Source organism: Rissa tridactyla, chromosome 1 (assembly GCF_028500815.1).
Source record: "Rissa tridactyla isolate bRisTri1 chromosome 1, bRisTri1.patW.cur.20221130, whole genome shotgun sequence".
Taxonomy (NCBI): Eukaryota; Metazoa; Chordata; class Aves; order Charadriiformes; family Laridae; genus Rissa; species Rissa tridactyla.
The window spans coordinates 192,241,437-192,385,615 of NC_071466.1; the positions used below are offsets into that span (position 1 = coordinate 192,241,437).

General features: G+C 38.2%; 1 protein-coding gene across 2 annotated transcripts; it reads right to left on the reverse strand.

The window, feature by feature from the left end:
• Nucleotides 1–1,365: 1,365 nt before the first annotated feature.
• On the reverse strand, nt 1,366–89,749 carry CTTNBP2 (cortactin binding protein 2). 2 transcript variants are annotated; one of them, XR_008469180.1, is made up of 24 exons: nt 89,422–89,749; nt 77,446–77,553; nt 57,219–57,443; nt 48,379–50,041; nt 41,521–41,724; nt 35,956–36,055; nt 31,887–32,037; nt 30,530–30,784; nt 27,277–27,394; nt 24,558–24,833; nt 23,589–23,684; nt 23,100–23,179; nt 21,896–21,982; nt 21,713–21,812; nt 19,731–19,883; nt 19,273–19,460; nt 16,228–16,406; nt 12,422–12,627; nt 12,012–12,197; nt 10,141–10,201; nt 9,130–9,262; nt 7,087–7,188; nt 5,652–6,323; nt 3,920–4,039 (listed from the first exon to the last, which is right to left on the reverse strand). XR_008469180.1 is itself a non-coding variant. In XM_054219764.1 (23 exons), exons 1-23 carry the CDS (start codon nt 89,488–89,490, stop codon nt 3,794–3,796), a joined length of 4,986 nt encoding a protein of 1,661 aa, XP_054075739.1. In that variant the 5' UTR covers nt 89,491–89,748; the 3' UTR covers nt 1,366–3,793. The 2 variants fall into 2 exon arrangements, 1 of the variants encoding a protein (XP_054075739.1); XM_054219764.1 differs by lacking the exon at nt 5,652–6,323 and having other exon boundaries at nt 1,366–4,039; nt 89,422–89,748.
• Nucleotides 89,750–144,179: the final 54,430 nt, after the last annotated feature.

A 144,179-nucleotide genomic window follows, 5' to 3' on the forward strand; every position in this document is an offset into this window, starting at 1 on the left:
CTTTCTCAACAAGGTTCCTTCTCGTTGTCATCAAAGCTTTAACCCACGAACGGGTTTTCTTAGTTTCCTCTCCCAAAACCTTTGAAACAGGTTATATAAAAGTGAACGTCAGTATCACTCGGACATGTTCAGGGGCCCACAATTACCGCTGCTGTGTCTGCGATGAGCCTGTGAGTTTGGCGCAGCCTTTGCAGCTGGACTATCAATGTGCAGAGAAAGCATTTCCCCCTCTTCTAAACCTTCTTCTGTTCCTCTAAATCCTTGGAATTAAAAGTCCTTTCTTTCTGATATCTTACCTGTGTGCAAAGCAAACTTCTGCCTCCTGAGTCTGCCTTCGCTACAGCCCAGCCCAAACACGCCTGGTGCTGCCTCCGCAGTCGCTTTGACTTCAGGTTTCTGACGAACAGCCCACTCTGTAATTCTGAACTCTCTCAACCATGGTTTGAACAGTGTAAACATCGCTTTAGCCAGAGGTAGCACCAAGGAAGTGGTCCCCCATCTTTCCTCCAAATTGGCTCCTTCCACAAACAACTTCTACCTGTAGAGGCTGTTCTGCTTCTCCAGTTTTACAGGAAAGACGGAGGGGTTTGATTTATTTTGTAAATCACTTGAGCTGTGTTACAGGAAGCGATGAGCCTCAGAAATTCGGGCCCCCTGGTTTTGCTCTTGTTGATGAATGTTAACTGCCTGTGTCGAATGATGGAGCAGATTATTCACGCTTTTCATTTTGGAGCTCAAGCTCAGCAACTAAATAACCGAGGCAAATATTGTCCGATGGTCTCAGACATTCTTTTAAGGAACATATTCCATTGTTCTTTGTCAAGAAATAAGAACCATAGGAGATACGCTGAAAAATTTTATTATCAGGACTCATTTGAAGTGGAGAGCTGGAAAGTTTAGGATTTGCCGAAGTCATCGTTGGATGAGATGATCTTTCCAGTTCCCCTGGTCGAAGAGTCTGAGTTGTATATAAGGACTGCAGTCAGACAGGGGCTAAATGAGAAGTCATCTCACTGACCTAGTAGCCTGTGGAACGGATGCAACCTCCGAGGCTTGCCTGTACTTCCCTGTACATTCCTCCACAGACGGGGCTCTCTCTCTCCACTGACCCCACCGCTTTTAAACACATGGAAACGGGTAGTAGGTGGGAGAGGAGCGCAGCATGGAGCAGTGTAGTCCACCACAGATGGCATGCGCAAAACCTCTCTGCTTAAGACACAGGAAGGAATGAAGAAAAATGATTTTGCTCATTACTAACCCAAAAATGAGAGGAGTTGACGTTACAAGCCATGTGTGTGGAGCGCTGTTTGTAGCATCAGAGACCGAAGACACGGTGAAGCCCCAAACTCACGAGCAGAGCCTTGCCGTGCTTTGCACCATCTATCACAATCCAAGCGATAAACCGACGCAGAAGCCAGCATGTTCATCGCATGCAAACTGTTTTACGGTTAGGTGGTGTTCACCATTGGAGAGCAGGAACTGATCTGGCCTCACAAGAAAGCTGAACAGTTACTACAGAAGATAAGATTCAATTAGGAGACCTGCAAAATACCACGTGACTAAAGAAGTATGAAGATCACAGACTGTGTTGAACTGACAGACAGACAAAACGACAGCAGATAGAGGTCAATCAGGTAAATGATGGAGAGAGATGAGGACAGCAGGCTGAATAGAAAGGCTAACGAGGCCACTGAAAGCCAATGCTAAATTTAGCAAGAGAGACCTGACTTTCAAACCATGAACAGATGGTCCAAGTCACTCTGTCTTCTGCACATTTTCACCCGAAGTACAGCACGGAAGACTTTTGGTTCTCACAGACAATATACAGTCTTAAAATATATCTCAAAACATGGTTAAGGACATTGTGCCTAAGATCTTCCCACACAGAGACACACTGCAACTCTTCATCTAAATGAGGTCTGGCATTTCCAAGGTGTATTTTCAATGTAGAAGAAACCTTGCTTAGAAGCACGTCAGGATTTTCCTTCTTTTCTCATAGTTGTTCTTTTTTTTAAAAAAACAAACAACCACTCTATTTGTTATTGCAAATCCTGATGTTGCAGGATGCTGCTTTTCCATGTTGTGTTCCTCCTCACCGTGAAATCCGCGCCTGCGCTGCTAATTGCTGAGACCCATTTCTCTGACCTACAGCGGTTCCCAGCCGACTCATTCTGCTACGAGCCAACTGCAAAAGTACCATCCCAATTTCTTGTTTTTCGGCACTAAAATTACTGGAAAAAACCCAATACCCAAACCCCTACAACCTCTAAAGAAATCATCGTTACTGTTACTATCGTACAAGAAATTGAAGCTTTAATAAAGAAGTGATTACCGAAAGATATGGTACTTTCTAAATACACCGTGCAGGAAATGATTACAGAAACAAGCTTGTAATATTCTGTATCGCTAGAGCTAACACACATATACGAACCCAGAGACAGCAAGACAAACAATACGCAGTACAAAAATTTTATTGACATGAGTTTGGGATGACTGTTTTACATATAAAGGTGGAGTGTTAGGAAACAGCTAGCTAATCCTTTCCTCTTCCAAGCTTTTCTTGAGAAAAATGCTACTTCGGAAATGATGGGCACGACCACGTTAGTGTCCATAGCTCTCAAAACCGCCTCCTGAGAGCCCATGGGAAGGCAGATAAGTCTGAGCTCAGGAAGACTGCGCTCTCCTCTGCCTACCAGATGGGGTATGGAGCCAGCCGGCGTTTCCCCGGCTCACGCACACATAACCTAAGGAGAGCCCGGGGAAATAATCCCTTCGTAGAAACGCTCCCTCATGGGAACATAATCTACCTCTGTCGTGAGGGGGCGGGAATGGAAAAGGCTTAATTTTTACTGCAACAGAAGTATCATTTTACAGCAATTACATCTTAAATCCACACTAGAAAGTGATAATCACATAGTAACTCATGTTATCGCTACTACATTATCTCTGATAATACTGTAGTTAAACTTGTGCTCAAATCCCTTTTCGGTAAAATCCGTTTCTGTAAAACACTATTATTTTTTGGATACTTTTAAAACACTACTGAAGCATATAAAAGTTTTTACAGTATACAAGAAAAAGTAAGTTAATAAATGATCACATTTTCTTCAATTCTGTCAAAGAATAAGAGTCTGAGAAAAATAACTTTTATTGCCTTTTAATTTCTCAATCTCTTTCCTTTTTGAAAAGATAAAAGTTATAACGGAAATTCATGACATTTTAGATGAAGAGAAGCTTGGGAGAAACAAAACTCACAATTCAGCAGGCAGACGATGGGGAAATCAAAGTATTTAATATGGCTTGTAGCTGAAAGTAATTGATCTGCATTTCCAATCATTTTTAGTTATTGCCACATTCCATTAATTTTTCATTAAGTGAAGATAAAACCATGTCTTTAAATGCATGTACAATAGCTTTAAGCCATTGCTGTACATATTGTGCAACTCATCTGAATGCAGTTTAACACGTGAACTTAATAGACTATATTTATGTACAGTATATACACAAACAGAATCCTGTGGTAATACCCCTGAATATTATCACTTAAGCGAGTAATTTTCATAATAAAAGAAGAAGAAGAAAAAAAACATCTACGAAGGTGGCAAAACTGCCCATTTCTGAAGTTTAAATCAATATAATTTCCAGCTGATTTACACAGAAATAAAACTGTGGTCCTGTACAAACTTTACATTACAGGGAAACAGTTTATTTTTAAAAAATATTTACAGATTTGAGTACTTGGTTCTTCGCAATAGAGATTATATGAACACAGAGAATTGTATGGTAGGCAGGTTTATTTATTAGATTTTTCTATTTGTTCTTTTTTGTGCAAATTCCAAATCTCTCTTTTTGTGTGATTATCTGCCTCTATTTGCCTTGTATTACTGCTGCTGCTTCTTTTAGTGTTCTGCGAAGGCTGGGTGACTTTGCTTCTAGGAACAGGAAGAAAAGATTTAACTCTGGAAACACCCAACTCCGTCTTTGATTTACTGTTGCTGCTTTCCACAGTTCGACTGCTGCTGAGAGGACGCGTTCCATCCTATGAATAACAAAAAAAAAAAAAAAGCGTTTTCTCTCTAAATAATTATTGCCGTTTGACCTGAAAACCAACCAACCAACCCTACCAGCCCCATGAAACCCTTGTGATTTACAATCTTTTGCAGTTTAATATGACAGCTTCTTACTACTCGGTCAACAAACTATGGCTCTTTTTTGCTTCTTTGATTGAAAGGAAATATCATCACCACCTTAGAATTCCAAAATAAGTCAATGGAGTTTATGCATTGCCATTGAAAAAAACCTTAAATTTGATTCTCAGATGTCTCAATTTCAGGAGTACTCCAATAAAAAATGCCTGTTCTTTCCTTCATTACTCTGGAAAAATGACAGCTGCAGCCACAGCTAAAAGGGAAAAGGAAATTTAGGCAGTTATGAGCAAAAAAAACAGCTTTAGAGCCTGAATAAAGATATTCACTTTTTTTTCTACCATCAAGGCCATAAAAAATAACAAAATAATTATAAAAAAATAATACTCATAAGTTGAAATGCTAGTTACATTTTAATCCATCATCTTATAGATTGCTTGCTTATAAATTAGTTTTTAGCATCTCAAATTATTTATGCTAAGAAGCTACATTCTTAAAAGCTGGACCATATTCACCCTGCCCGAATTTAGATACCTGACGTGCCGAAGTCAGGTCCGTTGTCACTTTTTGTTCCTTTACAGCCAAGGAGAAAGAGGTTCGTTAAGGCATTTTAGGATAGTCACTAACATATATGTTTAATGAGAGATGCCCACCTTTCCACTGACAGGAAAGGAGAATTAGGATGTTAACTGTTAGCATCAGTTGAATCCAGATCACCCTCTGGGCAGCAATATTAAAAAGTTCCATTTCACCACCAGCTACTGGTCCTTGCGGAAAGGTTGGTGGCATGAGAACAGACTGTTCATCGCTGTCTATTCCTTATTAATCCTTGAATCCATCGGTTTGTTTGTAGCCTGCATCAAAGATTTTGCATTTCTTATCAGTTTTCTCTTTCTCCTTCACATACTCGAAAGCATTTTTTTTCAATTAAAAAAAATAAATTAATGATGGTTATGTTGCCTTTTTAAGTAAGTAATTTGTCTCATTACTGTTGATCAGATCTCTGCTCATGCAGTATTGCTTTTGTTACCTACAGAATTCTATTTACTTTCACAAAAGGATGCTTTTCTAATCTCAGACTCTTTTCAGACAGCAGTTCTTGCCGCTGCTTCGGTTTATTGTTGTTACAATTGCCTCTGAAAGTTTGATTTCTGCTTCCAAACTGAGACTCTGCTCTTCTAGATTTTTGATAAATTTATTGCAGGAATGATTAAAATCTAGGAACGAAGCTTGTCATTCAATTAGACCTCTTTTTGCTCTAGCAAAAGGTTGGATTGTGTTCCCTTCGTTTTGGCCGGGATTTCCCCACAAAGATATGGGAAATCAATTTTTGTTATTCTGTATGAAATCTTTTGACAAGGTTTTTCAAAAAACTTAAAGGTAGCTAGGCTTGTCTACCTCCAAAGTCAATATAGTTAGGCCTTACATTGTTAAAAAGAATCTTAAAAGGAAAAAAACTTGACTAGGAAAAATTTACAGTAGGAACAGGTAGGTGAGCTGACTTACCAAATTATACAGGCATCACTGCTATTGCAATATCTGAAATTAATGCGTTCAGAGAAATATTCAAAAGCAGTATATCTAAATGGGGATCTGCAATGTCAAAATTGTTTCCCTTAGCGGCAACCATTCTCCGGATTATAAGTAAAATTACAGAAAATATTCTACCATTTTGAATACTTGGGTATGAAAAAATATGATGGGAAGGGTGGTAAGTCATCTCATCCAACTTTAGCTTTTTTAATGCTCAGCTGTGCAAGTTAAGCTATTTTCAGGGCTACTTCATTGTACCTGCAGAAAACAGACCGAGTGTCTCTAGAAAACAATTTACGGCAGCCAGATAAAAGCGTCTCAGTTGGACTCTAGAGGACCCCTGCGAGGGAACACAGACAACAGATTCTGCCCTGGCTAAGGTTAATCGAGCCGTGTGCTCAGAAGCCCTTGATGTTCAAAACCACAAAGAGCAAGAAAGAAAAGGGGAAAAAAGTGTAACAACAGAGAAAGCATAACTTTTACTTTATTATCCAAAGAATGAAAACTAAGCAGGATATAATTTCATCTTCATATTTGGTAGGGGATATTAGCACCCACAAACAACGACTTAAATTTCTGCAAAGATGATGATCGTGGACCTGTTACATCTTCTAGTAGTGTTCAGCTTCTCTTCCCACTCTGAAACTACTCTGAAGTTAGTAAAGTTTGTTTACATTTAGACGATCTTTTCCCAGAATCACCAAACTTATAACATAGAGTTTCTTTCGATTTCCCATAAATAAGAAGGCAAGACAGCTGGATATTACAACAAATAGCTAGGCAGAAAAAAGAAACTCAATTCCCTTTAAAAGAAAACGCTGTTCTTCACAAACTCCGGTAATATCAGGTCTTCTCAACATTTCTAGCTCTGAGAGCTTTGACACCAGAGCAGCTCAGTTCTACTTAGATAACAACCCTTAGGGAAACAGTGGTTTGAAATCATATCTGTTTGGGTAATCACTAAAAAAAAAAATGGTAGAAAAAAACCCCACGAGCCAGAAATTTTACATAAAGAATCTAAAAAACTTTGGGGCTTTTGCAAACCTACTGAATACCATTAACTGGGGGGGGGAAATGAACCCGGGGCTTTTATTTCTCTCAAAATCTGATGCAAATAACTTACAATGTCAAAGTAACGTCAACAACACTTGGCCTAGGGAGATGGCTTTACGTAAACATGAAAACTGAAGCAAATACATCCATTGTTTAATAAATCTTTAGTTTCCATTAAGACGCATGGAAGAAACTTGGCATGGTATGTCTAGCAAGTTTCCTAAGAATCATGACAGTTTATTTGTATAATAAACAGGGCACTGGAACACTCATTCTTTAGATCCAATCTGGAATTCAGATTTTGGAGAAACTCAAGACACCTTCCCTATCCTACTACAAAACTCATTTCACCTACCTTTTGTGCTGTTGTTTTACTTGGGTTAGTACCACTTGCTGAAAATACAGGATTTTTCTGAGAGTTATTGAACATCAATAGCTCATCCTTAGAATCGGCAATCTAAAAAAGATAAGAAAATGGTGATTTTTTTTTTAGTTATTCACAGCAGAGACTATGTTTCCATTTGCCAAGTTTTGGAGTCTTGATTTTATTTTCATGTAGCTTCTGTACAATGCAATGCATAAACATCCAAAGAATGATTAAATTATCTTTCTTTTGAGTGTGTTTGTAGGAGATAGGAGATAGAGAGATTTCACCTCGACTGTTATCAGAGGCAGGTTAAACGTACATTTCCAGAGCAATACTATTCAGCGGAGCCTAAAAGCAGTTTCCCCTTAAACTTTATCCAGCCCCAGGAACATCACAGAAAGGAACCATCCTTTTCTCTTTCTCCTGCCGTGTTTCTTCCCTACTATTTTCCGACAAACCTTGTGACCATGCAATCGCAGATAGAGTCTGATCAACCTTCTGTCCTCACTGCAAACCAGGTGTTTTACCCTGGGGCAGGCTGATCCCATTCAGCTCTGCGACTGCAAAAGTAGTACTCGATCCCAACGTGCCAGAGGCAGCAGGAACATATTCGAGTGAAAGGGCAAATGAGAGAGTAGAAGGACTTATTTTGATGGCAGCCTGAAATTACATCACACAAAGAAAACATGCAACGGCAGCACCCTTCCTTCTGTAAGGCCCTTCTAGGCAGCTGGGGAATTAACAACAGAAATTCCAGTCATGGATGGTTCCACCCATGGTGAGGAAACTGAACAAAAGACAGTGACATCTATCTGCTTCCTTATCTAACCCCTATTTCCTTGAATTGTCAACGATGAGCAATTACATTTTACATGTTATTAAACACAATTTTAAGTTGGTTACCACTTCTTTAAGCACTTGCCATCCTTTCGAAGACAGACAATGGTAAATCCCCCCTAACTGCCTGGCGGTTAGCTTGCCACCTTGGTGCGTGTGACTCATGCAAGTACTGTAAATACTTTAAAAAAACCACAACCCAAAACAAAACACCGTAATAAAGGATTTCATTAAATAGGTTGAAAAATCTCCACGAATGCAGTATTTCTTTTTTTTAATAAAAACTTGGTTGACTTCTAAGAATAAACAGAATACTTAATAAAGCAAAACTAGTGGAATTGCTGTTCAGGGAGATCCTAGAGGACGTAGATCACGACCTAAGCTGACAGTAGACTAAGACTGATTCTATCTGTGTTTCAAAAGACATGGATCAGCTGCTTCAGTGTGAACACAGGCTGCTGTCACAGCCATCTACTGCAGCTGTGCTAGGAGGAAAGAAGGAAAAGAACAAATAGCTCCAGCTACAGGGAAAGCCGGATGCTTTTGAAAATGAGAGAGATCCACAGCTCCACCCTCTGCTCCAACGGGCCTCCCGTAACCACCCACAACCCATTCCAGGGCAGGATTTAGCCCCAGACCTCCGAGCCTCGCAAGCCTCCTTCACTCCCTCCTGCCACTGTTAAAGAAAAAGAATTAGGTCAATGTGTGCTTTCTTGCTTGGGGCAGCAAAACTGAATTTTGCCTCCACAGCAGAGGAGCTTTGAGCCCGTTCTGGGATGGCTAATGGGATTACATTAGACAAACCGAACATGCAACACGTTTTAGGAAAAACTTTCTATGTCTTCAAGACTACAAAACTGTCTCCCAGTGGAAGCAATGATAGCAAGGAAGATAACATGGGGAACAATAATGCAGAGAAGGCTACTGGCTCTAGCGTTTATGAACTTATAAATTTCAGCCTCCGCTGCAAAAATCTCTATAAAAAGAAACAGTGAAGTTGTAATTTAAAGTAATGTATATTAAAACAGAACATTTAACCTCAAATGTATAATTTATTAGTTGACTTTGACTTATTCCCAAATAATTTAATCATTTTCTTCAGTTCAGTGCTTGTAAATTAAAAATTTATTTTAAACACGTAGCAAACAACTGCATATGGTAATGATGTAAATTATTTAAAATCCTCGTGTTTACCTTGCTTATATCAGGCTCAGATTTGCTGGAACACATACTTTGAAGTTCCTGCACAAGATCTACTTCATCATCAGAACCAAGGGACAGCCTTTGATCCAGATTTAATGTTCTCAATTGATCCTTCTCTGAAGATCTGGTTTAAAAAAACCACAACAATCTGAGAGAATAAGCTATGTGAGAGAATTTAAATATTATACACACCTGAGAAATAGTAATTTCTTTCCAAATGACCTTTGTTCCCACAAACAGAAGGAAAATAACATGTAAGTGGCAGCAATACTTGTCCATAGTTGTTATATCATAATAGATCTTCTTGCTATTCAAATTATTCTCTCCATTCTGAAATTCTAACAAAGGATACTTCTGCCTACTATCTTCAAAGATGCTCCTCTTTTTAAGATGCAGCAATCAACTTTAGTCCACTCTCCTTTATGGGCTTAATTCCACACACTTTAAAAAACCCCTGGCATAGTTGAAGCGTAAGTATTCTACGTTCTCTGTGCCTGGGAATATGGTAGAACCGAGGCTGCAGACTGAAGTGAAGTCGCGGATGCAGTTCCCTCTGGCTAATTCATACACTTCCTTAGAGAAACTCTGCAGCATTTAGACTAAAGTATGTGCCCTATACCATTTTGAAATGCCATCCAGCAAGCAAAAAGCGCCAGGGGAGTTTTTAAAATATAATGCCAGGTGAAAAAAGCATACTGTTGGCTTTTCATGGCAAAATGAGTGTTACACAATATTCTTAAGTTGTAGACTATTCTGTTACATAAAAAGACATGTAGTGCTGCAAGGTTTGAAATACAGAAATGCATTCTAAAATTATATCGAAGCACAGAAATTTTATTTTATGTCAGAAATGAAAATTAAAAATGATTCCTTTCTTCAGATGTAGAACACATTATCAAATACAAGCTCTTCATCTATTCACTATAATGTCCTGGTTTACAACACGATTTTATCATATGTATTGTTTGCTAGGTGTTACAAATACCAGAAATAAAAACTTACTTTGTGGCGAGAGAAGGTCTTTTTTTACAGTTTGGTTGCAACATAGTCTTAAATTTTATACCTGCACAAAAGAGAGATTGACATTAGTGTGCTATCATGTGTGTTGATTTCTACATTCTAAAATCTGTAATAAACAGGGAAAATGTGTTCCCATTTACTGGCTAATTATATCAATAGAGTCTGTCAGAGATCAGAAAATATCCCTTGACACTGCTCAAAGTAGCATCAGGGCCACACGGTGCTGCTAGTACGGCAAATGGGGCATGAGTTGCCCAAGCTATTGTGGAAGACAGAACACGAGGTTTCTGTGCGAGGCACTTGAACCACCCTTCCTGGTTCTCTCAAAGAGAAATCACTTGTCAACAGGAAAAGATTTAAGTTTGCTTCATTTAGGTAAAATCAAACAACTTACCTTTCCTTGAAATCAGGAACAACATTTGATTCTAATAGTCAGAAATGGAAGGTTACTAAAATTAAATTCACCATCCCAGTTTTTACTTTTATATTAACAGATATTAATTGGACTGCAAGAACATTCTCAGGTACGAGATACAGCATCAACCATCCTACTTCAGGTTATGTTCATTTGATTTCTTAAATCCTCTTAGCGGGATTAGATAAATTCACAGTTCAAGCAGAGAACTAGCAAGCAAAATCAAGACATTACGAGTTGCAGTTCAGCAAAAGCAGACTTTTTTCTGAACAAGAGCTGAAGAAATTAATAGCTCAATTTAACATTAAAATGTACCAGGCATCAGGTATTTCGGTCTTTTATATATGAGATCATTGAGGCTAGAATCTTACTGTTTCTAAAGTGTGTGTGTGTGTGTGTGTAAGCCTCTTTCTCTCTAAATCCCTTCCTAACTCTTGTCTCTGAAGGAATTACCTTCATTTTCTGAAAGCAAAAATAAGTCATTTGATTTTGTCCTTTAGAAGTTTCCCTGTTTGACCTTGTATTCGGTTATGGTATTCCTAAGTTTTCCTTCTGGATAGATGTGTACTTTTAGAAGAATGATATGTTGCTTCTACACATACCCAGACACTATCCCTGTGTAGTAAACTGCTTGTTAGATGGCTTATGATCTTGAGCTGAAAAGACATTTCAAAAGCGTCAGCTACTAATATAACTTTCACATTTCTACACACGCATAAACCCAGTCATACAAAGCCTTCTTTATCAAGCAGCATACTGAAAACGATGTGGAAACTTTTTTGAAAACTTTACAGTACCTGTGACTACACAGAATTTTTTACGTTTATTTTTTATATAAAGTGAAAGTCAAACAAAAATCTTCAATTTAAAAGCAAAGATCTCTTCCTTCCACTACAGGGCTTATAGGCTTTATCTAATAAGATTGAGCAAGGGATTCATGATCTGAGGATGCATGTATTCATTTATTTGCACTTGGATTCAGACAATAGAAATTATTAGTAAAGCTATAATGTATGTGTAAAAAAAACCCCCAAATTAGGTATACTGTGAATTAGGTGCAGAACTAAAAACTGCCGATCAAGTAATGAAGCTTTCTCTCATCCAGTATTGAGGAAAAGAATGACAAAGTATCATTCCATGCAATATGAGGTGGATCCACTGCTCAATCTTCCACCACCTGAGTCAAAACATACCTCATTATCAGACAACAGGAAAGGCATTAGAACAAACCAAAAAAAATGAAATAATTAGGATACCTCAGTCACAAAGAAATACTTTTGGAGGGAAAAAAGCAAACAATTTTTTTATTGGCAAATATAAACACAAGTGTCATTTAATTGAGAATTTTTAATTCATGATGCAGAAGAAAAGTTAGATTTGTATTGACACAGCTTAAACCCCCACACCTTCTTTCAGAATTGAAAAGAGAAATCTTTACCTTCAGTATTTGTCTCCTGCTTATTCCACGACTGGGAGGATAAATGGCCTGACTTTTTGCGAGGACTTGTGCTCACTTTTCTCCAAGAAGCATTCTCACCTCTTTTTTTACTGCAATTTTTGTAGCTCGAAACCACGGATAAAGGAAAATTTCCTCCCTTAAAATCTGCTATGTAATTATCCAGCTCTGAAACAAAAGTAGAGCCACGTTAAGAAGAACTGACTGTTGCAAATGGTTCTTTGACTACCTTATACAACTACTTAGTTTAGTGACTGTAAATGCTTTTAACCACACACCTCCCATCATAACTACAGTTATGTTTTGTGGCAGTTTTCAAAAAGGAAACAAACAGTTAAAAGCCCCACTTTGGCAATGTACAACTACTTGTCTTTCAGACTGTTCACTGTTACCTGTTCTGGGTAGAGGACAGCCATGCAAAACAGCTTTATTTAGCAAGATACTGAGAGCAGCTTTAACAACAGCCTGTTGACCTTGGCTAGGATTTTTTTTGGCTATTGCTTGTCCTGGTACAGATGGTCTTTTCACAGAGGCTCTGGAGAGTATTGCTTCTTGAACTCTGGGAGCTATCACAGCATTCCATAACTTGGACATCCACCTGCAGGCACACAAACAATCCATTGACTTCAGAGACAATTATCAAACCCCGAGATGTTATACATAGCGGACTTTGCATTATCAGGAAGCACACGTATTTTGGACTTTCTATTGTACCCCATGTCAGAGAGGAGCTGATTTTATTGAAGGTAGGGTTTATTTGCTTGTTTTATATTAAATTATTTGACGTAAGTTTCTTCAGGTTGCTTTGGCAAACTGTTTACCGTCTGATGCTTTTCCTCCTCCAGATAAGGACTATAGAACATCCTTTTCATTTTAAGGCTAAAAGAAAGAATGTCCCAGGAAGACGTATGTTCATGTATATACAAAAAAAAGTCCCTTTTCACCTTTGCCAGTGCATGGAGAAGTTTCCATGCTTGCAGATGTTCATTCACAGTGTGTTTGCTACCAGAGTGGGAAAAAAGAGGTATTCAGTTATGATTGCACCCTTTCCAGTATTATTCCATTTCCAAACTTGTCCAGCTTACAAGACCTTTCTATTCATACAGCTGCCTTGCTCTCACTCTCCTTTTGTTTATTTGATCTATGGTGAACTGTGTTTCCAGGATGCTGTGGCTTTTCCAGATTGTCTGGTTTAGACACTGGGTCTGATTACAAAAGTTTGGTTCAAAGGGACGTGGTTCTCCTGCGACTTTAGCTTTTCTAAGAGTGAAACATTACGTTGTTTTAGCACACAAGTGAAAAATTTGTATTAGGAAATAAATAAATGCTATTTCTTATAGTTATATAAGCTCTTATATGAGCTTATATTTCTCACGGGATAAAGGCTGCGTTTCAGGCTTAGGGCTCAGCTCACACCTATAACAGACACTGAGACAATCTTTTTTAGATCAAAACCAACTCTTTTTTTTTCCTTATACCCTTTTATGGGAGGAAGATGGTAAGATTGAGAGTCAGAGGTTTATATTAAAGATCTGTAGGAAACAATAGGCTATAATGCTGTGTTTCAACTTTGGTAGAAATCCATTCAGAAAAAGTGAAGGCTAAAATGTCCATTTGACTTAAATGAACCATTCTGTTGGATATGTTGATACACAGAAGCCATCTTATTACCCAAAAGATTATGATGACCTTTTCGGCTTTTTTCTTATTTTATTATTTTTTTAAAATTAGAATGCATGAATCATTTGATAGATGTATTTTTGGTTAGTTATGAAGCATAAGATTGAGTTTTTAGGATATATAATCATGCTAAAAAGTGCTGGTATTAGCTTGATAAAAGTTACATTACTTAGAAAAATAACTAGCTCAGTTGTTAAAATAAGATATCAAATGCATACTGGAGATGTTCCTTGAAGCTTCCTTAGCATAACGTTGTAGATACCATTCCATATAGATACAGTCTGCTTCTGCTAGCTAAGCTACCAAAATAAAAAAATTGCTTTCATTTTAGTAATAAAGAACTCTGTCTCTCCATTTCTGCCTATGTAGGCTTTTGACATTTTGCAATACTGCTAGCATAAATGGTCAGAAATCAACGCTGCAAATATAAAATCAATTGAGACCATTCTAATCTGACAGTTAACAATTGATGGGCCGTATAATGCCATCCTCCCTAAATAAAGTTCCAACCTGGTGTTTAAATTCAGTCTTAGGTTTGAACTCCTCTTGATCAAGTCCCCAGTTCTTTGATACAGCTGTTACTTAGGAAAGGTACAGCACCCTCCTGCCCCTGAAAAAGAGCTGTGAAGCGAAACTCGTTCCTGTTGGAACATCACCTTTAATTCCCTAGACCAAAAAAAAGAAAAAAAAAAAAAAAAAAGCTAAAATTTTCCTCATTTATTCACTCTGCTCTCCAAAACACGTGAAGCTACATGAAGCAGCGGGAACCAATGTCCTGTCACGCCTGGTCTCTCCCTTCCCAGCCGCCTGCTTCCGCCGCTCGTCTCTAGCCCAGAACGACCCCGGTTTGTAGATAGTTGTCTGCCGTCTGAATGAATTGAGCTGGCTCAGTGAAGCTTCAACAAATGCAAAAAGCAGCAGAATAGCAGAGTGGAGAGGAGGGGCAAGAGGACAGGAGGGGTTAATTAGATTGAAATAACAGCAACCAATGAGCTGCTAATTAAACCTGTTTATTGCTAGTTGTATGACCACACTGTTAGCCGCCATGCTGCTAAACTAAAAGCATCCAGTAAGTGCTCACTAGAGCTGTGCTTTTTAATTGTTTATTAGCGGACAAAAACTGCAGTAAAATGAGGAGTCAGATGACATATCGCTACTGTAAAGGACGTTTTGGGGTTGTGCTCAAAATAAAGGATTATGAATCCAGTCCAAGTTACACTTAGGAAAAATCCAAACTCAGAAATGCGTAATTAAGGTATCTAAAGAATAGTTTTTCTGTCCACTACTAATGCCACTGCAATAAATAAATGATTAAGACATTTCAGAGTACATGATTCAACAGGAAGACATGTGATAGATGCATGGTATACTTTGGGGCTTTTTTATTTCATAGCACCCATAAAATTTCAAGTCAATGCTACGTCCGGATTTAGACTTTGATAATTACTCTGGATATTAGATAACCTGGCCTTCTGGGAATGAAAAAAAAAAAGAGAAATGAAAAACGAGCAAGCAAAAATGTATCAAGCACTGTAGACAGAACCAAAGATGAGAACGCCAGTGCACATGCTAAGCAAAAACACTGGAAGAAGTGTGAGCACAAACTAGTACAAGAGGGAAAAGTCAGAGAGGGAACAGAAGTGGCAATTAAGGAGAACGCTATGAAGCGGACTGAGAAACGTAATGTTGCATCTCCAGAAGCCAACGTTATTATTGGAGTTCTGAATAAGTCTGAATGTTAATTAGGGGCTCATTACCTTTCTAACATAGCCAAGTAACATCTTAGTATAAAATTAATATATTTTAAAATCCTATAATTATTTCTTGTACCACTTGCTAGCATTTGCAGAAAACTTGGAATGTGAGCAGATGTTCATGCAATTTGCACTATGCAAGAAGAGACAAAATTTAATCATTCTTCTTTTATTTTACTGAACATCTAACCAAGTATATAGTTAAAAAGTATGTATCTGCGTTATTTACTATGCTAATACATCTGTGAAATTTTATGTATGTTTAAAAATGATATCAGATATTAAAAAGAGTGAGAAATCATTCCACTTCTCTAGATCTCCCTCAAACAACTTTCCTGAAAATGAAACTTTACCAACTTTTCAAGGTCAGAATTCTGAACATTATTTTGGTCTGTTCACTAATGAACAGCTTTCTTTACAGTGCTGTCTTGAAATGAAGAACAAAACCTTTAAAGGGTTGAGCAACATTAGTCATTACAGTACAAGTAATATTTTGCAATCTCTGTGTCAGAAAATAACCGAAAGATCACAAAAAAAGACTCATTTTCAACTACCGTTAGACACCCAGTTCCCACTGCTGTCCTTCAAAATTGCCCCGCTAGTAATTAAATGTCAAACAAAAGTCTTAAAACTTTCAATAACCTCTTTTAAAATACTTTCAAGGATGCTGAGTCAGATGGGTTTTGGGACAAACATAACTGCTGCATTTGAAATAAGTATCTAGGTGGCACTGAACAGAGTCAAAGAGGAAACAGAAATCTTACTTCACTGTCGCTTGGCCATGCCCTGGCACCACAGGACAAGAGAAGAAATGTTTTGGCCCCATCAGTGCTTCAGGCGCTCCTAGACGTGACAAGCAGGAGTTCAGCTGGTGCCAAACGGCAAGAATCCAGTCTATGATCTTGCACACAGGATCACACGGAGGAGGAATTTTGCCTCTGAACTGCAGAGAGAAAAGACATTTGACACGAGGTAAGACCTCTGCTGCAGAGGTTCCTTGAAAACCTGCTGCTCTGTTCCTTGAAACTCCAAGAAGGCTCGTGGGTTTTTTTCCTGCTACATTGCTACTATGAAAATCGGGCACAGTCAAAAACTGGTCAAACTTTTTTACAGAATATACTGAAGTCTTGTATTAAAAATGTTTTCTGTGATTACCCTTTAAAAGATATCTCCTTATCCATAAACTGACACGTCTCCACTTTCTTTTGGGAAACAGACACAAATTTGGCAGCGGTGCTTTCCCTATGGTGTTTAAGATCAGGATTGCAAGAAGCACCTACCATATCCTGTGCAATATATATGATACGAATATGGCATATAAAAGAATATACAATCACAGGAACAGGAATGTCTGATCCAGGCGTTTTCAGTGGATTTCTATATTGGTTTTGCACTTCGTAGCAAGGAAGGAAAGATGCCTTCCTCTAAGACTTATCTTTTTTAGCAGGCCTTGTTAAAGGCAAATTATTTGCTGCCACAAAATCTTTGATTTCATTGAACTCCAAATTACGGTCTTCATCATCCTAATCCTAGGATTATCCTCTGGAAGAGTCTGAATTAACAAAAGCATCAAAAGATGAAGTAGGGATAGTATTTGCCAGCACAGAAGCCAGAGCTTCTTGACAAAGTCTACAGGTGAACAATTTAATGTTAGTATAGAAAAACATTCAAACTGTTCCCACATATACTAATAGCCCAAAAACAAGAGAAAAAGAGCTTTTAATCTGAAAACAAGACTATTAAGGGACAAGCAAGCAAGGATCTCAGTAGTCTATTGTTCAAACAATAAATGTGCTTTTACTTTCCCTTAGATTTTTATAACAGATTAATTTTTCTTCTGTTTTTAACATTAGAATCCACTATTTTAAGATCCACACCAACTGGTATTTTAGTTTGGAGTTTGTGTATGGTGCATGTATCTATTAAAAAGAAATGTACTAGCACACTGGGCATTTTTATTAACTATTTAATTAGGGAAGATCTAGGAAGACACGTGGCTTTTTTCTCCAAATAGCATATATGCTTTAGAGAAAATAAACTTCATGATATTACTACCCAAATTCTGTTCAACTTCCGTCAGACGTAGGAGCCTATTAACTCTAACCTGTAAGACTAAGGGTTGCTTTCAAGCCTAAACAAAATAGCCTGAAAATGACATCTGTTACATGATGCTGCGAGTTCTGGTAGCCAAAGCAGTTTTCCAGCCTTTTTCTGTAAGCAAGTCAGAACACCACTGCTTCTGCAGTTGTCTGCATTGCTGTATTTCTTGGCCTTGTGCTCAACTGAAGACAGTCTTTCTCTTTGATCTTCAATAATCTATGATCAGAGTGTTTCTGTCCTTTTATAAAGGTGCTTAGATCACTCAATATTCTCCAGTGTAGGCTTGAGAATACAACCTTTCTCCTCAGGAGGACGGAAGCGAATTCTGCTACGTACTTTTACTGCACTGTCCTCTGGCCTATACCTCGTTCTAGCACCATAGTCTGTCTGCGAGATACCAGCTTCAACCAACCCACCTACTTGCCTACAGACAATTGTTGCCCTCCCCATTCTTGGCAAGGATCCTGGACACCATTCATCCCCTCAACCAGACAACCACTCGTAATCGTTCCAGTTTAAATATGTCTGTAGGGACTCGAATATTTAAAGCACATGGAGAGAAAGAGTAAACAATGTTTCACACAGAACAAATTACTTATAAATAACTATGGACCTGAAAAAAGTAATGTAGGGAAAGTAACCTATTAAGAGTTTCATTCATATATTTCACATGATTCTTTTTTTATATTCTGTATCCCTGTTCCTACTATTAAAGAATACCTTGGAATGTTTCTAAATTTCCTCATTATCATAACTGAAATGTTCAGTTACCACACATTTCCTCTTTGGTATCTCTTTGAAGCTTTTATAGATGAGAACTGGGGCACAGGGCACAGGAGATGACGTCCCCAAGGATAACCAAGATGCATAGAGCTGAACACTCAGAACTGACAGTAGGTCTGTTGTCTCAGACCAGGACTCTCTACTACTGACGGTTTTTTTCTCTTCCTAGAACAATGCCCCTTTTTAAGCCTGTTCAAAACTCTGCTGCCAAGATTATTTTCCTTTGCAGCTGTTTTGATTAAACTCCACTTCCCAACGTCTAACACTGCCTGACTGTCTGCAATAGCTTTCTTCCAAATAACTTTCAAAATTCCGCAATTCTGCTTGTGCCCACATCTTTCTTTTTGTTTCACATCCTCCATTTATTTGTTCATGTTAAAACAGACTTCCCATCTTTACTCTCTTTTGGGCTTTTTTTTTTCCCCAGCTTCAGCAGATCTAGTGGCTCAAAATAGCTTCCCTACTGATGTATTTTCACCCCTCTTTCCTCTTTGATTTGAAAATCATGAATTTTTGCTGCTTACGACTTAGAAAACACACAGGACGTATAACTATGTTATTTTAGATATATAGAATAAATTCCTCAAGAAAGGTATTTTACATTTGCTGAGCAGATTTTTACTATCATGCTCGCACAGAAGATGAAAAAAATTACTGCAGGATGTTTTCATACAGTGGATAAGCAGGTATCCACCATATCAGTATGTGCAGCCAACCTGTGTGTTTATGGCAAACAGCTGTGGTCACACACCTTCCCATATAGGGCCAAGCACAACATTTACAGATACACAGTCCATATCTTCCCAGAAATTAATGCTTTTTCCCTGAAACAATTTGGTTATCTGATCAGCTTTTGACATTACTATCGTACGTATTTCACAGACCTGGTGATGAACAAAATTGCTGAAGCTGATTCAAGTTCTTACCTTGTTTATTACTTTTCTTCTCAAAAACCTTTGAAGCAAGCCATGCATTGGTTCCCCATCCCACCTAAGTTGAACCCAACGGAAATGCTGCTGAACCAGCAGGTCAGAGCCATGAAGATGACACTTTGCGATTGTCCCCAGTAAAAAGCAGTTCTCATGAAAGTAAAAGGCACCAGAAACTCCATTTGCTACAAATGAACCATAAAAAAATTGATGTAATACTCAAAGCTGTGACATGATTTCATCTAAAAGCAAGAAGCAGTGACATAATTAGAAAGAAAAAACCCCACACCTAAATTAGCCTTGAAAAAAGCTATATTTGATTAGGAACAACTGTTTACAAGAAAATATAACTGAACAAATTGCAATTTTTCTCCTCTACGTTCCCTGTTTGTCATGTATTATAATACTATTGTATTATAGTAAAAACATTCCTCTATCCCAAATTCTTTAAATACCTCTTTGAATAGTGCAAGGATTTTCCGAACTCCGACTCTCAAGGGGTGCCAGAAAATCTCCTAGTAATTCAGATAAAGAAGCTCTCTCCAGATTTTCTAAAATCACAATGGTTGTCTTGCTTACAGGAGGCTGTTTAACTGGGACCAGACAAGCTGAAATATAAAAATCCCATTAATGTCTACTTATGAAAATTGACTTTTATTTATGTATAGAGCCTTTACTGCTACTAATGCAACAAAGGATTTTTTTTTAATTTAATTTTATTTTCTGCCTTTTAACTTGTTCGCAGAAGCAGACAGACTGTATAATATGTTCAAAACTGGAAGCATAAAAATCAAACAATGGAAAGAATATCATGCTGTACAATAAGAAAAAATATTTGAAAGCTATTATTAAAATAAATTCCTGAAATGGTTATAATGGGATCTTCATAGACAGGAAGGATTTCAGCGCACTGAAAATAAATACAACAGAAAAGATAGCAAAGCTCTCTGGAAACATTTCTTTCGTTTGCTGTAATATATCTTAAACCTTTAACATGTACTCTTTATACCACGTAGTGATAAAAGGATTCAGAATATTCCATGTTTATAAGAAACTTAATCACTTTTGAGATTGCCTATTTGTTGACTACTGTCCTCTCTTCAAAACTTCCTTCAATATCTTTAAGAATCAACCGAATAATCAGAGCTAATCTGAGGCACAAACAGTAACACCTGAACCCAACAGGCATTATAACTATATATATAGCTCCTTTTTTCACATTTTAGATCTTTTCCCTTACTTTTCCTGATTTTAACATCTTATTGCCTAAAAAAGATGCAGATTTGCAAGTGTTCCTGTAACACTAAATCCCAGAACAATACTTCTGTAATACAAATATTAAACAAAACACTTGTCTTGAGTATATTGTGCCTTGCATTGTTTCAGAATTTTTGAAGGTGGCAGCAAAGGTGGTCATTAAGGAAAAGGATGAGTAACAGGGCAAAAGTTAGAGCAACTGACTGTAGCTGATGATTGCTCTTTATTTGCAGTTTCCTGACTCTTGCTGCCCTGTTTTACTAAGAGGATACAGCGGGATAGCAGGGAGGACAAGTACCTCCCCTGTGTCTGAGAGAGGAGGAGGGTGCTTTCCCAGGAAAGGAGATGTAGCAGAACAACGGAGAAAGAAGCATGCAGAAAAATGAGAGACTTTGCCCATTTTCACTGTCAGTCATCTTTGGCTACTTTGTCCTTTTTTCACTCTTACCAGTTATTCATCGTGACTTTACAGAGGTCAGAGCCTGCTGACCATTCTGAGACTATTTCATTGTGGAGCAGCCAAGTAACAGGACTTTAACATGCCTGTAGCTACTCACATCTGTTAAGAGAAAACTGTTCTTTTTAACAGAAATGCAACTTTGTCCCACAGTAGTGGGTCAGAATACACATACTAACAACTAACATTTGCCTGCTTATGTGACAAAATTTGGCTCAGATCCACACATAAGTAGCTAGTAAACAAGCATATATAAAAACCCAGTGGCCTGACTTTTTAAGAACTCATTCACTGCTCCTTTTATTCCCAGAAAAGTAACAATTACAGCTTCCCTTCTCATATATATTTTTTAAAAAAACATTAGAACAGCTACAATAAGGCAACAATAAACCTTTGTTTCTGATTCAGCAGATCCAAACCATAGTAATCAACTTTTAAAGGCTCACAAATAAAGGGAAAAACAAATGAGAGAGAAAAAAATATTAAGAACTACTAATTTTACTTAAATGGCATGAACTTTTCACAGAGCTCCCTATTGGGCTGTCATACTTAGTTCTAGCTCCGTTTAGACTCTTATTATTATTCCCCAAGCACCTGGAAAACTATGGATTCTGTTAAAACAGGCCACCCACTATGCAACATGTTTTAGTGTATTTCTTTACTTTGTACTATTAAAAATTTTCCTACAAATTACCGAAATCAGTCCTGCTGAAATAACCTTACCACTACTGATGAACAGTTCTGCAAGCTGCTCCTTGGAGAAACCAGCATCCACTTCAACTTTAACGATTTCACATGTGGATCCCGCAGCCACTTGCTTTTGCTGTGTTGGAAATTTATAGATTTGGTGAAACAGTGCAAACTCTAATTTATGAAGTAATTTAGTTCATATTTTTGCGTTAATACCTTCATGCAGGCCGCTATCTGATATGCTATATAGTCTTGCAAACTTCCTTCTGGACCATGGAAAATGACATTACGGTATCGTTCAACCTACAGACAGACAATAAATTATTCTTGAAAGTTCACAGACTTGGATTATTATTTTTTTTACCTAGATGACACAATCAGCACCTAACAGACAAAATTCTTTGTTTTGCACTACTGGAGCTGAGGATCATTCCAATATTAGTTTCAAAATAGGTAATGTTGGCATACAACATCTTGTAAATATATTGATAAATTTATATCCTTATTCGTAAAACTACATTAAAAGGTATTTTGTCATTAAAACAATCATTAAAACTTGAAAAAAAATCATGTAGGAAGGATGAGTTTAGGAGTGACAAGTATTTTTTTTGATTTTGCATTAAAATAGATAAACCAGAATGATGTTAAAATCATCAAAGAGAAGTTTAAGTCACTGCTAATGTAAGGACTTAGATTAAGGACTTTATTTCCAGTTGAAATGGGATCATGTTATCAATATGGTAGAATAAAAATTATTTCATCCGTCTTAACTGCAAAATGACTTTATCTCTAAAAAATCAGTAAAGGAATACACTCACATAATTGTGCAATATTGTTGAATACAGGAGAAACCTATGGCACATAACTGTTCTAACAACATAAAACACTATCCAAGGACACAGCAGAAATTATGCAGATTTAAAACTCATTTGATTAGCAATGTTAAAATAAATGATCTATGAAAGTTAACTCATATTATCCAATTATCCTTACATTTTGAGGTATTAAATAAATTGTAAGAGGTGCAGGAACTATATATATAAGCTAATAACAAAAAACAAGTCTCAAATAATTGCTTACATGAATGTTATTCTAATTTTTTTCCCCTCAAAAAGTGGAACGAAATAACTTTGGAAAGAAATAAGACATCACAGAGGTTTTAATATATTTTCTTAAGCAGTTCAGTTAATCAGATGGCAGCTATTTAAAGAAGAAAGTTAATGGCCTCACATGACTAAACTTATTGGGGTAAGATTTAGGGGCAACTTTAAAATAAAGTAACAGCTTTCATCCCATTTCCTTTTTCAGAAGTCTTGACATTCTTTCACAGAGTAGAAGACCAATTTTTTTTAGTCAATACTACTACAGAAGTATCTTCACATATAAAAAGCCTGCAGGGAGAAGGTAGCTCCGTACTTACCAGGCGGAGGTAATTCTGAAGTGTCTGAAGATGGATCATAGATGCATAAGTCACACTATTTAGGCAGCCTTCTTGAGGTCCTTTAAAAACAGATGCACAAATAACTTTTCTAAACCTCTCATCTTTGTAAGCCTGTATGATGGATAGATATGCTTTTCATGCTGTATTCTACAGCAATCTCCTAAAATTACAGGCTATGCAAATTAAAACGCTGAAGAAATGAAAGACATTTATCTAGCAACACAGATGCATAGGTAACCATGACATAACTAAAATGGATACTACGGCATAACTGAAAAAGGCAGTAGTAGGGCTTTTATGTGCCAGCATATTTTCTAAATGTTGTAGACCCTTTCAAATCTAGTTAAACAATTAATTGGATATGATATTTCTGAAGACCAACAAAACCAGGACAACTGATTCACAAATTATATATGCCATATGGAGTGTCTTAATATTCAAAACTGAAAATTAGGAATTGAAAATTACCAAACAAAAACACTGTGATATGCTCAGCTCTGTTCTTCTTCAAGAAGTCCCATGGTGGTTGGGAAAAAATCTGTCCTGTTGACCATGAAATGTTTCCTGTTAAAAAGAAAAAATAAAAGAGATATTCCCTGTATCTCTATAAAGTGTCCTATGCTCAAGCATATTCAGTTGCTTACAAAGACCATGCGCACACACTGACAAATTTGATAAACAAAACAGTCCCATGTACTAAATCATGTTATTATTTGATACACGACTGAGGTTACTAATGTTTTCTGCCAATTAAGACACAAGTTTAATAGCCAGCCTTTACATCTTTACATGTAAAATAAAGTAAAAGAAGATAATTTACACGGTCTAATGTGAATAGGGGTTTTGGGGGGCAGTGGGCAAGTTGTGGGGGGTATTTAAGACGAAGCACATGAATTTTCATTATCAGTAGTAACATTTCATTTCAGTAGTAACAACTGTTACTACTACTAATACCACCACATTTTGGGCAATTTCTCATCATTTTAAAGATTTTTCTGTTTTGTCTTGATAAGTAAAGTTACATAAAACAGGAGTAGTTCTGTTCTACCTATGCTCATACTTTCCAGTGTGGATTTACTGTACATTCTGGATGTACTGTAAAGACATAGGCTGGACTTTGCTTTGGCTTGTTTTGTTTCACCTGTAATACAGACCCTTCCTCTGGAGTACTAAATTGAGTAAAGGACTAATTAACATAGGACCTCATAGTCCCCAAGATAATATTAAAGTGCTTAATTAATTGTACCATACACATAGCTAAAAGTAAAGAATGCTTTCATGCCAGCACTGTTCCAAGTTTCATAGCCAGTATTGGTCTGTCTTAGTCTAAGCTTTAAAGGTCCAGAAATCTAAAGATTTTTTCAGCTTATTTACAACATTTCACAAAGTCAAGAAAAACCCCAATCTTTGGTTTTCTGATTACACCAATATTGATACCTAATTTGACAGATAATATACTGCTTGCACTGAGGCCAATGTTGGATTCTGCAGCACTATTAAATGACAGGTCTTCCAGGCTCCTCCATCCATCAGAAGCAATTGCTTGGAAATGGTTTGTCACTGCCTGACTCACTGCTTTTGAAAAATCTTCCCATGATGTCTGTTTACGGATATTTAAAGCACATATCGTGTTTTCTGTATCAAATTCCTCTGTACCACAATGGGCTGGTTCAATGCCACTGACTGAAATCCTTACAGGTACGTTAAGAGCATCTGTTGAAAGACGGAAAACCAAAAATGAGAAAAACTGAAAGCTCAATTAAAAAAGTCTTATTATTAAACACCAATAACATCTAATACTGCAAAGGAAAGCTAGAAAATATCTCCTGCTACAGGAAAGCAAATGTTAAAGAGCAGCACAGATCACCACCACAAAAATCAGAGCAGTGATGAAAAACAAATATCAAGGTATCTATATTTTTTTGCATGACAAAAAAACCAAACAGTATTATTATGCTTAAATAACAGGAAGCAAGAGAAAATTTACTTAATCTTTTATTTCCTCTTTACAGACTAATTTTGTATAAATTAAGACAGATAGTAGGTACTGTCTTAAAGTTTCATTTACTGTGGTTGTGCATATTTTTATTATCAGTGCAGAAAGGAATTTTCTGGCACTAGTACACAAGTGGAAAACACAGTTAGCTGAGCCAAATGTCTTAAAACGAAAAGCTAAGAGCTAAGACAGAAAATTCACTTGGAAGTGTATATTTGATTTGCTGCAGAATAAATTGACAAAATATTAAAAAGAGAAAGAAATTTACATGCATATTCTAGAAACAAGATTTAATGAAGTTATTATAAATCTTGCTCTTTGAAAAATGGAATACAACTCAACGGAAGCAGCAGCAGTCTATATGGACCATTTAGATGACTAAAAGTGAAAACAAAGCTATCTTCATACTTTAATGCCAAAACAATGCCTTTCAGAAGTTATCCCTGAAATTAAAAATAAATGCACCACAAAGAAAAAAGATATCAGCTTATTATGAAATCTTGCAACATGATCTTAGTTTTGCTTTTGAGTTCAGAAGCCAAATCTTCAGCTGATACAAACCAGTGAAGCTTTTCTGATGTCAGAAAAGCTCTGATTTAAACCCACCAGCCTACCATAGGGAAAAGATTACTCAAAGGCATCCTTCAGATGTGGGACTGTGAGAAATGTATCGGAGGCTTGCCCTTGTGATGGCTGGACCTCAGGGAAATGAGCAATGACCATCAGAAACACAGAGAGCTCTCTACAAGGAAACAGGCCCCTAGGACAGAGGTATAGCGTATGCCTAAATTTCAGTGCGTGTGACCTCTAGGGCAGAGCTGGCAATCCTGGCCCCGAGTCTTTCAGATCTGTCAGAGCGCATCCTCTTGTCCTATATGCATTTAATTCCTTACAGTGGAAACCCTACTGGACTGTGAGGAAGGCAGAGGATGGTACATACACAGTTTACCCAAAATGCAATCTTGGCTTGTTGAGGCCTATACTCAGATGACAGCGGTGTTTCCAAGCTTCCACAGATCAGATATCACAGGGGAAAAAAGCTAATTTTGATTGCACTGATGTTAACTACAGGCTTAACAAATGAAAGAGAAGAGAAATGGAGTCCAATGATTCTGACCTGATAAAAGCAGTTGGATTCATGATAAGCCTGACTAGAGAAAGAGGGCACTAGGAATGATGAAAATAATACAAGCTACAATTTAACAGGCTACAGATTCAGCCATCAGAAATTGGCTTCAGTCTAGTAAAGAAGTAGACCACAGAGCAGTTTCTAATAAAAATTGAACTGTGTTCCCCTCCGCACCTACAGTAAAATGAGAAGAACCTAATATTATAACAGCTGAAGAGGAAAATCAGAAGCAGCACACAGAAAGCTTCCCTAATTTGTTGATAATCAGTGAACTCGACTGAGCCCTAGATTCCACTACACAAATACAAAAAAAAGTGAATAAATACAAAGCATACAAATCTACAAAGACAATACTTCTGACTATACAGAGAAATAGTAAACACAGAACTTGTGAGTGGATGGCCTAAGAAATGCACAGGTCAGCCCGCTCTAATGAATCTTCAGAAAACTTACACAGAGGGGAGACGACGCCATGTTCCACCAGAAGAACAGTCTTCTGACAGAAGTTACTGATGTTGGGAAAAAGAAGTTGCTTGATGTTGTCTCTAAGACTTTTTTTAAGAATAAAACAAACAACCCCCCCAACAATAAACTAGTGACAAATAAAACTATGCTCTAAAAAGAGATTCAGATATGGCTAGACGACTGTTTCAGCCTGAGGAAATTTGACAGCTATCCACCACTAAGTGATTTTTCTGCAAGAATTTGAAGAAAAGATAAGAAGAGGATAACAGCTTTGGAAAAAGTAATGACTAATGCTAAATTCAGAAATTTTGAGAGAATATGGATGTTTGCATATGTACAATATATACCATCTTTTCAAATGGTTTAAAACCAGAGACATAACTAGTTTAATAACCTCCTTTATCAAATGCTTTTGCAAAATTCGGAGAACAGAAACTTGCTAGGTTAAGAAAACTTAATTTTGTGGTGCCAAAAAAGTGACAACTACCCTTTTAATATTTCTTATTTTTGTCCCACAAGCTCTTTACTAAAAACAGTTTTATATAGTGCTGATAGCATTTACTTACTTAAGTTTTCTAGGAGATGTTTGCAATCATCAGTAGCAACATCATGCAATGTTCGATTACACTTATCTTTTCTCTCAGCCTCTAGTCCACCATGGCTACAAAGGATTTCTAGACAGTTCTGCAAAGGTAAGAACTGTATTATTTACTCGTCCATTTACTGCATTAAAGAGTTCTACCAATATGCACTTAGACTCCTAGTTGAAATTCTCACACATGCATTTCCAAAGACAGTCAGCTATGGAGTTTCTATATATCAGCATCCAAAGGATGTTCCTTGCAGAGTTGAAAACCAGGAGTAAAAGTATTTTATAGCAGACCTGAAAGTCTGAAATCAAGATTTTGAAAAAGCAGAATATATGCAGCCAGGTTTCTACAGTCTCCAAGCATCAAATGCTGGTCAACTGAATTGAGAAATTCTTAACATCTGGCCACTAGTTTAGGTATTCACAGTAGAAGCCCAACGATGCATCCCGTTTTGAATATCTTGGCCTCAATGTTCAAGCAACACCAAAAATGCAATTCTAAAGCTTAATATAAACTAATTAATGAATCTATTCAGATTCGATAAAAACCAGTTTTCACTTTGCAATTCACCAAGTAGGAGTTTCCATCATGCCTGACATCTGAGTGGTACACAGCAAAAGAAAAGAAAATCATTTTGAAATCACCTTGCAAGCCTCTTCTTTGGCAGGCAAACCTGTATTTCTGCAAGCATAGTAACAGTGCAGTGAAATAAGAATGCATTTCTAATAAAGTCAGAGCAAAAACATTTTGTGGATGTCAACAACATGATGCCGTCTTAAAATTCAAATGCTTAAAAAAACCTCATATGCCCAATAAAAGCAAAAATTCATTACAGTTCATTAGAAACAAGCTACTAGCAGATAAATTTGTATTGGTACAATCATACTGTAACATGAAAAAAAAAAAATTACATAGATCTTCACATACTAGCAAGGGAAAAAAAAGCAAACCCTCACCAAACTACATTTAAATGTTAATTGATCAGTGACCAGAAGGCTGATTAAGTCCTGATTTCTAATCATCATCCATTCAGCAACACCACAGGTGGCCTTCATGGAAGCACTGTCATCCTCAGACACACCTTTCGAGGACAGATATCCATATTAAAAAAAGGACAGCACCAGAAATGATACTAGTTAGAGTATTGATAACCTCTGGGGTTAATCAAAGCAGAGAAACCAAACCTTGAAAATACAGAGAAGCATCTATTAAGTATTTTGATTCAGAACAGCAGCTTGTTGCAGGTTTGGCTGCTGTTACCTATTTTGCAGCTATTCTAACAGAAAGACTTTTCTCAGTATATCTGATACTCTGACACCTTTCATAAAGATAGCAATCATTCAAGCTGTGTTTCCCTGCGAGATGAAATTTTACCAGATTGTAGTTCCAGCAGCTGTAAGAACTTTTTAAAAAGTCAATCAGCTCACTAACTTTGCCAGAAGCAAATTAGCCAGGAAAAAAAAAAAGCATATTTTCTTGTCAGGTCAGGTCAGGTTAGTTAACTGTCTCTCAAACGGGTGCAAGGAATGGCAAAGGCAACAGAAGGCAGAGGACTGGACTGTGAGGCTGAAAGTGGGAAGTAAAGAGGGAAGAAAGAAGCGGGAGACAACAAAGAGATGAGGCTTATTTCCTTAGTAAATAAGTTTTGTCAGCTCTGTTGCCTGTGAAATGGCAGCTAAGATCATCTGTAAAGAACGGCACCTACCAATCTCAAAAGAAAAGGGTGCAAGCGCCAGCACTGTTTATATGGAACCATCACATAGTGTCATGAACGACATGCAGTGCAGATAAAGCGTTAGAGTAGGAAGTCAAAGTGTTAACAGTGCTTGAAGATGGCTATTAAGCTTTCTTTAGCTTCTTAATATCCCAAACACCTCTCGAGTCAATAAATGCATTTAATCAAATACGATTATATGAAGTCTCGGCAACATCGAAACCAGGAATCTGCCAGCTATACATTGCCTTTATCATCTAAGAGAATACCCTCAATGGTACTGACTTGGAATGTGCTCAGAAACTCAAAGCCATGAGTTATTCATGAAAGGTATACGTGAAGACTTCCAGTGTCAGCGCCTTCAGAGAGAACACCTAGCCAAAGCCTCTTCTAGACAGTAAATAAAACCTAGCTTCAAAATTCCTGAGGTTTATATTATTGCAGAAAGAAGCAAAGTATTGCACACTATTTAGGTATTTCTAGACTATAACAAATACCTTAAACTCCATCTAAACTGAGATGAGTGGAAACTGAAATAAGAGTCTGTACCTCCCTAAAAGACACTGGTGATGGAACATTGACTCTGTAATACAAAATGCTGAGTAAGCTGTGGCTGGTCCCTAAAAAACCCATAACTTAATAAACTGAATCTTGAATTTATCGTAGTAAATTTATCAGGAAAAAAGCAAACATAATGACAGATATTGATTTAGGCATGTAATCACAAGCTGATTTTTGAAGTCTTGGACTATATTTTCCTAAAATTCACTTTCTTCTGTGTTTAGTATCCTCTATTTTCTCCCTGGGTAAAAGTTTCACAGTAAGATCTGACTGACAGCTGACATGAAAAAAAAATAATTCCTTTAAACAGCCTGTGTTAGAAGTGTAAATCTTCTGATGTCAAATCCTTCAAGTAAAACTCAATCTCCAGAAATCTTCCTGTTTGTCATCAGTAAGACCTGTAAGGTCATTTCCCATGTCATCCGTTATCCCAACTCCCAAAAAACTTATTCATTGCCTGCTAAAAGGGATGCCCAAAATAAATAATTAAACAATATATCACTGCACAAATGTGATTCTCAGATTTCTTGTCCTCCCCTTCCTCCCACAGGAGAAATTGTTCATAGTGAAATCATCCCTAACTGGAACAGGAAACTATGTTAATCTAATATCTATATTAAGTACATGACACCCAATGAATTGGCGTTTAGGGTGGGATTCACCTCACCTTAACCTTGAAAATCTGAATCTTAAAGTAATCATGTTTTCTCTTTTTATAGTTGTTCCAAAAGAAATAAGCATTTAAATATGCCAATTCACCCCATTTGACACCTAACTTCTGGGGTAAATTAACCAATGGAATTATTTTCTGTGTCTGTTAAATCAAGTGTGATAATAAACTAGATAACAAACTTAGATTTAACATACAAGTTTGAGTTCTTCAAAGACAAAAAAAGAAGCATTTACCTTGCCTAAATTCTATCAGGTTACTGTAACTTGGTCACACAGACTGACCTTAAAGCCTTTTGATGCTGCTATGTGGGCAGCAGTCCAGCCCTCTTTGTCAGCATGGTTGATGAGATCTGCAGAAATAACAGGCTTTACTCTACTGCTGTAGTTGTCTTCTGTCCTCTCCAAATCAAAGTAGTCTAAATTAGTCTCTGCATCAGTTAAAGAGTTCCTGTTGTTTGGCTCTCCATAGTACATAAGGAGCTTGAGACTGTCAACATTACCAGAATCCACTGCTGCATGAATTGGTGACCAGCCATCCTAAAAAAACAAAAGCAAAAAGCACACTCCCACCAAACACATCGAAAAATGTTTGCAGAACTTATATCAGCAATGAATCTGCATGGATAGCTCTGTTTGGAAATTGAAGTGATAAGCAAAAGTGACATAATTATCCTTTGGGAAAACAGAGTTGCTTGTATGTGGTTGGGGGGGGGGGGTAGAAAATGTAGCAGAAAGAAAATTTTACAGCTTTCACCAAGGACAGTCCAACAGACAGAAACTGCAAAGAAGAGTCTAAGTGCTATAGAACTTACATGCTGTTAATAGACCGTTTCCTTATCATGTATCAAACTAACACGATTCTAACGATCAATAATTTGTTTCATGTTGCATTAATCAAGTTATTAGTCAGATATTTTCATGCTTTTGACATCATAAATTTCTCTCATTTCAAATTAAATATATTTACTTTCCAAATCCAAAATAAATGAATAAAAAACCCCATCAGTGTAATAGTGGAGCAGAATGTACTGTGAAGATAATACTCTTTCTGCTGTGTTTCTGGACAGCCTATAACCCACATTTATTGTCCTGTTCATATCAAAGTCTTCAGAAAAGCTTCAGGAAAGCACCTGAAAAGGGCAATACCTAGATTTCAATTTTGACATCTAATTCCTTTTCTCCTGCATATACTTTTTTTTTTTTTTTTTTTTTTTGGCCATATTCTGCCATTTGTGATATACAAGACTTTACAATACTGGCTGGCAAATTTGGGGTTGGGGGCCCTCAAGGACAACAAAAAACCAAAATCGCTATCTCCACTCCTCCACCTTAAAAATAAGTCAAAACAGAAGAGTTCTGTTGCAAATCCAGTGCTGAAGGAAAGTCTGCAACAAACTGCAGGCAGAATCTGAAATATGTAAAATATGATGGAAGTCATAAAATTTAGGAGATTTGAGAGACAATACACAGCTTAGAAAAACCCGCAGAAAGTATGAAAAAAATACTAATTTCAGATTACATGGCTTATTCCAGCTTTAAAGAAAACTTTAAATAAATATTTTAACGTAAGTATTTCCTAGCTGTTGTTGTATTCAGTACTATACAAGGTATTTTGACTTTACAAACTGTTTTAACTTACACTGGTTTTTACTGTTCGATCTGCTCCACCTTCCAACAATAGCTTAATACAATCGTTATTTCCATTTTTACAGGCCAGGTACAAAGGTGTCTGTCCTCTTTCAGCAGCATGGTTAATATCAGCCTGATACATAATTAATAATTCTGCACACCTACAGCAAACAATAAGGTAGTAAAATTACCTTGTATTCGACCTCCAAAAACTCTTTATAACATAAAACATTTAAATGCTTTTTTTAATAAAAACTGATTTTATAAATACAGATCTACCTGTGATTTTATCCGTCACATATACACAAGTATAAGGTATAATTTTATACATGTACATAGATAAAAAGACAGCAATGGGGTTACTTTCAATCTGTAAATCTTAAACTACAGTAGATGCCTTTAAAAACTGCAAATATAAAACATTTAATTTCATAAGGCTAATAAAAACTTAACAACAGCTGCTTAAGAAAAACCTTCAGCTGAGCAAAATAGTAGCTTTTCTTTCCTGACTACCGATATTTAAAATAGCTTTAAAAAGAAAAAAAAAAAAAAAGATACCAGCTTTAGATACCAGCAAAAGGGACACTCGCCCAGGGAAGTAAACTGGTAGGGACTGCAAAACAGCTCTGGCACTACCTACCATTCCGATCCCCGAATGGAGGCTGCTCCAGAAGGATGGCTTGGGCTGTGCTGGTAGCAGCTACTGGATTCGGGAGCACAGAAGCTGAGGTGGAGGGCTGGGGAGTGACTCACTAGGGACCAGCATTTGGATCCAAGATCCTGTACCTCCTCACAACCGTGTAGCTGTAGGTCCAGTTTTATTCCCGATTCTCGAGCCAGGGTTGGCTCCCTTCCCCTTCCCAAACCCAGCTTTTCAAGCTCTCAAGACTTTAGAAAAATCTCAATTCCAGTCTATTCCCTCTGCAATTCAAACAGGGGCTTTAAACAAAAATTAGTCCCCATCTCTTTGGATCAATATTTATTAGTCCATAAAAATAGAAGCACATCAACAATAAATCCTCAAAGCAAGTAATGCAATGCCGTATAACTGCTGGTTAGGAGACCCTACTACAGGAACAGGATGACACAATTTTTAAAGCAATGTAATGTATATGTAAGAATATAGGTGTATAAGAAATTACAGATGAAAAAACCGCAAGTATTAAAGAAAACAATCTCCTTTTAGTAAGTTCTTATTTAGTCAGAAAATCAATCAGCTTCAAGATAAAATGATCAGTTTTAGAAAAGAATAAACCAGATAACATTACTATGAATTACTTTGCTGTACTTTCTGAAAATGCTCAAACGAACAAAAAAAAAAATACAGATAAAAGTAATGCTCTACCTTATGAAATGTTGAACGTGTATCCTAACCATACAGACACAAAAATCATCTTAAGATGGGCTCATAACAAGACACCTCCATAAAGCAACTGCAGATTGAGTTTTAAGTCTGCTATGTTAAAAATATCTATTTTGTTATTTCGCATTGTATTCAATGACTCTGGAAATGCTACATTGACTTTCCACCTCAAGGTCAGGTAAGGTTAGCCTGGCCTGGACCATATGGGAAATAATTTTGAAAGTTTCTCCTAAAAGCGTTTTCTGAATCAGTGATATTACTGAACAGCCCTAAAAAATTGTAGTTCTTTCTGACTCTGTAACTGGGGCTGGAACAACAGTATTGTGCTAGTTCAGGAATAAGGTTAACTGACATGTCACAGGGGACTGGCCAGCGAATCTGTCACAGACAAGTACTGTGTAATTGATAGTAATTTAGTGCTGTCGTTAGCCCCAGATTCTTTGTGCTGTAGTACAAGTAACATGGACTGTGAAACACAACACTTTCAAGGGGACAGACTCTACTATTGCCCCAAATTCTGCCTATTACAGAATTTTTCTGAGCCAGAACTTTGAAGCGATGAACAAATCAAAAAGCCTGAAGCTGTGATACTTTTGGCTGGCCCCGTTATTACATGCTCACTTTTACAATCTGGTCCATGTTTAGTATTAAAAAAAAAAATGAACGCAAGAAAAGTGTTTAGGGTACTACATAAGTAACTCTAAGGGAAACATACATTGTACTACATAAGTAACTCTAAGGGAAAAAGAATATAAAGTCTGCAATATCGTAACACAGCAGATGATATATAGCAAAGTGTTGGAGGGTAAGTCAGAGAAATAATAGCTTCCTATTTAACTAAAGTCTAAGATATTTATTTTAGTGAGAGAATATGAACAGCGTGGTTTTGGTTTGTCTTGTCAAGTCACATGTAATTTTTACAGATTTTACGTAAAACACTGAAACATTTAACTGGGTATGTATTTCTGTGCTCAAAACACCTAGTCAGATTCTGCTACTCTGGATTAAGACTTTCAGTAAAAGACGTCACCCAGGCAAGTGGGCCACCATGGAGAAAGGTATCCAGTACCTGAGGGAATTAGCTGTGATGAAGCCCTGCTGTCCTGGAGATGGCTGAACACCTGCCTACCGATGGGAAGCAGTGAATGAATTCCTTGTTTTGCTTTGCTTGCGTGCACGGCTTTTGCTTTACTTATTAAACTGTCTTTATCTCAAAAAAAAAAAAAAAAAAGGGCGGGGGAGTGTAGAACGTGCTGGTTTTGGCTGGGGTAGAGTTCATTTTCTTCATAGCAGCTAGTACGGGGCTAGGTTTTGGTTTTGGATTTGTGCTGGAAACGGTGTTGATAATACAGGGATGTTTTAGTTATTGCTGAGCAGTGCTTACACAGTCAAAGCCTCTTCTGCTCCTCATACAGCCCCGTCAGCGAGTAGGCTGGGGGAGGCACAAAAAGTTGGGATTATCAACACTGTTTCCAGCACAAATCCAAAACATAGTCCCATACTCGCTAATATGAAGAAAATTAACTCTACCCCAGCCAAAATCAGCACAGCTGCCCATTAGTTGATAAGCTTGAAGTCCTCTAAGAAGTGATAAGAATCTCTGATGATCCTTATATACTCATGGGAGACCATGGGAAGGACAGGGATCCCACTCTTCCTCATTGTTGGGTCAGGGCCTATGACCATATGATAACACTCAAAGAAAGAGTCTGACCCCTATATGTTACTGCATCAGAGTAAAATCCCTAAAAGTAGTAAAATGCAACATTAAAAGAATCAAAAACTGAAAGATAGGCAAATCCAAAGATACATAAAACAAAGGTTAAGTCTGTAATAAGGATTCCTAGCCATGCTGTTCAAGACTTTTTGCATTTGTAAAATTGTTTTATCTGGATAAGCATGCTCTGGAAAAGGTTATCTAGTGGTTGCTTCCAACTGCTGCACAGTGGAAACGCAGCATCAGCCTTCAGTTGCTCTGATGAAGGGAGGAAAAGGGAGGAAAAAACCCGAACATCTGTGTGAATTGTTGTGTACTGGTTCTCAGTATAAAAAGACAACAGAATTTTTTGGTCATGCTGTCATAAACCACCAATCTTTATAAAATCAGGAGCTTTAAAAAAAATCAAAGGAAATTATCGTAACTACATTTTGAAGAATGTTCTTAGAAATATTCTTTGACTCATACATAATTTTCTGTTTTTCAAAAAAACAGATAACTGACACAAAACACTTAAACCTTAAAAAACCCTGTTTTATTGTTTGAAGTATTTGATTATATTTCACCCAGGAGAATACTCAGATAAATGTTCTTTTCTCTCTGAATATGATATTCATAGTTCTCTATGCTTCAAAATATCAGTGCAAAAATAATTTCTTTCCTTCTTCCTCTGTTAATCCTGTATTATAGCTCATAACTCAAAGAAAATTAAGAAATTCAAAGGTATGATGCCCATGTAGACCAGTATCATATTGTGGTTGCTAAGAATACACATTCAGCAACCTTAAGAGCTGTAATTGGAAACAAAATAAATGGAAAATATTGAAAACAGAATGATATATGAATATGATTTTCAGTAGATGCTTTCAATAAATGATAGTTAAATGCATTTATACCTAAGAATGCAACAGTAAGGTAATGAAAAAATATATAATATAATGTAAAGGGAATATAAAATTGAGTAATAGCTGACAGGAAACATCTTAAGACTTCACTTACTTGACATGTCCCTGAGCAACTGCTGAACACAAGGGTGTAAAGCCATTTTTGTCAGCAGCATCAACTTGTGCTTCTGCAGTCAGCAGCAATCTCACACAATCTATAAATGGAGCATAAACATAAACTGATCCAACAAGAGCAAGTGGTTAAAACTAACAGAGGTTAAAACTTAATCAAGGAGCGACAGCAGGCAGTCTTTTTGACTATACATCACACACCTTAGCGAAGTAGAAGCTCGGGAAGTAGTTTGCAGAAGAGAGGTGAGAACTGACTCCCTGGGGGAGCAAAAAGGGCTAGGGTTGGGTTCTGCTGGGATCCAGATACATGCCCATTGCTGACAACTCCCACGGTGTTAGCTAATTTACCTCCAAAGTGGGTAATTAGAACTATCCAGCACCCGCTAAATGCAGGATGGTCCAACTGGCAGCCACGTGACACATCCCACTACAACAGGCACAGGGGAGTTGCTCAAAAGCTACACATAACTCAAACAACACGCTGACCCGTCTTGCTTCAGGACACTTTGACATGGGATTGCAATGACAAATAAGATAAACCGACAAACTCAAACCTCCCCAAACCATTACCATTCATATATTTCCAAAATGACATGGTAAAAATAGTAGCAGCCTGATTCCTGCAACTTACAGCTAAATTAAGATAATTAATTACATAGTAATTAGACTGCTTTTCATCCACAAATTGGAATATCATTTGATGCAATTAAGTCTGAAGAAAATACTTAATCTGCTCTACATTCTTGAAATTGGTTCTAGACCAAAATAAACCAAGTCTTTTGTAGTTGAAACTATTATTTTGAAAATAAGCTCAGCTAGAACACCAATTATAAACTCCTGACCTGATTTCTGAGCAAGCTTAATGCACTCTGTTCCAGCACTGGGTAAGTTCCTGGAGCCAAGCTTTGCTAATGAAGCTTATCTCTAGATATCAGAAACATATATTTAGAATTACTTTGAAATATGACTAATCTAAACCATTCCTGGACGTATTTACTGCTGTTACAACTCTCAAATATTAATACACATGTTGTGGAGTTGACTGAATAAATAATTTAACATTAAGAAATAAGATTTTAAAACAGATTCCTAAATTCTTAAATAAGCAATCTGATCTGATTGGTTTTTGTGTTGTTTTTTTTTTTTTTTTTTTTTTTTTTTTTTTAAAGTTTGTTGTTGAGATAAGCTACCAGGACTTCATCAGTAGTAATTTCTTTAAATCATAAAGAAGCTCTCAGTTAACTAACTTACCTAGTATTTCCACTTGTAAGATAATACCAGTTAAAATCAAATTATATTTTCAATCACTTTGTAACAGAATTAATACTCTGCTAATGACATTTCTTTTTCTTTTCCATTGTGAATCCCTGTTTTATATTAAACAATTAACTTGAAAATACAGATTCCTGCTTGATATCCTAAAATACTCTTAAAGTTTATGAAGGATGTTGAAAAAATTTCTTCTAGCAGTTTCAAGTATTTGGCTAGAATACTGTTTGGCTTCTTCATAAAGCGTATGTTGTTAGCCATGCAAAAGCCACGAAGAACGCACAGAACAAGACCACCTTTCTAGAAAGGTATGGTTAACTCACAATTATTGGTCGGCAGATCATTCAGGTGGTAGCTTATCTTTGTGAAAATACTGTTTCTGATGAAGATCGCTGAAAAAATCTGCTTATTCTCAGGGACAGGTGCAAGCATGAGGAAATACAGCTACTTTCCTAAGGCATACCACGTGAGCTAGTAAGCTCTACATGACCTGTTCTGGTGGCATATCAAATAAATGAGCAATAATCTCCAGGAAGCCTGGGTCCCCTGTATGGACTTTTGATTGGGATTTGGAGAAGGATAATTTGGGTCAGTCCAGACTCATTAACTCCAGTTCACTGCTGTATGCTCCTGAAATAATCAGCAGTAGAGGGAACTCGGAAGAAGGGCAGGCACAAGACAGACATAGATGTCACTCAGTTAAAGGTTTTGGTCAACGCAAAAGCAAAACATGGAAGCGTATTAGCACAAACACCTGGAGACTTTACTGCTCTCCACCACAGCTGGGTAGTTAGTTCTTCCAGAGTGCTGGCAAACACCATGCAGATACATCCAGTGGCTCGGCAGAGCTGACTCCATGTAGCTGTATGTCTCTGCACCTCACTCCTTTCTACTTCCCACATCATTCCAGTTTTTCCTATCAATCAGGGTGCCACAGCCTCCAAGTACTCAGGATAGAAGAGAATCGATTATACCATATAAGCATATGATTAGAAAGCAGCTGAGTCCAAAGGATATTATTATTAGTAGTAGTAGTATTATTCTCTTCACATCTCTCAATTTCAGGAACTCTTGTTATTCCATTCTCTCTTTCTCAGCCACCTCACGTGTGGCAGAGAATGGTCATGGTCAGCAACACAATAGAGATATGCAGATATATTAGCTAAGTGAGCTACTGTACATGTTATCAAATGCATAATAGACTGAAGCGGCTCCTGCTTTGTTAGCCGATCAAACCAAGTAGGCCTGACAAAACAATCTGTTCAGCTATCCCAATCTAGTGGTTAAATCATAAAATCAACAGTTTCCTCATGTCCATTCAAACACAAAGTATTTAGTGTATATTTTTAAAGTGAAGTTCTCTCTCTCAGACCTACAGAATTGGGGACAGTGTGCACAGGAAACAAAGCAGCTCCTATGAGCTTCATGTGCTGGAAAAACCCTCAGCTGCAGCTCTCAAAGGCAACTGTTTATGAACAGGAAGGCTACGCATTTTGTAAATAGGACAGATTAGGAAAGAATATTCGAGTGCTCTCTCTTCTTGTGTAACTCAATTTTCTCTACAGACTGGCCTGAGAGCACATAACAGCTGCTGCCACCATGCTGGTTACAATGTGCTCTACCTTTCTCTAGTTATCTATACATCTCAAATACTGCATTTCTTCACTGAAAATGTGTGGAGATCGTTCACCTTCCACTCTTCCCAGACTCTGCAACATGGTGTTTGATTCTAAAGGGAGGTATTTACTATGCTGGCTCTTAACAAGTCTAGAGCCACTCTTTTCTCGTAGCTAACTATCTCCCAGGAGATACCAGAAAATCTGGTTAGTTAACTTAGAAGAAACAAGGGGTCCTGGAAATCTCCAAGCCCATTTAGGCTTTCAACTCCAGGTTCAAATTATTCTCAATAAATTAAATCATGGTGTGATCACCCACCAGTGAAAGCTTATGTGTTAAGTCTTACGGTTGGACTCGATGATCTTAAAGGGTCTTTTCCAACCTAAATGATTCTAAGGAAAAAAAAAAAAACAACAGCCAAAAGACAGTAACTTACCATTGACAATCCTACTCAACGCAATGAAAAAATTTGTAAAATAAATACTTCATCCTTCTTAAAATTACTCCAGCGTCATTTCTTTCCACCTGGTTATTTAAAAAAAGCTATAAAAAAGGACTTTTTCTTCTAAAAGAAGAGATTTATTCCTATACTTCCTTTCTTAAGCCTATATATTTTTACATAAATTTGTTCTTAAAAGTCTCCACTTAGAAGAGCTGTGTCTATCTATGCACTTGGGAACAAACTGTAAGTAACAAAGAAAGGATTATGTATTAAACTTCATCACAAAAACCTTTCTCCAAAAATATTATAAATCTACTACTCTCAATGTTCATATACTGTATTAAGGAGACATCAATAACTGCTGCTGTGTGATTCTCTCATTCAGAATTCATACAATCCATTTAGTCGCTAAAATGGGATGATTTGTACAACGAAGTGTTTTTTGCACCCTGTCAACTATAAATAGAAGTGCAACACTAAAATGCTTGTAATATATTTTTTATCTTAAAAACTAAAAGATACTAAACAATTACAGGATGCATATGTGTGTGTTTTTATTATTGTGTTTTCATACCGCTGCCAAGTGCCTCTCTTATTTGAAATTTTGACAATAGAACAAGAAACCAAATTGCCTTTGCTGTCAGTAAGAGCTGCTCAGTAATTGTAACTGAAAATCAGGGCATTTCCTTCAAAACATTTTAGGAATACAAAATGAGTAAAGAAGAATTGGGTCAATTACGGTCTCCCACAAACACCATCAATGATAAATGGATGTAAGCCTAGAAGAATCCACAGAACACCCATTCAACGGGAGGGGAAAAATAAATCCACACAATATAATAAACTTGGACTCTTAATACTGAAGATAAAAAGTTGAAAAAAAAAAAGTAAAAAAGTGTTAAGTGCCAAAGGAAGAAAATAAAATAAAGAACTTTTCCAATATTTTAAGGGTCTTGGCAACAGCAAAGAATCTGTCAGATGAAAAGGCCCAGATGTTCCTATGAAGTAAACCATAGCACCTAGCAAGCACAGAAAAAATATACCATTCCGAACAAAGGGAAAATTCCTCCTATCCTGATGCCTGGTAGCAAAATTAACCCTGAACGTGTCAGAAAAATGTATACTATCTACCTAGCTATGGATTTTGGATCCTAACTTTACTTTGATTTTTAAAATACTTGAGAAAAATAATGGAATAGTCTCACTAAATACTATTTTGAACACTGGATCGGGTTTTTCTAATTATGTCTCTAACAAATACATTCTTAAATAAAACCACAAAGTACTCTTGAAAGCAGTAGCTTTGAAGGCACTGTGTTCCACCTTTTACTGTGAAAAAAATAATGGAATTTTTGTCATTGGGATTGGTGGATTTCATCTTTAGTGTCCAAAACAGCATAATGGTATTATTTGCAATATAAGAATCTAAGAGATTTTTACATCAGTAGGAAAAACTACAGTAATGTGTACTGGAATTTTAAAGAAAGCTGCTGTTCAAGAGCCTTATGTTAACAGTCTGAAAATTATCACTTAGAGTTTGTATCCATTAAATTTGCATCTGTTACTAACACATTTGCCTCATTTTATAAATATATTCATAAAATATGAAGACTAACTGTTGAAAGGTTCAGAGATGCCACCTCCTCGAGACTGAGGGTTGGGGTAGCGGGGAAAAGAAAAATGTTAACCATCTCAGTAGACCCTAGAGAACAAACTAACCCTATTTCATCTAGTTCAAAAATAGAGACAGTTCATTTTATTTCCCAGGTAACACACTACTCTGAAACTGTCTTCCATCATTTTCACTGCTGCTGCAGAAGATCAAAACACCGGTGATGACCCATTCTTTCCTGCTTACTCCCTGTAGAGGAAAGTTCTTTCTTTCAAGTTGCCTTTGCTACAAAAGATCTTTAGTTTGTCACAGAATACGGGGTGATGATATCTGGTGGCTTTTTATAGGAAGGGAGTGGAGAATTAGAATGGATGTCACTGCAGAATGTTACCATAAGCAAGAATGCTTTCTGTGTTCCAAAATTCTGCCTCTGGAAGTATTGCTTGTGTACAGGCTATACTATGACTTTTATTATATAATCTATATATCTCAGTTTCAATTTCACAATTTTAAAAACCATGCATTTGACCTAACTTAATATTTAAAAATTGTGAAAGAAGCTTTCACTATTTGACTGGAATGTTGTCACAAAACTTAGAATCACTTACCTGTATGTCCGTTTGTAGCAGCAGAATACAAGGCAGAATAGCCATCTTCACAAGAGTAATTAATGTCCAGTCCTTCTTCATTAAGCAGCATTGATAATAAAGTGACATTTCCCTGGGCAGCAGCTTGGTGAAGAAGGGTGGGCCTGCCACCCAGGGGGACAGGACCACCACTTGTTAACAAAGGGGTTAGGGAGGAAGACCAGCCTGCGAGTTAAAGCAACAGAAGTTAGATGAAAGACAACGTAAATAAAGCTCTGCATTTTCTGTGTTCTTTTAAAAATGAAAAAGGATCTTCAAAATGATAGGATTTGTTAGTTTAGCACAAGTTTTGTGATGATGCTTTGCCTGAACATCAGAAGGTATTCTGAAGAACAAAACTGCATACAGGGGTGACAGTTGTTAATGCAAATGAACAGGATTTAATTACAAAAGGTTAACATGAAACTTATTGTGAACTGTAGTAGCAGCTGGATGTCTCAAAAAAATTTATATTATTAAAATTCAGAAACTACTGAAAGTTTTATACAAGTTTTAGTTTAATTGCTAATATGCTGGGAAAGTTTTTTGAAAGTATCTAAAGACAGGTATCCAAAACAAAATACTTATTTTCATATGAAATTTCATCCTCCTTTACAGTCTAAGTGCAAACTTTAGTATCTATCTCACCTGCAGTTATACAGATAAATCGCACAGAGAGCACTTAATAACTTTAAGTGCCTTTCAATAAGTTTGCAAAAAAATGTAGAAAACATTTACACAAATAATACAAATATATTTATTATTGAACTGTACCTTAAGGTAATGTTCCTTTTACTCAGCAATACTTAAACAACATATTATAAAATGTTCCAATGTAAATGAATAACAGTTTATATAAAATTTATGACTGAAAACTTTCAAGTCACCCCGTTAGAAAATTATATTCATTTTAAAGCTTTGAAAGCTTAGGAGTTATCTTTGTTAAACGTTCTGTTTATTACTTATCAGCTTTAGTAGGGAGTTTGTTAAGAATATGAAGTTTGCTGCATAAGGCATAGAAAATTTTGTGCATTCTTCCTTGATCAAGGACTGCAAGAGAAAATAGGAGAAAGATTTTTTTTTTCTTATTTTCACTCTTATCTTTAGAAAATTCACATTATATTTCTCTCTTGAATAAATAGCTTTGTATTCTGTAGCCACACATAAGCTATTATATAAGACTGAAATCTGACAATACCGAGTGAGTTTACCCAGCTTTTACTGTGGTTCTGCAACACCCAAGACTGAAGAGGAGCTGCAGGGCATTACCTCCAGCTCCATCACGCTGATTCAAGTGCTATCCGACCTCCAACACCTAGGACTAGAAAATGCATGTGGCAGTAGCTCTACCACGCTGGGACGATCTGCTCTGCATTTAGGAAAACCAAAATTCAATATCCAAGTTCCCAACAGAATTCTATAGAAGCAGTAGATTTGGGAACCTTGTAGGATCTTTGGGCAAACTTAAGTCAAGGTCCAGACTTACACAAGAATCCATCATCTGGGCAACCTCAATGAAAAACACATAGTTTGATCCCAGTTCAAAACAACAACAACAAAAGTGCTTTAAGTTATTTTCATATTTGTTTCTAAAAAGTAAGCTAAATTTGTCATTTCGAATTCAGTTTTTTAGTTTAGCACATAAAGGAATTTTCCCAATGTTAGCTTATTGTTCGATGTATTTGTTCGATATTGACGATAAGAAGTCATCACTACAGCTACGAAATTATTTTATAAATCCAACTTTAAGCTGCAAAGTTAACTCCATCTTCATATAACTTCAATTCTGAAGCTACCTTCTGACTATTAATACTCTTACTAATATTTGTTTCTGCAAAATTTTTAATCAGAAGATTTTGAGTGTTTTCTGAAGTTTGTAAAAAAAATAATAATTAACAATATACAACAATACAAACCATCCTTTAAGTGGTAAAAATATATATATTTATTTCCACTTCCAATATTTGAGAACAGTTAGCTCTTACAAAATCACCAAAGCTCTGAAGAATAACTCTTGTTCTTCCTTTCCATGAGAAAAGTGTTTTTATTTTTCCAGCCTTCTGTTATTCTTTGAAACTAACAGTGCTGCAGCTGTTGCTATATACGTCAACGCTTTTAAAATGGTACTTGTGTGGTTTTTACTGTCTTGTCATAGTAGTTAACTGACAGTGGACATTGCTTGGGTGGCACTCCAGATGCTAACATTCTTTGTCCAAGTTATGTTGGAATTATTTGGGGTAACCTGGGGAGCCTGACACTAAGCTTTAAGCATGAAGTTCACTCTGCCAGGTAGTTCTGTAATATGAATAGTATTTCTGGGTTCCCTTCCTTACTGAAAATAGTGCAAGTTTTTTGTTGTTTTTTTTTAAAGCATCATTAATAGAAATGCCAAAAAAATTTTTTTTTCTGCCATATGTGGTATCATAACTTTGATTTCAACTCCTTGAAATGAAAAATATGTTGTTGCAATTCAGTGATGAAATTCTTTATACTAGGTTATCATTAGATGAAAACCTCCTACTGAAAAAGATACAAAAAACAGGTAATAACAAACATAACTTTAGCTTCTATTATCAACATAAGGCAATATATTAAAGCTGAATTCATCCAACAAAATACAACAACATTAGAAAATACCAATAAATAAGGTACACCATTACAGATGCAAAAAGTGAGGAAATGTGAAGCATCTGTGAAAGCTTGTAGGGCATGCAGTGATGAAGGGCAGAGGGATAGACAAAAACAGCTTCTGGCATCAGCTTCAGAATGTGAGATGGTTAATTTCAGAGCCCAGATCAGTCCCTCACCCCCCCACTTTTATCTTCCAAGCCAATTGTATAGAGAGAATAAATCAATCATTAGAGAAATGAGCAAAATAAAAACCATACTTCATTGAAGAGTGACATAAAAAGCGCAAAACCAGGAAGAAAGTGAAAGCAGAAATCCCAGAGGTATGAAAATCCAACTGCCTACATTCGTTTCCATTTTGAAGTCTTACAGCCATTGAAACATAGAAGTCCAAACAGAGCAGAAGCACTTTGGCACCAGTTCAAAGGCTGCTGAAGTTAATGAAAACACTGTCGCAGATTTTGAATCAGGCCATAAATGTTCATTGTAATTTCTCTATGCACAGTCTGTTCAACATTAATGACAAAAGCTGGTGTCTTTTCCTACCGGGGATGAAAAGAGCAACAAGCAGTACAATGCCCAGTCTCTAAAAGAAGGTATTGTCACATTAAGTAAGCAGAACGTGTAACTGAAACAATCGATGCTCTGATTTTAAATTTGGTCTTAATAGTTGCTCTTTCTAGAACCAAGACACTCTTAACAGAAAATCAGGCTGCTGATATGTTCTTAAAGCAATCTGAGATAACTAGGAAACTGTTTTAAAATTAATAAAGAGAATGCTTTAGTCACCAGGCTATTATCAATTCTTCTGACTCCACATTAAGAAGAAACAAACATGAATTTATTGAAAAAAAAAATGAAGGATCCTTTCAATGTCTTTTTTAATATGTTAAATTTGTTTTGTACTGATCTTTAAAAATATTAACAAATTCTGATTGAAGCTCACTACTTACTATACAATAAAATATGAATAAGATTTCACCATGCTCTTCTTTAATTGAAAGTAAAACTGAAATTTTAAACATTTTCTGAAAAAAGTAAATAAAATAGATTAAAATCAACCAGAACATTAATAGAACTAACTCAATCTGTGCCTAGAGGGCATGAAAATGCAGATATGGGAAGGAGGTTTCAGTAGTGTTTGTAGTTTGAGAGATGTTGTTGATGTCAAGAAAAGTCATACTTAAAAAACAAACCAAAAAAAAAGTGATTAAGTAACATGAATTCATAGAATCACAGAATGGTTTGGGTTGGAAGGGACCTTAAAGATCACCTAGTTCCAACCCCTCTGCCATGGGCAGGGACACCTCCCACTAGATCAGGTTGCTCAGAGCCCCATCCAGCCTGGCCTTGAACACTTCCAGGGATGGGGCTTCCACCACCTCTCTGGGCAACCTGTGCCAGTGCCTCACCACCCTCATGGTGAAGAACTTCAGGCATTATTGACCACATCATCTTAATGAAAACAGGGTTATTAAATTTCGTTTTGTTTATCTTTCCTAAAACAAAGTCTATTTCTTTTCTTAGCATAAAATTTTGAAGGAAAGGTCTTTCCATACTTGCATAACATCTGTTGCTCAAAGGCTTTTTAGTTCTGCAGTTTGCCAGAACACTTGGCCAAAACAGATTAAGTTCCCTTAAAAAAACATAAATAAAATGGGATTGGAGAATAAGTGCAATAAAATATAAGCATTAGTTTGGGTAAAAGACAAAGAAGCTCCTGAATATTTACCTGAATATTTCAGATAACGTTATTAAAGTTCTTTGAGCTTGTTTGCACCCAGTACAGGAGGGCTGTTAAAATAACATCTCTGTATCAATAAAATAAAACACCACTAACCGGTCTGTTTAAGCAATCTTTCGTTGCAGACTTCAAATTATGTGGTACGTTTCCCATTTGCAATTGCAAAAATTCACAAAAAACGGTGCCACTTACAAAATACTAACAGTGACAAATTTTCAGTGCAAGGATTATAAGGGAATTAAATGAACCCAAATGTTTCCATCCCTTCAAAAAACAAGTGAATGGAGTGTAAATGAAGAAAGGCAATCTGAGCGTATAAACCAGCACAATTTAAAAAAAATTAACAGTTTTTGTCAAAAATCCTATCTTTGAGAATTGCCTCTGAGAACTGTCACAAATGCCTTAAGAAACACAAATTCATCATTTGGTGGAGGAGTCCTATTTACAAGGCAGATTGTTCTCCTCAGAAAAAAGTTTATACCTCAAAGCACAAACTAAAGCAGTAACAATACATGGAGTTATGAAGTCAAGTGGTGGTAATTTAATTTTCAAGATAGAAGATTTATTTTTTTAAAGAATAATCAAAAACTGTCTTAAATGATTACCAAACATCATCTAGTTAATATAAGACTAATTGAAATATACAGCCTAATTCATGCTGATAGGATCTCTGGAAGACACCCTCTTGCCTACAAAAACTATTCACTTTGAAGCTGATTTTGCCAATAATTTGTTGTATGTTAATAAAATCTTAAGATTTTTTTTTTTTTAAATGAAATTTTAATTTCCTTATGGAGCCTAATAGCACCTGAAGGCAAATGAGGTTTGGAGAATATCTGGAATACTAGGAGACTAATGACCTATCTGATATGGCAGACTCATCTAGGAATAAGAATTTAAGATAAAAATTCAGGACATCCATATGAAAACCAGCAAACTAAGAGCCAGCCATCAAATCCCACAGTTGTTAACTCTGAGAAGTAGTAGACAAATGGAAAAGAAAATTTCTGAGCTCATATTTTCATGGCACAGTTCAGAAAGGAGAGAGGATTCTGACAGAATGGTGCCACAGCCAAATGTTAAAAACATGACTAGGTTACTCCAGAAACATGCAGGAAGTCTTCCATGAAGTAGAATGGGAACAAAAATTCCTTAATAATGTGAACCCTGAAATCTTCTATATATACAGATACCTAAGTTTGCCACATGCTGCGTTTGGAACAGCTTCCCCAAGACTCATGAGGGAGTTCAAATGCCTTATCAGACAGTGGTGCAGCTACCAACAGAAAGCGGTTGGTTGTGTGATGGAAGCAGACAGCTGTGCAGGGGTTTTATACCCTACAGATGATGGTACAGGGACTAAAGTTATGAGGGACTGAAGTATCATGGAAGTTTGAGACCATTCAAACAGTCTTCAATGCTGATGAAGGTCTAAAGTGTTCCATAACTGTATGTCCATCTTCCTCGCTGCAGCGTAAGTCAGACTAAAGAGGAGCTTCTACCTAATGTTCTAGCGCTATTGATCCCAGCAGGGAAATACGTTGACAAAAAGATTTACAGGAGATCTACAATTAACTGAAAGGTCGATCAGGGCCGCCTTTGTTCACTTAACTGCCATCAAGATGATACCCTGAAGTTGGCAGCACATTATGCACACAAATAAGTGCCCACCACAATGCAAAATTAATAGCAGATACATACACTGACTCCAGATTTAGACTATTAACATAATACTTAGATTTTAACTTTTCAACAGCAAATCTTTGCTGATATGTGTTAAAGTACACCTGTGAGATGTCACACACAAGTATTAACAAAGCCTACAACTAAAACCTTAAGAACTATAGAAAAATAAAAATGAAACATATTCTATAGGTACGACGTGGTATATTTGAAACCGCGCTCTTACCCAGGCAATTGCGTACCTTACTCTGCAACCATCTAATGCCTTAGGAGAATACAGTAACTCCAACTATACCCTATTTTCTAAAAGATTCACAAAGCACTGAAATACATGTTCCATGGAAGATGAACAGCAGAGGTAATTTTCAAAACATTATTTTGAAATTTTGAAATGACTGAGAAAGCATTTTGAAGTCCAAAATAATAGCATTCATTAAAAAAAAAAACTAACAAAAAAACCCCAAACAAACAAACAAAAATAAGAGTTTCTTTAATATACCATAATCTGCATCCCATTTACTTTAAATATTAGTCCTCTTTACCTTTAAAAAAAGCCTTCAATTTGGAGACCTCTTTGAGGAAGCAAACTAATTTATAACATTACTAAATCAGCAAAAGGATTCCCATACCCCTGGAATGTGGAAAAACTACAAAGGAAAATTTTAGCTTTTAGAAAGTAAAAAAGAGAAAGGTATAAAAAGATAAATAAAGCAGACAAGAGATGTATAGGAAAACCAAAACAATATTTTAGAGGGAGACAGTTTGTAGCATATCAATCCCTTTACCTGATGCTGTTACCAGGAGGCTGTCTGAATCACATGGTCTACAGGATGAAGCACTAACAGGGTTTATGGAGGAGCTACAGGCAATGGTGGTGGGAATGACAAAGGAATTTTCTGAACATGCAGGTTGGTTCAGTCCAGGGAAGTGGGAAGGCCAGGCACCCACCTGAGATGAGGCTATGGCTGGTATGGCACAGCCTGCGGGTGCCACAGATAAATCTATAGCAGGTTTTGGTGGCAGCTGAGGTGAGGACTTAGACATAATTTCCTCATTTATTACCCTGATTCCTTGTGGTGAACTTGAAAGAGGTGAGGTCACTGTTTTGCTGTCAGTTTTTGCACCTGTATTTGGGGATCGACTACTATCCATTAAAACTTTAAGCTGTGGGTGTGGTGGAGAAGGAGTTTGCGAAAGCCCTGGTTTTTTAGGAGGAATGGGTGGAGGATTTCCTCTGTCAATTCTTGATACACTGGGAGTCTTTAAACTCGTTCTACCAACTGGGGGGTAAGTGCCAACTTCCATTGAATGTGACGTCCCTGGCCGCGATGGAGCGCTGCTCTGAGGGCTTGTAAATCTGGAAAGGACTTGGGTAACAGTATTCCGAGCTACCTGTTTGGCTACTAGGTTGTCACGACTAGTAGGGGATACATCCCTTGAGGGAGGGCTTTGGGTTGTGTTTCCATTTTGGTCTTGATCATTCGCATTTGCTTGAAATCTAAACCTAGCTGCTTGGATTCGTGGATTTAGGCCGGGATGGCCGGTAGTGTTGGCAGATGGTGAATGCAAACTGTGCATAGACGAAGTAAGCGAGGAATTCTGAGCTGTGGCAGTCGGGGCTGCAGGGGTGCAAAGGGAAGTACTGTTTGGAAAAGGGGAAGTGCTACTTGGTAAATCAGGTGATGAGCCTGTACTTGGTCCATTTTCCTCAATTCTGTTTTGATTCTGTGTAAGAACAGGAGTTGCGGGAGGGACAAGTTCACTGGATGAAGATTGCCTATCAATGACAGGTTTCACAAATGCTGCATTGGCACACACATTCATTTTTGTATTGCCAGACACGAGGGCGTTCACTGTAGAAGGCTTTACAGATACAGTCAAAGGCAACTTCTTAATATTTTCTGTGCTACTGTCCATCACTACCGTATCTGTTTGGCAGGCAACAGTTCTTGAACTTGGCTCTTCTGTTTCAACAGAAACAGAAACAAGACTCTTGTCTTTATTTTTATCTTTATTTTTAAGAGAAAGATTAGCTTTACTTTCATTCTCCTTTTTTAATTGCTCAATCATTTTGATCATTTTATCTCTCTCTTCTCTGAGGTCGCTGGTGTGTGCTTCCTCTCTATGAAGTTTGGCACGCAACTGCTCTCTCTCTGTGTCAAACTCAGACAGCTGCTTTTCCATTTGAGCTTCCATTTGTGTGCTCCTTTGTTTCTCAGCTGCAAGAGACTCCTCCAATTCAGTAGCCTTTCTCTTTTCCTCTTCAAATTTTGACATCACTTCTTCCAGTTTCTGGGCTTCCTCTACAATTCGGCCAGACAACTGTTTACACTCTTTCACCAGCATCAATACTACATGCTTATTCTTTCCACGTTCTTCTTCAAGACGAGCGGATAGCTTTTTGTGCTCCAGCTCAAGATTCTGTAACTGAGATTTTTCCATTTCCAACTGTAAGAAAGCATAGAGAAAAATTCTCATTAACAAGATGGAGACTTGCAACATAACCTAGTATTAACTTGACATTGATATTATAACCTTTGAGAGTATGCTTAAAATGGACCCGTCTGCCACAGGAAAGTGATTTGTGATATCTAACACAAGTGCTTATAATCTTATATACGCAAAAGAAAGAGACAGACATCTCTGAAAAGCAATTCAGAAACTAAGTAAGCCATCTACTTTCCTCCATTGACAACACAGAGACTCCCCAAAGTGATTAAATGCTTGTGATTCCTAAGTGAGGAGCTACCTGTTCTCCAGAAATTAGACATAAGACATCACAGAAAGTCCTCTTCTCAGTAAAGGAACCAGACACAAGCAAGAGATGAGGTTTGTGAAAAAACTTTGAGCCCAGAAATGAATCATAGAATCGTGTAGGTTGGAAGGGACCCTTAAGGTCATCCCAGTCCAACCATCAATCTAACACTGCCAAAACCACCACTAAACCATGTCCCTAAGCACCACGTCTGCATGTCTTTTAAATTCCTCCAGAGATGTTGATTCAACCGCTTCCTGGACAGCCTGTTCCAATGTTTGATAACCCTTTTGGTGAAGAAATTTTTCCTAAGATCCATCCTAAACCTCCCGTGGTGCAACTTGAGGCCATTTTCCTCTTGTCCTGTCACTTGTTACTTGGAGAAGAGACCAACACCCACCTTGCTACAGTCTCCTTTCAGGTGGTTGTAGAGAGTGATAAGGTCTCCCCTGAGCCTCCTTTTCTCCAGGCTGAACAACCCCCGTTCCCTCAGCCTCTCCTCACACAACTTGTCCTCCAGACCCCTCACCAGCTTCATTGCCCTTCTCTGGAACTGCTCCAGCACTTCAATGACTTTCTTGTAGCAAGGGGCCCAAAACTAGACACAGTATTCAAGGTGGGGCCTCAGCAGTGCTGAGTTCAGGAAGACGATCACTTCCCTAGTTCTGTTGGCCACACTCTTTCTGATACAAGCCAGGATGCTGTTGGCCTTCTTGGCCACCTGAGCACACTGTTAGCTCATATTCAGCCTGCTGTTGACCAACACACCCAGGTCCTTTTCCACCGGGCAGCGTTCCAGCCACTCTTCCCCAAACCTGTAGCACTGCATGAGGTTGTTGTGACCCAAGTGCAGGACCCAGCACTTGGCCTTATTGAATCTTACAATTAGCCTCAGCCCATCGATCCAGCGTGTCCAGTGTTTAGGTTTTAGGTCTTCCTCAGACTAAAGCAGATAAGGGTTGAAAAACACAGTCCATAATGGGTGTCTCATATTTTGTTCTAACATTTATAAATAAGACATTCATTTCTGAGACCAACTTTTTGGTACAGGCGCAGACATCTTCCTGTACTTACTAATAGCAGAAGGTCTGACTGACATTGGTGATGTATAAACTATGTTACAAGCTAGAATCAAAAAAACTACCTACTACATGCAGATAATGGATAAGAATAATTTTCCCCTCATTCATATAGTCATCACCTCTAATTCATCTTGCCTGCTGATTATTCAAAAAAGAATGTTCTAGAAACGCACTGCAAAAATATATTAATGCACCATTTTATAAAATACTTAATAGTAATAATGCAAACCAAATTGCTTCTTATTTTCCCAAGCAAACTTACACAAGTCAAACAACAACAAAAGAAAAATTTATTTCTTTCTTCCTGCTCCTCCCTTCACATACTGATGCAGTAGCTTCCTATAAGGCTTATCTGAGTGACTGATAAAACAAACAAACAAACCCTCAAGAAACTGCTGAGCATTCCTTCTCCTGTACTCTTTTTATTGGTTTAGCCTTGTCAGTTCTGCTTCATATTTACATAGAGATCAATACAGAAATAACAATTCAGAACTGTACCACTAAAGTGCATTTTCTAAGTGGGCATTTTTTCTGGAAAAATACCTTTGGGTACCCATGGAAAAAAAATAATCAAGTGCTCACAAACATGAATGGTTAATTTTGATGGCAACAGGAAACCGTTTCATGCTTCTACAACATGAGAACATTTCACAATGCTCAAAAAAACAATCTAAGAAAAGCTGTGGCAACTAGCAGTACATTTAAGATCTTACTCAGAATAAATGTTTCATTTCATGGAAGAATCTTATATTCAGATTATAGTGTCATGGTAAAATGATACTAATTTTAAAGTTTAAAACAATACAGTGTCTGAATATATTTACAGTAAACTGTAATGTGGGAAACAAGATGGTCTAGGGGATTGGTAATAGTGATGGAATATCTCCTCTCTCAGTCAATGCCTAAAATATCGCCTTGGTTGCTAGATGAAAACAAACAAAGAGACACACAGGCAAAGAAAAACCCCAGGCATTACAATATAATAGCTTTTCAGAAGCTTGTTGCTACAGCACACTATTCCCTGTCCTCTCCAATAGAAGATGAAATTTCTTAGCGCTGGAAGCTTTTTTCAACATCACTGTAGATGTGTCCATAATTCATTTTTAACTAAACTGGATTTAAACAAAGGCTAGTATAAATACCATTTTTAAATAACAGTTTTGTTACTCTCCAGTTATACCACAGAGGAGAGTTGAAGCTCATGCCATCAAGAGACGAGTACAAGAGGGAGAGAGTCTGCAGTTGTAATAGAAAGAAATCCCACCTGCTATAGCTCATTGTCCCCGGGATAATTTTTTTCCCCACATGGTAAGTAGAATTCGAACACAAGAAAACACTTTAAAAGGAAGGGAAGTGAAATGACGTAGAGAGAACAATAAATCCTGCATGAATGTACACTTATGGATGAACATGTGCCTCAGTCTCCCGACATTTCTAATCTCGTTACCTGACTGTAAATTTATCTTCCATTTTCTTCAGAAGAATGGGAAAAAGCATAAAGAGGTTATGGCAATATTGATGTGATGTATATTACAGTAATAATAAAATTTCTTCATGAAATCATACGATTATTATAAGAACCACTGAACTAAGAGGATGAAATCACTATGGGAAATTATACCTACATTGTAAAAGTCATCTTGGCTTCAAACAGCTCAAAACCTGTTTATCAGTGGAGGGGCTCCACTGGGGTTTTAGAGCTTCATCCCAGGTTAACCAACACACTCTGTACACAAACCAAGTCCACCTTTTCTTAAAAACAGCGATAAATATATAAAAAATACAGTATGGCATTAGCAGTCATCACTAAACAAACAGTATCAGCAACAACACCTCTTCAGTTATGTTAATGACAGTACAGCTGCATATTAAATTAACAAGCTTTTATGATGACACTGTATTTAGGAACGGTCCCATTCCCAGTTCTTCACATGCAGAAAAATCATTATTTTTTCTCAAACGTTTCAGTGTTTTTTTCAAAGCACCCAACAGCATTTGGATGCTTCACAAGCATTTCAAAGCAAGCAGAGCAACCAGCAGGTTGTTTTGTTGGTTTTTTTTTTTTTCAAACAGGTACAAAAATCATGAGAAATACTTACAGTGTTTAAAGCTTGGAAATGCAATAAGATTGCAGTGAAAATGTTTTTATAAAGATTTTCTATGCTTTATAATTGCCCCATTTTGCTTTCAGACAAGGGATTGGTTTTATAAATTAACTTGTGAAATTATATTACTTTCAAGTAATTACAAGCAGATTTTAACATATAACTGGGATGAAATCAGCTTACCATACTATTATAGTACCTTATTTGTAAGCATTGCATATAAATAAAGAATCCCTAATATATATGTAAGTCCTCTACTTGATTTCAAATTGACAACAGCAGCATTAGTTTCTCATTTTATGTTGTCTCCTATGTGTCTCTCTCCCTCGTGCCCTTGTTTTGTCTGCATCATCTTGAGCAGGAAAAACCTGGGAATATTTACACTTCATTTTTAACTTTAGATGACAGATTTGGAACTAGCTGTAATTATTTATGAGTTTATGAACTAACTATGACCTGATTTTTGCGAAGTGTATTATATGCATACCCTAAATCATATCAGTAATGTAAACATCTGCAAATGTGTCCAAGAAGGATTTGAAGCGGGGTAAAAAAGGATACTGAGAAAAATGATAGTGTCCCACAAAGAACTAACCAGCAAAGGCCCTTCAAATGTGAGAGACAATGTGCATGCCTTGTGAGAAAAGGTTGAGGGAGCCTGGCTTGCTTTATCTAGTGAAAAAAAGACTGCGGGATGATCCAAGAACAACATACCACTCCTTTTGAAAGGTCCTTACAACAATGACAGAGTCAAATTCTTCTTGGTAGTGGCAGGTGGGGCTCCATAACAAAAGGTTACCATGAAAAATTGCCCTTTAAGAGGCTCAGTCTTGGAAAAGAGTTCTTCACAAGGATAGTAGCACAGAAATGCTGCTGTATTGCCATTCCTGGGGGGTTTCAGGACTCAGCTAGACAAATTCACTGACGACCAGATGTAATGCTGGTGATAATCTGCTTTAAGCACCAGGTTAGACTAAATCACATCAATGGGCCTCTTCCAACCAATATGTCTGTCTGTCTGCCTTTGAGCATACATCCCAATACTACCTTCTCTGCAAACACTTGACAAATCAAGAACTGTCATTTTGATTATCTGGTTTTGAGTTCCCAGGAAACCTCAAAATTAATTTTGATAGCAGCTCCAGGAAAAGCATTCAAAGAGATGGAAGAGGATGGAGACTTAACACAAAGCAGATGACATCTGTGTATTAGATGTTTGGTATATGGTAAACCTGTAACTGGCAGTCATTTGTGCACCTCTGGCACATTCTGGCACATTGTTATGACTTGCTTTTTAAGATCAAATAAAAATTTTATTCAAAGAATACTCTTAAGGTCACTATATTCACAGATAATATGTCCCCAGGAATTAGAGTTCAGTCTGAGCACGTTTAAAGTCCAGTAACATCCAGAGAAAATAAACACAGCTGTACACAGACTTCATTACTCAGTGTATGTAAGAGAGAGACATTGAGGCAATTCCAAACACGAAGATAGAAGCATCACACATTTAGAGAAGGAAGAACCACTCTTGGAGGGAGGAGGTGCAGCTGGCTCTATATTAAGGTCATATTTCTCTAGGTTTAGCTTTTTTTTTTTTCCCTTACATTGGGTCACCCTGCTTTGTCGAACATTTCTAGAAATCCCTCAAAATACCTTCATTACCCTCTTCCACAGAGGGATTTGCGAGATGGAGAACAGACAAAAAAATGTGGAACTAAGGGAAGGTAAAATACTGACTGAATGGTTTGTGAATGAATGGAGATGATTGAGAGATATGTCATCTGTTGACACAAACTGAAGAAGTTTAAGAGGGTGCCCTGTCCAAATAGGATTTCTAATTGGCTTTAAAAGAGGAAGATCTAAGTTCTGTAGACAGTCATGCACACAGCTACTCAACACCATGCACTTTGTTTTCAAATCCTCTGTTATTTAAATTTCCTATTTGTTACAAGGAGTAAAAAGGGTAGAATCATAAGGACACACTTCCAAAGCAACGTACGTTTTTTCAAGTGTAGTGCTTTAAAGTTTAGCTTGAAAGTGACAGACTTCAGAATTGAGCGTACTAGAGGTTTGCAAAATAAATTAACATCAAACTACTTAAAATTAAGATTTTTAGAAAAAAAACTCGTGTATTCTTCTAGGAAACAAAAGACAAGAGCATCCTTTCCTGTACATGCAGACTTAGAGATATAGACTTTTGTAATAAACCTGTGCCAAAAAAGGAAAAAAATGGAATTTACGTATCAATACCTTGACTTTGAGACATATTCTCAATATGTAGGCCCATCTTACATGCATGTATCTGTCCATATACTAAAAGCCAGAGATAGATGAAGCATTTAGATACAAGACGACTTGTGGACATGCATTGAAACAAGAAGCTAATCCAGTTGTCCAGGCAGATGTGTCACAGTCTCTCCCAATATCATTCTTCAGTCGGAATAAGCAAGCTTACTCACTCTTTTCTATGCTGAAAGACCCTTTCCCCAAAATCTCAACTTAATTACAAAGCATATGAAAAAGAAAATTAACATTTAAGAGTCCTCAAAAAGAAGTAAGTATGAGTTCACTTACATAGGCCATTACACTGTTTTAAAACTTATATATCACACATACAGTCTAGTATTATGCATTTTTTTGAATGTGGTGTCTGTTTTCCTGAAGTCTTAACAGAGCAGGAATGCTTAAAGTAAACTAAACAGAGTTAAGATAACAAGAAAAGGTTTGCTGCTTTAACTTAAGCATGTATTTCCAGAATACTTCCAGTACTTTTCTGTGCATATTATTTCCCAAAGAGCAATTACTACCAAAATAAATTTTATGTCCATTGTCTTAGCATTTTCTGGTTGTTTTTTTTTTTTTTTTTAAAAAAACCATCAAGCTAAAACTGTCACCAAAAAGCTACTTCACAGCTCCTGAAGACATTCTATCCATTTTATACCCAGTGAGGATGATTCAACGTTTTTGAACGTTGCATTTCTCTTCTTGTTATTCAAAAATACCTTGTCTAGATGAGTCTATTACATTACTGCACCCCTTTTTCCTCGCAGAACCCCCTTCCCAAGATATTAATATTTAGCTATACTTTAGGAATATATGTTTTACATATTAGTGAAATATGTGCAATCAACCAACCATTCACTTTCAAAATGACAGTTTTATCTTCAATATGAGACTTTTTTTTGCAACATACTTGTTCCAGAATAATTTTTCTCATTACAGCTAATGCTTCAAATATGCAAAAAAGTTTTTTTTAGAATTGTAAGTTATTTTTACTGATTTATGAAACAGAGCCACCTAATATAAAATGCAAATAAATTATTTATTTTATGCCATTTATGTTAGAGCAAAAATAACAATAGCTCCTCTAGGCTTCAATGGTGTTGGTTTAAAAATACATTGTGATGATGCTTTCTCAGCTCACGCTGAGCTACCCACTTATATACTGCATCAACTTGTACCGGTTATTGCATAAGTAGAGCTAAATTCATGGAATGAATGAGGTGTGCACACAAAATATCACCAGAAAACCAGCACTTCACTATCACTATATATGACAATTAAGTGCTAACATTTTAACACTCACAGTGATAACCAAGTTAGACAAATGCAAATTAGGAAAGTGGCATGAAAGAACACATGAGGAGAGGGAAAAGGAAAAGAAGTTGGTAGCAGGATACCTTCTTTTGTCTGTTTTCAGCAGCAGCCAACTGAGCTGACATTCTTTCTTGCATTTTCCTGCAATGAGCCATAACAGCTTCTAAAATGGACAGAGGGTTCATGCATATTGGCTTCTTTTCTTTGTCACCAGCACCTGCTTCAAAGTCTCTCTGAAGAGCCAGAAATGGGTCACTCAGATTAAATCTTCCATATCGCTCCTGGATAAAAACCTCTTTGCGTCGGGCCTAATAAAAAAAATGAAACAGACAAAGAAATAAAACTAAATGCATTCTTTGGAGAACATCCACACATAGAAAAGACCTAAATCACAGGGAAAGTTATGTAACTTACTGAAGTTTTTAAAATATTTTCTTTAGGTATTTGTTTATAAACTCTAAAAGAAACAGATATGTTGCACACAGATTTCATTACAGTCAATACAATTCACTACATAAAAAATCCCTTCCCCAATATCAGTTTGGAACAGTTTCATAAGTATCACAAAAATAACATCTTGTAAATTGGCTGATGCACAGAGAGGAAAGGGAAGAAAAACATTCTAAAATAAAGTTTTCTATTTCTGTGTATTAAAATGATGTTATTAAAAGATATGAAAACATGCTTTGTGTGTTCACTGCAGTACCAAAATAAATATTTTTCAAATAAAAAAACTGACAGTACGTTTACACAAACAGAGAGTTTCATAAGTAATAGCAGACAAGCAGAGAGCAAAAACACCACCAAGGCTTTTCTGAAATTAAGACACTTCTCATATCTCTGTTCAGAAAGAACTTCATGACTATATGTTTCTCAATACCATTATTTTAAAACATAATTATATTTCCAAACTACAGTACTTTATTGTCATAACAAAAAATATTACACAATAAAGATCAGAGGTAGTTTTACTGACAAATTTTTCATTCTTCAGCCCAAAATGAAAACAAAATCAGCTTCACAGAAGGTATTTTTAATACACAGTACACAGGAAGGCCACAGATAAGTACTGACTTCTAACAGTCTTCATTGAAAATACTGTTCCAAAATCTCAGGCTTAAGACCCATCTAATTTGTGGGGGAAAAAGAAAACCAAATCAAAACAAACAAACAAACAAACAAAATAGCCTCTAAAAAACTCCACCAGAAAGATCCAATGATCTCTAAAATTTTGCTGTGTTGTTTTGTGCTTGTACATACAACGGAAAGCAGAAGGAAGAAAGCCAAACCATTATTGCACAAATTTTGGAAGAAAATAAAGGCTTGCTACCTTAAAAATTAAAACAGTCACTAAAGCAGCTCTTTAAAGAATTATGTCTCAAAAAATCAGAAAGAGGAATCCCTCCAAAAAGAGATAAAACACTATCTGTGATTTGGTTCAAATTCAGGGAAGAATACGCAAAAAAGAGGAAAAATAAGCCAATTCTGAGATACAAAAGAGGAGGAACAGGCCTAACAGTTACCAAATGGGTCAGTAGATCATTTGGAAAGCTTCAAGTTAAAATTGTTACATATGAAAGGGTCATAAAAGGTAACACACATTTCGGTGCATGAGAAACCAAAGAACTATGTTTGAAAAACTCTCCAGAGACTAACTACAAATAACACACTTTAGTGATTGACCAACTTTTTCCTATATATTGTCTACAAAATTGAAATATTGTGGGAAATTAAAAGGTAAAATAGAATTTGGCTATAACAGAAATAAGTGTACCTACATATTGTGATGTTTGAAATACTTTTAGTCTATTTTTCAATTTGATAGTATAAATAGAACTTGAAAATACTTATTAAAAAAACATGCCTCTGGGGCATAACTTCGGAAAAAGCTTACAGAGTTCAGTTAGACCTAAAGTCTGGCTAGGCTTACAAAGCCAGGTAGTGATTGGTTGAAGAGACAAAAATAAGCTGATAGAACCTAGTCATTTTTTATAAATTGCTTTGCAAATAACCCCTAATTAGTCTAATAGTTTAATTCCTTAATTTTTAACTTAGATTTTAAAATAAAATAAAATAGCTAGTTGCAAAGGCAATATTACAAAGACAGGTGGGGAGGGGCTATATTTGAAGCTCCTGGTTCTATGTACTGAAGTTACAGGACAGCATGCACGTTAGGAATTCAACCTTCATGTGAAGGAAACAATCAAAATGAAAAACCTGACCCCAAACGGATTAAATTGCTAAGCAGCCAAACAAGATGACAAACCCAAGCAGGTTAAGAATTTAAATCGAGATGGAGGCACAATCCATATACAAATTATCAGCAGTGTAGAAGCTGGCCACCTAGTTAATATAAAGGAAGTGAGACATCAAAGTAAAGGAGAAAACACTGATGCAGCAGTTCAGCTGTAAAAAAAAAAAAAAAAAAAAAAAAAAAAAAAAAGACCACCAGACTCTCCATCCTTAAATCCAGAGACCAACAGCAAAAAGAGAAGCCAAGCAGATTAGCCGATCTACTACTAACCTTGGCGAACTACTTGCTGATCTACTACTAACCGATCAGAGGCAAAGGCAACCACTTATGCCTTTAAGGAAACACAGGTAGAAAAATAATGTGTATTTTCCAGTTTTTTTCTGTGACCCATGACCAGCTGTCCTCTGGGCACATACTATATGTATGCAATATGAATGTTTTCTCTGAAGTGTCTCTAACATGCATAGCAATTAACAGAGCAAGCAAGGTAAAGCTCAACGTGCACCTGCCAAAATAGTAAGGGGACTGGGTGTTCGTATTCATTAACTAAGCAAAAGATGAAACTACACCGAAGAGATGAGCTCCATCTCAATGAAAATCAAAACAATCTGCTGGTATTAAGAATTGAAATGGCTACAGGAAAATCCGAAAGCTAAAGACTGTGGAAAAACCAATAGGTCTCGAACAGCACATGGTTTGGGATGACAGACCCCGTAGGGCCGAAGCCGTAACTGGGTCTATACACCGGTTGTATACCCTAAAACACATGGTAAAACACAGACTGGCAACTCTCAAACCATAAACAGCAAAGTCATCTCAGGATGCTTTCAACTCAAAAGGGAGCTAAATGCAAAATATTAAAACCAATGTTTCCATGTTTCTAGACAAGGACTAAAAATATAGAATAAAATGATGGGATGAGGATGCATGATTTCAAATGAAGATACCAGAATAAAAGATAAAGCAGAAGCTTGGTAGAAGGGAAACAACGAGTAGTTCCCTAACACTGAGGCAAAAGACAAGCTAGGCTTCAGGTTTTTTACGGGATTCCTCCAGCTCCTAAATAATATTTCTGTCCCTTTGCTAAAGTACATCAGATGGGAGAAACAGAAATACTAGAATCAGAAAATTTTCTCTCTTACATCATCTTTCAGCACTGAATTTCAAGTCATAAGAGCTAGTAGCAATATCAAGATATCTGTTTTTTATGGCACTCATTATCTGGGGAATGTACAGTCTAATGTCATACGGGTAATTAACCCTTTAAAATAGTCTCTGCATAATTTGGTGGCTGTGCTAAAACAGCATTAGCAGTGTCTCATATATTAACTTCAATTGCACAGCAATATATACAGAAAAAAACATTTAAAATGCTGATTTTTGAATAATTAACTGAATGAATTTTCAAACAGAAAATTTTCAAAACCAGACAGAATATGCACCCACTATAGGAGGTAATCAGGACTGCTGCATTGTGAAAAGTGCTATATGAATTTATAAACTGTCAGCTTTATTTTTTTGTACGTACCCATTTGCACAGCAACTAGCCTTCTAATGGAAGGACTGAGATTGAAAGTATTTAAAGATATAAAAAGACATCCATGGGAAATGACACTGTTTGCAGCCTATGACAGTGGTACACAAAATTATGACTTAAGACTTAAGCTAAATCCTCCAACAGGTAACTGTTAATGAAAACTGACAGTAAGAACACACAAATAACAAGAAAATATCTAAAAAAAAAAGAAAAAAACTTTAAATAGTTAATTAATGAAATTCACTACTGCAATAGAGTAAAAGCTTAAACTTATGTACAACAGCTTTTGAATTCAGTCCAATAAGAAGATCACATTTATACAGAGTTTTAAATCCTTACACAGGATCTGAAATGTTAATCAAGGAGGCTAAAATAAGAGTGTAACTACTACTTAAAAAGAATGAAACACCGAAGTTTCTTTACTGACAGGCTGGTGCATAGCATTTTGTTAGATCAAGGATGGACTACAATTTCATACTAAAAAAATACAGTAGAACTGAAAACATCTTCAGAGAGAAGTGAAAGATGACCAAAAGGTGCAACACGGCTTCTCTTCAAGGAAGAGCTAAGCAGAAACAGGACTTTTCAGTGTGAAACAGACAACCCGGGAGAAACATGCCAGAGGTCTGCAACCCGACAGGACAAGTAGCAATCGTCCCGTGATCTAATGAGGGAAATTTGAGTTGGACACAAATTCTTCTCACTGAGAGCAGATAAGCACTGGAACGTGTTGCCCAGGGAAAACATATAACCTCTGTCACTGGGAGATTTCCAAAACTAGATTGGATAAGGCCATCAGACACCCGATCCATGTTTGACGTTAGTCCTGCTTTAAGCAGAAGATTGGACTGAACGACCTCTGGAGGTACCTTCCAAACCAAATTACTCTATGATCAGCGATTTCTTCTAGGACTGTTATTTTGTATCTCATAGATGCTAGCAATCTTCTCAAGTAACAAATGACAGAAATGAGGTCTCAGAGGAAGGAAAAACAACCAAATACTTATTGGTGGAACAATTCTTATGTTTTGCTTTGAATCATGAAAATACTTTTTAGGACTTAGAAAAAAGAACTTTTAGTTTGTGATATTTTCAAGAATTAAAAAAAAAAATCATTACTAAGAAATCCTAGGGATTACACAGCTGTGCGACACAAGGGGAAGGTTTACTCTCAAGTTTTCTCTCCTAGGTCTGCAGCCAAGAAGAATCTGGAAGATCAGGCTGTAAGATAAACTGCTGCTTTTATTACTCTCTCAGGGAGCCTGTCTCCTACCACACACAGCAAGACACCTCATTCACCCCTACACCAACTTTTTTCACACTATTCAAGTCACCTCTCTGCATCTATCTGCTAGCTCCTCCTGGACACTTCTATCTCTCAAGCTGCCCCTTGCAGTCGCTGACCCCGTTTATAGACTGGCAGACGAAGACTGGAAGCGCGGTGTGCAGGGAGAGGAACAAAAGGAGTGGAGGTATCTGGATGAGGGGGCTGTGGGAAAACCTGCAAATCCAGTATAAGAAATTCTCTTGTTTCTTATGTTCCACTTCAGAAGAAAAATAAATACATCTATTTTCAGTGACCAAACTGAGAATTATGAAGTCTAACTAGATTTTTCCCCCCCGTTATTCAAAAAAGAATGTAAGGGGGCAGGGAAGCCTTCAAATAGTATCCACAATACTCTGGACTTACAGCTAAAAGCATAAAAAAAAAGCAAGGAAAACCAAATACAACCAATTATTATATAAGTAAGAAATAAGCCCAGTAAGAAAACAAAAAAAAAAATAATCACATGATATGTTATATTGTTCGTTTACTTTCAGTAATAATCTACATTGATATTAGTTGCACACATTTGCTGAAATGAGTTTTCATAATCAGCTTACATAATCAGTAAGAGAATATATAAGCAACAGTATTTTTAAGTTTAATAATGCATTTTCCCCCCAATGTATCTCAGAGTTTCCTCTTCGTTTACCTGCCAAGTTAAGAGTTCAGCAAGTCCAAGTCTTCCGTGCAGCAATTGATGATAAACATCAAAAATAGGACTGCGTGTCCTACACTGCTGTGGAACAATGGAACTGAATTAAAGCTGCCTTAGAACCCTTAAACAAAATTTCCTTCCTTTCAAGAGCACTTGTTCCTCCGATTAATTTCCTATTCCACATATACTAAAATTGTTTTAACAGATGTTGATAACTTCATATTAATATTTTCTCTTGACATATGTATTAGGGAGTGGTAAAAAGTTTTCTAAAACTAACCAGCACAGAAGAGGAGGCAGTAAAAGCTTATTTTATGTGTTATGTTAAAGGCGAGGGTGAGCCCTTCATTCTAAATGAAACTGAAAGGGTAATAGATTTTTTAAAAGAGGAAGGTAGCTGAAAGAGAACATGAATCTTAATCAGTGACATTATACGGTGTCTTGAAATGGTTTCCTGGAGCAATTCATTTAAGCAAAAGAGAATTATCAATAAATATATACTCATAATAAAGCAGCACTTTCAGAGATATCTGCAGATACTGGGGTGGGGGATATGATGTCTTACTATGATTAATTAAGAATGACTCTTTAAAGAATGCTAGCAATTTTGCTACACAACAGGGTTTGGGGGCTTCATCGGCTTTTTAGCTTTTTTTTTAATGCAGACGTAAATTAATGTTTTCAAAGTATCATAGAAGATGTTACTTCCATATAAAATTTTACAGAACAAACTAAAAATGGAAATGTAAACATCAATGACTGCTGAAGAAATGGTATCCTGATCCTGCAGCATGATTTCTGTCAATGAACGTGACGCTCAATTTCTCCTTACCATCTTAACTACAGTCTAAATTCCTTCTTTCAGCACTGTGACAGTGCATACTTACGCAAAGTCTGCAAGTGAGTTAGATTTTAATGAACTCAATATTATAAGAAAAATATTTAACCAATATATTCAAACTGTCTGTTTCCATGTTAAGTGTCAAGTACCATAAGACAAAAACTTGTGTATACACTGTAAGGATGAAAAAAATGGAAATTCTCTAAAGAAGATTGAGGATCATAACAGGCTGCTAGTTCAAGATCAGTGAAAACAGTAGAAAGAATTAAGAAACAGGAGGATGCAATCAGCAAGTTAAAGAAAACCAACATACAGATTGATTATGCTCTGGCAGACCTATATAATTGTTTCATACTATAAAAAATTGCTCTTTACAATGACTGATCAGGATCATGAAAGAATTCAAGTCTTTTGGTAGAGGTATCAATAAAGAAAAGAAAATATAACAGTTTAGTAATTTTTAATGTAAGGCACACATACTTATAAAAAGCATTCAAAACTATCTTGGAGCAGTGTCTCGTAACAGTCCTAAGCCATGCAAATATATCAATGAAACTTGTTACAGTGAAGTAGGCTGCGTGAAAGTAGAGATATAATCTGTTTTTCCAGAAAAACTATCCCAAGCACGAACCATTTAAATGAGTAACAACTAAAAGCTGCATTATTCTCTCATTCACAACAACCCATAGAATTGTGCAAAAAATTGGTACTTCGCAGAATGTCCCTTTCTTTCAGAATCCCATAGCATTAAATCCAAGCTTTTAAAAAGCATTTTTCAAGGTAAAAGGAAAGCTCTGAATGTAAGACCGTATGTTGTTTTACAAGGCTGTCTTCAGTAATCTCCATCTAAGAAGATATACAAAAATATCATTTTAAGGCATAGAAGGTCAGATCTTACCTAGCAGCTGATGAAAACAGCAGCAAACCAGATTTTCTCTATTTCATGACAAATATCCAAATATTAAGGTGTTTTGCAAAAAGCTGTACAATTTCCTCTTCTCTGCACTAAGAAGTGGACTTTACAAAAACACAACATCCCTAACAATTAATTCAAATCTGTGTATAGGAGGACAAATGTCTAATTAACACTTAAACAATCCTCACAATACAACAGAAAGCACTGAAGAAGAATTATACAACTAAAGTAATGATCAAGCCAGAATTTCCTTTGGGGTCTGACTACATAAGAAGAGAATATCCCCCAATAGCACCAGTTTACTATTACCCCAATATTGCTAAGTAGCACAACCTCCTTCCCTTTCTCACTGTAACCTGACAAAAACCTCCATGAAAGAAAGATGTACAGACAGACATATGCTTCCAATTCTTCATTACTAATTTTCTCCTTTAGAGTAACGAAAATCCACTATTTTGAGGCTGCAGATTTGAAAATGAAAAGGCCATATTACAAAGCTCAGACCAGTTATTAACAGATCAGTACCAACAAGAAAAAACAATGCAGTCAATATAAAATATTCTTCGCTTCTAACAGACGTAAAAGGTGAAACTCAGGCCTTGCAAAAAGGAGAAAAAGCTCAAGTCGTGAAACAACATGTGTTTTTAATTGAGAAGAGCCATCCAGATGTTCTATATAAACATGACTTTAGACCTATTTTATGACAGTTTTGTTGTCTGATGCTTAAACATTTGAAAATTATAGGCCAACATTTTGTAAGGAAGTATCACTGTTCGATGCTGTGATTACCTAACAACCCAGACATTTATTTCTGAAAAGAATACAGATTTTCATACTGATAATGAGTCTCAATGGGTAGAGGAGACTTGAGCTTGAGTTACTTTAAATAACCATTTGTCATCTAGACTTTTTTTGCATGTTGAAATTTATAGTTCAAATTCATGCAAATCAATTCATAATTCTTTACATGAAAATCTGACAGCCATTCTTCTGAGGTACTGAAGAAAATCTGACTTCAGCTCTAACCAAAAAAAAGCAATTTAACCTCCATACTTAGCAGTTCAAAAGTTTTTTCAGCTCAGTAACAGACAAAACATACCAAAGGCATAACAGAAAAGCTTTATCTAAATCAATCTGTGTTTCTTTTTCATTTACAGCATTTAGATTTTCATATTTTCGAGCTATAAAAATCTCACTTAAAATATCATACTGTATTACTGCATGGCAATTACGTGATTACCAAACGTTAATGATTTTAATGAAAAGGTATGCAAATTACGAGTTTACAATGCAAACATCAGGCACAGTCAACATGGGTTCGCAAAGAGAAAGTCCTGTGTAACTAATTTGATATCCTAATTTGATAGTGGGGCCCACCATTTAACGTGAAGGTCCTTGTTGCCCTCCTTGGGATGGTGAAGGGGCTGGAAGGCACATCCTATGAGGAGCGGCTAAGGACTTTGGGCTGGCCTAGTTTAGAGAAAAGGAAGCCAAGGGGCGACTTCATTAATCTCTACAGCTTCCTGAGGAGGGAAAGTGGAGAGGGAGGTGCTGAGCTCTCCTCCCTGGTACCCAGTGTAGGACATGTGGGAATGGTTCAAAGCGGCACCAGAAGAGGTTTAGACTGGACACTGGGAAGCTTTTCTTTATCGAGAGGGCGGTTGAACACTGGAACAGGCTTCCTAGAGAGACGGTCGGTGCCCCAAGCTCGTCAGTGGTCAGTGCTTAAGAGGCATTTGGACAAAAGCCTTAATAAACATGCTTTAACTTGTTCAGCCCTGAAGTGGTCAGGCAGTTGGACTCGATGATCGTTGTAGGTCCCTTCCAACTGAAATAATGTATTCTATTCTATTAACAATATATATTTATTTGAGGTATAATAAGAGAATTCAATGTTTTCAAATTATTTCCAGTATTCAGTGGAAGGTAAATTGTGAGAGTAATATGTATTACCTCCAAGAAGAATTTTTGTTCTTGCTACTACCCTTAGTGAAGGGGCTGAACGAACAAATAGATTTAACTAAATAAATTTGATTTCTACAATGGAACATTTTAAATTAAACAGAATACTCATCCACATTGTATAGTTTGGATTTTTTGCCTTTTATTAAAACTTTAAAGCAATTTTCCAGCTAATACTGTCTTTACAGATATCATTACTTAAAAGTTACCAATTTTACAATTGTCATATATCAGCTTACATGTCCTCAATGCCCTGCTAAAATTTTACTCTGCTATTTCAGAGAGAACTCACTGTAATCATTGTTGCTCTATTTTCTCAAATCTTCCATTTATTCGTACAAATGGAACGCTGGCTTTTATAAGACACCTAGTGCCAAGTATTTTTAGTACAGCATGAGCTTCTAAGACAGATGCCTCTCTCTGGGAGAGCTGCAGGTGGAAAGACCTATCCACCACTCAGAACCGCATCAAAACAAAGCAGGAGGGAGAAAAGCATGGGAACACATACACCCAAGCATAACAAAAGTAATTGCTGCTATGAGTATTTTCACAAGTGTTGAATTTGAAAAGACTCCAATCAAATCTCATCTTATTCATATTTTTTTTTCTATAAATTACTATCATAATTTATTTGGAAGAAGCAAGAACAAAGCTTACATGTTTTTTTTGCAGCGACAGGAACATGAAGAGGCACGCAAACAAAAGTAGTGTTATCATTTGCACTTCAGTGTTACCCTCAATAAAATTAACTGCACCATTTATTGGCATAGAGGAAATAACCTGTGTATGTTCTCTTACTAAAAATGGAAAATTTCAGTTAACATAATAATACAGATAGAATTACCAGACCCAATTACATTTCTCATTGTCAGTAACATGAGTAATGATGGCAAACAGATAAAACATTTTAAATAAATCACTCTAACAATGAAGTCACAGCTGTATTACTCATAAAGATCACAGAAACTGAGAAACAGTTACATCAACATGATTTTGGAATTTTTTTTTTTTTTTTTTTTTTTTTTTTTTTTTTTTACAAATAGTGCGTGTATCTCTACTCACTAGTTTATGGTGGATTATGCAGAAAGACCAAACGAGGGTAGGAGGAAGCAAGTGGGAAAGGCAAAGCAATTATCCAAATAAGAAACCAGCAGAATACTTTCAGCTAAATTAGTAGTTACATACCTGGCAACAATAAAGAGATTCAGATCTCAAAACAAAAAGAGACTATTATCAGTTTAACAGTTACTGCCACAAAGGACAGAGTACAAACGATGTTTACAATGCAAGGCCATAGAGTTTTCATACTAGAAAACCAGTCTCATAATTTCATACTTGTAGTCTCCAATTTTAGGAGACCTTGGAATGCACATATTTTCCTGACTAGTGAAGCTTAAGCTTAGTAAAATAACACATATACAGAACTGTTTGAATAAGGTTTACCAAAAGTTTTGCTTTGCTCAGTGCTTAATATCTCCCTTTGGCAAATAGCAAATAACTACCATAAGAAGTGACTTAACACTACTGAAAACTTATTTTGTCAGTAGCTTCTAGAAGAGGTCTTTATATGTATCAAAATACCAGGATCTCTCAGATTAACAAAGTTAATTAGCCCAGGGACTGCTGATGCTACATTCACAACATCTATTGCAAAAGATGTGCAGAGAAAATGTACATGCAACCATAATTAAAGTAAATAAATCAAAAGTAGTGATCAGATGAGCAAGGACACAAACTTCAGATCATTACCTCCCCAAATTATAGTAAAAATTAAATTTTTGCAAAGAAATTGCAGCATGCAAAAATGACAATGCAAACGAGGCATTTTCTGACTTGTATTTCATGGTTCACTTCTGCCACCAAGGCCAACAACTGCCATCATACTGTCTACAACAATAACCTTCTGTTATACACAGTTTAACATCTTCTGCTCCTCCTTCTACCTAATCACCATTTTTCAAAGACACCTGCTACAAAACAGGCTGTCTTACTGGCTGCCAGAAACCTCTAATGCCACCTTCTGTGTGGTCTTAGCTCCATTCTGTGTGATATGAGAGTGCCATGGGATTCATATGTATAGGAGAAGTTCAGATTTGCATTTAAATTCACAAAAATTTTGCAAAATTACTGTAGGTAAGAGTCTTCATCATTTATAAGTGGTGTAGCTTCCTTTGTGAGATTACACTTAATATACAGGAAATTTTTCTACCTATCAGTCAATTTGAGAACAACTAAACTATACGGTCTCATACCCTTTTAACTGATAGCTCCCAGGTTTCCCCACCTCTAACCCTGAAGTTCATTCTAGAAGTACCGAGTCTTATAGTACAATTCTTTTTGACTTTATGCAGTAGTTTGGGATAAAAACTTTATCCATACACAACTGACAATTATGGTGTTGGTAATAATTCTATTTTAACATGTGACTTACAGAGTACAGGCAAAACCAAGTATCACCCCATCACAAGATGCATAAGACAATAAATAACATTAAAAGAATATGAAAACTCTAACTGGTAAATCAATTTTTCTTAACCAAAATCTCAACTTGCAGTACGCAAAAGTCTGCCTTGGCCAAGAGAAGGAAGCTCTTTGGCTAGACAGAACTCACTGGGAAGCAGAAAGGTCAAATTAGGCAAGTATAGCTTGTGAGTATCTACAGCTCTCCTTCCAAATATTTTATTTAATATTTACTCCCCCTTTATATTTTTTTTCCAAGGAACAGATAATTCATTACTGAAAGTGCAGAGTCAGGCATGAAAGGCTCCATGTTTTGCATAGTTGTTCCAGTATCATTCTTGGCTACCCACCAAAATCCCAACATTGTTACATAGTATACTGTCATGATAATGTATGATACACTCGGGTTTTTTTTAAATAGTGTTTGATCTTCACATACATGTAAAGAAATACAAAAGTGGTACAGCAATATGTACACATGACAGTTATCAAAATAGTTCATGTTTTCAATGAGATTAAAATAATGCTCTATTGTTTAGTACTTAATCATTGTCGGGCAAAATCGAAAGAGAAGTTTACTAATAATAGCCTTCCACAATGCACAGTTCAGGACTTGAAATCAAACTAGCTTGAGCAGAAAATGCATTCTGCCCTTTGGGGAGAAAAAGAATCCAGAAGAGCATTTTACAATGACCCATCTGGCAATTTCACAAGCAAGGTCCATCTGTCTTAAATTCAAGAATGATCATAATAGTAGAAAGCACTGGGGAATTTCTGGTTTTAGAAAGTAAACATGGGGGATATAAAGTTTTGGTTTTTTGGTTTTTTTTTTAAATCTAGACTAAATCAACTCATATTTCCTACTACATTTACACAAACAATGTTGGAAAAGGGCATTTATAGGTATACAGTGATGATTAGGTAGGGCAGCACAACAGGAACAAGTTTGCAGAGCAACGCAGTTGGTGCTGTTCAGTTTACACAGTCTAAGAATGGTCTGTGAGGCAAGTCAAAGCAAAGTTAGGTGGGGACAATGGGGACAGTTTCTTCAAAAGTGGGTTCTTGATCTGAATGTTAGGGTAGATTCACCCAGAAGTGCATTCACGCACATATATATAGATATGGCCTTTATAATAATGAACCCCAACATCTTATAACCCACCCATAACACATGAATTCTCTAATAGAATGAAAGTACAAAGAAACATTTTTTTCTTGTTTTAAAATGCAAGAGTTTGCAAAACAACATTAAATTTGATTATTAGAAAAAAATGGAGCAGAGTTTTGAAGTAATACTGGATTATACCATTACGGCCTTGGAAATAAGAGTTTCTTTTCATTGCAGCTAGTTATTTAAGAAATTTCTGAAACAATCCCATCATTTCAAAACAAATGATCTTAAAAAGAAGCACTTTTTTTAAGACTTCCTTTACTGAATTTCTCATGGAATTCCATACTGGCATCCTAGTAGTTCTAAAATGATTAACAGGAGAGTTGGAACCTGAAAACATGGCATTCAACATACCATGCGTTATCTATTTTAAAGAAACATTGTGTAATCTAAACAGTAATCACTATATTTTCTAAAAGCTGTTTATCCTTATTTTAAGGTCTTGTCTTTTTAAAATGGAAACTTTTCAAGGTAAAGCTAATAGAACAGGTTATTAAACTGAAATGTGGCTATGAGGTGTTATTACATGATGCATTTACTTCAGTCTTTTGACCTACGTATTTCATTACATTAATATCCACACCTTCATTACAAAATTCAACCACAGCTCTTCAAGAACAGTGCCTTGCTAAGGGAAGTCAGAAATTATCTTATATGGATTTTCTACTTGGGCATATTATGGAAAGTATGATTCATTTCCAGCTCCATTGATTAGCCTGCAGGCCTGTCAAAATGCTTAGATTCAGGAAGATAAACTGTACTTACAATTTGGGCAGAACTAAATCCCACTGCAGAGATATTTTTCTTCTCATCTTTTTATAAACTTAGATAGTCTAGTTAAATTCTCTTAGCAGCTAACTCTGTATTCTACAGTTCATATACAGTGCTCAATAACAGACACCACAAATCCCTGCCCTTCCTTCAACTAAGGCGCTAACAACTGTATGACTTTTCTTACCCAGCTGTCTGGTTTTATGACACTACCTATTTCTGAAATGCTTAGCACTTTGTCAGATTTTGCAGAAACCGGCTAAAAGAAGAGAAGCTTTCCTTCCTTAGGAAGTTATGGTAAAAATTAAATACAGTAGGGCTTTACAACACTGAAGAACACCTACAACCAAATTCACCTTGCCATTCCCATGCTGTTTTCCTGACCCAGCCATCACATATACAGAATTTGTTGATTTGGAGCTCACTTAAGCTCAGAGAAAAGACATTGTTGTGCAACAATGTCATTGATATTGTAGTCAATTCTAATTAAACAAAAATATATCCATTGTTGGTATTGGCAATTCTTTTAGCCATTTTTTTATTTCATCGGTGATTTTTCCCAACAACCCAAAGAAGTTTTTCTAAATCTATGCAGTGTGGTATATTAAAGGATCCAGTATGATAAAAATTTGCATTTTTGTTCACATTAATTAATGCATAACACAGAAGCAAGAATAATATAAATTTTCATTTTACCATTCACCACCTAATGAAAATTTACATAGGCTAATAAAATTATTTTTAAAATAAACCAAAATCCCAACTAAGTTAAACTTTTAGATGAAAAATAACCTACTAATGATTTAACTTTATGAGAGAATCACACTAAAAGCAGCATTTAGTATTTGTAATTCCAGGCTTGACAGCTAACACTAGCACTTTAATTAGTCATATGAGGGTCAATGCACTATAAAAAAAATCCTCTAGAAAGCAGGCAGATACAGCAACCACTTTATGGCTGGAGAAAAAAAACAACAAATGAATGCTGCATTTGAGGTCACAGTTGTGGGAGGCCAGACCTGTGCTTTGATTATGTGGCCACATTACCTCCACATTAAGAATATATTATCCCCTTATTACAGGCAGACAGTTTATTTGGATAATTGAGACAGATGGAGGCAGCAGCTATAGCTGTCTCCCTCCTTTTCTAACTATATGCATTCCCAATAGCAATTAAACAGCATGTTATTTCTCATTAGTGAAATAACTTTAATGATTTAAATGTTAATCTGAATTTAACTTTAATTGCCATGCAACCCTGATCATGGAGTTACTAAAATAAAGAAATTACAGATTCAGAAAGAACCATCTTAAGTCATCTGGTGTAGCAGTTATACAAAATCAGAGTGCTAATGAGAAAGATTTACACAAAGATCACCCCCTTTCAGGTGAATCCTGATGCTGCCCTCCACAGCAAATTAACTGTTCACTTGGGGAATAAATCTGGAAATTTAACCCTAAGCGTGACAAAAGTCTATTCTTCCAAGGCTGTTGGTCCTCAGAGGGATGAACCTGTCCAGCAACTTTAATTACTCTGGTCGATAATTTCTGTAACTTTTTCAAATCTGAATTTCTCCAACTTCAAAGTTCCACACAGGCAATGATCCCCAGAAAAGAAATAGTGTTCAAATAGAGATTAATTCAGAAAAATACTGTGCGTTCTGTATTGTACAAATCAGAGTGTACTATAACGAATTTGTAAATGCTAAGGGACACCTCCCCGCCCCCCCAGCTTTCTCTGTTTATATCAAAGCACCAACCTGCTACTTTTACAGCAATAGTAGGAGACCTTGACCCAGTTAGACAAAGTTTCAATCACTGGAGCAGGAAGCAACAGCCCTTTTTTAGAAAAAGGAATGCTATGTGTCCTTACGTATCTGCAGTTGTGCATATTATAAAGGAACAACGATGTATTGTGAAAATGTGGAAGTATGCAGATTTCATCTGCGTATTTCTTACAAATACAGTTTGGATTTCAAGTTTTGTTTTTGTTTCAAAAGCAGACTTGAAGGGATCAAAACTTTATTTAAAATAGAGTGGAACTCTACAATAAATTATGCACAAAGATGCAATAAAAAAATTAATTATTCTATGTGTTACCTTGGGTTTGGTTCTCTCTAATTTTTCATGTTGCACAGAATTAAACTGCCTTAATAAAAATCTACCACATCAACGCTACTAACTTTACTAACTAAACTTATCTCCTCTCCACCCCCCAGGATGACCAGTAAATTTAACAAGATTTCTTCCCATAATCCCAAACTAATGGCCTTTCTCACTTGTAATTTTTATTTTTTTATTTACACAGAATAGACAGAATGGACACTGCACTGGAACAATACCCTGTGGACAGACTTAAAATTCCCTAGTTCAATCTTTTCAAAGCAGAGTAACATACTCTGAAGCCTTTTTTCTGTCCTCTCATTGGGCTGCACCTTTTTGAAACTAAGCTTTAAATAAGCAGTAGTAGTTATGCAAAAATCTTAAAAGTGCAAAATGAGCAGTTAGTAGCCACGGCTACTAGTAAGTTTCAGTTTAATTTGAGAGAAATTAAACTGAAAGTCATAAAACACAAATTCATTTTATGATACTATGAATACATTGTAAATGAACAGCCAGAAGTCAAGCAACTGAAGACAATATAATTCTGAAATCCAAGAGCATTGTCTCTGTGTTAGAAAAGCAGTATTACAACAGTACTAACTGATACAGGGTATCATTTTGGAGTTTAATTTCTTTCACCGACACCTCAAACTGTGCATAATTTTACAGCTATTTTTTAAATAAGAGAAAAAAATATAATCCATAACTCACAAAATCACAACACATTAACGAGGTTATTATTTTAGATTTCTATGAGCTATTAAGTAGTAGAGTTTGCTCCATATATTGGACTGAGGCTCAATACACAAAAACAAAGAGGTCAGAAATATTTTCTGCTTAATCCATCAGAACCCATCACAGGCAAATTACACTTTTACTATGTATCAAGAAGCACTAAACTGTAATCCTGAAAAGTAAATTTCTAAAGTGATTAAAAAAGAATTAATCCAAAACAAGATTTTAGAATAGATTTAAGTGAGAACTCCATAATACATGTATATACATATAAACACACTATAAACATGTCATAGAAAAAAGACCCCAAAACGAAACCAAGAACCAGTAAGGCACAAGTTCCAACTCCATATCTTACCCAAAAATACTGTTCCTGCTCCCTAGTTCTTACCCCTTAACTTTCTGCCAGAAATCTCTGTTTCATTCTACCAGGGAATACTGGGGATAAAGTGTGGATTGCGATGATATAACACGTACATCAAGGGAAAAAACATTTGGCACACATCCATGGTCCTGTAAGAGTCAGCCTGAAAAGAAACCCTACTTATGGATGTTGAAGGTATGTGTGGGGTTCTTTTACACAACTGGCTTTATAGACAGAGAAAAAACATCAGATCTCTTTCACATCTTCAGTAAAGCACATGATGTGGCTTCACACAAAATTAGTGAAGTGGGAAATGAGGTCAGTGTAAGAATTTATACAATGGGAAAAGGACAGACTAACAGAGATGTATCAAACAGGTCTTGTTAGAATGAGAAACTTCATGCTAGGTATAGATCAAGAGTAGTACCATGTGAGTCAGTCTTTAATTGTATTCAGTGTTACCAGTTCTTTTGTGAGCAGTCAAGACTGAATCACTTTAATGCCAGAACTTGCCAGGAGAGGTATTTCCAATAGATACATAAGTACTATTTATTGCACAAATTTTACAAATACTCAGTGCAACCATGCAAAATGAGTACGGATAACGGTAGACGCACTTAGGAATGATGTAGTTAAACTTAAGTGATTATAGAGAAAAATCTGAGATGACAACCACAAGAACGGTTACTTTTTAAGAGAAGATTAAAAGATCCAGTTCTAAGAGAAGATTAAAAGATCCAGTTCTGGAGTCTTACAAAAAGACCAAGAACATATAAAACTGGTTAATACATTTATATATCACAGTGACTGAAAACTGACAGGAAGGTCACTTAAGAGGAAAAGACAACACACATATTATCTATTATAGGGATGGAAATTATCAGACTTTGACCTATCAGAGAAATTAGGCTTTGAAATAGCCCTGCAGTCCTAGTAGAATCTAAAACAAACAAACAAACAAAAAACAAAACCACAAACCAAAAAACTCCCCAAACACAAACTCACAAACTTTCCTAATTTTGAAACAGAGCTTGATCAGCTTTTGAAATAATAACATAACAAGTCTTTTCCCTTATATGAAAACCATTTTCTCCTTCTTTAAGGATACACAAAGTATATATGTCAATTTTTTGAAACAAATCAAAGTACCAAATTTGACACAATTCCAATGGAATTTTCTTGTTATTCGCTTTTACAAAAGACCTATATTTGGCTATCTAGTAGCTTATCTTGTGTGCTGCTCAGAGACTCTAGCTGTTAATACTGCTGACTTGTGGCTTCCCGAGTAAGAAGCCAGAAGATCCGAAAGTTTTGTATTCCAAGATAGCAGGCTACAGTTCTTCAGCAGGTATAACTTCCAAGTTTTCCAGTATTGGTACGGCCAACCAGGCAAGCTGCCTGGAAGATTCGAGTTCCACACGGATTTTGTTTAGAGGATATTACTACGAAATACAGGAACTGGAAATTGAGATGCAGAAGAAAAAACAAAAAAACCAAAACAAGACCAACTTTGAACATTTAAATACCTCATGTGAAATGGATCTACTTTTTATATTGATCTATATTTGTCATCAAAACCCACTGTGTACATACTATCCATTTCATCAGGTAGCTGGAAATCTGATGCAGACTTTTTCTCTCCTGGGACTGCACTCTCCTGAACATTTAATGTTTACTATTCTTAAACGTGTACTACATTCTTCTTTTTTATTTTTTTTTATTTTTTTTATTTTTATTTCATTCATTTTCAATATATCCATTATTTGGTATGCAGTGTAGTAGCTTCTTCATGAATATGTATTAGAGAAAATTCTCTGAATATTCTATTTGCATTGCTCCAAAGTCAGAACAGTCAAAAAAAGAGATTCTGGATCTGGTGTGCACATTGTTTACCCTTTTACAAAACCTTAATTGGCAGTCAGGTATAATAAAAAGTCCTAGTCCAGGCAACTGAGATGTGAAACTGTAAAACAGCTAGATAAAAACGCAGCACATTTCAACATGTATGTATACCTGAAGGCCAAACACCAAATGACTTCAAAGTGCAGTAATCCCCCAGAAACATATTGCTTACAGTGTCTTATTGTCATTACAAAATGAAAATTGTATTTTATAAGAGAGATTTATACCAATAAAGTCTTTAGTTATTAACACAGGTATATCAATGGCCGCTACTTTAAAGCTCCGTTTGAATCAAGTGATCTGAAGCCACCACAAAACAAATTAAAATTAAATAAAAATAAATTTACAACTGTTACTGTGACATTACAAGTGGAAAATATTCACATACTACTTGATAATCATTACACATACTACTAAAAACTAGTATTAGAAATATTTTGTTACATTGACTTTTTGCTTTAAGAGATCTTAAAGGGCATAATTTCCCTCTATCAACTATAAAGCTACACTTATTTTCAAACCATGTAAGGCTGTTTCTCCCCTTAAACCTGTAGGCTGTTTGGCAGCTGTGTTAAATTTTATTCTGTTTTGGACCAACTTAAAAGTCTTTACATTCATAAAAATGTATCATCTTCTGATTAAAATACAGTTTTGTTTGTACGTTTCCAGTCAACTTTCTAAGTTGCCTTTCAGACTGCAACCTTCTGAAGCAGAAAACCAACCTTCACATGTGCCTAGCACAGCAAAAATCTAACCAAGTACTTGTGAGTGCTGTCAGGAGTATATAACTGTATTTCACTTTTTATTAAAAAAAACAAGAAAACCCAAACAACTCAATAAACCAAAAAGCACCACAAAAACTTTTCCATAAGTGGACATGACCATCCAATTTTTTCCCCTCTTTCCATCTCAAAGAAAATGAATGCATTGGATTGACTAGATGCACAAACATATAGACCATTAGAACAAGTGAGGAATGGACTGAATTTGCCTTTGAAGCTATTACTTCCTTTCACAGATAACTGGCTCTATAATATAAAAGAATTTAAAGAGGAAGTAATTTTGCAGTTTTCACACTTATTTCTCTGAAATTTTGTTGGTATCTTATACCAAAATTACATAGAATTACTGAATTGCAACAATTAAACAACATATTTTGTGATTACTGAGATTTAGTTAACCTAAAACTTAAAAAACCCAATTTACTCTTCCACTAATAATATTCTATGCACAGTGTAAAGGAAGTGGTAAAAGAAAATTACGAAAAAAAACCCCAAAAATGCAAGCAAACCACAACAACCCAGTAACTTACCCGCAAGGCTTCAATTACAAGGTCTCGTGCTTCTAGTTCTCCTTCCATTACACTCAAAAGCATCCGCAATTCTGGCTTGCTCAAGTTATCCACATCAAACTCTCTTTTCTGTAAGAAACAAAACACTGATGAACACAATAACTAACTGATTGCAATAGTTAATGGAGATTTGAAAGATAAACTTATCAGCATCCTAATTATGGGTTTCTCAAATATCTGTAACTGTAAAAAGTTGAGGTGGCTTTATTTGTAATATATACAGTCAAAATTAATAGCAAATAGTTTGATTCTTTTTATTGAAAGTGAAGAAATTAAAAGCCCACCAGTATGACACTGTTACAAATCCTACATCGTTGCAAGGAATTGATCCTACAAAATCTTGTGAATGATAAGGGTGAAATGTTAAAGAAACGAACTTTGTGACTAACAGTTCCCATATGCAGCCTCACAGAGACCAAAACAGTTCAGCAGATCCGAAATAGCACATCAGGGATGAAGGGAAGAGAGGGTGAAAAGAACCTAGACCACAGCACACCTCTTCCGGTGTAACCTGTGCCTCACTTGCAAATAACTACCATGTCATCACAGTATACTGGGCTGAATGTGAATTTTTGAAGCACAACTTGTGAAAAGACATGAAATCTTATCTATATGCTGTCTTTGCAGTCCCATTTGTTTGGCTGGAGGGTACAGTTCAGGTTTAAGAGGCACTGACAAACAACAGTTCAACAACAATATCTTCTCACACCAGTTACCAAGATCACTGTGAGTCTGACTTCCACTCCTAGCAAGACAGTAGAAGGAGTTTAGACTGACAAATAAGATCACTGAGTGCATGCATAAACACTGTCTGCTGGGAATACTAGTATGGCCTCTGTAAAACCAAATCCACCTCACAAACTGCCACAGTTCTGTAACAATGTCAATAGATACATAGGTAAAGGGGATCCACTGGACACTAATATATTTGAATTTTCTAGAAGTATTGGACAAGGTTCTATACCAAATATTATTACAGAAACTCCTTTCCAACAGAATTGTATGAAAAGACACTTCAGGGAGAGGCAGCAAACACTATGGGTAACAAACACTTTTCAAGATGGAGACAGGTAAGCAGTGGGGCGCCTCTGGGACCAGTTTTATTCGACTTCTTCATCAATAACCCAGAAAAAGGATAGAGAAGTGGCAGGGGTATCTGCCTCATGTGGGAGTTGGCACATAATTCCTCACTTACAAGGTTATCACCCTCATTTTGCCACTATATAAACACTGATAATGAAACCCACATCTCAAGTACTGCATAAAGTCCTAATCTAAAGGTATAGAATTGGCCAACTAAAAGAATGAAGAGAGATGGACTAACTACTATATGACGAAAGCCCACAAGGCTGGAAGTCTTGATTTTGGAGGTGGGGTGGGGGAAATGTTATTAACATTTACAAAAATCACAAATGTAGTAGATAAGATTAATACAAATCTCTTGTTCATCAATATCCACAATGCTAACACAAGTAGACGCTTGGTGAAATTAGAAGGGGATCATTTTAAGGGAGAGAAAACAACATTTATTCCACATACCAGATTCAGCTGACCAGCTTGATTTCCAATACATTATTCCCTGCAAGGGAAATGCTATGGTCCTTGCTGTGATGTGTCTCCTAGCAAAGCCCTGAGATGCAGACCCTCAGCTACCTTCAGTATGAAGTAATCAGTTGCCAAATTAGCTGAACTGTGTATCTGGATATACCATCTATTTTCCCTAAAGGATGTAAAATTTAAGAGTTCAGCTACCCAGGAGCTTAACTTCAGCACCGGAAAATCCAATAAAAATTAAAGCAAGTACCATTTCAGCTTTATCAAGGCAAGAAGAGGGCAAAATAGTTGTTCTTCCCTCAGGCTAGAAGGCCATAGATCAAAACTACCCAAAAGCTATAACTGTATTAGATTTACTCTGTGTTCCATTATTACTTTGTAGTTAAAACACACAGAGGTGCACAAATGGCTAGTGAGAATTGTATGCCAGAACTTTAGAACTTCAGCTATTTGCATTCAATGAATATTGGATTGAGCTGCTTCATTTATGTGAACAGCATGGATCAACAACCAGAGCAATGATTCCTATTAAGTGTAACTGTTTCAGGGACAGGACCATCCACTCGAATATTTCTACACTGAACAATAGCTATCGTCTATTTTTGCTGCCTGGGTCAGCTATTTCTCTAATCCAAGAGATACCTCTTACCCTTCATGCCAATGGACCACGAAAAACAACTAAAAGGCTATTTCCTAACATACCCCTCACAATTCTTCTATACGGTGCTCACCAATCTATGGACATGTATAACGTGAAAAGTTACTAAACGTACACAGTTCCTCACATAATCTAGTGACAGTAGACTACATTTTACCTTACAGGCTGCAGCAGATTTCACTCTCAGTACTTCTAACTAATAAATTTAATTCAGTCAGATAGGAGGACCCACTTATGCACCCTCCTTCTTCTACGAACCACTTCATAATACCTAATAGCTCAAGGACAGCAGCTGATTTATTCATATAACTTCCTTTATAATAGAGAAAAACTGTCTCCATTTTTCAGATGGAAAACTGATGCAAAGATATGAAGTATTTTTTTCCAAACCACACAAAAATCAAGTAGTGTACAACACAATTTTCGGTAACAGTCTTTTAAGTCTCTGTTCACTGGTTTAACTACTACATTAGCTTCCTTTCTAAAATATGCTTGCCTCCTCTGACAAAAAAGGCACCCAAGGTTTCCGATAGACAGGGACAAAGTTAAGAGTATCCACAAAAGCACGCTGCAAAAAACATGAGCCTACTCTTTTCTCCAAGTCAGTAAATTCAACTTGTCAGGAGGTATAACACAGGGCAGTTATTAGTCAAAACACTGACTGTACATCACAGTTGAAACTTCATTTCTGCAGTCTTCCACAAGACATAAATGAAAACGCTCTTACATTCTTAACAAACCAGAGGCATTCTTCAACATATGTGATGCAGTGATGAGCTTTTTTAACTAAGCATCTGATCAAGCAATTAAAGTAAATTTTGTTCAAGCATGCACCCTGAACTAGAACACATGAAAAGACAGCAACAACAAGCAATTAGAAGTGTTCTCTTGTAATATATAGTTAGATATAAATAAACAAAAAAAAATGTTACTAGAAAGACATACCAACAAGACACACAGCTTAGTTTTTATATTTTCGATTTTAAAACTTGAAATATGAACTAGCAAACCCACTTCACATATGAACAGCTCTAGCATATCAGACTAAAAGCCACTTAGCTGAGCATCCTGTCTCCAAAAACAGCAAATAATGGATGCCTTGAAATCAGTACCAAAGCAGGACAAGCACATAATGATATTTCCCAGAAATACTCTCCCAGCCTCCAGCAATTTTCAGTTTATGCACCTTCTGAGCCAGAAATTGTGATTTTGCAGATAATAGCTCTTGGCTGACATACCTGTTGTGAAGTTGCCCCATTGAGTTTTGAAGTTCTAGGTAATTTTAGCATCCACAACATTCCACCACATTCCACAGCATGACTACATATTTTACAAAGAACCACCACCTTTGCCATCAATCTGCCATCGGCTATTTTTATTTGATGCCTTCTGAGTCACTAAACACAGAAAACCTAATCTATTATTATCACACACTCCATGCTACACACTCTACCAGACAAGTCTTCACATACACATGAGGAATAAACAAAATTTCCCAAAACTGATATCCAAAATCAACCAGAAAAGACACAATCAGAAAACATAAAATAAAGAACGTAAGAACTTTTCAGGTTGAAAGAGAAAAGAAGTCTATTTTGGGGCAGAAGTACCTGCCATCCATTTATAGAAGAGATGGTGTACAGCAAATGGCATCAATCAGATGTGCATCATTATTTTACCATTAAATAAAAATACAACCCATCGTTTTTCAAGTCTTGTTTATGAATAATTTTATGCCCACTGAGGCTTTCTTATCATAACTTTATTTGACAAATTCCAAAATTTTAATGACCACTTTTTTACAGTACTTTAAGGACATCTTAGATTTGTTCACTATAGATAAGCAACCTCGAATCCCCTCACACAGGGTAAGAGTGTGCATGGCAGTTGCTGACAAAGCTACCACACCTTCTCCCCACGCGTGTGTCCGAATCAGTACTCATGGAGCTACAATATAGCGGGAACAAAATACATGGTTTAAAGATTTAATATATTCTCAAGCATAGTGGTAAAAACATTTTTAAGATTTGGGTAGATAAAGCATATGATGTAATAAAACTATCCTTCCTCTTAAACACTTCCCTGCCATCTTCTGGGGACAAAAATGTCAGTCATAGTAGGCTTGCCTGAAGTTCTCATTCAGATGGAGCGCTGTTTGCCGCAATCATAGAGAAAACCGTTGTTTAGCTCTAGAAAAGTAACCTTCCTAACATCTTCCAGCAGAGCAATAAGTCTTAGACCTCCAGACAATAAAGACTGCATTAGTAGCTCATGGCTTATGTGTCATCTGGGGTTTAGCTACAATACCTCTGGTAAAATGCCAAGCTGTAACAATTTAACCAACAATTTAACAACTATGTAACCGAGCCATCCGTTATATTGGTTTTATAACGGAGATACATGAATATGTTGCTCCAGGGTGAAATTTGGCATACACAACCAAAACACAAGAGAATTTTTTTCTCTACCTCTTTTGGATTTTAAAATGTCTGGTTTATTTGATTTATAAGAACAAAGTACCTGAAAAAGACTACAACTTCAGTCCTCTATGTCTCTAAAACTCCCCATATTATTTTTCCAGATCAGTTTTGTAAGGGGTGTGTGTTGCCTGGCAGCAAGTGCACTGACAATAAAGCAAACAGCTAATTAGCTAAAACTCATTCAACTACCTGTGTATGCATCACAAAGAGTACAGGCAAAATGATAACCTGCATTGATAAAGATTAAAAGAAGCTCTACCATGACCCAAAAAGAAGACAAAAGCATCTCTTCTGAACAAGAGAAGGATGATTTAGGACAGCAGTGACCAAACTGGGCAGGCATTTTTCCACCTCCGTCATCTTTGGACCCAAAGACAGAAAGAACATGAAATCTGAAGGTCACCAAGAGGCACAGGAACAGAAGGGACTCTTTCCCACGTGCATAGCTCTTTAGAGCAGAGATGGTGAAAGTCTTTAGGGTTACATTTATTCCACCACCCTCCCACAAAACAAAACAAAAAAATTCTTGTGAGGCAGTGCTAACACTTTGATTTTGCTGACCTAGACCAGTTGATAGCACAGGCAACTTCAGGGACTAAGAGTGCTGGCGTGCTGTTCATTGTGCCACCACATCAGCTGTTACAAACTCTGCTGCCTGCAGCAGAAGTCTGGAGAGGTAAAGGATAAGAGCCACAGCTTCGTGCTTTCCTTAAGCAGAACAAAGACAAAAAACAAGGTAGCTGTGCATTAATCACAAATGACCACGGAAAACAAGCTCATTTCTGCTCAGAAAGCAGCTATATAGCCTTTTTAAAGATGGAGCTGGGTAATAACACAGCACTTGGGAAAGAAACCTGTGGAGCATAACTGAGGGCTAAAGTGGAAAGACGGGGGGGAGAAGTATAAAAATGGTGTACAGGAAAACACAAAGGGAAAAGCTGCCAAAAAAAAAAAAGGAAAAAAAAAGAAGCCTTTCAAAAGGGAAGGGAAAGGTACATATCTACATTTGTTACACATTTTATATCAAGTTCCATTAAATACACACAAGAATCCTCTTGAGGATTCACAAAGCAGACTTACAAGATGAGGTTCTAAAACCAAAAAGGTTTGATCAGGCTATATGAAATAAACTTTTAATATCATGATGGCCTCACATCTGTCAGACCCATGAAACAACTACCAGGGAAACACAACCACAATTCATATATTTTGCAACCTCAAGTAGGTCCCCCAGGTACAACTCATCTGACCAAGTACAAAGATCTGTTTTGACTAATTCTATTTAGTTGCCTACATAGAAGCATCTAATGCAATCTGAAACATCTGGGGGGTCAGAGATATGTATTTGGGACAGGTAGATATGATACAGGACCTAGGACATCCATGCCATCTGGACTGGTAGCAGGCGGCCAGCTGGGATACCCCAGAGTATCACATAGCGGCTACTAAAAAGGAAGCCCTCAAGACCTAAAGGCAGGTGTGAGCTATGTAAGGTAGGTATCTAAGGTCCCTATATTTTCAATGGAGAACTGATCAACCTTGTAAAAACAGCCAAGAAAGCTATTCGGCTAACCAGCCACCAGAACTGTTTTGCTCATGGCTCCACTGACTGTATTGGTCAGATTTCCACTGACCATAATAGGATATCAAACACTATGCACACATGTAGACACCTAAATTTAAGTGTCTTGAACCGCATCCATACCTCCAAGAGTCAGCTACCGAAGTCACTTCACTCAAAACCAGAGCAGCTCACAAAGCTGTTCCTAAAACCAGTTATTCCTTCTAACCACTTACTTCACCAACTATAAAAGGAAGCTTCAAGACCTAGCTCAACATAAACATGGGTATGTGGTCAAATGAATCCTAACCTTTTTCTAATAAAGAAAACACTGCAAACAGAATGAGTATTAAAAGAAGTGGTTATAATAACCATAGAGTATTCACGAATACTTCAGGGAAAACCACAATTTATTACTTTGGCTGCGGAAGGCTTGTTCTTTAGTTTGAAACTAGGGTAAGAGTCTGTGGCCACATGCATCTCCCAAAATTATCTGACGCAAAAAATACATGTCCATTTCCCACCCCATCCAAGATCAACTTAAGAAGATGTGACCTATAGGAATGTTCTTGGCAACAGAAACAAATATGAAGGCAGAGAATATCTTTCAAGGAAAAGCAACACCGTGGAACTTGCTCCTCAACCAAGACATGAGTTTCTTGCTGAAGAGAATATCAGCTGATGTTAACATCCAGGACTTATATAAAATTTCATACAGTTGTATCTGAGGGATCATGAGGGGACTGTAAATGCATTTAATTATTCCCATCCATTAGGTCAATGACTTTTATTGGATTATTCATCACATGAAGTTACCTGATTATTCTGCCCTCTTCTTCCCCCAGCACAGCTCCCTTGCTTTCTGTTTTTTTCAAAGGTTTTCTTTAAAAGGTATGGGGGAGGTTTTGTTTAGTTGTTGTGGGGTTTTTTGGCTTGAGCTAACTGCAAAACTTTTAACAGCTTCAACATTAACCATAAATATACCTCAAAACTGGGAAATTTATTTTGGAAACAAAAAAACCCAGCCCCCGACCCCTCAAAAATTAGTAAGACACTGACCTTTGCACATACCCAGATATCGTCATAGCTGTTAAAACATTTTTGCAGTCTATTAACAGCCACAAAGGTACTTAGTCATTTTTTATTTCAGTGCAAGTTAGGTAACTAAGTTCTTTTTTTAATGGATCTAGGCCCACAACCCTTCAATAACCATGTTTAAACACTTACGTAAATTTAACAGGTAATTTCTATTCAGAAAGTTGCTTTCAGACAAGTCACTTCTAAGGCAAACAGTATATGATTAGATCCAGGTACAGGTACACATTGTTGAACCTATCTTAAGAAGTCTTCCAGAATTTTACACCTTAGAACCAAAAAACAATGACCAAAAAATATTTAATTCACATACCATAGAGGCAGTACCTCTTCCCTAAGCCTGCTTGATACCTTCCTGTTTACATATTCAAGGATTCCACAGGTATTGTAAATCAACTGATCCCTTTCTTGGGTAGGAGTGTCGGCAGAGGCAGACCTCAAACTGTTGGCTTCCTGAGCTCTTTCCTTCCAGTTCAAATTTGCATCTCTATTCTGATCTTGCTATATCACCTTTGAGGCCAAAGCAACGCTTACACAAATGAAGTCAAAGTGGTTGGGAAAAACAACAGGACGTACTGCATCCCACAGATTTGCACCTCCATGGCACTTTCACACATCTGGCTCACAGCATTGCCCCTCTGTACTTCACCTTTAATGACAGGCAGTGTGACAAGTCCACATTTGGAAGAGAAAGGAACATTTACAAAGTGGACTACATTCAGTGGCTTTCTTTTCTCATTCCGCAGGACCTTCACAACAAGAGAAGAGAGGCTGTGCTGCAGGTTGTGGAGTAGAAGGCACAGAAAAAGCAATGCTGTAGTTTAAGTCAGGGGGAGAAGAGTCAGAAAGGAAGTTTGAAGTATATCACTGCAAGATGGATCGAGACCAATCTCTCATCACAGAGGAGCAGCAGGACTGAACCAGACAGAACTGTGCTGTCTCTGCACCTCATCTACATGTTGAAACTACACAACAGCATCGTGCACCTGACTGCATGAAAACAACTTCTCTGAACAATAACGCTACACTGAGAACTTGTATTCAGATGAAGACAGTGGTATTTAACAGAAGTCCTTTTGCAAGTGACCATTTTCCAGGACGTAATCCCTAATAAGAGATCCCTAATAAGCTTTTCAAGGCTTATGGTCTCATTTTCTGCTACTTGCAATATTTTTCAGATATGGATCTTTCCAACTGATCTAAATCAGCCTGTATAATTGGTCTGATCACACCATTATTTAGCATTTCATTATATAGACCAGAATGGCAGTTCTACTACAAGCGTTCTTGCAGATCAATATAATGTGAACATACCACCAAGCTAAGCATAAAGTCCTACACAACGTCACCACAAAGTGATATGTAATTACTCTCAATTTATCAATTTTTTAAAATATTGACAGGTTTTTTCCGTAGTGCAACTTTTTTGCACTGTTACATGACCCTCAGCAGCCCAGACTGATCCTTTTGGGTATGCACACATCATTCTCAATGAATTTTTGACCGATGAAGACAGCAGCAAAATCCCTACTCACTTTAGAGGAGTCAAGATTCCACTCTACCATCATCCTTTACACGTACAGCTTTACAGACAGTGGAAGATACTGTCTTTCAGACAAAAATAATGTTTATCCTTTTGATCACTGGTCAAGCAAAAATCAAACACAGAAATATTGCTGAATAATTTTAACAAACTTTGTGTTTGATATAACAGGCTTTTCATAGGATTTTTTAAAGCTACACTGGAGCTGTAACGTGTGACAAGCCAGCTCTCTATGCACAGCAGGCTGATGTTCAATGTTTCAACAAAAAGACTGTCAAATTGGATTATTTCTTGCTATTATATAATCATTATTGGTAGACATTATGCAGATGGCAGGCATTCAAAGATGTTTAAAATACACACACATGTTTTCTCTCAATTCTAGTCCAAATTGCACCAACACGATTTCACTGGCTTCAGTGCAATCAAGCCGTGGAGGTATGAAAAAGGACCAGAACCACTCCCCTGCCATTTTTCCTTGTCATCCTTACCACAATAAAAATTACCAATATTTTGTGGGAAAGAAGTGGTGGGCTTACCAAATGCTGTGCTCCATCCAAGGAAACTCAGAATGACAAGATTATAGGCTTTGCTCCTACATAACATACTATAGAACAGTCTAGGCTTTTTCAGTGAAATTCACTGGTGAATGCAAAACAAGGAGGGAGAGAGGCACTTTTAATCCTTTTCTACAGTGCTTCTAAAAGCAGCAAAAAAAGTCCTTCTTTCCAGTGATGTTACTGATAGCGTACCAATATGCAATAACAGCATTTAGTATCAAGAAACCCTACTGCACCATCCTGCTTACACTATAAAATTTACACATTAACATATTACTATTACAAATACTGTTTGTACAGTTTTTTACTGCACCATTTGTACAATCAGGATTCTGAGAACTAAAGAAGAAAAAAACCCTAAAATAGTACTGAAAATAATATTTTGTTATTAGTTGAAGTTTAGCGTGATTTAAAAGATAGTCATCTGGATGCTTTCCATCATCCTAAAAGTAAGATGATCCAATTCGTAATACTGTACCTTGAGCTTAAAGATAGAAAAAAAAGATGTTCATGCAAACCCTCCAAAAGGAATATTGGAGTATTGTATAAATACTTTTAAAAATCTTTTCATGGCACAGAGGAGTTCTTTTTACTTTCCTGCACAAGAGATAAAATCAAATCAACAATACAACATTTATATGTCAAGGAAAAAAAAAAGATGAAAGGGAATATTAAATATTTCATCATAGAATAGTTTGAGTTGGAAGGGACCTAATGACTGAAGGCAAATTAAAAATAACAGCAATTATTTAGAAAATATTTTTAATTGCTTAAGTATAGCTATTACTTTTGTTAGGGAGCAACACACAGGTTACTTCCTAGCACCTCTTCAGTTTTCAAAAAATATTTTAATAGCGATGTGCAGTGTAGGGTTATCACTCCTACATTCCACAATCAGAACGCTAAATAGCATGAGTGGCTTACACTGTGTTGCCTAACAGGACAATCCTGGAGTGCTACGTGATTACGAGCTACTTGTTTAAGTTATTAAAGCTGCACCTTAAGGCTGTAATAATATGAGTATGCTAAAGAATTCAGTATAAATATTTTTTTACTCATTACTAGGGCTTTAAAGTATTTAATAGTTTGCTTTTATGAATTCTTACCTTAATATTAATTTATGTCATGATTACATCATTGCTTAAAAAGACAGTGATGTTATATTCAATGTGTAAGGTGTACTTTTTTTAAATAAAACTCAATTTCCACGACAATGAAGAAATTAAAACACGCAAGGAAGACTAAGAACACAGTTGGAACAGGGTTTCAGTTAAGAATTAGTGCCTGTTTGAAAGAAAACAAAATAATAATAAAAAAAAGTGCCAGGAAGAACCTCCATTAGCGTCCCCTCCCTTCAGGGGGTCATCACCCTCAGAAACGATCATAGAAGCGTCTAGGTTGGAAGGGACCTTTCAGATCACCGAGTCCAACCATAGTCGTGCACCACAGTGGTTTTACTGCCCTAAACTTCGCGTGTCCCTACGAGGCCGAGCACTTACAGCCTGATTTTGGACCTGGCCGCCCTTCTCTCACGCTGGCAGTCAACCAGGGAATTAACACCGGGATGATTAGCCCCTGGTCTGTCCCCCTGGGCAGGTCTGACCACGCCGGGTCCGGGATGCGCCGGGCAAGGGAAGGGCTGAGAAGGGTCGCCCACCGCAGGGGCGAGGAGCCGGCGACCCACCGCAGGACAGGCCACCCGAGGGGACGGACCCCCGCTCCCCTGAGGGGGGTCAGGCCGGGGAGAGGAGCCCGCCGCTCGCCAAGCACCCGGCTGGCACCACACCACGTCCCTCCACCTCCCCCAGAGAAGACACGCCGGGATGGCGGGGTTTCTGCTCGGCTTTTGGGGGCATTTTAAGATAGGGAGACAGATCCTGCCCCTGAGGCGCCGGCCCGGGGAGGGGAGGTGTCCCAACACACCGGGGAAACGAGGCTGCCCCGCCGCCGAAAACGCCACACGGCGAGGAAAGGAGGAGAAAGCAAGGTCCTTGGCGAGACCGGCAAAGGGTTAAAGATCAACATTCCCGCCCCAGGTCTGACAGGTCCCACCGCCCCGGCCGCTGTCACCACCTCAGCCCGCCCGCAGAGACCGGGGCGCAACCGCCCTGGTCGCGGCAAGCGGCGGGAAAAGGGGTGTGAGAGAGGCGAAAGCGGGGAGCGGACGCCCCCCCGCCCCGCTCCTCCTCCCTTGCCCCCTCACGGGCCAGCGGGAAGGAACAATGGGGGAGAGAACCCGCCGCCCCCGTTGTGGGGAGGAGGGAGGCCGGCCGAGAGGGAAACCCCCGCGCCCCTCTCTCTTCTCCCCCCGCGGGGCGGGATGGGGCTCGGCTGCGGCGGTCCCGCCGCAGCCGAGCCCCTTCCCGCCCCGGCGGGGGAGAAGGAGGGCGGAGGGACGGAGTGGGGGAGGCAGGTCTCCAGTTGCATCCCCACAGGGAGCCCTCCTCGCCCCGACCGGGTCGAACCCCCGCCGCTGAGCCGGTTACCGCTGCCGTGGCCGCCGAGTCCTCCCTCCCGCCGGAGCCCGGCTCGCCGCTCGCTCCCTCCGTCGCCATCTTCCCGCTGTAACGGCTCCGGCGCGGAGAGCGGCGCGGAGCCGAGTGGCGGCAGCCGCCGCCGCCGCCCGCCGCTTAACCCCCTCCCCGCCGGCCAGCGGGGAGGCTTAACCCCTCCGGCGCCGCGCTAGGCGGGGCTGCCGGAGCCGAGCCGCCCCCCTTCTCGCCGACCGAGACGAGCGACTCCCGCCGGCGGGCCCTCGGGTTTCCCCAACCACCCCCCCACCTTCCCCGTCCGCCATGAGGCGGCCCGGAGCCAGGCGGAGGAGGGGGAGCGGGACCCCGCCGCGCAATGGTGGCTGAGGGGAGTGCCCGCGCTGCCCGGGCCCCACGCAGGCGGGCACCGCTCTCCTCCCTTCCCTCCCCCGTGGCTCAGGGAGAAGGAGAATGAAGGTGGGGGGGGGGAAAAAAGGAAAAAAAAAAGGTTTTTTACGGTGGGCTTGGCTCACCTGATGGGTGGGATCCTTAAACCAGCTGAAGCCTTTGAGGGAAGGGCATCTGTCTGCCTATTCCTTCTAGGGGTGCTGACAGGAGTCGCTTCTCCTTTTCCCTCCACTTCCCCCGTGGAGGGGCTGGGGGAGGACATTTCTGCCCCCAGACCTTGCTTACTGGCCTGTTTTCAAGGCAGGGTGGCTTCAGAGCCTGTGTGAGGGTGGACCTTCATCCAGGCCCAACATTTCAGTGCCTTTCAGCCCCAGCCCTGGAGCCCACCCTGGCCTGGGGCTGCCCTTTGCTGTACCAAAGCCAAAGCCTGTTCTAACTCCTCCAGAGGAAGGTGCAGGCTGCTGAGCTGAACCAGCTACCACACAGGCTAAACCTTCCCCCCCGGGAGCACCCCTCCATCTGTGCTGCTCTCTCTGCTTCCCAGGGGATGATCCTCAAAGTCTTGCCCCACTGCTTTCCCCCTGCAATGGGAACCTACCTGGTGAGCTACACACTGAAACCAAATCCAAATGTACACTCCTCTGGAACCAACCTACATCCATTACAGGCTGAATTTGCAACACCGTTTACTCTGCAGCTACCTACAACCTCCACCAGCATCAGGCTGCTCTGAGCCTTGCCCATCTCCTCCTTTCATAGGGCTGCTTCGTGTCCAGGTTCATGCTGAGCTCCCTTGGCATCGCGGCCTGACAGAAATGAGCCAATGCCTTCCCTTGATCAAAGACAGCGAATGTTCTGCTAAGCATGCTGTACCTAAGGATGTTAAGTAAAAATCTCCATGAACTTTTTCCCCTTTACATTACCGGAAGGGAAACCAATGAGCGATTAGTAGAATAAACTCCCCCTGTAATGTAAATGTATACTGAACAGAGCGTGCAGAAGGCCGTGTATAGGATCCATCACAGGGCACATAAAATCCAGTCAAACAGATGCTTTCTGGGTTTAGGGCTTGATTTTCTTTTTCCTTAAAAATCATCTAGCTCTCGTCCTACTCAAGCTTTACACTTTTTATAATTACAGTGAGCACTCACATCCTTTCCACCACCAAAGCTAAGAAATTCCATTGATGAGCCTAAGCCAACTTATTTTTCTCAGTTCCCAGAACTCTAATACCATTTAATTGGTTTTAGGATATGTTGTTGCTTGCTTACTTTATTGACAGCAAAGTACTATACATTACTCATAATTATTATTTATATAAATTTTGAAGAGTATGTGGTACTTTGCCATTGAGAAACTCAGTGAAAAGTCTTTTGTTTCCTATAGACTTTGTCATACTTACTCCTCTCCAAAATGGCTTTAAACACTGACGTTTTTAAACTGGTTTAAGGATATCTTTTCTCTTATTAATTCCCGTCTACTATTATCATTGCCAGTATTTCCCTATTGCATCAGAATCATCTGCTGGCCAACATGGTTACTTATGTGCCCTTCTGAGTTGGTACAAAGCATGCACACAACACCATGGAAGTACTGTTTTTTTAACTCCATCCACATCACAGCAATGATGTAGCAAAGGCTGCACCATTTATCCCTTGCTCTGCTGAGATGATAAACTCTGGTTTAGCTGATATTTTATCAATTACCAAGTGTACATTTATCAAAATAACGATGAATATTAGATTAGTCATAGCTTTCCATCTCAGACTTGAGAACTGATCTCTCTTTCCTCATCTGAAGATAAATTTAGAATGACTTCTGGGAGAGATGGGGGTGCTCAGATCTCAGCCAGCAAAAAATTAATAGGATAGATGGACCAGCAACAGCTCAGTTAACAGCCTGCCCCCAGACAACTAATACCCAGCACACCATCCAAGTGTTGGAAGCAGCGTGACCTGCTGTTGTGGTCAAAAAGATGACAGGCATGCATTTGAAGGAGGAATGATGTATATTTCTTCTTTATGCTGTGAAATGAATTTTGAAAATATTATTGATTTTTGTAATTGTATGAGCCTATACTGCATGTTTGTATTTCTTCACTCTTTCCCCTAATGACAGCAACAAGGTTTATTGTTGGCATGAGAGCACTAAAATCCGTATTAGATATTACCAGTTGCTACTGGGAGTGGATTCTCACACTGCATAGCAATAGTTGCTGCATCGTCAGTGATGGTGGGCCCAAATGCCTTTGAGGTTTTGCTGCATGAAGAACAGGTTTGGACTTGGGATCATCTTCAAAGTAGGAAATGTTTTTTTCCTTGATTGTTAGTACTGCATCACTGGAAAAGATCTTACTTATTCTCTGGTTACTCTGTTTATGCTACTGACATCCTCTCTCAGAACTGGTTTTAAATGCTCAGTAATATATCTACACACATAAGAAATGAGTTCAGAGAGAGGGACAGCATGACTTTGTGACTGCTCCCATAGTGCACTGTCATTGCTATGACTGCATTATATAGGGTAAAACACCTCTTTAATGCATGGCTAAGCCAGAACCCTTCTAGGAGAAGAAATTGCCCATGCTTTTACAAATAATTTTATCAAAGGCAAAGGAGTCGCTTTTCCCAGAGGAAGGTGCTCACTATTTTACTACTAGCGCGTATCTGGCAAACTGAATGCAATTAACTCTTTTTCTGCTGTTTCAGCTTTATTTGGTGTGAATGACACAAAGGAAAGGCCAAGCCTAGGAGCAGACCTTACAACTGAGCTTTAAATATAATTTTTTCCTACAATTAGAGAGCTGGCATACAGCAGTGGAATGTCCACACCTTACAGGATGCAGCTGCTGGACTGAATGGTGCTCATTGCCTCCATTAGCACACAGCTGATGTGATAGAAAATGCCTGTCTTGGCTTTACATTGGTAGGGAAACAAACTGCTACGTATCTAAATCACACAGCATATAGAGGCTTTACTGCCTTGCTACAGATCACTTGCGTGAAACCAAAAAAATGTAAAATGGTAGTTTATTCACCCTTTTCTGAAAAATAAGTCTGTGTCTGAGTTTAAAGCAAGCAGGAGACGCTGAAGTCCCAAGATAAATTTTTACAGAATATTGGAGATCTGAGGAAAAAGTAATTAATCATTGTATCATCACAATCCTTTCAAAGGTCACCCCAGTGCTAACTTAAGGCATTTCTGCCATCACCCTCATCAAGCGAAGCCAAACGACATAATTCAAATACTGCACTGATTACCTCTTCAGGGAACTTTGGTCTTGGAGACCTATAAGCAATAGAGAGCACTCTGATAACTGAACCATTAGCTTGGGTTTTGTGAAGAAGGGCTTGCTTTCTCTGGAAGATGACACACCACTGCCTGGGTGAAATTCAATAGAAAAAGAATAAATATTCTAGAAGGCATGTTGGCGGTTTCTGAGGATGTTAAACTAACATCCAAAAGAAAGGTGAAAAGGAGATAAAAATCAAAGCATTGAGAACAAAATGGAATCACCAGTAGGCATCAACAGAAGAGAAGCTTTAATTGACTATGCACAAGGAGCAGAGCTAATAAATAAAAAGTGTTGGAATTGTTGATTTATGAGCATAAATTCAACAGTGCTGCATATTACTATAAGCCAGTGATGTGATTCACATGACTGGAATGTTGAAAACTGGCTATGATCTGCTTAGCAAGGCACAAGTGGTCAAAAAGAAGGGAAAACTATCAAAATAGAGTGTTCTGTGTGTCAGTGTTACTGACATCTCAGGAAAGGTTATTTGAATGTTTATGAATTGTGTTTTAATGTTTAAAACATAAAATTAAGTATTAGTGCCTATTGCAAACCTCACTCACATCATACTAAAGAACAAAACGACAAGATCCTTAAGTATATTTTACATAGAAAGAGAAAACTGCTATCACCGAGGCTTCACCTTGAATGACATCATTCTGCCAATACTGTAACATCCTGGAAATGTCTAAAAATTATAGATGACAATTCAAAAAGTTAACCTTGAGCAGGGAGGATTCTAAATGAGAGACCTCATTTTAACACGTGAAGTGGGAAAGCTAGCTCCAACTGGAATCTAAAATTTGAGCGTTTGCTGTGCCTAACTTTTAGAAATCTGAGCCCAGAATGGAATCCAGAAACTAAAAATGGGTACAGCCTGTGAATTTGAAACATTTGTTTTAGAGAAGTCTTGCAGTCTGCTATGCAAAAAGAAAAGTTCATACACTGAACTCCCTGGAGTTGAAATCCATAAGCTTCTACTAGAGTATCAATATATTTCAAGTCTATACTGTAATGTCTGAAAAAGTTGGATATTTGTTTGTTTTGGGTGTGTTTCCCTATAAGGAAGAAAATGATAACTCATTTGCTGTCAAGGCCAAAAAAAAGCGTACAGCTTTTTAAATACAGGAAAGGTATAGGACAGTTAAAATTATCAGACTGAAAATGTATAAAAATATTCAGAAAAGCTAAAAGCCCTATCTTATTTCTCTCTTTCACTCATCTTCTCGTGGGTACCAGTGAGGAGTGTGAAGTAGATCCACAAGAGATTGCTAACTGAAGCAATAAAGGTGCAGGATTCAAGAATTCTCAGAACCCGTTTCCCTGAGCAGGCATGATGACTAATGTACTTTTACAGGCGTCAGCACTTCCAAGCAAAAAAACACATTTTTTTTCTGGACACAGGAGAAATGCATGCTGCTGTGATCATATTGGCTGTAGTGGCAGGAGGCAGGGGAATTCAGGCTGCAACTGCCAGACGTGGAAGAGTTTGTTCCTTCACTGGCAGGAGTTATGCAGTGATCTGCAGTGCTGGGAAGTACACTACCTCATTTTGGAATTTAACTCTTAGCCCACAAATCACCACACTGAATTTAATTTTTTCAGTGATTGTTAAATCACTTTATTGCAGAATCGCTTCTTTTTTTTTTCTTTTTTTTCTTTTTTTTTTTTTTTTTTTGAGAAAGACTCCATCGATCACTAGCCCCACTGTTTTGGCATTTCTCCCTTTTCATTATGCAAAAGGTTAATTTTGAAATTTTCTTATGCCGCTGACAGCCTATGAACAAAATTGGATGGCTAAATGCCCCCCTGTAGGGAGGAAGTTGTACCACTGCCAAAACGGACCGCTGTATCTTAGAAGAAACTCGGATGGAATTGAAATGATAGTGTGCACAGTGGAGGCTGTCCTCTCTGCCAAAACTCAACTACTGCTCTGAGAGCTCACCGTGCAAGTGCAGCGCTGCATGGGAGCATTCAGCGCCTGAAACAGCTTCAGGAGGACCTTTACTCTGTAATTGTAGAAATAAAATCTCAAGGGAGGTTAATCAATTCATTGCCAAGAAGGATCAGTCTCAGTAAAGTGGTAACTACCTTAGCGCTTGGACTGAACTTCTATATGGGGACTTGGTAATGAAATGTTGTTTGTATTGAAATGCTCCACTAGGGAGAAATTCCCTTGCTAATGAAACACAACTGCTTCGATAGGTTGTAACTCCACCACTGACACCGTAGAACCACAGCCCAGGAGAATTAGCTCCTGTGCTGCTGACACAGAACAGAAATCATTGTGCTGAGGAGTTAACTCCCTCCTGGAAGATAAGTATTTGCTAGAATAAAGGAGCAGATTTACTTGCCTGTAGGAAAGTGATGCACTTACTCACTGACGCAATTCAGCTTTTGCCATGTAACTTTGTTTTACATGTTTGTTTACAAGTTGAAAAATAATTCTGTGAAAAGATCTGAGAGTGTGTGTTCCATAAACTGAACTAATATGATCATATTGCCAAGACTCGTAGTGACCTGAACTAAAGAAAGGCAGCTCATGTGTAGGTCTGTCGTTCGAATTGGTGGGTAACACATGGGCTGATGAATATTGTAATTTAAAAAAAAATAAAATAAATCTGTAAGACAGACTTTCATTGTGAAATCACAAGTATAAAAGGTGAAATTATAATTCATGTGGCATTCAGTATGTGTGCAAAATTCACTTATTTAAATGTAAATGAGGCAGACAGAGGAAAAGCTATCAGCAGGAGAGAGATAACCCTGTCTGTTCTTTCCTGTGAAGCACAAGCATCTTTCAATGTACAACTGGACTGAAATCTTTAAGTCAGGGATTAGGGATTCTGTCTTTGCTGTACTGTTTAAATTCTGGATATCCATAAGATTATCTTTCATTAGAATTTTGCTCAGCATATCCCTCAAGATTGAGATGTTTTACACAACCACTTAGATTGCATGGGACTTCGGTCCCTAATGTGTCAGGTGCCTACTTTATTGGGAATTAAGTGGGAATGAAATTAAAAAAATTAGTATGAACTAGCCATGTTGCAAAAATGAAGAGTGTTGAGGCTCCCGAGTTTCATCAGCTCTCAATGGATGCTGGGGACTCTCCTGCCTTCTGTGCTTTGACAATTTCCTCCAAGATTTCAAGACCAGGCATGAATATAAAACCGAAGCTCCTCAGAAGATCTGCTGCAGCCAGAAACCTGTATGACTATAATGACTTTACAAAATATCTCAAAAGACTGAATAATCTTGCTGCAGGACAAAGGCAGACAAAGAGGGAATTCAGTGGAATTGGAATGAGGAATATTTATGTAATATTTCATCTTTGTTATTTTGAAACAACTGCAAAATATGATCCATAAAAACACAGGACTGGATTACTGGTCAGTTAGTCTAGCCTTTTACAGCTCCTAACAAACATATTGCACAGCCCTGTCAATGAAATGATTACTTTAAAATACGAATTTTTGCTGTATCTTTTCTATTCAAATAGCGTTAAATGTGTTAGCTTGAAACTATATAAATACTGCATCATTTATGACAAAATTAAATATGTCCTCATATCGGTGACTTTTCCTTGAGGGCTATCAAATAACATGGTAGCTACTAATTAAGCACCACAATATCTTTCCGAGACTGAAGAAATTCAAGCAGGTATTTTGATGGAAAAACAAAGATGAAGGAAAAGCTCAGTGGCTTCCTAAGGACCATGGAACAATTCAGAAACTGAGAAAGGAAACCCTGGAACACTGGTTTCCAGCCTCTTTCTCCTATTGAAGTGACCATCTGAGTAAATATATACATTGAATGAAATGAGATTTAGATGTCCCTGTGCCAAGATAAAGAGGTTGCACTGGAAATGAACTGGTACTTAAAAAAAATGGCACTATCGAAAAGGAATGCTTTTACAGCTGGGAAAGACTGCATTTCAGTGAAGTTTGTTCTACTCTGCACTGAGATAAAACACTATTTGTATAAAAACACTTCACAGCCCAAGTCTTCTTTTAAATTTAATGTATGGTTTGTCCAAAAAAACCAGTTGATTGTAAAAAAATCAGCCCTGTCACAGAGGGGAAACTATTCCAATTAGAAGCAGAAATGAACCCACAGAAACACTTCCTTTGGAAACAAGGCTTTGTTATTGGAGGGTAACAAGAGGATAGTGGCTGTATTTCTGATCATAAAAGGTATTGCAAAGTATAAAAAATCAGCATGTGCAGCCTTTGGCTTCTGTTTAGCCTTTGAAAAGGCTTTTCAGCCATGCAACCTCTTACAGGAGATTTGTTTTGCAGAGATCACTCTAGAAACAGCCAGAACAGAGCAGCAGCCTAGAACAAAGCTGCTTCTCACCCATGGCGCTATGAAAGGATCCCTCTCCTGCCTTTATTCGAGGCCCCTTAGGAAGCCTACGGGATGCTGGTTGCTAGGCAACGCCTAAAGCAATGGTGTTTATAGCATTAGGTATTAATTATTGTCATGGGCCTTTTCCATGGAAGATCCTGAAAATATGCAATTAGACACGTCACAGGATAAGTTGTCTTGCATTCTGATGGACGAGCGCTATCAATCTGCAGAAAATTCAGAATTTGACAAATTGTTCAAAGGTGACTGACTGTGCCATGTCTAATATTTTCTTTTTGTTGTGCTGCTTTTTTGTAATTGTAGCAAGGGGATTTGAGCAGCAATATGGCTACAGTAAGCTGTTTAAAGGTTCTGAACTAGAATATAATATTGCTTCATTTGTTTCTGTGATTAAAGTGCCCAGCCTTGAACTGATCTTTACTAGCACTTTGAGTAGTTCAGGTCAGTAGCTGAGCAAAAAAAAAAAAAGAACCCTTAGAATATGAATATGAAAGCTACAAAATAAAATATTTAATAGCAGCTGCATGTTGCAACACAGAAGCAGAAACGAACAACTCAACAAAATAAATCTTGTGAGATAAGCAAGGTTTAGCCTGGTAGCGTTGTCCTTGAGGTAAGTTTCTTCATATCATTCATGACACTGGCTTGTATTGATGAGAAAGGAGAGCTGCTCTTCCTTCTCTAGCATTGCCTGCCTGGCTAATCAGCGGTAGTGTAACAGGACATACACATGGCACATGGTACATTCCACTTCTAAGAGGATGTTTATCCATTGTGTGAGACAGGTTATACGCCCTGAAATGAATTGGGGCAGCCAAGAAGAAACTCCAGTTAGTGCAAAGAAAAATGGAATTCAAGCCAAAGCAAGTTATTTGGAAGCCCCTGTGAAGTGACAGTGACAAAATGCAACCAACACCAAAGCAAATAAATTACTGTTTCAGCACATGAAATGAGTAGTAGGAAAATTAGAGAAAGAAATGATTGGATTTTTATCAATTACTGCAAGAGAAAAAGTGTTAATTATTTTCTGGTTGAAGAAAGAAGATGAGATTGTGGATGGGAGAGGCTCAAGGAGACACTAATAGGAGGTTGTGTGGCTGAAAATATTTGGACACACAAGGATTCCCACGTCTTGAATACACTAATATTTGTGCACAGGGAAAGTGAAATGCAGCAAAGGGGAATAGACTTCTGTTTGTCCCGCCTGTAGATGAAACACATAATAGAGAGTAAAGCTCTCATTCTGTTTCCCGAGTCACGCCGCTTTAGATGGTTATGTGCCAGAAAACTGTCATAAATATTGATGTCTGATAATTTGCCTTGAGATGCTTCAGAAATTGGAACGCTAGTCAGACTGGTACTGTGCTGCTTCAAATGCCCATTGAACGTGCTAGCAAGCAAAACTCTCAGGGAGGCAACAAAAATTATAAAATCAGGAAAAGTCTGAACCTGTCTTCTTCCAGTAGGCAGTGAAGAGTCTGGACATTCAATTTCCATCAGTTGGGGGCAGAAGACATGAAAATTTCACAGCTGTCTGCATAGCAGTTCTCAGCTCCAAAACATGACTGCCCAGTTATTGAGGCTGATGGCTGTTTTTCTTTTCACTGCTTCCAACTGGAAAGGTACGAGGAGCAGTCATTTAATTCACCATTTTGATGGACACACAGATGAGGCAAAATGACTGTCCTTTGGCCATTCACACTGCCAAATGTTCTTCCACAAAAGCTAGAAGAACATTATTTTAAACCCTGGTTTTTTTCAAGCATAGCATCTTACCAATAGTATGTATACTTTTTAATGAACTGTTATGTTACGGAAATCAGTTATTTTAAAAAAAATGAAAAGATTGTTCCACAAAGACATGCTACAGGCAGGGAAATGTAGAAATTAAATTAGTCTTCTTGAAAAAGAAAATGAACATACTGCAGTTTTATAATGAACGTAGATGCATATGTTGATAACATCATGTTGCTCAAACATTTGTCATACGGAGTATCGTTGTGTCAGCTAGCAGAGATTTGCCTTTGGTAGCACTTCCAAAGCAGGTGGATTCACTGTCACTGCCTAGTCCTGAGGAGCCAGGATGTACTGCGTGATGGCAACCACAAATTTCAGGCTGGCTCAGGATGTGTGTCTGTACTAGAACCTGACTGATACCATTTGTTTACGTGATAGAACTCACACAACAACCTACAAATAAGCATGACTCACATCCTGCCTTATTTGTAATACTGATTTTTGACTACCTGCTGCAATCTTGTGAATCTTCATAAAAACGTCCTCCTCTTTTCCTGATATTTGTTTGATCGATGTATTTGTCTTTTCTGTCACGTGTCTGATTTGAAAACATGATATAAAAGTGGAAATGAACTGTGAATTGATGTTTTCTATTTTTCTTACATTTTGGGGTGTAGCTATATTACTTTGAATTACTCTGCAGCATTTCTAGTCATTTGATACAGTGAACCATGGGCCTCAACTTATTTATTTACTGTTGTGTATCTTCATTTCCTTCATTTTTCTCATTAGAAATAGCTTAGATTTGTTTTATGAATCCTTCATCAGAAGTTTTCCTAAGTCAGCTATTGTATTTAGTTACAGACTAACTAAAACGTTCATCTCATTTCCATTTCACTGTCTGTCTGTGGTATTGCTATGTTTAATCCAGTTGTCTTCAGCAATGTTTTCTCTCAGGCCCAGATCCACTAAGAGACCTGGGTCTCATTGCCTAGCAAGCTGGAAGTTAGCTTTGGAGGTGCCTGAATCCAGCAGCAAAACCATCTTGGGTTGGGAATTTACACTTATGAAACTGGTTATTTTAAGGAAGAGGTGGCAGCACCAGGGCTTTTCAGAATTCTGAAGCCTTAATCCTACTTTATGGATATGGAATTTAGAGAATATGAACATGAGCTGTTCTAGGTGTAGAGCAATTTCACCTTCTTTTGTATCCTTGAACTTTGTCAGAGTTAATGTAATAAAATTTCGTATTTATTTGAGACCAGATTCTTGGCTGTTGTGCGAAATGAAGAGCCAAAAAACCAAAACGATGCCAATGCAAATCAGCTGCAGACCTGACCCCAACCTGCAATTTACTAAAGCCCAGTACAGTATTTTTCAGTGACTTATTTTTTTTTAAAAAAGCCCACCAAAAATCTCAGTTTAGTGTTCCACAATGCTGGGAAATAAGAGCTTAAAGCACTTGTCCCCTCTAGTCCATTTTTTCTTACAGCTTTGCTGAAGGTTATACTATTATTTAAGAAAAAGAACTGTTCTTGCACAGTTTAGCCAACAAGATGACAACAGGAAAGAAATCACTTGTTCCAAGAGCTGAGATAAACATAAATGCAAATGATAACTTGTCCCTGCCCTGAAAATCCTGAATTAAATCTTTGTCCTCTCATCAGAGATGTTGCTTTGGGGAGGGGCTTTGTAAAGTCCTTAAGTCTGTTTCTAAAGGATGTACCTTTAATAAAACAGCTAGCAACGTTTGTGGCAGGGCTAGAGATGGACTCAGGTTCAAAGTCAAATAACCTTCTCTGGGCTTTCAAGTTGATTTCACAGGTTCCTATTAACTCAAGTGATATAAACATGACATTCAGTAGTTGTACCTCAATTTCTATCCCTGCAAACTCATTCTCCTTAGGCTTTTTTTTTTCCCCATGCACGTTACTAAAAAGTAGAGCACAGTGATCATTAAGGAATACACTTGCATTCATATCTACCTATCCTCACTACAAAACTTTACATTTTTCCAGTTTTCTTCCATTGAAATGGAAACATATGTTACGTGCTTTAATTTCCTTTGCAAAAGCTTACCTCAATATAATCTCGAATTCCAACACTTTTATTGAAAACATGATTTTAAATCAGAGAAAGTCAAAAAACTTAAATAAACTGTCTGAACAACATCCCCATTTTCATATTCAGTCGTAGCTAAGCTACATCAGTACATTTTGTATTACTTGTGCTGGAAGAACAATAAATCATTTCCAGAGAAAGTTTTGTCTTTATCTAGTGGCTGTTCCATTCAGTGACAAATTCTTCTTGAATTCCCTCCTTGTTGGGAAACAGAGGCCTCCTTCATCATACACACTCATAATCCAAGAGAACAAAAAATCATTATACTGGCTACTGAAGGCTCAAGAGACAGATTGGTGTAGACAATTGTGAAGTGTTTTCAGTACATAGAATTAGAAAAGCTCATTTATCTGATTTACAGCTGCCTTCTTAAAAGGTAGATCAGAACATGAGATTTGTCCTGTGCTATACACATGTTACGGTAAATAATGGCCAGAACCTCAACATAGCAGAAAAAACAATAATGGATTTTCTGAAGACTTTCTGAGCCCTCTTTTTTAGTTCTTGCTAAGCCCCTTGCGTAGTTTTTAGGACTCAATACTTCTGTCTCTGTAAAACTAGCATGCTCTGACTTTTTAACTTCCATATCATTTAGATTTTTGTTTCCAAGTACTGTACTGAAATTGTCTTTTTTTTCTACCTATTTTCCTAATTAGTGTTATGCTCTGTTTTCCCAACATAATGGCACATTAATAGGCAGAATCATGGTACACTTTGTCAGACTGTTCTAAATATTCTGACAATTTTAGAAACTTGTTGGTCTCATTGGCTGCATATAAATATAATGACCTACATGATGCAGGAATGAAAGAAACGCAGTTGAAAATAATGCGCTCATTGACGTAAGTAAACCATGACTGATAGGAAATGAGCCTACACTAGTGGTGCCAAGATCACTATAGAAACAGAATGATCTTGTGTCAAAATTCAAAATGCTAATCAACTGAAGGGAGGCACAAAGTCTGTGAGTGCAACAGAGGAGAAGGAAAGCAGGTACCAATGCCCCTACTGATAAGGCAGTAAGGAATCCCGCCACTTAAAATGCCATACCAATATTTGTGGTTCCTGTTGCTCCACATGGGTGGAACCAAAGGAGATAAAAGTTTTCACGTTGCAATTACAGTCACTCACCCTTCTATATTTGTTCCCGTTCTACTGCCACAAAGCAGGTATTGTAAACTTCATGTGATCCTCTGGAGAAGTTTATGTGGTTCTTCTGTGTGCATCTGCGTTAAACCATAGATTCCACTTTGAACATGGAACTTCTCAGCCTCCTGTGCTTCCCTGTTCCATAACGTATTGGGAAAAACCCTATATAGAGATGAAAAGATGTAGTCTCTGAACTTCTGTGATGATCCATTCAAATGGGATACCCCTGAGTGAAAGAGATGGTCATTCCTTAAGACAGATTTTTCAAATCTGAACAGAGCAATGAATTTTCTCTGAGAGCTTTGATCATTTCGTCTGGCTGATCATAAGATTACCTGAAATAGAGGTTTAGCAAATATACAAGGTAGATTTTCAACAGATTGCTTTGGAGGAAGCTTGATCAGGACAACATAGAGGGAAGTGGATGGACCGACTACTGGTGAAGCCATATATTAGAAAAGGAATCTGATCTAAGTTTAGCGAGTGCTTACTCTGGGAAAGAAACTGAGGAACAGAAATACATCCTCGTATTTTGTTGTTTTATTTTAAGTGCCAAGTAAAGGTTAATTGTAAACCAAGGTTCCGATCAGAAGAAACTTTTAGAGAGGGAAAGCAACTGGATAGTCAGTGATAGCTTTGGAGCCCTAGGGCATGCGGACCAAAATGTCTTTATAAGAAGGTGTAGCATACACAAAGTAATTGTTTCAGAGAGGCTGAAGAAAGACATTGTGCTGGACCATACTTGCTCAGAGATGACCTAGATATTTTCCACTTAAGTTTCCATTGTAAGCACCTTGACTTCTTAAGTACTGGAAGGCTAGAAAATTAATGCTAGGAAACCACCATTCATTTCCATTGAAATGAAATCTTTTGATATCTTTCGAGACTAATCTTCACCATCTTCTAATAACAACTTTCAACAACTGGTAAAATTGCATATTCAAATACAAAGGAAGACCCTCCTTCAGCAAAGACCCTTTCCCGGTTAGAAACATCGGAAACGGTGAAGGGAGCATCATCAGTTGCTACACAAACAGCCTTGTTAATACATAGACTGATATATGAGATAGAACCATACTTCTGCTTTCATCTTATTCTTCCCTCCCCTCCTATGCTCATCTCGGTTCAAAATTTAATGAGAGTTAGGCCTTTTCAAAGGGAGAGTGCACCGATGCACCTGTAGCACTCATATGTGGCTGGAGCTTTCTAGGTGGTCAGCAGAGGTTCACAGATGTTTGAGCAAACGATTGGAGATTAAACTGTTCTGCTCTTCCTTCATTGTGCAATAAAGGTGGATCTCAGCCAAGTTCTGGCTAAATGTGAAGTGAGTACTGGTAAAGAAAAAAGAATCCCTTTATATCATCTAATTTGACGTAACAACGATATTACAAAATTGCTAAGGCACCGCATAGATTATTGTCATTTTGGAGGTAGAGTGTGATTAATTCATTATAGCCTGAGTTCTCTTCCAAGGCAGACAGGGTAATCTTTAATATAGGTACAATTATTAGGTACAATTAACTTTCTTTTTATTTCTGTATAGAAAAGTCGTACCTATATATTTGCCTGATGACCATTACCGAGGAACAGGAAGTGTGCAAGGACCAAAGGACCACTCTTCTGATCAACTGCTTTGTCGCTTTATTGATCTATTTACTTTTCAAGTGAATTGTTGGTGAATAAGGAGTGCTTGTTGAAAGGCAGATAGCACAAATGCTTCCCAGCACTAAGATATCGTGTATGCACAGTGCCGAGAGCAAAATATTTCAATGTGGAAAAACAATAATGACAAGTAGTAATATGACTTGACTTCAAATTACACAGCATGAAGCCCATCACTTGAACTGCATCAGGAAAAATGCTGACTGCCCACACCATCCTGTGATACTATTAAATCTAATAAGAATAATTGCAAGTCTAGGAATGCTTCCAAGCAAATTTTCTTAATGATCTTAAACTCTAAGGAAGAGATGTCCACCTATTGCTTAATTATTTAATCTATTAAAGGACATGTGTATAATGCAGCAGCTTATCTGCCCATCAGGACAACTCGGCAGGAGTATAACTCTCTCTAATTGGTCTGTGCTGCTTTCCCTTTTGGCTGAAGAATCTAACCAAGAGCTGTTACAGCCTGCCAGGACAATGGACCTGCTCAGAGAGGCAATCACCATCTCATCCTGTAATTCAGCTACCCCAACAGATTACCTTCACTGGAAAAATAAAGTAGTTCACAAACAGCAAAGCACCTTAACTGCATGGGGCTGGACTTGTCCCAGTCCTGTAGCTTCCCCCCGATGGCTGAGCTGAACAGGTGAACAGCACTGGGAGCTGTATACAAAAGTACTCATTTTGACTTAGCTATTCTGTAATCATACTTAGAAGGACAACAATGTTTTCAGATTTTTCTATATGCACATGTCTGTATTTATGTATGTACAGACAGACACACAAACATGCATGTAATTCATGTATACATAAAAAATCTGAAAATTTTAAAAGCTTGCTTTTGATGGCAGGGCTGGGAAGAGAGTTTTTGCAGATTTTTCTGTATCACACATCACGCAGATAAATGATCCATAGATATGTGTTTGTGCATTTTGTATATTTATAAGCATACACTATATATTAAAGATCAAGCATTCGCAAACTGCAATAAGCTTGGATCTGAATCCCTCAAAATTAAGTCCTCTGGATGTTCAGGTGGTGATGCAGATCTTGTGTGAATGCTCCATCATGGGGCTATTTCAGCATGAAAGCAAAGGTTTTGTCTTGTTTCCTCTGATGTTTTTGGAAAACTTCAATTTTGGTCAGATAAGGTGTGGGGGAAGGCTTAGGATCCTGCAAGACTGGGAAATCATTTCCTGTCCTGCTGTTCCGTGTTCTCAATTCAGATCCATGGAAATTAAGAAGCAATGTAGTTACACAAATTAAGAGAATCAAGCAATGAAATCGAAATGAAAAAGCAATGAGCCAGGTAAAATTTAGTCACACAGCATAAAGGGTTCACAATCTAGTCCCAGATTGACTTGTTGGAACAGCAAAAATAAAAAGTGATTGTTTTATTTGAGGTTCCTGGGATCCCTTTGAATCAGAACGGTTGGGGTAGCTCCTGAAATTGTAGTGGTCTCTCTTGGTCCTGTCAGATTAACAGCAGAAAGGCCCATACGGCAAACTCAGTTCCCTAAGTTTGCTTGGGATCTCCAAGCCGTGGTCTCTTTTTCACTCCTGAAGTCCTGGTGAGGTAACTATGCCAAAGCAGTTAATCCACGGCCAGTGGGGCTGGTGAAGTTGGGCTTATTATGGGTCTGTATATTACATCCTTTAAAATGCCCTCACAATAATACACTCAGTTCACCCTTACATTACTGCTGTGATCCTCCTCCCAAAGCCCCATACTCTCCTCACACCGCAGTAGTCCTCCAGCCTGCTGGTGTTAACCTAGCCCTCCCCTCACCAGCACTTTCTATGAGTCCAGGCTATTTTTTCAGCTTTTAGTCGTGTAAAATGTGGATACTAACTGGCCAGTCAGGACATGGCTGCTGATTGGCCAGCTTAGATGCTGCTAAAGAGATCGTGTTGAATTATCTCTGCCTTTACTTCAGAGGAAGCACCAGCAGGGTCTCTCTGCTGTTTAATCAGCATCTAGATTTTAATGTAGACATTTGTTGTATTTGAGATCTCTAACCATCTGCCCTATGGGGCTGAAATTGGTCAAGGAGTACCAAAAATAATAAGAAGGGAGCTAAAAGAAGAAACAAAGGGTGTAATGTTGTAAGCTTCATGTCCTTGGAAAGGTGGACTAGAAAAAAAGTGATGATGCCTCAAAACAGACAAAACTAAGTCTACCATAAATTCAAAATTGCTTAGGAATGAATCTTTGGCTTTGCTCCGGGAGCCATAGAAAACACAAATCTAGGGAGCCAATAGCTTATTCCTGAATGAAAGAGAGGGCCGAGGGCAGAACCCCTCTATATCTTTTACATTTATGGAAGGACAGTGAAGTGGTGGCCTGCTGCCAAGAGAGCTGTTCACCAGCGTGTGATATTATCTGAAGCATCTTATTAAAGCAACTGAGTTTTTCTGTAAGTTTGAAAAGAGAAAGCCTAACTGCCACAGGAGCCAAAAAGCCAAAGGCTAGGCTGTGTCTTCAGTGGTAGCCCTGGGCAAAATGTGTTGGGTAACCTACTCCTTCCAGGAGCAGCCCTTGGAGGCGGTTTGTCTCCGATGCACCGTGCTCTCCTTCTTCCCCTTGAATAGAGGATAGAAAAAATTATCACAAACATCTGTGTCTGGTAGTTGCTCCGGTCTCTCCCACCAGGGAGGGTGGGAGGTAAGGGAAAGAGGTAAGGAGATCTTACTCTTGCCCAGCAGCTGGAGCTCAAGCTGAGAAGTGCTTCTAGGGTCGGAAAGAAGTTTTTCCTGTTGGTGTGGACAAGAGCTAAGACAAGTTGAGTCAAAACAGTATCGTATATAATAATTAAGATATTCTACAATGTCTTGAGTTACATTCATATTTTCATCTGAAACTAAAGAATCAAATTTTACATTATAAGTGAACCCCGAGAATCATTTCACTATTTTTACTGATTGATAACTGCATCTCCTTTTTCCTTTTGTTTTGCTTTTCCTTCATGTATTTTGCTTCCTGCCACCTATTCATGATCTGTGCAGAATGCTGCCATGTGGATTTAAACTGTGATTTTTCTGTTCCTTTTTCTTATATATTCTTCTAGAGCTGAGAGACTATATTAAATCATTTGCATTTAGAAACTAGAGCTTGCCTTTCACTGTGAATGCATAGCACAAACCCGGCACTCCTGACAATAATTGCTTTCATTTTTGCTGTGACCAAGGAAAATTCTTGCACTTACTGTGAACCTCATGGGTGTTAAGGAAACTCTTTAGTGCTCCGTTTTTAAATGCCTTCTGTAACAAGTGGGAATAGTCATCGGTCGGCAAAATATTATTCTAAGATTTATTGCAATATACAAAAAGAAGAACACATTTCAAAAATAAAAACGATCACTTGACTCTCAGAGAAACAGATGGGTATGAATTACACAGCTAGCTAGAATGAAAAATAGACCTAAAGCGAATTAAATGCTGGTGGGATGAAAATGAAGCATTTTTTTTTCTGCTGAAGTGAGAAAACAGTCCTACTTATAATGGAAAATTATTCACTCTGTACCGTAGTGTAAGACAAAATCTATCACACTGGAAGAAGACATTACTAGACTGTAGAAATACATGGTCTCACCAGTAGAATGGATTGTCTAACTGAAGGGAGAACTACAAGTATAATCTAAAATTCAGCAGTTCTGGACAAAAAAAGAATGCTTTCAGTACTTACGCATTTAAAACTTTTGCTGAACTTGTAGAACAAACAAAACAAATGCTTTTAAATTGTGCTAATGTTGCAAATCTTTTTTTTAATTGTAAACTTACATGAGATTTCATCACATTTCTGTCTCGATAGGTCTTGCTGTTATCATTAATTACAGTTGTGTTTCCACAAGCATCGAACATTCTTATAGAATCTATCACTTAATCTTCGGCTTTCAAAGGGAAAGTGCTGTAATAAAACTGAAATTGCTAAATACCAGTTAATTCCCACAGTAATTATTTAAGTATTATTTATATCACTGTAACCCAGAGAGATCTCAGCCGAGACTGAGGGCCTTTGTGCTAGATATTATCTAAGAGTAAGTTTAATATTCTTAACCACATTAATCTGGCTCAATTGAGAATGGCCACTTTACAAAAGTATCAGCTGTGCTGCAAAGATCAGGCTTTTGTGAGAGCAGTTTTTAGAGAATGATCTAATTGTTCTACGTGCTCAGGGCAGCTGAGCTGCTCTTAGTTTCCAGTGAACTGCAGGAAAACATCTTTATTCTTTCTGGGCACCCAGTATAGTGCTGGCCATGAAGGTGTGGGAAAAGTACTGGAGGGCTAACCATAGGACAGGACCACTTGCATGCCACAGCATGATCATATAAGCCTCTGACAAACTGTTAGTTGTATTTTTCTACCCATCAGTGAGCATGCTTGTTTTTTATTAACCTGTGGTCCTGATATTCGGGCCATCACATGATGACCTTACTTGGCTGATGTTAGTTTTACAGAAGATCAAAAATTAGCAAGAGTCTTTGTCCAAAGGGATTATAGTCTAAGTAAAGAAACAGTAGACAGATGTAGCAGGAGAAAAGAAATATCTTCTTTATTTACTAGATGAGAAACATGAAGATTAAGAATTAAAATTTCTTTCTGTGCAGGTCAGTGGGAATTTTGCCAGTGACAGCAACTGGATTAGGCCTTTACCCGTGAGGATGATACTGCAGTGGTACAGGTAGTGTATAGTAGAGACAGGAACTGAATGCAGGTTTTCTGAATTCTGGACCAGAAAAGGGACTGTAGGGACATCGGTCTTGATGGCAGTTTGGTAGGCATGTGATGTCTGTGCTGTACTGTACTGTACTGTACACCACCAATATAATTACATTTATACAGCAGTCCAGTCAACTACAATTATTTCCATCCTGATATTGATGTCTGGAACTTGGAACACACCAGAAAGTGCCTTAGGCAACATGTGTGTGCTTCAGGAGGACCAGTCTACCATTTTAATAATCACTCCAGCAAGCTCATCAGGGCGCCAGATGCAATGCATTTTTTACCATCTGGTTCTAATCAATCTTTGCGTGGCACCATACCTACCATACACAGGTTCCCTGCCGTAAAATGACATGTTACTGCACAGTGGCTACTCGTTATTTCTGTCACTGTGTCCTCACAATGTCATGCAGTGCCTGGGGGGTCTCATAAATGTATGTGCTACAGTGAAGAGTGTGGTGTAGGAGAAATGACTGTAATGGACTTCACTTCATTACAGCTGGCTGCAGCGGTTTTAGACGTGTTCCCCGCATTTTAATGACATTTGAGTGTTGCAGAGGACATTTCTTAGCTGAAGAATGACCACCACCCTGCAGCACACAGTTAAGGATGTGGAATAAAGAGCAGCAGGCTGCAGTGCTGACCAACAGAGGGATGGTGCTAACAGAGTTACTCAAGTCACTTTCTCCTGTGCAGACTTTTTGTTTTAACAAGGGACCATGTTGTTACTGCAAAAAGTTTAAGGAAAACAAGTTCTTTTATAAAGAAGCACAGTACACACCGTGGTTGTTGACGAGTGCTACAAGCTAAGCATGACAGAGGTTAAAATTTCAGCTTGGAGCCCCTTAATTAAGATTCTGATAAAATCATCACCCATACTGAAATGCGCAAAAACTAATCTCGGTTGAATGTCCAATACAGTGGATTGAGAAATTAAAAGAGAAAATCTCAAAACTATAGATTACTGACCTATACTTTATACAAAAGAATAAATCTAATGCATGCTTTGTGAGAAGGGATACGCATAAATAGGAAAACCAGGTAATCTTCTGCAGAGAATGATTTTTTTTTGCTAGTGGAATTGTACATCTAATGAAACTCTGACTGGTGTAGCTCACAAATATTTGAAACTTTCAGCACAGTGATTTCAACCTCACATTCCCACAGAGGCTGTTTATGGCCCCTTATACACAACATTTAAAATGTGTACAAAAACTGTGGTCTGGATATTCCCAGTAAAAATTTTTATCCCACAAGATGAAAGATCCCTTCCAAGATCACAATACTTAGTCTGTTGTAAGGCACCTGCTCTGGCCTCAGATGTTACAGTGTAAAATGTCTGCTGAAATAACTGAGATTACAAGGTAGAGTGAAATCACGTATAAAACAATACTAGAGGTTTTGTTCATGCAATTGAATTTCAGATGCAGTAAATTCTCCTGGATTTTCCTCTCTCCCCAGACAAAATTATTTTAATAAGATAAATTAACCGAGCACTGATTATACACAGGGCTTGCAGGTCCATGGGCAAAGCTGTTTTTTGTGTTCAGACAGGGGCAGGACATTTTCGTACAGCGGACATGTTTGCTTTATTCCCCCCAGTGCTTTTTTCTTGGAGCTCTCTCCCTGCTGGTCTCGCTGCCCTGTGCTCCTCTCAGTTGCCAGATGCTTCTTCCGGAGTCTGCCCTGGACCCGCGCAGCACCCCGAGGTGGTGTGGTGGCCCTCACATCTGTCACCATCTGGTGCCTCTCTTGCCCCACCGCGGTCACAGCTCTGATTGTAGCACACATCGCATGCGCTTGTAGCTGACAATTCATGTGGGTATGGGTGCTCTGGACAAAAAAATATCTTGTCTCCAAATCACGTTTGTCTTAACCTTTTAGGATCCTTTGCTTTATCAAGATAGTTTCACAGTGAGGATCAGGTTTAATCCTGGGTAAATACATAGAAAAGATTTTACAAAATCAGTTCTTGCTTATGCCTCTGCAGAGGAGATGATTTCACAGTAATTATGCCTGTGTCGGAGATTAGTACCAGACCCTGAGTGCCATTAAGACACTGCTATGGGCTGCATTTTCTATTTAATTCTCAGCAAAGTGGTCAGCTGCAAGGGGCATATTACCCTTTGTTTTCTGGCTTACTTTTCCACTAAGGATCCTTGTTCAGAAGAAGGAGAAGCCTTTTGTTTCAATTTTTTAAAATAACTTAGTTGTTGTTGCAATAGCTATAACAATAATTCACAAAGACTGTAGAAATCTTTAATTTGTGCTCCAAATGTAGTGTTGTCCTCAGATGTAAATCATAGGCTTCTGGGGTAAGTACTGAATGCCAGGAACAACCACCCTTGTCCTGGAGCATTTACGTCATTTGCACTACATGATTCTGATGCCCTTGCTACATTGGGCGGCACGTTATTCTGAAAAAAAAAACCCTTTTGATTTATACAGAACTTCTTGCAGAAGAAAGGGACTAGAAATATACGGTTGTCTGAATACATTTCTTAAGATTATGAAAGTAGTTTGCAGATGTCAAACACTATGTAAATATTACGACAAAAAAATACGAAACCTCAAAACGGTTTTGCACGTATAGAGGTAGGGAGTGACAGTTCATGGTGGGAGCAGAAAAATCCTTCCCATTTAGAAGTAGAGCCATTGGGAACATCTGAGCAGGGAATCTGTGCAGCCACTGAAACGCAGCCCGTCTGGTCTGTCATGGGAAATACGCTGTTCTGTAATCTTGTGAAAATGAAAGTCGGGGGAAACTAAGTGCACAGCACCCACTTTATAGGCTTCCTGAGCGTTTTCACATTACACGGCAAAGCCACTTCGGTGGCTCTGGGTTCTTGACTTACTGCAACCTTTCCCTGGGCCATTTGAATGCGTCTGATATATTGTAGAAAGAGCAGAAGTCAGACAGAGATTGTCTCTGACTGAAGAAGAGGGAAAGTGGTGTTATGGAGGTACCTCTCAGAGTCTAGTCTATTAACAAGGGCCTGAAATTCAAATTTTCAATTAACATTTTATCAGAATCTGAATATGAAAGATAGCTATGTATCAGCTGAGAAAATGATATTTCCAACCCTGTTGCTTCCCAGTGTTAAATCTCGTGTAGCCAGGATAATTTAAATAAATCTGCTACCAGCACTCGGGCAATTCTTGTAGAAAATGTAATTAAATTTGCTATTCACGCTCTATATGCATGTATGAACATATTAACCACATTTTATGTGTTCAGTTCGTTGATATACTTTGCTTTTTCATTATATAATTAGGTCACAAAATATTCCAAACACGTCAGTTTGTAAATATAAGTGTAAAGAAAAGGTACATGCCTATTATATTTCCAGTTCATATAGAAAGTTAAATTTCAAAGCACCAACCAGGAGAAAAACCCTTAGCACCCACTGGTAGCCACAGGAGTAGCGCAAATGCATGAAGGCTAAATTTCAAAGGTTAAAAGCTTTCCCTTCCCTCATAAACTGTCCTAGGTAAAGATCTAGTTGCAATGTTCTGCTAGTGTACACCTTCCAGGCATTTGACCAGGTAACTGCACTGGATTTGGGTCTGAAGGGGACAGGCAAAACCCATTAGTTTGCAGAACCAGGCAGCCGACGTCTGCAGCTGAGGACACCCACCAGTGCTCACCATTCTCATTCTGGCTTCACATCCCCTGTGAATGTCGAGCTTTCGGGAGGCTGAGCTGTGGCAACTTCAGAGCAGGCTTCGTCACCTGCAGTTCATGTAGGAGGGCACCAAAAAGCTGCACGGGTGAAGCCCTTGAGAATGCAAATGGCACCATTCTTGATGTGCACCCTCAGAGAGCTGCCAAAGAGGCCAGCGCTCTTTGAAAGCTGGACCTCCTTGTCTGCCACCAGCACCAGCACAGAAGTGTAGTACTCACCAAAAACATTTCCGAGGGAAAGAAACTCAAGATTGCTGTCCTGCTTTGTCTTATTTAGGGAGGTAAAAAAACCAAACCAAACAACCCAGCAAATGTAAGAAACATAAACAACAGCAGTTCTTCAAGTCAGACTACCAGGTTTGTCAATTAGGAATTTTGTTCAGGAAGGGCACTAAGTACATACATTCTGACTCCTTATTTTCTTTTCTGAAGACAGAGCAGACAATCCCAAATACATTCGCTGCTGACAATTATGAACGCATAAAAAGGCTTCCACCATACCCTATTCTACCTTGTAGAACCTAGTGCAGAAACATGGAATTAATTAAAAAACACAAAGTACTGTAAGACGTCATCCTCTCCCGTTTGTCCTCATCAGTCAGCAGGTGGTGTGTCGCATACTCAGCACTGCGGCACGAGGGCGGACAAACCCCAAACTGGTCCCCAGCACAGCAGGGTGCCGCAGCAATGTTTCTCAGGTGGGCTTGTGCAAATCCGGAGTTACACAAGGAACACCCCTGACTTACGGGTGTCTGAGCCCAGAGCAAGCGTGGGAGTTACAGTCCTTTAAAGGAGTTTCAAATCAATGTCTATAAAGATAACATTTACAAGTGTTCATAGGGTTTGGAACCCCTTCCTTGCTGCAAGTGCCCAGGACAGCTCGTGGTGTGTGAGCTGTGGCAGGGCAGGAGCACCCGCATCGCCCCACGTACACCCAGCCCATGGCAGCTGCATCCCTGCCTGCGCAGATTCATCAGTTACCTTTTCTTGGCACTGATTTGTGGTGAATCTTGTTCGTATTCTACTCAGGTTCTCAGAACTTGTCCATCACGCTGCTTTCTGTGAGCCCATTACAGCAAAGCCTATTTTACAGTCTGTGTAAGATGCTGGGTTTTTTGCACATGCTATGGAAATGTATTTGTTGGTTTGCTCAGTATGTGTGTGAATGATCCCATGTGCAATAAAAGGTTCCCGTTGCATGCTGTACTTGTAACCACATTAAAGAGCCACATGTGTCTGCAGCAGTCCGGATGTGTGTTGTGGTTATTCTCTCTAGTGAGGTTTTTGTGGTCTGGGTTTCAGTGAATTTCTCAAGGTTTTGCTCTGAGGGTTTGGGTTTTTTTGTTGCCCACTTTGCATATGATGGAATTTTTAATTACTGAAACCTTTGTCCATACAATCTTTCTGTGGAAAAAATAAAATTGTATTGGACTGACCCAGAATTTCCTTGCTCAATGCAAGAAGGTGGATTAGATGGTTTCTTGAGACCCTTGCAGCATTTCAGCTCTGTAGCTCTGTGTTTTTACTGGGTGTGGGAGCCATACGGGAGGTGTTGATCTGTGCTGAATGCTCGCCTGTGAATTATAGTCTGTATTTTGCCATCTGGCTGCCTGATAATTAGTCCATCTCTTTATCAAATGAATGGCACATGTCTTCTTTTCCTCAATAAATATGCAAAACTATATATTTTGGAATGGATTGCTTTCAACTTCAAAAAATAGCCAGAAAGCAGTGTCTTTCTGCAGTCACGTGTATGTCCTCAGACAAACCCCACCCACGTTTGGACCTAGATTAGCCCCTGCATTGTACTGTGGTGTTATGCACTGGAAGTATTGGATTACTGACTACATGATGTTTTGAATTTGCTACATACATATATAAGCTGAGAATTGGATAATATATTATTGTACTATATAGCTGCAATATGTAGCTATATTTTCTTACGTTCAAGAAATAAAAGAAACATCGAGTTTGACAGTGTGTTCATTCTTCTATACCCTCATCACCGCTCCAAGTATATTCCCGTGAGATGCATTCCTGATGGGACTCCATGAGCGGGGACCAGTGGGGACCCTCAGGAGAAGCAGGCTGAAGAGAAGGATAGCCTAAAGAAGACAAGGGGCGCGTGAAATACCCAACCTCAGCTCCTGTGGTACTACTACTAGAGAAATCTGCATTTCATGATGACATGTGAAATCACGAAATCATGAATTAAATGAAAATCTACCTCCTAACCCCTGGGAAAAACTACATTTTCTGAAACATTTTTCTTCCCATTTATCAGGAAGCTCTTGGAAAAGGTCATCCAGGAGATGGAAGGCATTTTCTCACTTGGTGGCTTGCCTCTTTATTTTGGGATGTTGGCTATCCAAGTTAGTACTTAAGAGCTATAATTAATGAATCAATAGCTATATATTAAATGCACAGGGAAAATCTCTTTTATTGATAGATATTTGGAGAAAAATATTTTTGATTTATAAAATTGAAGAAGCTGTCTATTTTTTGAGAAGTTAAAAGTGTATTTTTAAAAATTTTTCAAGAACGCAACACATTCAAAATTAAGGTGCATGTTAGCTTGTGAATTGTGGCAAATTATTTTTGCCTGTTTTTTACCAGGAAAATTTTTACCAGAAAATATATTCATTTATGCAACTTCCAACAGGTTGGCAACTGCCAAATTGCCTGAAAAGACAACCTAAAGGATGACTGCTCAGTCATTGCGATGTTGGTAGTGTGGTAATCATCTGCTAGAAATTGGTTTGAAGCAATATCTGCCATCAGAAGGAAGTGAATAAAAAAGTGCCATGAAGTCATCATTTCTCACACGTCTCATGCACTGGATGAGACTTTAAGCTATAACCAATTTAAGCTGTATTCCAGTTGACAGTATTAAATATGTATAAAGAAAATTACCATTTTCATGAACTATCTAGTCCTATCTAGAGGAAATCAACATGTATTAATTTTCTAGCAAATCTAACTGTACATTCCCTTTCCTTTGGAATACCTTTCCTTTCCTACTACTGTTCGCACTACCATCTTTTGAAATTTAAAATACTATTTAAAGAGGAGGACTCAATTTTAAAAAAAAATATTAAAAATTAGCATGATCATATGGATCAGGATAAACCCTTCTCTTCTCTTCGTAATAGGTACATACTAAAGTAGTAATAGTTCTTCCTTTCATCATTGACATCACTGACAACAAATGATGGCCGGAAAGGGAAATGACATTTCTGAAGAGATTTCCTTCTACACAGTGCAAAACAGGCTTCTATGAAGATAACACAAACCTTTGCCTTGAGTAAGCACTGCAAGATCAGTCTTTGGCTCATTTCAGGTTGGTGCCTATTATGCTAATTAAACTGCGTCTCCCTTTCTTCCTTCTGCTCTGCCCTACCGTATCCACTGTTATCTCCCATTAACTGTGCAGATGGTAAGGTTTTGGGACAGGGCATGCTTTTTGTTACAGATGTGTACAGAGCATGCCAAGTAGGGACCCTTTTCTCCAGTTGAAATTGTAAGCACCACTGCAACACAAATGATATTCTTTGAAACAAATATTAACTCCAATAAAAATACTGGATATTTTCTTCCCAAGTCAGAAGAAATAAAACCAACTCATTCTTTTTATTTTTTTTCTGTCCACAAATGCACACACAGATACACACATACACAAATACATTAGTCTAGATGGGAGTAATACCTTCATCTTCCATAGGTTCTATATTTGATTAACCCATGTAATCAGATAGGAAAGGATAACATAAAGAAACCATAAAAGCAAAGTAAACATCAGAAAAAAGTGCTCAGGATACTACAGAAATAGAATAAAACTCTCATGTCCCCAGATACATATAGATCATATTTTGCTATGATCCCAACTACCACCGCCACAGTTTTATCTCTTTCTGTTGATGTAAAATGCCACTCATCACAGAATTTAAATGTGGTGCCTAGAACGAAACTTCCTAGAAGGGGAAGCACCTCATCCTACTCATACATCTTCTTGTGTCCCGGCCTTCTGTGTAATGTCAAAGTGATGAATCTTAATATGTGATATGGAGACAAAAGGGCACGAGCCTTTTATGGAGGGCTTTTACAAAGCCCTGTGCTTGCTGCTGTGAAGCCTTTTCTCCCAGTTCCTTTGCCTGCACCTCTGCTCTCCAACTCCATTTCCCAGAAGACCAGCTACCAGCAGGTTCTGGGCACAGGGTACTTATTTTGCTGACTTCAGGTTTTGAAATGTCTCTTTAGACCAGTGTTTAGTTCTGCAGATAAAAGCTTCTCTTATTTCCAGAGAGAGAAGTTATACTTGTAGAAAACTGCTTTGAAAGCTATGCCTTCCAGTACCCAACACAGCTTTGGACAGACACGAATCTTTGGGTCCAAGTCTCCAAGCAGTTTCGAAAGGAAATTGGATCACTGCTTGCTCGTGACGTATATCATACTGTATTAATTCTGCGCTTCAGGGCATTCACTGGTTGCCTTTGGGCCAAGAAGGATTTTTTTTTTTCTTTGCTCTCTTGAGGTATAAATTGGCTCCCAGTTTTTTTTGTTTGACTTTTGTTCTGCTCCTCTAATGACCAGCCAACTGGAAATAGGCCACGTGTCTAGACAGGATGGAAAAGCACAGCACTGCACTGCTCCTGGTGCCACTTGAAGTAAGCTTACAGTTAAAATGGTAGCCAGATTTAGGATCAGGAAGAATTTTTCCGCTAATCTGAGTGGAATGGTTAGCATCATGGGGTTTTTGCCTGTTTTGTTGCGTTCCTCTACGTTGAGGGATACAGGCTTTGTCCTAGATGTCCTATGAATATATATATATATATATATACACACACACATATATATAAAAATAGTCCTGCTATGCTGGTACCTACAATATTAGCAATATCTTTTATTTATCCTGCTTCCTTTCTGTAGGTCATTATAGATCAATTCTTTTTCCCTGTAGGTATTGTTTGTTCCAAATAAAAACTTGGTCAGTATTATAGCAGGAAGTAGATTTTTTTAGTCCATTCAAGAGTCAGCTGCCTGCTAGTACAGGGAAATGGATGTGTTGACCCATGTTGCCGTTTCAGACTGATGTTCCTATAGAAGTTGAATCCCTCCTGCAGCACCATCATCACAATTTGCTTTAGATCCGTTTCTTGCAAACATGTGCGGCAGAGCAGAATTCAGGCTCTTCATACATAGATGCAAAATGGGAACCAGTTTTTCAAGGCATGAGAACATAAATCCAATAGCCAAGCTGATCACCTTTCTATCAGCTTATTACTTAGAGTGACTGAAGGACATTTCTCTAAACAAATGGGCATGAGCACTATGTCAGATGAGACATCTAAGCAGTTAAGAAAGAAAGGTTTCAAGGCATGTTCAGGTTTGTTGAGGCCTTACATTTAATCCAGGCAATTATTTTAAAGCGCGTTTTCTGAACTGTGTAAAATGGGTCTAGCAAATAGAATGCACTTCTATAATTTGCTAAGGGAAAAAACCACAGTATGTGAAATGTGAGATCCTTGTCCCTTCAAAATAAGCTTATGTGCTTTGTAATCCTCTTGTGCATACACTTACAGGTCTGTGCTCTGTTTTTTTCAGCTTAGGAAAGATTCCCCCCTTGGAAATTCAGTACCACAGAAACGGCATCATAGCTGCTAAAAAGATATTTGGTACATGTGGATTTTTGACATGAAAATGCCTCAATGTTGAATACATAAGGTAACACCTAGAATCAGTCTGAAAATAACATCTTTCTGTTACGTTTTTACTTCATAAACATGTCTATTTTTCATTTACAATCTTATTCTAAATTTCTGTCAAGTCTGGAAATATTTCAAGTAAATTCAGCTAAACAAAGAAATAAATTTAATTTCAGATAAATAGACATTTCTGCTAATATCAATCCCATGCAGTGTCTGGCTGGGATACTGGTCATTGTGTCTGTTTTCTGCTAGTTTTCTGCTAGTGCCCACAGAAACTCCTGGCAATTGGGTAAAGGAGTTATCATTTGAAAAGTCTTTTGAATGAGGATTAGAATAATTAAGATCAGGCACTTCAAAATACACATTTCCTGTTATGTCATTGGAGTTGCAGGTGATCTCAAACATAAATCAGCACATTAAGTAGTCAGACATGTTTAGTAAAAGCTAGACATCCATGGCACTTTTGAACTTCATCCAAGCGTGAATTTTGTAACATCCAGATTTTAACTGCTTTTATTCTCATTTTTTTATGAATGCTGTAAAAATACGAGGCTTCTTTTGATTTCATAAAGAAAGTTCTGTATCTCTTATTATGAAAAAAATGGAAACATGCATGCTACCAACAGCACTACCTTAATTTTGCTTCAGCCATGATATGGGATATAAAAGCAGTCTCACATAGCCACTTAATACTACAGGGCAGAAAGGCATGTTAGAACAGGGATCTGAACCTTGGACGCTAGTGCCCAACTTGACATCAAGAGAAATGGTTGACGGTAACAGTGACGAGCCATATGCTTTTAGAAATATGCATTAGATTAGAAACCCCAAAAGATTTCTCTTGGAGGCAGTCATCTATGGCAAGAACCTGCAGGCTGGCCTGGCAGGGAACGGGAACCTCTACCCGCTTTCTCATGAGGTCAGTGTGACACCTGAAGACATTTTTCCTACCTTTAGGTGATGCGACATTCCCATCCCCAGCTTTGCTAGCGGCAGAAATCTGCCTTTCAAAACACTATTTGCCACAGCCTGTCATCTTTCAGTAAACCATCGCTGCCTGCAATGCATCTCCTTTTGGGTTCCTGAGTTTTCCAAAATGGATGGCCAGCCTGGCACTGCCTCTTCCGCAGCGTTTAAGAGTAGGTGGTGCATCATGCTGTGCTAGCACAGGGATATAAATCTACATTTGCCCACTAAATCCATGCCTGGCTGGTAGTGAATATCCACAATATTTTAGGATGCTTATTATCATGACTAGTTGCTGGCCTCGTAATGGCTGCGAGGAATACTATTTATGGAAATATGTCATTAGCCCTAAAAGTGTTTATCAGAAGTGATTAATAGGAATAATTGCCTGTTAGGTAAACAAGAAGTTACAGCGGCTTATGAACTGATTTCTAATGATTCACAACTCCTGCACATTCAGACACAAAGCCAGAGACCAGACGAATCTGGTGGTAACAACAACCCTTACATGTTTTGGGAAGTTCTAATTTAGTTGTTTTTTTAAAAATGCAGTAGGTGCATCCCTCCTCACTTCCCTGCTTCTCCCTGAACCAGGTCACAGAACTGCAGAAACAGCACAGCGAGACCGAATGCCCAATATCACTGTTCAGGCTATGAACCGAAGTATCGCTTTCAGCACATAAGTCTCTGCTCTCAGGACAGGACTGTTTAGAAACTGCAGACCCCTGAGCCTAGGTAATCCAGATATGAACTCAGGCCTGATGCACCCACCACCACCATTGTGGAGTCCTTCCACGGCTCCTCTTCCAAACTTGGCTGCATCAAGCTGCTCCCTCCTTGGAGACCACCCTAGTGACCTTCATATGGACAAACCGCAGGTGGCTAACCCTGGCCTTCCCTTGTAAGCACTGTCCAGTACATAGCTAATTTGTATTTAGTACCAGAGGGCATCCAGAGTTCACGTATATAAAGTACTTAGTTTCTTTACCTTAAAAAATCATTTAATACCCAGAATTGTGACAAGGATGAACAAGGGTCAATATAATGTCCCGCTTTTTATTATAAAGTCTTTGCCTTTGTTTAAACATAAACCACCTGAATTTGGATCCTCAGGTTGCAAGATTTGAGTCCCATAAAATTCTGAAATCTAGCTAAAGGAAATTAAAAATGTCACCTTAAATTCTTTATTTCTCTCTGCACTCCCTAAGTTGTCATTTCAAAACTGCGCAGGGCAAACCCTTTAGGAAAAGCAGACTGGCAAATGACCAGGGTTTCTTTTTGTTCTGATTAAAGTCAAGTTTGACAAAAGTGTTGCATTCTACTTTGTTAAGAGCAGGAGCTAGACATTAGGATGTGTATTCTTCAGGAACATCTATTTGCCTTAATTGCTGCCCAGCCACTTTAAAGGACATCTATTCTAATCCCTGTGATGCAACACTTGGGTTTTCCTGACACTGTGTATTTATGACGTGAACATTATTCATCATGTACAGCAGGGAAAACAGAGAGTCAGATCCTGATTTCCCTTGCACTGACATAAATCCACCAAGGCTAATGGAATTACAGCAGATTTATGCTCTGGTGAGAGCAGGATTTGGCCCAGCAGCTCTATAATTTCTCTAGTTTTCAGCATAGCAGCCATACACACCATGTAAGTCCTGAACCTGGTTTCTCTGAGAGCACAGGAGCTTTTCAGGGAGTTCTTTCTAGCTCTAATTAAATGTGGTTAGTTATTTCTTTCCCCATTCCTGCCATCGACTACAATGATCCCTTTCTTACAAGTTTTAATTACTTCATGAGCTGTACAGCACTTGACTGGATGTTACTTCATTAAGTTGAAGAGACTATATAAAAGGTTGAACTGATTGCAACTCATGTGAAGAGAAGAAAGCAAAGCCACAAGATCTTCACTCAGCAGAACGGAAGAAAGATTTGTGGCAGCCAGGGACTGCTAGCAAAGGAAGGTTTTTGGAAGTAGAGGTGAAACACAACCTGAGATTGAAATTCTTGATTGTAAACCATCAGGGGAGCGACAGAGCATAGCAATAACGATTGCTGATAATAGACACTCCCTTTTTGGAAAAACATAACTGTATAGATCACACATAACCTAAATTACAAATACTATTCCCTTTTGTGCAAACACATAACCAAGACTGCACAACTGGTGGGATCAAGAGACAGAAAAAAAAAAAGGAGGATTTTTTAGAACAGATGTTATTTCACAGGCACGTCAAGACCACATGACTTTCCAGAGGTTCTTTGGGAAAGCAAAGAGACTTTTTTCCAAGTAGTTTACTAGTCTTAATTGTAAGCTTGAGGAAGTGCTGAGGCTTAAAGGGCACTGAGCAGTATTTCAGCAATACAGGCCTTGTTTGCGGTGAGAACTGTAGCAGAGCTCCTGATGTGTGTTGTTCTTTCATGGTTACAGTAATGCAGGGGAGGCTGAAGGGATCGACAAGTTCTGGAAAGTCAATAAAGTGCTGTAGCGTGATAGCCAATGTTCAGTCAACCAAACCCTTCGATTAGTCAGCCTGCCAGTATTCTTCTTCCAGGATAAATTATTTGATGGCTCTGAACAGCTTTGACCTTATTTTACCTTTAGGATGACTTTGCCCTTCCACTGTTTATCTCCTGAAAAAGAAATGCTCTTTTCGGAAAGGAGACTTCCTTTTTAGAATAATAACCATGCAGTGCCTGGCACAAAAGTTCTCAGCACAATTAGGAAGGTACACGATGTTTTACAGGAGACCAGTTTGGGTGACAAAACTAACACACCGAACACATCATCCTGTATTACCGAAAATCCTTTGTGTCAAAGGCAGCATTCAAGTGATCACTGTGATATTTGTAGTATATGAAATAAACCCTTTGCTTTCTAGCATGAGCCTTTCACACAGCATGAAGCAAAGAAACTATATGTTGATCTCGGTTACCCTTGTGAAACATTACAGACTTTAGAAGTATGGTATGAAAAGAGGAGCAGTGATTAGCCCAAATTAGCCCTTTGGTATATCTTGTACAACACTTCATAAAAGTAGTAGTTTTCCTTTCTATAGCAACTTTCATCGCGTCTATAAAATAGTTGAGCTATTTAGCCTCATTTTATGGAGAGAGAACGTCAAAAGCCAGTTAACGAATTCATAAGAACCCACCTGAGTGAGAAGAGTAGCATTCAGCAGAGCTCAGAGCTTTTGTTTCTTCCCTTAGTCTTTTGTCACTACAACGTGGTTCTAAATCTCACAAATACAAGGCTTTATTTTGAAAGCACACTTCAGTGTACTACAGCAGTGCTACCTGTCCCGGCCAGAGCCAGACCTTCCTTTCAGGTCAGCCATACCGTTTGAGAGCCCAGCTGTTGAGACATCTGGAAGCCGGCAGCCTGAGTGTGAGACTCCCTCACTCCTTCCCTGCTGGGTGTCCTTCCAACACCCCCCATCAGTCCACAGGACCGACACAATCCAACTGTCTTTGCCTTTGTCCCCTCATTTTGCTTTGCAATAGAACTGTGCTGGTAGCAAGTCACTGCTGATTTTGTATATTTTCTTAACTGAATGTGCATTAGAGAGTTTGAAAGAAGTCCACTGTTCCAGGATATTGAATTAGGCCGGATTATATGAGTGGTTTTTTACAGTGGTGTGCATTGGTAGGCTAGAAATACTAAACAGAGATTGTGCTGGATAGTACTAGGAAACAGGCTGATTAGATGGCAGTGCAACTTTGTCTTTGAAGTTAAACAGCCTTATCTTTTTAAAAACATTGTGCTGCAACCAAGATGCATATATCTGGTTGTCAGTTACTTGTGGGCAGCTGACACAATTGTTAATTGAATGCCTCGTGCCTTTTCTCAGTTGCCCTCTTTCTCTCCTCCAGAAGAAGGACAATGCCACACCTTCCTCTTTTTGGCCAAACTGAAGGGTACATGCTGCCCACATCAAGCCACAGTCTGCCCCTACTGCTTAGAGCTTCAGCTCTTGTCTTCAGAGACCTACATACACATTTTTCAAAAGTAAATACACTACATATGCTGCTATAGCTTAATATGTAATTCTTCTATATTATCCATGCCTTTGCTGAATGCAGGTTTTCTCCTCTGCTGCTCCTTTTTGCCGGACAATTGATACGTAGCTGCTGCTCACTCGTAACATATGGTGGGGTCCCAGTGAACAGGAGTCTCTCGGGGAGCAAATGGGGACTGTACAGAATCAGCATAAAGAGGGAGGCCAGGAGGAACCTCTACGCTCTTTCGTCTGGAGGCACTCGCCCAGAGCCCCGTCTCTCTCTCAACTCTGGAAAGCCGTCGCACAGATTAGCCACGACATGTGGGACATTTCAGCCCCTGGTTTCATGGTGGTACATTTTGATCCATTTGTATTTGTGTAAATGTTAGGGGTTGAGCAATGTTAAAGAGGAGTGTTTGAAAGCACTCCAAAAAGGTGCTGGCAAATGACGAGCTATGCTCTTTACGGCTTAGCTATTTCGAAAATGTCCAGAGCTACTTGTTTCTCATTTTGGAAACGTAACATTGCTTTATGTTTGTTATCTTGGCTCTTCCAAAACACTTCCTTTCTTCATCTTAAATTTACTAGGATTTAAAATTTCATAGCTTTGTTTATATGTTGTATTTCTGCCATCGAATGTAAATCTTATTCTATCCCTCCCAAGATACTTCCAGATCAGATTTTATGCAAAACAGTTTTTATCTTCTGATTTACTTTGCAGAGATGATTAGCCCAGAAAAGTCAGAAGTATTTTGAAAACAGAACAGAAATATTTTCCTTCGCTACGTCCTTTGCTTTGGTAAGATGTGTTGAACTGAGTGCAGCTGCTCAGGGTACCATCTCCCATCCCTCCCCTCACACACTCACAGATGCTCAGCTCCAATTTGTTGGCATAACGTCACAGACAGTTGCACCCTAACCTGGTTCTGTCAGTATGGCTTGGATTAGGGGAAACATTATATTTAAGAACTTTTTTTTTTTTTTTTTTTTTGTAACCTCGATCTTGCAGATAGACTGCATCAGAGAGCAAGGCAGCAACTCCTTGCATATCGTATCATTAACTGTTTACTCCAAGCTTTCTACAGAAGGAATCATTCAAGCATGGAACATGTCCAGAGGAGAGCTACCAGGCTGCTGAGGGGTCTGGAGACCAGGTCATATGAGGAGAGGCTGAGGGAGCTGGGCATGTTTAGCTTGGAGAAGAGGAGGCTGAGGGGAGACCTCATTGCCCTCTACAACTACCTGAAAGGAGGTTGTAGAGAGGTGGGTGTTGGCCTCTTCTCCCAAGTGCATAATGACAGGACCAGAGGAAATGGTCTGAAGTTGTGGCAGGGGAGGTTTAGATTAGATATTAGGAAGAATTACTTTACTGAAAGAGTGGTCAGGCACTGGAACAGCGTGCCCAGGGAGGTGATTGAGTCACCATCCCTAGGGGTGTTTAAGAAACGTCTAGATGTGGCACTTCAGGGCATGCTCTAGTGGCAGAGATTGTAGGTTGTTTGTTTGTGGTGGGGTTTTTTTTGTTTGTTTTTTGTTTTTGGTATGTGTATGGTTGGACTCGATGATCTCGAAAGTCCTTTCCAACCATGAAGATTCTATGATTCTATGATTCTAAGCAGCTGGGCTTGTTGAGCCAACGCGAGTTGCTCTAGCCCCTGCAACAGAAAACCTACTGGGGGCAAGGAGAAGATAAAAAAGCTGAGAAAGTTGAAGTGCTCAGCTCTGACCTGGACTAGGGTGGAAACAGTTTTGCTCCACAGGGAAGCAGCAAGAGCACATCTCATCTCATCATGCTAAACCTGCTTTTTGCACGTTGCTTAGTTGGTTGTTTTGCAAATTTCAGTGTGAATAAATAATCAAATTACCGTCACAGAAACGGATGTAAAGAAATCTGAAGGGGAGTTATGCCACACCCCTCTCAATAATCCTGCATTGTAACAGAATTTAGTGACAGCTTTGAATATGGAACAATTAGTCTTGTTTCTAAAGAGGTAGAGCTTGAAACACTGTTATCTGCATCAACACATTTATTCAAATGAAGATTTTGTGTCAATGCTTTCTATATCAGATTCTGAAGGGCTTTTGTGACTATGCCAATGTGTTTTCCACCTGGAGAAAGTGCTCTCAAACAACAAAAGAACAAATTAATAGGAAGCACACTTTGAAGATCCCAGTATCCTGAAACTTATTGCTCTGATAATTAAATGTTTAGTCTGTACTCTGTGTTTTTGTTAAATCTCTCTTTATTTAATCTCTCTCTACATAAATGCTCGTTGTATTAAGTAATTTTAAATAGTGCAATTGGCTAGTCTCTAATTAGGGGAGGAAAACACTCAGTGATGCATGAACTACAGGTTAATGTAGAGCAGTCTGTAAATCACTCTGCCCAGGGCTCAGCAGATTGTATTATACTCCTTAGGCAATGGCTTTAGAAAGCCAGTAACATAATGAAATAAAACCAGTGTATCATTACATGCATATCTGTAATTAATAAGAACAAAACAAACATTCACTGAGCAAATCAGTGAAGTGATGTTCTGTTGAAACACCACATGCCTGAGTTTTAAGAGGAGTTTCTTACAATACTGAACATTTAGTATGTAAAATAAACATGCAAAAGAGCTGAAAACAGCAAAGAAACAAAAGGTTTCTGACTTTAATATCTCCCATTGTATTAAGACAAGAAAATGTAAGTTACATAATAATTCCTGGGGAATAGCTACTTCATTATCTCACCAATTAATTGAATCTTATCAAGGAAGAAATAATTGCATGTTAAAAGAAACCAGCAAAGGCTGCACATTAATGTTACATCTTAAATGAGTGAAATGCCTCATTTCACTTCTACTCTCTAAAAGGCTAAAACCAGAACCCTAAGGTGTGGACATAATTTTTGGGGTGGGGGCGTAAATGAATAAAACCCCTTTGTGTTACTGGGATGCTGCTCTCAGTAACGCCTGAGATGAGTTCATGTAGGAGTGGATTTTGCGCACCAACCTGGCAGCAGTTGAACCAGCTCGTGGGCTGTAGGCTTTGTTTTTTCCTTTGGGATTATGGTTTTGCTTTGCTTTTGTTTTTATTCTAGGCTATTTGATGGGTACCGTGCCCTCCGTATGTGTTTTTTTCCTAAAAAAATCTCCGCTTTGCAAATCAAGGAATTACTTCAGCGCCTCAGTTTCCCTTTTTGGTAATAATTTTCTTCCAGCATTTTGAGATTTACAGCCAGAGCTGGGTGTTGTTACCAAGGACTTGATTCCTGTCCCTGGTTTACAGAGGCGGGGCTTGTCCAGACAGCAGGGGGGGCATCCAGTGAACCGAAAGCAGCTGGGGCAAATTACTTATCATCTTTGAAAAGAATGTTTGTTGGCCATGATAATTCCTTGGTTTTCCCCTGCAAAGCTCTGTCAGAGTGTGACAGTGCCTTGTTTGCCATAACTGTTGATGTTTTCATCATTCATTTACTGTAAGATTAATGATTTTCTTTTTTTTTTTTCAGTCTTGATTTTAATGATGACTGGTGGTGGTGAGTTCCACTAGTGTTTGTGGTGTCACTGACCCAGTTTTGAACCCTTCTTCTTCCTGTTTATATCTCTGCTGAGGCAAGCTGAGCAGAATTGAACACAGCATTCCAGGAAAGACGATTTACACAATATTAGATTACTTTCAGTTGTATTTTCTACTGTGTTCCTTCAATATTCTAACTTTGTCTGCTTTTAGGATCTCACATTGGATAGTAGTGACTCCATTGACCTGTCCTCCATGGTACCAAACGCTTTTTTCAGTGACGATACAATTCATTTAATATTCACCACTCTGTATGAATAGTTAAGTACCTTTCTTTCAACGCATATTGCATTTCACTTCTTAGCTTTTAAAAAATATTATTGCTCCAAACTGGTTTTTTGTTTTTTTTTTGTAATATTCTCTAATTTTAAAACACAAGTTTTGCTATCTCATTTTGCTATCTGAAAAAGGAAATTTGTTAACGGTTTCATCTTATGCCTCTTACCTGATTTCTGATTCAGGATAATACTTTTCCTCTTGCTTCGCACCATAGGGTAATGGCCATATGGCTTATTTAACAGGGATTTCGTTACAGAATATGTGCATCCCCATGCTGATTATAAACAACAGGGTTTTTAGCCATTACTTCAGAGTCTGCACACAGGGAATTCTACTGTATTGAAAGGTATGGCTTTTTGTCTGCACCAGCTTTTCCTCCATAGGGCATTTATAATGCCAGTACGGAAACGTATTACAGACAGGCAATATTTCGCAGCTTGAAATGTTTTATTCAGTTCACCTGGCACTGAAGCAAAGCTTATCCCCAGATAATCTATTATGCCGTCTTTCAAATGTTTCCTACACCCCAGCCCTCCACATCATTGAAGAACCACAGTAGCTGATTCTACTGTAAGTTCAACATTCATTTTAAATTCCTGGCACTACTCCCAGTGGAGCTATGTTAATTTGCAGCAGCTAAAAATATGGCCCAATAGTGCTGTTTTTGCTGCATACCCCCTCCTCCCCAAACAAAACAAAGCATTTCAGTGCTTAGAAAACACATTTGTCATGTATACAACACTATTTAATAACAGATTGACAGAGAATAGTATGATATCTAGAATGCTGTGATGAGTGCCTTTAATCTGTTTCAATAACAGCCTAAAGTGCATCGAAATACCTGTTCGATTTTCTATAAAGCATATTAATAACACTTCCCAAACTAAATTTAATAGTGTTCCATTACTCCTGGCTTTTTTTTCCCCTCCTGCTTCAGAGGCAATAGTAGAATGTATCAGGTATACCATCTCAGCGTATCCTGATTATCAGCTTTCAAAAGTCAAAATAATGTTAATAAACTGGAAAGTTTCAGCTACTGAAAATCACCTTGTTGGGAAAGGTTCAGCATTGTGGTAGGAGCAAAGCAGCATCCTAGTGTATTACAAAGGAAGGAAACCTGGGTCAGGAAGCAAAAGAAGACCTCAGTTGCCCCTTACCTGTCTTTACACAGGTCAGCCCTCAGGTCTGTGAAGACTCACTGTGTTGAACAGATGCCGCCCATGTGTGGGGCCTGCCTCATCAGAGGATACGTATTTAAGTACCCCTGAATCCATAGACAAGTATAAAACTCATGAGTAGAAATAAAGAATATTGATGAGAACCAGGAAGATAATTGAGACAAAGAACTTTGGAACTGAAAGAAATATATACATTCTGGTTTTAAAAATAAACAAGAAGACTAAATTTAATTATTTTGGGGAGTAACCCATTCCCCTTGTGGTCCATTCCTATTCATTAGGTAAACCTTTGTACATTCTTACCACTGATGGTCTTGTGATTGAGACAGATGTTTGAGTTCCCTCCTGCACAGGACAGTCTTTTTGAACTGGGACCGAGTAAATGTCGTGTCAATATGAAACGAGACCTTTCACAGGCAAGATGAAGAAGTATTTAGTTTAAACGTATTGAATATTGAAGTAGAATGACTCTCTTAAATATCAGAAGGTGCACTATTAAGGAAAAACAGCACAAATATAAAAAAATATACTCTATGTCCATTGCTGACACTTGACTCAAAATCATCCTGAAGTTCACTTTACCTCGGTCTTGGTGGTGAGCACAGGAAATTCCCAAAGCTGAACAAAAAGCAGAAGGCCCGAATGCTTTATGTAACAGTTTTGCAGTTGGAAATAGCATCAGAGAACAAAATGAATCATTCATCCTACATGGAGGGAGAAGCAGAGGTAAATTCAGGTTTTCAGGCTAGGAACTTTAGGCATCTGTGTCATTAGAGGTAGAGGAGGAAAATGCCTCTGTGTTGGTGGTAAATCTATATTAAAGGGGAGGAGAAGCTAATTGCTGCATTTCTGGCTGCAAAATCACTGCCTCAAGGACAACATCGTGTCTAAATCCTGCCCTTTGGTCAATCTGTGTAGCACAAAGTATTAGAAAGAGGGGTAGGTTTTAGCCTCTGTAGTGTATGTGAAGAATACCCCAAACCATACTTTACTAAAACAGACCGGAGAGGTGCTCCAGCAAGCGCTCAAATTAGGTTAGATCCTTGCTTAAATTTTATTTCTCACCACCTGTCATGAACCTATTTCCTTTGGCTGTTTGGTCAATCCGTGCACTTTTTCACAGCAGCAGTCGGCAGTCTTGACCTCATGAGAGATTTGGCCTGCTTACTGGTAAGACCTGAAACATGTAGAACTGACACGCTAGAGAAAACGTCATTATTCTAAATCTGATTGATCTTTGCAGGAGAGTGCACAGCTCCTACCTGTAAAACCTGCACCTTGGCTTAATGAGGGTCTGAAATAAAACAGTAATATATGCCGTCTACAATAAATTGCAATGCTCCTCGTATCTCTTGGACTCCTCCACAGCATTATGGGATAACTACAGTGCTTTGTGGGCGCTTGCCCCACCTTTGCTCACCCTCACAGAAGCTGGTACTGCTTTTTGTATTCACTGACTGCTCCCCTCTCTAATACTGTCCTTCCCCACTCACCAAGGAGTACTCCACCTTTTCCTGCAGACTTTGATGAAACTCTTCCCAACAAACTGAATTCTCTGTCCTTCACGAGCCTGAGTTTTCAGCTGTTCTTACAGTTTTATCCTCTTCCTCCGTCCTTGTACACGATGGCTTGTGAAAGTGCCTTGCCTGATTCTTATGCTTCTTTGTGGTATCACACACAAGCTAAACCTGTCTGCATTTTGGTCACATTGTTTGACCACTTAGTGGCTCTTTCATGTCCTGGAGAAGTTTAATGACTACTGCTCCTAAAAGGTCTCTCTTTTATTGTTCTGTCTTCTGCATTTCATCTTCATCAATATTTTTTCTTTTTGTCCTAAACTCATTTCATTAAGTCATCCTGGTACAAGTGCCCTCTTCCAAGAGTATAAAACAAAGCTCACAGCTTTCATCTTAACTCTACTACAGACTTCACAGTATATAAGGTCCTAACAGATTTTTAAAAATTCATTTAAATATGTAAATACAGCGTGAAAATGTCCAGTCGTGTCTCTGATAGTATTTGGAGATGATTTGAATGATACAAAGGTAGTTGGCATATGGTGCCATTCCCTGGAATTTGCTCATTTATTTTCCTCCAGGTGTAATAGATGTATTATTGGTGAAACTTGCATTCAAGTAAGGATTTTAACAATTAAGTTTTCTGTAGTGTATATCATTACTTGAAAATATCTAAGCTACCTATTTAGGTAGGCTCAAAGATTCTACCCATCTGCGACCTTTATGCAGATAAGTCAAGAGGAAGCCAAAATTTGTTTCAAAAACTTCTACAAATTCTGACAGGAGCAAAGACTCCTGAAAGTGCTGTGGGAGCTGATGGAGAGGTAAAAAGCTGAGCTCATATTAAAATGTTAATGAAATAGTTTCAGCTCTTACTTAGTCCTAGATCCAGCACCTACAGTGTCTCCTGAAGCCTCCTGGAAGAGTTTGTTCCAACATTATCTGATGTTTTTATCAACAAACAATAGAACTTATGGTTCATATCCATGCAATACAGATGCCACCAAGATGGGTGAGGCAGTAGATAATGAGATTAGGGACAAGTTATTGATCATGGTCCAGCAAAATGTATTCTAACACAGGCAAATGCTGTGTGGTGTATTTGAGTACAAAGAACACCAGCTGTGCTTACAGGGTGAGAGACTCATTGAAGTATTCACCAAAGAAACTGGAGTGCCTCTTCACTGACCTGTTTCAATGTTGTGGCCATGGCATTAAATAAAGTGCTTGCATATGCAGTAAGAGTAATACCGGTATAAGCTGGGAAGGCAGCTTATTATAAGCTCTGGACTTTTTATAAGGCTCTGAACACGGCATTGCTAGGACCATTACTGGAACCCTGTTTCTGATTCTTTCTCAGTAAGGATGCAGAACATACAAAGGGGTCCATGAATAATTCAGGTCACGAAAGAGAATTTACAATGTGGAGACTGAGCAGCACTACTGGATTTTTTTAAGATCTGATCCATGAAAAAAGCTTTTGTTCACATAGTGGTGGGTTTTCTAGGCTTGCAGGTAAAGGCATTGGAACATCCAATAGCTGGAACTGAAGATAAATGGGCAAAAAACCAACTTTGAACCCTAAAATGAGATGTAATTTCTTAGCTGTGAAGGTAGTTAAACATTAGATCAGCTTATCAGAAGGCTGTAAATTCATCACAACCTTCGGTCTTCAAGAGATGGTTCTGTATCTTCCTATAAAACATGCTTTAATACAGTTTCTAAGCAAAAGGCTGCAGACAGAGAAGGTCAGACCAACTGATTATACTGGTCCCTTCTGGCCATCACCTCCATGAAAGAAATCAGTAAAGAGCAGAGCTGAGATTTAATTAATCATGTTTTTAAACTAAAAGCTTTTTATTTATGTTGAGTTTTACATCTTTCTTTTGTTCATGAGAGCGATTACCAATTCCATAGAGAAGAGTTTACAGTAAATACAAATAAGAGCTCAGCAATAACAGTTTAAAGCTGAAGTATCGTTTTACCATAAGTACTTAGTGCGGAGCCTGTGGTGGAATTATGTCATTTGGAACAAGTAATGCCTATAATCCACTTACTCCCTTCATTTTTTGTTCCTTTTAGTATTAATTCAAATTTTAATAGTATTGGAAAAACACAGCTGCTTCTTGTTGGAAAGACAGTAATTTTCTCTATATTTACTGGAATAATTGATTCAGTGAGATGTAATCTATAAATCTGGTTTTTAAAAATGAAATTACATAGTGAACCATGTTTGTCCAGGCTGTTTCCAGGGAAGATGTGTCATTAACCCTTTTTTTCCAAAAAAACCATTTTGTTCCAAATGTGATTAAAAGGCTACTGTCAAGATTTAGACACGAGTATTAATCTTCATACAAATTGCTCAATTCCATTGCGGAAGTTTCCCACATTGTGTTCTGTGTGATCTGGAGCAGAACTTTTGCTGATAGATGTTCATGCAGTGACTATCAAGCGACATTTGTGAACAAAATTAAAGCCTAAACCAAGAGAGGAAATAAAGGCATACACACTCATACATCATAGGTGTTTTTTTTTTTTTCAAATAAGTTAATAAGGACTTGTGGTTCAATACAAACTATCTGTAGTTCAGTACAAAATTATCTGATGACACATAGAAGTAATATCATCAGGATTTTGGATAGTTATCTACACGTAGGTGGCAAACCATGAATCAGTTGCGTACAAAACTTATGTCTGCAAAATTCTCACACCCCCTGAAGAACATATGATGTTCGGAGACGTCACATACATTACAGGGGGGAAGAAAAAGCACAATATTCAAGGGGATTTTTAGAAATGCTACGGGAGCTACTTTTCATATCCTTTTCCTTATAAATTGACATGATTTATCTGTAACAGTACCGAATAAAATATCTGAAAACAACCTACCTTATGCCTTCCAAGTGAATTATCTTGAGACCTAGGCAGACAACTAGCTATGGGTTCCATTGGTAGGCTGCAGATTTCTTTCTTTAAAAGGATAAAGCTTCTGTTTCTGGGCCAGTAATGTCATGAGATATTACACTTTATTAATGGAAAACCTTATAATTTTATGTACAGAAAATCTGCTACTGAGATGATGTTTGCTGGGTATCTTTTTTATGTGTATTTGTAGGGGAAAGGGTTTGCTCTGGATAGAATTGTTGTCAGCTAATATGAAACACAAACTAAAATATATGTGGCTATATGTTTGATTCTCATATTTACTAAAGCTGCAATTTAAGCAGATATGATTTATATTTACAGGTATACATCTTTGGAATGACACCTTGAAATACTCAAAATTATTCCCATACATAGATCCACCTACATCCACTCTGAACAGAACAAACTCAAAGCAGACAAATCTGTTTTGTGGCATTTACTGGGTTTTACAACTTCGTTCCACTACACAGTAGAATGAAACTGAAATATTTCAAAGAGATTAGTTAAGACATAATTGAGTAGAAATATTGACAATTCCAGAAACAAGGTGGATGTCTAAATGGTTCGGATATGGGACAAAGCTTCAAATCTATATCTACACACAGTGAGCAAAAGTTCTTTAACACAGATAATCTCGAAGCAATTGAAAAGCCTTGGCTGGGCACCTCCCACCTTCTAGGGCCAGTACTTTAGTGACCATAGTGCTAAAATCTTTCTCTCTCTCTCTCTTTTCCATTTAAAGTTGTGTTGATACATCTTTGTGAAACATTTGTATTTGACAAATTGTCATTTATTCAGAAATGTCCCAGACGGTTCTAATACAAATTTGCTTCATAGATTCTTCCAAAAAGCAATAAAGAAATTCCTCTACACTACATTAAACGTCTCCCATCCACACTTAACTGACATACATGCCCTGTTCCAAGACCTGCAGTAACATCAGTGATACTTGCCCAGGAGCATGAAGATTTTGCAGTGCCCATCCTCATTGAAGTCAATGGTCATTTCACCTCACTGGTGCAAAATGCGCGGAACTAAATTAACTGATGATTGTCAGAGAAAAAATGAAGGGTTCGGAGAAGGAAAATAAAACTTTAATTTCTATGATTTTTTTTTTTTTTAATAACAACATCACAACAATGTTTTAAAAGTAGCTCATATATAACATATCCAAATAATGATTGAAAACTATTTACATCCCAGCTTCCCCATTACAATGGAACACTACATATATATGAAAACAGAGTGATCAATATTAATTAGTACAGCCTCACTGTGCCCAAAAACATAAAAAGCACAATAGTGTTACTAAAAAATCATACAAAAAGCCTCTAGAGGCACTCCAAAGGCAAAACGAAAAACCTGTAAAATTTAAGCAACTTTTGCTGGTCTAATTCAATAGGTGACTTTGCTACTTTGCACAGATCTTAGAGGAGTGCTCCAGAATGTGGGTTCTTCTGGTGAGGGCACCTTCCCGCCCCACCACCCCTCACGCATCCCATGTGTCTCCCTGTGCTCCAGGCAATCGCAGCAGCAATGCTGGGGATTTGGGAAACTGGTACAAGCGAGAGCAGCCCTGAGGCTACTGCGTTGAAATGGGAAAGTAGATCACCGCACAGCTGGTGTAGGACCAAGCAGCACTCACATGGCTTACAGCCACCACTGCAAACTGTTCCTGGAGTATACTTTTGCCCTTCAGGTACCAGAAGAGGATTTGGGCCATTAGCTCCTATTCTGAGATGTTCCAACTGATTAACAGATAAACTTTCCAGTCTCAAACATCATAATTCTTAAAAAGATTAAAACAACAGTTTCTACACAAACTAGGTGCATGATCCCCTTTCCCTCAGTCATTAAAAAGGTTATTTTAAAGTACCTTATCCTTTAAAGGATAGGTAGCCTTTAAAGGATATCCTTTAAAGGATAGCATATCCTTTAAAGCTATGAAAACTATCTGTTAATAATATTAAATGTTTTCCAAAGAGCTAAACTGCAGTAAATACAACTATTCCTGGTATGGTAAGATCCCTCTGCTTTAAGCAGCCTTCTTTGCATCTTCATGGTGCTGTAACTCCCAGTGTTTGTCGAATAGCAAGTGCATTAGATCTGGTTAAGTGTCACAAGTAAGACTTCAGTGGAAAAAACAGCATAATCTCACAGTGCCTAAGGGATGAACAGCTTATGCATGTGGGATATCATTTTGCCCTTCAGTAAATCATTACATTCTTTCAGTGCCCTACATATGTATAGATGCCTAGTTATGTCTGGAGAGTGTTGCAAAATACCCTCTTTTAGACTTCAAACACTGCAAAAGCTACAGCCACATCATTCCTCCTTCGGGAGTCTGTCTGTTGTGCCGTGTGTGCTAATGTGTAGATCTTGGACCACCATTTTCTCCGTTTCCTTTCAACTCCCATCTAATGTGAATATAAACATGCTGGCAGGGCTCAGTACTTTATTATCCAATATCTATTTAGAATCAGTTCTGGTGGGTTTTTAACATGAGGTCCTCAGAAAAACTAGCAGCTCTTTTGTATACTTGGTCAATCTGGTAGGTGGTAGGCATTGAATACTCTCTGCTGTGGATCGTGTATGGACTACAATGGACCATATTCTGATGGAGTACTGTAGAAATGAATGTCATCCCACCCACCTTAACCCACCTAAAAATGGAGATCAAGTCTGAATTTATGATGCAATCTCCCTAAGAAATCCCTGCAGAGAGACAGGCGGTTCCAGAGGCAGATTCAGATCACACTGAAACAGGTATCTGAGATAGGTGAGAAGAACTGATCCTGGAGGTACCTATGTGCCATTGCTGCTCATAGAGCCAGACAAAATGATTAGTCAGGACCAAGCATCTATCTTCCAGATGGTCTAACGTGGGTGAGATGTATCCAACCCTCGCCTTCCAATTCAGATGTTGAAATGATTAAAAGAAAAACACTTTGGCGCAACAAACAGAGAGGTACCTCAGATGGCATCTTTAGCTCCTTCTCCTAACTCTGTAGGGTGCTGAGGAACTTGCGTGATGGAGTGATCGTGAATGTTGTGCAGGGAGATGCCAAGGACTAACCCACAGGGAACCCCAGGCACGGGCTGTGTCTGAACAGGCTCCTCTCTGATCTCTTGGGGGAATAGGTGCCAAACTAGGAATAAATTAGAGGATAGGAGGCAGCAATCACTCAGCCTGGTAGGATAAATATTTGGTCTGGAGGGAGCTCTATTCTAAGCATTCCTCAACCTAAATAGTTTCCAATCTACCTCCTGGCTGTGGGTGGTGGCTCTCATGATACGATTGTGCTGGGGTTATTTTCCAGCTCCATTTTTAAGCTGGGCTACTGTGCAGCTAGGAATGCAGGATGTAAAGGGGTAAAAAGAGTCTAAATAAGAGGAGTACTGACTTAATCATGCCTAAGTCTCAGTCCCATTGCTTATGACCCAATGGCATGCCTGCTCCCAGGAGTCCTCGTGCATTTTCTATTTAAGACTCAATGGATAAAATACAGGCACAGAACTGTGAGCTTGGATCAGAATGCGCAGTCCTGATGTCTAAGATCAGAAACAAGACGAAAGCCCTCTCAGACCTTCCTTACACAGATGAAGGTATCAAAATGAACAATTATCTATGACAATTACCAGAGACCTGGTAAAATTCAAATAGAATTGATATAAATATTTTTTTTCTTGTTATTCATTTGCATTAAGGACTCACTTTGTGTCCAGTCACTGTGCTGACAATAGCTCTAACAATGACAGGTTTGTGAAACAGGGATATCAGGTTCTTCCTGACATGTATGATTTTGGCATATAAAATCCCTTCAGTACCAGATTACTGGGTAGTAAATCTTTCCCAGCTGCAGTTCTCTGAGTTTTCTCCCACCCCACCTCTTTTCATCCCGTCCTTCCTCCAAGCCTGGCCCTGGGAGCACACAGGCGCTGCCACATCTGTGTCCGCAGAGGGAGGCAATGGCGCTGCTGACATGAGAGCCCTGACGGCCTCCTCATCCTGTGCCGTGCCTCTGTGTGCATGGCAAAGCAGACATTTTCAAAAAGACTCTTTAGGATAACAGAGGAACTGAGAAAGGATATTGCTTGAAACAAAGTCCTGGAACCTTTCAGAAAAGAAATAACACAACCTAGAAGCACACCATTATACACGACAGCCTGTCAGGTAAGTAAAATGACCCAAAAGATACTAATATAACAAAAGGCAATGGAATGAAAACAAAGTCCCTAGAAAATCAACAACCAGAGCCTAGAGCCCATCTCCTCTGGTGTCTTTGAACGTCCCCCCCAACCCCTGTTTAGCAGTGAGTGGAGGTGAGAGTTCAAGGATCAACCCTAAGCTTCTTCACCAGATTCCCCAAGAGAGCACTATGGAGCATTAATGACTGAAAGATGGTGCTTCCAGTGACACACTGTGAAGCTTGTGGTCTAGGGTGTTTGTCTTATGCCCTTAACTTTAAATTAAGGGACTTAAAGCAGACAAGGCCTTCATGGCAAGATGGTATTGGGATGTGTATTTTATCATGCCCATTGCTCCATGGCCTTAAAGACGATATAGGTCTGTAAAAACTACTGCACCATAACTCATCTTTACCATTTTCTTCCCACTCTGACCCTCACCTCCCCCTTAGATTATTATTAGTCTGTTGTAAAGTAGCTAACCATTTCAAGTATTCGTCCTCCTCTGTTGATGGATTGCAGAGCTTGCACCCAGAACAGGGCCCCGCTATGAACTAGCTCATCCAAGGGAACATGACCCATTTGAACCCGTCTTACTAAACATTATGGATCTGGCCGAAGAACCAGCTCAGATGGAATTATATTCTCAAGACCTAAATACTGCTCATTTTGCTCTTTGCCAGTGGAACCAACAGAGTCTTGCTCTGATTCTGTAGCCCTTTGAAAAGCTCATTTGTGGAGTAAGCTCTGGTGACAACAATATTTCTTTCAGACCTTGTATCACCTTATTCAAAATAAGAAGTACACTTTGGTCGAAGGTTAGAGAAGGTTTCCAGGCACAGGGAGGAAACAACCAAAATGGAACAGTGGGCTTTTAAGTCACATTGTGCTTGAGCAGGATTACAATGCTCTCAGGGCTGTGTCCCGAATCCCTTCTTCAAATACTTCAGCATAATCAGCTTTTTAGGCCTTTCAGCTCCATGCCAAATGGCAACAATGCCAATGCTGGCCACATGAGTCGAATCACCTCCAAATAAGAAATAACAGTATTGTCATCACACCACTCCAATAACACTATGCAGCAATAAGGAAATCAGGTTTCTTTATCTTGCATTGGAAGAGAGTCTACCATCATTCTCCTGTTAGAAGCAGGGTTACCAAAGCCACAAGGTGAAAAAACAAAAATGGGAAATAAGTTTTTCTTGACCAACGCTCCTGTTATAGGAGATCCTGGTGTTTCTGGATACAGTGGTATTACCAGAAGGTTACCATGTGGTATTACTATGCTCTGGAATCTACTGTTTTTGCTCTGTGAGTGCATGGGGAATGGGCAGAGGCTTTATCCAGAAGACCTCAGTAAAACGGTAGCCTAGAAAGCTGCTCTGTGATTGCTTCCTCTGATGCAGTAATTAATTATGTTGACACTTCCAGTCCCTCCAGGGCAATGTTAAGCAGTTCAATGGATGCTATGGTGGTGTAAGCTGAACTGGTAGACGTTTTTCCCTGGAGTATTCACAGGTAGCTGACAGGTAAAGAGATAAGAAACTGGTTTCTCAGCATTAACTGGGAAAAATTCTGGCCTTAAAACTTCACTGCCAGCTCACTCAGTTGGATGCCGGTCTTCTTGTTTTGGAGGCAACTAAAAAATCAGTGACTTCTGGCCACCAGCCTCAGCTGATGACCAGCATCCTGCACTCCTCTGCTAGGCTGTTCTCCACTGATAGCTTATAGTTGCAGGCCACAGACAGCAATGCTTCATGCAGCTAATTACCAGCTCTAAGTTGGCAATCAGCTACTGAAATGGAGTAAAGACCAGCAGCCTGAACCTTTTCTCAGCTGTCACTGGGACTTTAGCCATGAACATTTCAGCTGCCAACAGCCATGAATGATTCCATATGTACAGTAAATTTAGGGTGTCAAAGGCTCTGTCACACTTTAAAACAAGTGTATTACTAGCATTAGAGGCAAGAATGGATTACCTGGGCCATCACCGATAGTACCATGGCTCCTCTGATAATTATCATGGGCATTGACAGTTCATTGTGAGAAGGCAACCCCCTTACATGGTGTGTGTTGGAGAAGTTTGGACTGCGGAGCTCCCTCTTTGCATACTGGGCAAGCACCAGGAGAATATTTGGCTGTGACTATGAGGACAGGCTTTCTGTAGCTTGCTAGTTACGGATTAAAAACTGACATGTAAACAGGCGTGTTCTGACCAAGCCTGAACTAGAGTCCAACCTCAAAAGTTGTAGGATTACACACATATAGACTTCAGAAAATCAATAAAGATCAATTCTCTCTCATCTTTTATTTAAGTATCTGTGAAGTGACCAGCATGGCTACATGACTAAAGCTGTTTTTTAAGGTAAAAAAATGTCTTTGTAAAAATGCTAATTCATTAGAAACTCAACTTTTCTAAGAACATACCACTTATGACAATTTTTTTTGCTGGAAAAAGTTTGGGTGTTTTTTTTCAAATCCTGAATGAAATTCCTTTTCAAAATGTGGAAAAACACAGAACTTCCTCAAGACTGTAGCAGTATTAGCCTCTTTGGAACGGGTTGGCAGCCTAGGATCAAGTCCCCTTTCTGCACAAACCTGGGATGGTTTTGTTTACTTACACAAAATAGCTTCCAAGAGATTTGGGTTTGTTTTGATACAGAATAAGAGCATTTTTTAATGTGGAAGAGTTCTGCAGAATGAAAGAACAACTCTCAGCCAGCTCTACTCCTGCAATTCAGGTCAACAACCTGTTCACCAGAGCACCGCCACAACAATAAAAAATACAGCAAAACAAAAATATGTAAGTGACCCTCTCTGAAGAGCTCCTGACGATTTGAGCTGAATCTCAGTACAATATCTTTATCACAATACCATCTTTCCTCTCTGAAACTGTCACTGTCACTATAGTAACTGCTATATTAAAAAAAATTCCCCTGCTAATCTTGAAATATGAACATATACCTAAAATAGCCATGCTTACTGTACCAGTAATATCACCCAAGGATTTTGCAGTGCTTTCAGAGAGATCACAAACATAAAAGTTACAAGGAAGAAACATTTTGTGTTCGGTATAAGTCTGCCAGCTGTCATATGAGAGGTTACGTGGCTTCATCTCCTTAATGAATTCAGATATGGAAGAAATAATGGAAGAGAGAGAAAAGATGGAAATTGCTTTAGAAGGGATACATGGCTAGATTGTGAAAGACAAGGTAGAAATTCGTTTCTGCTTCACAGCTGTTACAAGAGCAAGTGGTAGTCATGATAACATGCAATCTCTTTTCATATTACTGGAAGATAACACAACTGCATTGCCATGAGCAGACACAACTCACCATGTCTTGCTTGCCATTGTTCTCCATGCTGAATTGCTCCTGGATTCTGAAAATCACTGGGTAGTACTGTGAAAAATTGCATGTCACGTAGAGACAGCCAAGGGATAAGGCAGATCCCTACTGTACAATATATAAGGATCAGCATAAATTAGAGCCAGCACATGATCTGCCCTTCTGTGCGCAAAGAAGGATTTTCTCCCAAAGTAATTAGGCTTTATGTGCAAAAAGCTTTTTTTACATTACTTGTTTATAGATGCCTGATCAGATACTAATCTCTTTATCATTATCCTTAACCTAAATTTTGTTGCTGTTGTCTAGGATTTTTAGTGTGGTAGCAGACACAGGTAGCAGGTGGCAGATAAATGTATTGCAAATCCATATTTTTATTTCTTCCTTTAATTGTTTCATTACAAGTTGTGATATAATAATTACAGTCAGTTATCCCTGTTCAGAATACAAACATTTTAAAAAGGTTAAAACTTTGATTTAAGAACTGTCAAGCTCTGTTTTAAATGTCACTGAACCTCCTTTTGTTGACTTGTATGCCTATAAAAAGTATCCCGCAGGCAATGCTGGACATGAAATAACTTTTTTTTAGCAATAAAATAGATATATGTAGACACAGAACCAACTTCACACATTGTTCCTCCAACTTATTCTAAACTATAAGCATACACTATGGAGGCAAGGAGGCAGGCTGAGATCTGGCCTACAAGGGCAAAATGGGAGTTGCTTATTATCCACCCAGTCACTGGCTTCTCAGCTGAGAAGATCGAACAAAAGGAAACACCTGTGATGGCTTTATGGTCAAAATAAATGGATTGAAATGGAAATGGATTGAAATAATCTAGTTGATTGAATTCAGGAGATATTTATTACGTGACACTGGCCTACAGAGTAAAACTGTATGGAAAATTAGCCAGGGAAAGCAACCTACTCTTTGGAACACACCTGGGTGCGCAGAGCCACCCTGCAGATCTTCTGTGCAGTTAGGAGTCTTCGCAGGATGTTGTACAAGTCTTTGTGTTGCCTTGGCCAGGGCTGTTTGGTGCTTCCTTCCTGCTGAGTTACAGAAAGCCCTGTTTCTTCTTCTGGCTCATGAAGCGAAGAGCGTGAAGGCGTGAGCTGCCTGTCGGATCGTATGTGGCATCGAGCACCTCTGTCCTTGCTATGAATTGCTTGGTTTACCAGTCCACCTGAAATCCCAGTCCAAGATTTAGCCCAGCTTCCAGCTGTGTCAGTTGGAAGGGCCCCTGGAAGGTCAAGAAAGCAGGTTTTCTGTGTGGCGAGAGAGAGTATGAGCAAGATCCCTACCCATGTTGCGATGTCCTTAGTGATTTTAGGCCCCTCCTGTTTTCTGTACATGATTTATCCCATTGCCTGCACACATCTGTGGTCCAGGCTGAGTCTGTCTGCACAGAGGTCAGCTGCAGAACTTCTTTAGACCTAAGTGGCGATGGGAACAAAGATTTCAGCAAGTACTGTAAGAAGAATAAACTCTGCATACCAAACACAGTGGGCCGCTGAAAGAGAGGAGAAATGCAAATGTGAAGTGATCTTGGAAACAAAACAGAAATTCAATGTATTTGTAGAATTCATTTTCATTTTCAGATCTCTGCTCAGAGTATCACTAATGAAATAAAATGAAGAAAAAAATAAATAGCCTAGTGCTTCTGTTACAGGCAATGAAATCTAAAAAATTTGAGAAACAGAAGGAAGATTTTGTGGGATTATGAGACCAAGAGGAGGGGAGAAGCTTCCAAAATTTGGTGTATTTGTTTAAGAACAGAACTTTAAGAGGGCCCTGTTCATCTGTTTAAAAACCAAAATAAAAATCTGGCCCCTGCCCGAAAAGATTTCTGAAATGTATTCCACATTTTTACTGAACAATTTATTGCACACCGTAACACCAGCACATACACTTAATTAAAAGTACTAAAATGTCAGAACTCTATCACGAAGCTGGGAGATGTTGGCCTGTGTCCCAATTAGTTCTTTTATTAGCTACTCTTGTAGAATAATTTTTAATGAACTGGGGATGGATTTGATCAGGAACTGATTTAAAAGAGCAGGTTATAAACAGTATACTGTTGCAGGGTAGGAGATCAGGTTATGCCCCAATAGAATTAGCTGTGTAAGACTGAGACACTCTTATAACCTCATTTGTGTTAGAAAGAATTTTGTTTCTTATGGTGAAGTTTTGAATGGTTGGGTTTTCTATGTATTTGCTTTAGACTGGCAGAAGAATGCATTTTTAAGGATTTTAGGTTTATTATATACTTTGAGGATTGCAAGGGAAGGAAAAATAATATGGAAAAATAAGACTGTGTAGGTTTACCTGAAAACTTTACAAATATGGGTGTTACACAGAAGGCCTCTGAGAAATTTGGAGTTAGTGGGAAAATTTCCTCAGCTTTAAAAAGAAAACGACATTAATTCTCTCAATATCTGTTGCAATCCCCTGCTAGGACAGCATGGCTCATCAGAGGCCCGGTTCTGTAAGATGCTGATAATGTGGATGGGATGACGAGCATCCTCTGCCCTGCAGGATTTGGTGGGAGGGGAGAGTGTTCCTGCCTTCAATGGAGCACTCCTGCACTTCAGGAGAGGCAACCTTGCTTCTGCTTGCTTTATTTTCTACGAAAACGTATCCTAAATTCCAGGACTCGAACTGATCTATATCAGCATAATAGTCCATGTTCAACCTTGATTTTATATCAGGACCTTACCTCAAAAGAACCAAGAAGACGCTTAAAATTAGATACAAGTTTAATTGTTTTTATGTCTCAGGGGCCAAATCATCTTTGGTTTTATTAATTTATTTTTTTTTCTTTAACTGCGAACCAGGTTCCATAAATCCAGTCTGGGATCTGAAGCCTTATTAGGTTTCTCTCACAGAAAGAAGGAAACTAATGATTCTGCAGCTCAGTTTCTAATTACCAATCACATTAATGATGCATGGGCCAGGACATGGCCCTCCCTATCCCACAGATACTCTGGGTCTCCAGTGCTTACAGGTATGAAAAGAGAACGGGTCTACTGAGAAAAATTGCTCCATTTTTTTCCCGCATTAGCCATTTTACTGACCACTTTAAATAAGATTACCACATTGAAACTAAGTAAACACTGTACTCATTCTGTCAGACTTCAGTGATCCACCATGCTTTGAAAATAGCTTGAAACCTCTTTTGGTTTGTTTAGAAACTTTTCCTTTCCAGAATATTCCTTGGAGAGTTGCCATTTCTTTGACGGCTCGGAGAGAGACCCATCAGGAAGTATTTCTGGTAATGTATATTGAGAACAAATCCATACAAATCCCACTTTTCCTCTATATTTGAGATAGAGTCCATTATAGGAAAGGTCTGCTTTTCACTTGAATTAGATGATTTAATAATTTAATTTTGTGGTAAGGAAGAGGGTTTATTTGTAGGAAATAGATCCAATCCTTAAAAAAAATCAGCAGGGCATCTGAAACACCTCCTTTGCTTCTTGAAATTAGAATCACTCTATTTTTAGAAGATCACGTCTGTAATAAAGTCTAATTTGAGGGCAGATACGTTCAAATTTATATTGTCATCCTTCTGGTGTAAGATTTATAAAGCTTTGGCAGAGTTATGCATCTGAGTCAGCCTCAGCATAAATGGGTATTGTTCTACCCACGTAATACAGCCTAGTAGTTCCCAGTCTTACAAAGCCCCGGAGGAATAATCAAATCATGCTCTTATAATGGCACGTGCAGATTTCAAACTAATCCTTACCTTCTCCCTGACTGGAATGGGATAAAAAAGCCCTGTTTTACTGAACTCGGTCTAATAGATTCGCTTTACCGAGGGAAGCAAATGCTAACGCTCATTTCCATGGCAACGGAGCTTGCAGAGGCATCTTGCATGCAGTGTTTTGGGTTAAGCGGAGCAGAGTTTGGGTCCCACTTTCCACACAATCTAAACTGATGACGTACT

Excerpts from the sequence above, each read along its gene's own strand:
- CTTNBP2 (XM_054219764.1), bottom strand. The coding sequence starts at position 89,490 with ATGGCGACGGAGGGAGCGAGCGGCGAGCCGGGCTCCGGCGGGAGGGAG. Across the intron at positions 57,444-77,445 it reads TTGTAATTGAAGCCTTGCGG|GCCCGACGCAAAGAGGTTTT; the intron begins GTAAGTTACTGG and ends TTTTTTTATTAG. Across the intron at positions 4,040-7,086 it reads GTAAAACAACAGCACAAAAG|GATGGAACGCGTCCTCTCAG; the intron begins GTAGGTGAAATG and ends TGTTATTCATAG.